Below are 144,179 nucleotides of genomic sequence, written 5' to 3' on the forward strand. Positions count from 1 at the left end.
TTTTAAGTTTCACATGAGCTTCCTGCGCACACCCACACCAATTCAGGGAACAAACACTGGTAGCTTATTTCAGGGGGGGAAACATGACTTACACCACCATGTATAAACAGCACCCAACCATCACATTTCACATAGTGAGTCAGATCATGAATGCTTCACCTGAGGCTTTCAAACCTGTCAAACAGAGATAAAGTGCCACATTGCATAGCTACAAACTTCTAGCACCCATCTGTCTCTGGAAACAATGGAGGAGTGTGCCTTTGGGGGTGAAGTCAAACTGTTGGAAGGTTACAGCATCTGCTGTGACTATAGAGACCGATACAGGAGAGACATGTTTTGTTGCAGCTGGGGCAGATGAAGGCGTCCAGTTGTGCTGATGCAGATGCACCATGGTGTTTATTCTCACTGCACTCTTTCCATCGGTCAATCCTCTTCTGTTCACTGCTGTGTATGCATGACCAGATAGCCTCTCTCCAAGCACTGAAGTCGTCTGCAAGGGATTCCCACATTGCAGGGTCAATGTTGCCAGCTTTCATGTCACTCTTGCATACATCTTTTGTAATGCAGAGTTGGCCTGCCAACGGGCCTGGTACCTGAAGCCAGATCCCCATAGATCACGTCCTTGGGGATCCTGCCATCTTCCATTCTGTGGCCATGACTAAGCCAGCTTAGATGTCACTGAGACAAGACTGCAAACATGCTGAGAATGTGGGCTTGAGAGAGCATATCTTTCTTTGAGACTCTGCCTTGCCACGTGATGCCCAAAATCTTTCTGACGCACCGCATGTGGAAGGCATTGAAGCGTCGCTCCCCCTGACCCATGCCCTCCCTATATCAGCTCATAAGAGTCGAGAGAGCCCCCCAGATCAGAGTGCTAGGGGAGAAGAGGGGCGATGGAGCCATCTGGTGAGCAGAAAAGTTGATACTGGCAGAAAAATCACCTCAGCGCAACACTGAATTCCACCCAATGTAATTTATATAAGATGCCTTTGTAATTTGGCATTATTAGAACTTTAGTAAGCTTATTATTTTTCTTATATGTACTTTTGTAAAATGTGTTAGCTGTCCCATCCCCCAAATTTCTTTTGTAGGGCAGGGTTAGAAATGTTCTAGCCAAAACACAAGAAGTAAATGGGGCTGACTTCATCATTCTCTTAAATAAAACATATCATGGGTAAATAAATCATGAAAACACATTTTCACTGATGTTTCATGCAGTTCCTACATTAAGTAGGATGTTTATTTTTTTGCTAAGACCTTCTCTCTATATTTTCTCTTCCCTGTCTTAGGTAATGCTAAGGGAGGAGGCCATTGATTCATTAAAAATGCTTCCACATGCTGCTTCTGTTTCCTTGATCTATTCAGCGGGCGTCTTACCCTCTTCTCTCTTCCTGCTGTGTGTACAGAGGTCCACCCCACCTGTCCCACTCACATGACTGCCAAAATTGGACCAAATGTTGGACTTTCATCAGCTTCAGTCTAGTGCCCCTACTGGGGCATTTGCATTGCACTGACTTCCTTGCCACCTCACACCGCCAAGTAAACAGCAGCAACTCCAGCAACTCAGCTGTCAGGAGGTCAAATAAGTGCCACTGCCCCATGACACCATCCACTACTGTGACATTCAACACTGACATTTGGGCATCAAAAATATCTGTTTTCAAATCCCAAGTGCTCATAGGGGATATTTCTTGATTCAGCCCCACCATCCTCCAGTATTTCGTAAAAGAAGACTTTCAGTTAAGTCAGTTTGTGATCAGGGCTACATAGCATAAATCCCTCCATTCACGTTGTTGTGGTAAAGCTGATTGAGGGGCGGGGAATGAACTGTAAAGAAAATATGTGCAGACTTTTTGGAAGGTCTTGGCTGTTGATTTGCATTAAGTGTAACAGAACACAGGGATTGTAGGAAAAGACCTGCCAAGGAAATTGAAAAACATTTTCATGTATGAGACAACGGCGGCAAGAGTCTTAATAGCACAAGGGTGGAAGAATGAGGAAATCCCAACTAAAGAACTGTGGCAAGAGATACTGATGGACTACGCGGAATTGGCAAAACTGACACATAAACTACATGACAAGGATAACCGTGACTTTAAAGAAAAATGGGAACCTTTTACGAAGTACTTAAAGAAACAACAAAACGAACTGGACTCCTTGGCAGGTTTTGAATAAACATTCACAAACTCTTTATTGGTAATATACCGATAGACAAACTGAGGATTTTTACAATTTTACAACATGCAGAGAATAATGCGTGCTGAGAAACCAGAGAGAGGAGCTGAGGGAAGTCGGGGGGGGAGTGGGGGTTTTCTCTTTAGGGGGGAGGGGGAGGGTGGAAATAGGGGGAATGAGGATGATGTATTTTTGACAAATTGTTATGTTGAAATCCCTAATAAAAAATATTTTTTTTAAAAAAAAGTGTAACAGAACGCAAGACATAGGTTTTTGAGTCAGAAAACAAATAGGTCCCCTGACGGTTGGCATAGAACAAATCGTAAAAAGGCTGGGCAGCTAGAAAAATCTCACTTGGTACTTGATTGAGGAGCATAACCTTTGCTTTTGCTGAAAGTATCTCACACGTACAGACTCAACCTTACAAAAATCAAGCAAGGTCCTTCAAAGGGAAGCATGGAATGACTTAATTAAAAATTGAGTATGAACATGTATGAATGTCAAAAAGTAATGTTTTCCATCGGAATGGAGAATCATGCCATGCAAGCAAAAATGTGCATTTGACCCTCATAGAACTAAAATTTGCACAGTGCCGCTAAAACTTGGGGCTCAGCCACACTTTTGCTTAACCCATATTTTGATCGTATTGTGTACCGATTTATTCTCCCAAGTCCAATAGCTTTTCTCGTTGTTCAGTGGCTCTGCCTTGCAAACATCTGATCTTAGCCACTTGAACTGCTTTGATTAAGCAAAATTTCTCTTTGGATTTTCCGCACATCTGATAAGAGCTGATTCAGCAGGCAAGACTGAAATTTCGCAAGGCACAACCACAGAACAATGCGAAAAGCTTTCATATCTGGGGGAATTAATGGGTACACAATATGATCAAAATACAGTTCAAGTGAAAATGTGGATGAGCCCAATACTCTTCTTCAACTATTCTCAACTCCCAGAATTCTGCTCACATATTCAGATCTTTCCCAGTATTACTTATGGAAGGATTTTAGGCTTAGAAATGAACCCCATTTGATTTTCATAACTTGTATGGAAGAAAGTTAAAACGTAGGTTTCACATGCAACAAATTAAGCAGGCAAGAAGCAACAAAACTATAGTTTATTATTGCATGTTATACAATAAATGACCTGAATTAAGGATGCAATGTGTTTTTTCTTCCAAAGAATATCAGAGTTTAACATAAATATGAACAATTCTGCTGTGCTTCAGTCAAAATAAAACTGATTTTCCATGCTAAATATGGAAATGCCAGTAAAGGTCAACAGGTTTGCAAAAAGCTTTAAACAATTACAATTTATATTTAACTGGTTATCTTAGATTTATTCATATAAACAAATATACTGGGAAAGGTGGTTTAAATTACTATATAATAGAATTGTAGAATTGAATGGTACTCCTGAGGGTCATCTGGTCCAGCCCCCTGCAATGCAGGAATCTCAACTAAAGAATCCATGACAGATGACCATCCAACCTCTGCTTAAAGACCTCCAAGGAAGGATAGTCCACCACCTTCTGAGCTTGCTCTATCTTGACCTTTAGAAATTTGAAAATGGCTATCATATCTCCTCCATCTCCTCTTTACCAGGCTAAACCTACCCAACTACTTCAACCGCTCCTCATAAGGCTTTGTTTCCAGAGTCTTTATCTTCTTGGTTGCCCTCATCTGCACACGTTCCAGCTTGTCAACATCCTTCTTAAATTGTGCTGAGAATTGGACACAGTACTCCAGGTGTGGTCTGACCAAGGCAGAATACAGTGGGACTATTACTTCCCTTGGAGACTATACTTTTGTTGATTCAGCCTAGAATATCATTAGCTTCTTTTGCTGCTATATCACACTGTTGACTCATCTTAAGCTTGTGGTCTAAACATTCTCTATCATCATTATTAAGAATTTATATACTGCCTTTCATTTCAAGAAAAAATGTCAAGGAAGTTCACAAGCAAAAAATAAGGCCAACAGCAAAATATGAAAAACGAACCAATTATAAAAATACAGCTACCTTAAAATTCATAGCAAACAACTTCACTGAAGCAGCCATAATTAAAATATATAATGAACAAGTCCATAAAATCAGCTTAACAGTTAACAAATTTTAAACGACAACCAAAGCAGGAGATTCCGGTTGTGTTCTTATGGCCCCTGCTTATTTCCATGGAACATACAGTGGAACCTGCATTTACTAGACTGTAGAGGTGAGGCAAGCTAAATATCCCTAATACTGGATGGTAGTCAGAAAATTCATTTCTGAATTGAGGCTGTCAGTGGCTTGCAGGGTTTATATACTTCCTGGAAGTGAGTCTGCTTGAACCCAATGGTGCTTACTTCTGAGAAGACAGCACACATAGTATTGCAGGGTTAATGAGTTACATTTGCAACAATCTGTACATTACAACTTCCCCATGGAGGTCACAGAGAACAGCATCCTTGCAGGCCCAAATCAGTCTCCAGCTGAATCACTGCCATAATGTGGTGAATGTCTATGATGTGACCACATTAGTTTTGATGTTGTCTTGTGGAAATTCTAACACACACTGTGGCAGATACAGCTGCAGATATGGGTTATTCAGAGTGAACAGGCTGTTTGCTCTGGCCTTCACAAGGAGAGTGTGTCAGGCATACAGAGACTTAATCTATCCAGTTTACCACTGGGGGAAACTTGTTTGTGTATCTGTCTCTTAAAATTCAGTTATTTATCACAGCGCAGCTTAGAGAAATGTAAACACAATTAGCAGTTCATGCCTTAATTGCTCTATAACAAACCCCAAAGCACACTGCTACCAAAGTAACCATTTATATCCTATAGCACCCCACTGATAGTGCTGCATATTACCTCCAAATGTGTCACAGATGTGCTGATGAAAATCTTCACAGTTTAGTGGGGAGGGGGGCGGGAATGCAGAAAGCAAAGTAGGCAATAATAATTATGTCGTTTCCATTCAATGCAACTGTTATTTTTAAAACATGGCTTAAAGTACTGATTCACAGTGGTGTCACTTCAACAGTTAAAAAAACACAGACAGAGGGAGAAATCAAATGGCATCACCATAGGCTGGAGGCAAAAGAAAATGGCAGACACAGAGAAGCTGATCACAGTGTGCTTTGCTATGGATGCTGGGTTGGTTGCAGATTTTACACAGAAGCAAAGATTATAAATGTGTTTCACCAAAAAATTAGTTCACTGCATAAAAAAAATCAAAAAATCCAGGTACGAATCCATGTGCTGAGCACACAGTATGCGAAACCAGCATCCTAAAATAAAACAATAAGAGTGTGTGTGTGTGTGTGTGTGTGTGTGTAGGACTTCGCTCCCAAGACCACTTCCAAGGCACAGGCGGTTTCTCAAAAGTTGTTTGCTTGCTCCTATAGATGCTACCACAAAGAAAACAATTCATAATCGCACTTAATATTTTAATTGAGCCTTAATATGCATGCCCACTTAGATTTCTAACCTATAAAGTTTAATGGGACTTCCTCCCAGGTAGTTGGATATTTTAAAGAAGAAAATCACAAAGTTCTTTTTACATATTTCTTATATCTTTTTAAAAGCTCAAAAATGTTTCTCAATTTGTCAAACTTACACATAAGTCAATGTAATTTTCTCTTCAGCTTATTCAATGTAACAATTTAGTTAGGATATGGTGGGCACAAATTAACAGTCTTTGAAAAGATTCATATAAGAAATGAAGCATATATCAAAACAATAAAATATAGGACAATATGCAGCCTTAAGAACAATTTAAATGAATTTAGTGTTTAGTAATGTCTAGGACAGAATGGCCAGACCTTTGCTGTATATATTGTTAGATGTATGTATCAGAATGACTTGCTTTTATGTTTAATTTGCCATAAAGAATGTATTGATGTTGTAATAGTAATGTTGTTGGCATCAGCCTGTCTTGGGAGATAATGGAAGTGTGTGCCTTCAGGGGTGAAGTCAAACCGTCACAGAGTTACAGCGGCTGCTGTGGTTGTAGATACCAATACAGGAAAGACATGTCTTTGAAACTGAAAAAGGGAAGAAAAGATTCATATAAGATGCTAAAGGTTTTCTTAAGCAGCTAATAAGAAACTTACCTCCCAGATCTTCAGAAGTAGCAAGAGTTCTTTCTAGGGTTGCCATATTCCAAAGAGCAAAAACCCAGAAGCCCCCACCACTACCACCATCAGGGCACCCCACTACTATTATCGCGCATCGCCATCAGGCAACTGACGTGAGCCAGCTCTGCGCTGAGAGAGATAGATGGGATGGAAGGAAGGAAGAGAGGGGAAGAGAGACAACAACGTCGAAGGGCACTGGGGAGGGAGGCAGCTGGCATGAGCCAGCCCTGCGCTGAGAAAGAAATCAGCATTTTGGCAAGAAACCACCCCCGCTGCTATACGGACACTTTGCTGAGTTCCAAAAATTCTTCCCGGACACCATTTTCAGGAGGGGAATCCCAAGTATGTCCAGGAAAACCAGGACATATGGCAGCCCTAGTTCCTTCAAGACATTCCCAACATCTAAAAAATGCTAGACATGTCTTTGAATTGATAATCTCCCAGTCAAATTCCAAAATATAGCACAAGATACTGTTGCATAAAACCCAAGAATACAGGAACAGGCTAGACTGTATATGGCTCACGTTGGCTCCTGACAGCCACATGAGCTTGTGGTACTCCACATATCTGCAGAACATGGAACAACAGTTCTGAAAATGCACTCCCAGGCTACTCAATAAGGCCTACCACAACATGCCCCCATGGTTCTTCCAAGCCTGCCTCTGGTAGCAATGCTGCAGGTGGTTAGCACTGAGCTTCGGCTCACTTTCTGCTGTGATATCCCTATCCCTGCATAGTGCAACATCAGCAGGAGGAAAGTCTGGCTGATGGGAAAACAATGTATTAAAATGGCTCAACCAAACACCAGAACACTTTTAGTACACAACTTGGTAGTAGTTTGGGTCCCACTGATGGTTGTTGTTTTTAGGAGGCCAGGCCCCCTCAAGGTTCAGAGGGCCACACACGTGACGTTAGGGTGTTGCGTCAGGCCCCCTCAGTTGTCTGGAGAAGCTGGCACCTCTGTTGGACTCCAACTCCCACCAGCCCCAGCTGGTATGGCCGATGCTCTGTGACAATGGGAACTGTAGTAAAACAACATCTGGAGGGCACCAGGCTCCCTGGCCCAGGCCTAGAGTGTATAGGAATAATTTGTGTGGAGGACTAATAATGCTCTTACTCTATGCACAGGAGGTGATGTGTAGTAGTAGCTAGCAGCTAGGGTAGCAATTGCACAGCGGGGTACACTAAGACAGGAACTTCCAATAGGAGATGAAATCTCTGAATTTGAAATCTCACAAGAAAGAATGCAGGCTAATGGATAAAAGGAAAGGGAGTTGGGGGGAAATCATGAGAATAGTAGGGAGCCTTTATTCCCAAAGTATTTAAAACCCTTTGATTCTACTGCCCCACTCAATGTCCCTAAGACTTCATGGTTTTCAAATGGCCTCATAGCCATTTTATTCATCCAAATCTCACTGCTTATGTGGACTCTCCCTAGCCTAATGGTCAACAGTGCGCTCTCTCTCTCTCTCTCTCTCTCTCTCTCTTCCATGCTATTTTCAGATAAATTATCTATACTGTGCAACAACTCGGCAAGAAATTAAAGGGCATATAAGCTTCAGCCGATCTGAGTTTAGCACACCCTCCCTTTCTTTTCTTTTTAAACCAGTAATCCCCAGATAGTAATAAAGATACACATTCATTTCACTGGAAACATAGCCCCTCCTGGATATAGAATTCCAAAGAACAAGGGGGAAAGAAATCACATTCTATATCTTGCACGTCCCTTCAATGTTAACATGGTCAACGAAATCCCATCAGCTGATCTGCTAAGGAAGTGCAACTCACATTCTGTAGTGCTCTCTGGAGCCGTTTTTGCTGAGTGTGAGACAAAGAAATGTCCTCTATCTGGTGCTTTTCCGTTACTCGTGAGCCATGAACATGCCCTGAAATTGAATGCCTAATAGCATTGTGAATTATCACCTTCTACCACAAAAAATATCCCCTTGATCACCGGCTGCCTTGGACAGAGCTCTGTTCTTAGAGGATGCTATATGAATGCTGGCCATTGTAGAAATGTTTTGTACAGGTAAAGAGAAATCTTGAAGAACAGGGGGGAGACCATTATTAAAATAATGACCTATGCCCCTCAATTAAAATGATATTAAAGCAGAGTGTAATCTTTCAGTAATATGTAATCATTTCAAAGTGACTGGAAAGCTTTCAAGAGAGCCTAGTAATGAGTTCCTCATTACCTGCAAAAAGACCAAAGCATTTCGGAAATGAGATGGCAAGAGGAAATGCTACAGCTGTTGTGCTTGGGTATGTTTCTTGCCTGGTACAGAATAAAAACCATTGTTTTAAATCTAATTATGGTTTCATGATCAGGTTCCCACTATTTGCAGTAGAAAAGATAATAACTTGCTATCAATGGCTACAACTTTTATTCCTCCTGGGAATGACACAGCTGCCCAGCAAGTACGGTAAACATTTAAATAAATGCAAGTTATTCTGCATGTATGCTCCCTCAGCATTCACCAACATAGCATCTAAGGGTGCAAGGATGCCCTTGAAGTCTCTGCCCAGTGCCTGAAAAGCCTCTGGGGCATGTGCCCCCCTATTTTCAACCTTGGCTATCAGGTGGTAAGGGTTGTTTCTCTCTTGAAAAGAACTGAAGCTGAAGGAAGAAGTTGGAAGAGTGACACTCTTCCCCACATCCTCTTTCAGGTCTATGTGCTTTTAAAAGACTCAAAATAATTCTGCTGGATCTGGCTTTTACTCAGATCCCTTGGGGAATCTGAATAATTTCTGCCTGTTTTGTAGCTGTTAATGACACACTAATCTAGGATGGCTACTTACGATAGTCAAAAAAGGAGAAACACAACCACTATAATAGTAATTGTGAAGAGGGCATGAATTTGCATAAAATTTGCTTGTGCACCAATGTGGATATTGACATAATTCAGCAGGCACCTTCTGTGTCAATTTTAAAACACCTGCTGAAAACTTTTCTATTCTGCCAGGGCTATGCAGGCAATTCAGAATACATCTTCCCACAATTGATGTCTGATGTTGATTGATGTCAGTTAACTTTTTGTATGCTTTTTATTCTATGTTTTATGCATTATTGCAATAAAACTTTGATATTTTTCTCTCTTTTTTGATATGGTGGTGAGAATCTATATCTATCTAGCTATCATCATCATCATCTATCTATCTGTCATCTATTTACTGTGTGTGTGTTTGTGTTGTAGAGGCAGGGGTGGGGGGAACAATGTGGAAACCTTATTTTGGGATTGCTGTGATTATTATTTTAAAAAAAATAAAATTAAAATAAATTATGAGTATCAGGAATTGGTCCCATCCACAGGCTTTTATTTTCTCAGAGCAAGTATGAGCTTCTGAGCAGCACAGCTCAGAGTTGGCTGAAAGGCAGAGAAGTGTGGAGAAGAGGCACTCTGTCTCTTGACTTTTAACTGGAAGATGTCATGCAACAGTGTCACTCCCATTGTAACAGCTTCTGGGTAGAGTGCCAAACTTTGCTTTCTGTTGTGTACTGACTCTTTAAGAAGTGAGGCTAGAAGGCATCAGCACAAGCAGGCCATGTGAGTGAACCAGAATACACAGTTTCACTTTTGTGTCAGACATCTGTATGTGGGGCTGCATGATATCCTCAAGAGGAAAATCCTGAGCCTATATGGATCACACCCTAGGGTCAATTTTCAGATGAGTTGCACTTGTTTTTGCTTTCTTTCTACAATCGAAGTTTTCCCAGTGAGTTGCAATAATAATCAATAGCTAAGGAAGGCAACTGGTACACGAAGCTGTTATTGCATTTACAGTTGTGCCATCCTACAATACATTTTCAACCAGAACATAGCTTAGAAGATGGCAGACAAAGCCCACTTGCTTCTCTCCCTTCACAGAGGAAGGGACAGGAAGTGGGCTTCCTAAAGATATATCCACCTACTGTACAGTGGTACCTTGGGTTACAGATGCTTCAGGTTACAGACGCTTCAGATTACAGACTCCGCTAACCCAGAAATAGTACCTCAGGTTAAGAACTTTGCTTCAGGATGAGAACAGAAATCGTGCGGCGGCAGCGGGAGGCCCCATTAGCTAAAGTGGTACCTCAGGTTAAGAACAGTTTCAAGTTAAAAACGGACCTCCAGAACGAATTAAGTTCTTAACCCAAGGTACCACTGTATATCCTAGCCTGGCTACGTGAGTTGCCAATTTAGAGCTGCAACAGTGACAACAGGCCACATTAATGAATGGGGATGGCTCACCACATATCACTTATATAGTCAAATATGGCATAAAATAGGGAGTTAAGAATGTTGACCAAAATACAAAGCAACTGGTGCCAACTTTTTTAATACTTGCTGTATGACATTCAGCAGTACATATTTTTGAAAGCAAAAACAAATTCATCTTTACTTTGGATGCCTAGTTCTTCCACCATCCCAACTTGCAATTTGTGTGGCAGTCAGATGTAAAACAAGGGTTGAATGCTAACACATTTCAGTTTTGCTCACTTCGTTAAGCATTCCTTTTGTGAAAATGTACATGTGGCATGCTTTCTTTCTCCGTTTAACACTAAGTTAATAGTCTCCAGATTCTAAGAAACGGGTAATAATGGTCCATTTCATATTAATAGCTAGATATTTTTTATTTAAAAAAAAGTGCAGAAAGGCAGCAAAAGGTAAAGCTGGATTTAGTCTCTGCCAAATCCTCCCTTTGTTCACCTTAAGTTTATCTACAATTCCAGCCAAATGGAAATCCCTGACAAGAAAACAGAAATGATGTTCCAGGAACATTGAGAGAGGTATTTCAAATCTTCTCCCACAAATCCTCATGGCTGCTCTGACTGACAAAGATGCTCAACAACATGCAGTCACAAAGCTATCTATAAGAGAGATCTGAAAAGCCATGCTCTGTGCTCTCTCCGCTTCCAAAATATGAAATAGACAAGTACATTCAATGGCTATCAAATCTGCAGGATTGGCTATAATTCCCAGGAATGGATGCTGTTTGCTCTCTGCCTGTAGTCACTGGTGTTGCTTTGCCATATAAATGCTACGAACAACTTGTTTTTGTAATTTCTTTTGCCTTCAGCCATGCAGGAGAGCCTTCCCATAGCATTTGATGTGAGCATGATGGTGTAGAAAAATAAATGTGTCTTCTTTTATTGCCAATTACAAATCTAACAAACAGGCAAACTAATGTTCTTATTGAGGTTTGGGTGGGAGACACAGTGAGATAAGAAGTAAATATTATACAGGCTTTGTAGCACAGAATTGCAAATTCCAGACTTCCCTACTCCACAGTCTTCTCAGCCTATCAAACTACAGTGGTTACCTCTAGTTACAAACTTAATTTGTTCTGGAGGTCCGTTCTTAACCTGAAAATGTTTTTAACTAGAGGCGTGCTTTCGCTAATGGGGCCTCTTGCTGCCGCTGCACCACCAACACACAATTTCCGTTCTCATCCTGGGGCAAAGTTCTCAACTCAAGGTAACTCTTCCAGGTTAATGGAGTTTGAAACCTGAAGCGTTTGTAACCTGAGGCGTTTGTAACTCGAGGTACCACTGTATGTTCATCCAGACCACAACTATCCCATGGGAAAGTTGTAGACTCTTCTCAATTTCCAAATCCTGGCAAAATGAATCTCCTTTAGCTGTGTATAAACAGGGGTGGCATAAACTCTTTCTTAAAGATGTTATTGCAGAGATGGCTATATGTTCATTGTGCATGCACAGGTGAGAAAGCAAAAGGTAAGATCCTGGGTGAAATTCCCACATCTTTGTCCCCGGACAACTTGAGGTGCTGCACAAACAGGACAAAAACCACTCTTGTTTAGGTGCCCTTGTGTGTCTCTACAGCCATGCCAACCCTATAAACAGAGTTAAAAGTCTTTTGGCTTGGGAGTTTCACCCAAATTCCTTATGGTTACCCACACATGTCAGAACGTTAGCCAGATATTTGGTTTCTATAACTACTGGCATCTTTATAGATGAGATCTGGTGCTGTGAAGGAAGATTTATTTTGTTAGTACAGTGGTACCTCTGGTTACAAACGCTTCAGGTTACAAACACTTCAGGTTACAGACTCTGCTAACCCAGAAATAGTACCTCAGGTTAAGAACTTTACTTCAGGATGAGAACAGAAATTGCATGGCGGCGGCAGCGGGAGGCCCCATTAGCCAAAGTGGTACCTCAGGTTAAGAACAGTTTCAGGTTAAGAACGGACCTCCAGAACGAATTAAGTACTTAACCAGAGGTACCACTGTATTTGAAAATTTGAAAGCATCTTTCTACTGTTTCCATGGGGTGGTTGTACTCTAGAGTCAACGCAGTCTGGCAGACCAAGGGACAAACTACATGTTACATACAACCACATTTAGCATGTCTGGGGGTTTTTTGCTTTTGTTTTAAACACAGCCATGCAGAGAGCTCAGTCAGGATTGGGACAACAGCAGGCAGAGTGGGTAGTTTACCCTTTTACCCTGCACCACAGTCTCCATAAAACTCACCCCCCACAAGATGCTGTTTTATTTGCTACTTTGCACTGTTTGGTCTGTGGCTGAATTAGATGTTTTGTCTGCTGTTTTAATATGCTGTGATTTTTTTTTTTAGTTTTGTATTACTATCTGTCCTTTTTCACATTTTTAGTCATTTTGACTGTGATGTACTGTCAGGGACTGGATGTAGGAGGAATGGTGGGAGCCCCCCCCCCTTTTCTAAACCTTCCCAAGGGCAAGAGGACAGTACAGTATTGATTTAGAACAGTGGTTTGCAGAGGGGCATAGTCCAGAGGGGAAAAACTGGGTGAGGAACAGCTAGAAGAGGAAACACCAGGAGAGAGAGAGCTGGCAGATTCAGTCTCCTTGGACAGCATTCCTGACCCCCCCCCCTCGCCTAAGACTAGACAGGCTTTGAAACTGATAGAACAGAAAGCGCATTGGCAACAAGCTCAGATTACCCAATGTAGGAGTGATGTAAGTTAATGGGGACAGAGGGAGTGAACCTTTACTGGGAGCAACACCATTTTTAGAGAGATATGCATTCCTTTTTTTTTAATAAATGTTTATTAAAATTTTCCATCTTAGTAAAAAAATCAAAAAAAAGAAAGAAAAAAATTAAAAAACACATAAAGTTTACAATCCGTATTTTCAATGACATATTTCCCTGACTTCCCCACACCTCCCCTTCTTATATTCCAATTCAAATTGTTAGTTCAACAAGTTCTTATCCCCAATTTTTAACCTTTTTATATTTAGTTCATTTTAAAGAAAAAACCAATTTTAACTTATAAACATCCATATTTATATGTACTCATTCTTAAAACCTTTTTCTAAAGTCGACCCAAATTCCCTTCCACGAATTCCCCAATTTTCTTACTAATAACAAAACAAAATAAAAAAACAGATTATAATTATACACCCTTTGGATTCCCAAACCCCACCACCCCCTTTCCCGGTTTCGATCCCCAGCAAATGTCCATCAGTCTTAATCTACTATCAGCCTGGAGACCTCACATCCGAGGCTCTTAATTCTCTCTCAATTCCTCTCTGCCGGTTTTTTTGATAGTCTTTAGTATTAAACACCAGATCTCGGAGAAGCTCTGTCCCCATAAGGTCCATGTTTCTTTCAGCCAGACCTCCATACTTAAAAGTGGAGCCCGAATCTTGTTTCTTACTCCTTTTAAGTCCAATTGTCCCGAAAGCTCCAACTTCCACCTTGATCAAATTTGTAATCCATAGGTCTTCAGATCTCCACATAAGGAGATCTCTCCATTCTTCAATCTCCAAATCAAACCAGATTTTCATCATCCAGTACTTATTTTCCTTTATAACCATCATGTCAGGCCTCTGGCTCGATTTCTTATTTTCCTTTGTAACCATCATGTCAGGCCTCTGGCTCTCCTTTGTCATCTGCAAAATTACAGCTCCTCCTTCCTTTTCTTCAGAAACAACATATGTCTCCTTCTCCACACTCTCAAAACTCTCAAGTTTCTCTTTTTGTCCAGCTGCATGGGCTTCCTTAGTCAAATCCTTATCAAATTCAATGATATTATTTACTGTTAAGTTCAGAGTTGCAACATTTGTAGCCAAAACATCCATTTGGCCTTGTAACTTTCCCAAGAGAACAAAAGCTCTGTCCAACCCAGCTTGAATTTTCCCTCCTCCAGCCATTCTTGTAATGTCCCAAATCCCCCTCTAGAGGGATTTTGGTAACTTAGTATTCTTTCCAGTTCAAATCCAAAAGTCAAGTTAGTTTGTATCAGTTCTTCCTTGTTTTCAACAAAATATAACCAAATTGCAACAAATATTTCCAGCAGAGACAGCAGAAACAAAGTTCTCTTTTTCCTTCTTGACAGCTAATTTTGACAGCTGTCAAACTCTTCTATATCTCCTCAACAGGCTCTCTCACGGATCACTCCCGGGTCCGGGGGGGTGGCACTTCAGCTCTCAAAATTAGCTCTTATCCTCCGATAAAGTTATTTATGCTTATACTGCCAAATCGTGAAATTAATATCTTTTACCCAATGAAGAAAAAGAAATTCTCTCGACCTTAGTTAACTAGTCCTTGCTTTAAATTATTTACAAGATGGGGAGGCGGACTTCCTGTTTGCACCTTCCCCGATCGTGCCAAATTCAACAAAAAAATTTCCTTTACAAGTCCAATTTCCGTACTACTCACGGGTTGTTACTTTTAGAGTCCAATTGTTCACAAGAAGAAGTCAGCGCTCTCCGACCATGGCATGCGGCTTCACTCCGCAGGAGGAGCAATCGACTCTCAGCACCACGCCGCTCACCCCGTCCCCCGTTCCGGAGCCTTTAAAAAGGCTCCTTCGCAGGTCGGGGGGGCGCAAATGGTGCCCGCCTAGTCACCAGGTTCACAGGCTTCAGCGCCTGTGATTTCTGAGGGTCCCCGCATCACCGCAGCGGCCAGACCCAGCTCCTGTGCAGCCGATTCCCTCCGGAGCTCGGAGGGAATCCGCCATTAGCCGATCGTGCTAACCCAGAAGTCCGATATATGCATTCCTTTGTCTCTCGTTGTGATTATTAAATAACTTATCTGGTAAGAACGCTCCTTTCGTTTGATTTGCTTATTTACTGCCACCGGGGGAGGGATCCGGTTCCCCGAAGCCTGACGTGTACATTCCTTTGGAAATTGGTTGACTTGCAGCAGTGGCATATGTGGTACTGTGGAAGCATTGAGCTTCGCTCTGAACATCACCACTGCTTACCTGGGTGATGCTGAGGAGGGGCAGCAGCAAGGTTGTACTGACAACTAGGCCAGAGCACTAGATGGGCAGCAGTGCTCCCATTGGTGCAATGTTGTGGCCTTGACCTCACCACTGTTCAGTCTCATTCAGGTAAGCAACAGCAATGTCAGTTTCAGGATGGAGGCTCCGCCCCACCATATAAACAGCTGCTGAATGGGGAATAAAATAAAACCAAAAGTTTTTTAAAAAATGTGGCTGTTCTCACCATGTCCTTCTGGCTTTTACACATTGATCATAGCAGTGTTATGCAGAAGACACATTTCCCTCCTAATATATTTTATTACAGGTAGAACTGAAATGACATCTTCAAGCACCCTTGGAATTCACAATATTGTTCCAAAGTAGCAACCAGATGCTGAACAGCTGCAGTTTAAGCTCAGCACAGGAGTGAAGAAAGAAGCCAGTCTCAACGTTTCAGCGTAATCAGGCTCAAACAAGATATGTGCTCCTTGTTGGGAAAGATTATACAACAGCGATTTCTCCTATGACAAGAAAATGGGATGTATCAGCAGAGAGAAGAGGAGAAAATAGATTGCTGCAGAGTGGAAAACAGAACTTCTTACTGAGTGCACAGTTCAGGGAGAAATTCAGAGTCAAATGAGGCTTTAGAGATCACCTGAGTTTTTGCCTAATATTTGCAGGGGAAATTGCTATTAATTGGAACAGATTTATTGCAGAAGGTAAGAAATATGTCCAAAGAAAGAAAGAAAGGAAGAAAAGGAAGGAAAGAAATTCAAGATGTGTACAATGGAATGTGGTTTGAAAATCCCAGTTGCCCAGCATTATTGAGAGTTGGTTTCTCAGGTTTCTTTCCAAACCCTTTTTTCTTTAAACTTGTTATAAGTCTTATTGCAGAGAAAGGAAAACATATCTTGTTAATGAAGGGGGGGAGGCGGGGGGGGAGAATAGCTCTAGCAGAGCCATGAATCTAAGACATACAACAATGCATTACTTCTGCCATCTGGAGGCCTCTCATAAAAATGTCCTCTCGATGATTTAATCTATCATTGGCCTGTCAAAGCTTCTTAGCTACATAACAACTAAGTTCTGCAACTGCTGCATTTCCTCTTTCCCAACTCATGAAGAAATGCCATGCCAAGGCACAGCCAACCTTTCAACTACTGCTCTGCTGGCTTGTTATAGCACAACGTCCCCCCTATTACAAACCTGTCAAACTCCTCTCTTCTCCGCAGACATCAGATTGCACGTCTCCCAGTTTTTCAGCCGCTTTCAGCATTTGACAACATAATAAATGGGACCGTACAAAACATCCCAGCACAGATGCCGAAGCAAAAACTGATTGGTGGTAGGAAACCAGCTTGAAAGGGTTATGGTTTTCCCGATCCCCATGTGCTCTCCACATTTCTGTTACCATTAGCACCGATGCAGGACTGCAATAGCTCCTTGACGATGCTTATTAATATGTTCACTATGGCAACTGTCAATAGGGTTTGGAGTCTACTGAATCACTGCTTGTAAAGAGTGAATGTATCATAATATAATCAACCGTGAATACAGCTTGTCAGTTGATGGAGAGCAAGAAAACAATTCCCCGTGCTTTCCAAGGGTTATGAGTCTTGAAGTAGAAAGAAAGAAAATGGGAAGCAAAGCACAGAAATGGGAAAACAGGGTACAAAGGCAGAGGACTGACTTTGTATGCAATACTTTCAGATCAACACTTAGCCATGACACTTGCTGGGAAGTCTTGGGCAAGACAGTCTCAAGTAGCTTATGCTATTTCCCTATGGGTTTTGTGAGCATCTATATGCTGTGGTTGCTTTGTTGGATGGTGATGTCACTCAGAAGGTAATTGGTTCAGGCTGCCTTGTGGGAAGTAGGCGACATCTGTATGGAGAGGCCAAGAGCACCTCCTTTGCACTGGGGCAAGGTGCCAGGACTGATCCATGGCATCTCTTATTGAAGGACCTTGGCTAGCAGGATTATGAAAGACATCTGCCTGAAGGCAGGTTTGAGTAGGGGCTGTCTCATTTTTGGATTCCATTTTTAATTTGCTTTTGTTCATATATTTTCAGTGACATATGCTGATACATTTTAAGTTATTGTAGTATATATATTTTTTACAAAGATAAGTTTGGATTGTATTCATTGTTGGTCATATTCAGAACAGACGCATTGAAATGGATTTCTGAAAAATAAGTCATGTCAGACGAACCTGATCTCGTTTTTTGACAGAATTACAAGCCTGGTAGATGAAGGGAACGCAGTGGATGTAGCCTACCTTGATTTCAGCAAGGCATTTGACAAGGTGCCCCATGATATTCTTGTAAAGAAGCTGGTAAAATGCGGTCTTGACTATGCTACCACTCAGTGGATTTGTAACTGGCTGACTGACCGAACCCAAAGGGTGCTCATCAATGGTTCCTCTTCATCCTGGAGAAGAGTGACTAGTGGGGTGCCACAGGGTTCTGTCTTGGGCCCGCTCTTATTCAACATCTTTATCAACGACTTGGATGATGGACTCAAGGGCATCCTGATCAAATTTGCAGATGACACCAAACTGGGAGGGGTGGCTAACACCCCAGAGGACAGGATCACACTTCAAAACGACCTTGACAGATTAGAGAACTGGGCCAAAACAAACAAGATGAATTTTAACAGGGAGAAATGTAAAGTATTGCACTTGGGCAAAAAAAATGAGAGGCACAAATACAAGATGGGTGACACCTGGCTTGAGAGCAGTACATGTGAAAAGGATCTAGGAGTCTTGGTTGACCACAAACTTGACATGAGCCAACAGTGTGACGCGGCAGCTAAAAAAGCCAATGCAATTCTGGGCTGCATCAATAGGAGTATAGCATCTAGATCAAGGGAAGTAATAGTGCCACTGTATTCTGCTCTGGTCAGACCTCACCTGGAGTACTGTGTCCAGTTCTGGGCACCACAGTTCAAGAAGGACACTGACAAACTGGAACGTGTCCAGAGGAGGGCAACCAAAATGGTCAAAGGCCTGGAAACGATGCCTTATGAGGAACGGCTAAGGGAGCTGGGCATGTTTAGCCTGGAGAAGAGGAGGTTAAGGGGTGATATGATAGCCATGTTCAAATATATAAAAGGATGTCACATAGAGGAGGGAGAAAGGTTGTTTTCTGCTGCTCCAGAGAAGCGGACACGGAGCAATGGATCCAAACTACAAGAAAGAAGATTCCACCTAAACATTAGGAAGAACTTCCTGACAGTAAGAGCTGTTCGACAGTGGAATTTGCTGCCAAGGAGTGTGGTGGAGTCTCCTTCTTTGGAGGTCTTTAAGCAGAGGCTTGACAACCATATGTCAGGAGTGCTCTGATGGTGTTTCCTGCTTGGCAGGGGGTTGGACTCGATGGCCCTTGCGGTCTCTTCCAACTCTATGATTCTATGATTCTATGATTCTATGAAATTAATGAGCATAACTAACTTAATTTCAGTGGGTTTACTCTAAGTAAAACTTAGGCCTCATCTGCACTATACATTTAAAGCAGTTTCATACCACTTTGAACAGTCATGGCTTCCCCCAAGGAATCCTGGGAGATGATAGATAGATAGATAGATAGATAGATAGATAGATAGATAGATAGATAGATATAGATAGATAGATAGATAGATAGATAGATAGATAGATAGATAGATAGATGATAGATGAGAGAGATCACCCTTCATGACAAGGGCTCAGGGCAGTTCTAAGAATAAACTAAAAGATAAAAACACAAGTACTTAAAACAAATCCAACTCAATAATGACCACCGCCCCTTTCCCAGTGTAGTTTGTTAAAAGTGCTAGGAGTTGTTAGGAGACCCCTATTCCCCTCACAGAGCTACAATTCTCAGAACAGTTTAATAGTCAATCCCTCTTTGTGGGGAACTCTGAAGAGCTATGTGGAAATGGAATAAGAGTGGAGAGGAAGCACTGAGCAACAACTTACCTTGCCCCTTAGGCAGCAGTCTATGTAATACACTTTCCCTACTTCTTGTCATCTCTTGAAACATTCATGGGAAGAAGGAGGAACAAAATTAATGTAATCTGGACAAGAAACCCAGAAGGGACATTTTCAGGCCCCCAAACTGCTTCACTTGTAAATGGGATGTGTATGACAATCATTACCCCACTTTTCTGCCTTCTCCAGCAAAAAAGAGAGAGAGAAGGAAAGTCTGGCAAAGCTGTTTGGAGCCTGATTTACCTCAATTTATCAGATTATCCCCAAATTGAATAAACCTGAATTTACAGGGGATTGTTATTTGAAGGTAATTTTATGTGGACAATGCAAATTAAATGGGAACACAAACAGCTGCAGGGTGGACAAGCCCACGGCCATCCTTCAAAACGCACACTTCTGCCAATTTAGTGATGAGTTCTTCATCCAAATAATCGAAACAAAAATGCACATAGCAGGGTAAAGTGTGCAAAAAGAACATGAAGCATATATTGATGACAATAAAATGAAAATGCCTTCAATTGGAGGAGATTGTTTGCAAAAACGTATAAGGAAAAATTGCATACAAGCATGTATATTAGGATAAAATGGCATGAAAATGCTGGTGAATTTTCATGAGTTTTTTTAAAAACAAAAAAAAAACAAATGGAATGGAAATGTGGAGAACTGAATTTAAGATTAGAAAAAAGCGAACTAGAGAGAAGCCTACATTGACAGATCTGCTCTTCCCTATTCCTGATTTTTCACTACTGGGTCTGAGCGTGTTCTTGTTGCCATCCTCACTTCAAGCGTTGACCCTCCACCACCACTGCCTAGATATCAATGGGGTTAACACAAGACAAAGATGCTACAGGAAGCAAACTTTCCCTTCACAGAGGCTGATGGCTTCACTACTTCCCTGGGTGGCTGTACTCAAATACAGACTGGTTTTGGTTTTTTGTCCCTGTGCCAAGACGGTATGTTATCTGGATCCATATCTGCAAATGGCGAAGCAATATACATTACATATACTCAAGTTATAGTCAGTTGGAGCTGCTGAGCCACATGTAAATATATTATTGATTTTTCCCCCTTCCAGATGGTGCAATTCAGAAAAAAATTGTTTTTAAATTATGCCTTGCAGAGACGCTGAGAAGTGCTGCTAATAACAGGCATATTTCAAGTGAATACTGACCTGCTTTTCCTCCCCATCAAGCTAATGCGTCCAAAGTGCTGCCAGTATTTTGTATAAATTACCTGCATTGTAAGAACTTAAACTAGAGCCTCTGCTTCATTAGAGCTATTTAAGTACCATCTCTTCCCAACAGCTTATTTAGGTTTCCAGTGGATGTCATAGATGGGTGCAGAAAACAATCCAGTCAAATTGCAGAGAGAGAGAGAGAGAGAGAGAGAGAGAGAGAGAGAGAGAATTCATTGCAATCTTAGCCCTAAAATTAAGCTGTGTTATTTTTTGACAGCAGCCCAAACTAAGTGCCTTTGCTTCGATTCAACAAGAAAGTAGAAAAATGAATGTTCATGCACTGGTCTGACATAGGCCTTGTTGAAAACGACTCTCCCTCTCTGCACATTACGAATGAAACTAGCTGCAAGCAGAAACAAGTATCCTCCCTAGGATTGCTCTCTGGAGCAAACCCTGACCTGACATCCTGTAGTATTATGCTAGAAGGGAATTTTACATAGAGAGTGCCAGAGGAAAGGAACACTCACTCTAAAAATTGCCTGCCTGCCCTGTCTGGTTAAGAAATGGAGGCTATGGCATTTGGCTTAGTTGGGGAAGCAGCGCCGTAGCATGGAGAGGCAGCCAGGGGAGCCGTGACCCCAGGTACACATTTCTAAGGGGGCACTACCAGGCGCCCCCCATGACAGGCTCCCTCATTGAGCCCAGAACTATAGGGAGGCAAGCCAAGCTGTGCCCTGTCTGGGCCCACGGGACTGAGGGGCGGGCAGCAGTACCTCCTCCTCATTGCCACAAGGAGGATGCCGCCACTAGCACTAACAACCAAGGAGAGGCAAGAGGCTCCACCTGGATCAGGAGGGAGAGAGGCAGGAGGCAGAAGGGCAGCCTCATTCTCCGGGGTTGTGGCTCCAGCACGGAGCAGCGGAAGGCAGGTTGATCTAGTGGGCGGGTGGACAGAGGCAACAGGTGAGGAGTCTGATGGAGGCGGGCTCTGTTCACCCTTTGTGCAGGCTCTGCACACATCCTGCAGGTGCATGCCTCCACCCCAGCTGCCCAGTCCACCAGGGGACGCGACACTTGCCCTGCCTTGCCCTGGGCACCGGCAACCCATGCTACACCGTTGTGAGGAAGACTGTGCTCACTTGGTTCTTTAGTAATGGATTACATTGGTATCACACTTCTATTCCAAGGAGCATAAGATGGCATACCTGGTTCTCCCTCCTCCCCATTTTTATTTTCACCTCAACCTTGTGACAAAGGTTAGGCTGAGAGATGGTGACTGGCCCATGGTCACCCAGTGAACTTCATAGCTGAGTGGGGATTGAAGCCCTGGTCCCCCAGGCTGTAGTGCAACGTTCTAACCTCTATACCATGTGGACTCTACCCTTGCCCATCTTATCTACCTTGTTCTTTATCCACCTTATTCTTTTTCTGATGACACCTCTGGATCTCTATAGCCACCAGGAATCTGATGGTGGCACCAGGACTTTGAGGCTGAAATCATTAGGCTTTGGAGGAGGAGTGTATCTAAGTAGCACATCTGTCACACCATCCCAGCTGGTGTGTAGACATGGACAAGGAGAGGTAATAGGCACTTAATCCTTAACAATTTCTTAATCCTCAGTGACCTTTAGTGCTCCTGTTATCTCAGAGATAAAGCCAGAAGGGCTGTTAGCTTCACTGCATGTCTTTGTGAAGAAGCACAGTGTCTAGCACGGGTTCTGAGCAAAACTATAAGGTGCAGGAAGTGAAATACCAACAACATGTTCTGTGGAACAGCATTCCTGTTGAGATAAAATAGGCACCTGCTATCTGTACTTACCGGAAACAATTGAAGACATTTTTGTTTCGATAAGCTTTTCCAGCTGGATGAAAAGGCCTATGCTGTAGGTGTTTGTTTTGTACTGCTTTTAAGCTTATTTTCAGGGGTGGGGGTGATGTAAAAAAAAGTAAAACTATTTTTGGCTGTTTTTATAGCATGTCTTTAAATCGCCCTGAAACATATGTAAAAGGTAAAATAATAATAATAATAATAATAATAATAATAATAATAATAATAATAATATACTATAGTCATTCCATAATGGACATAAAGTTCAAAACTGGATTAGTAGATAGAAAGATATCCAAAGTAAAAGAACCATTATTTTGCAAGTTTGGGCACTCTGCATGCAATATCAGCTCATCAGTATTAGAGACAGACTATCCATAGGCACTGATAATATTTTTATGGTCGCTGGATCACCGTAGTAGGGATTCCCTGTCCCTCTGGGTTTGACAGAAGCTCAGCAGGTCCTATCCCATCCTATATCTGTTGCAGTATTCCCTTTTCTCACACACAGTGATAGAACACCATTGTGGGCAGGGATGAAGAGAAAATGTGCTACTGAAGTCCACCATCAAGGTGAAAGTGACTGTCTGTCACATCATTCCAGTTTAATAATGAGTTCTTTCATTGCTAAGCATCTGGAAAACCACGTGCATGATCCCCTTTACGTTTGCACTTCTTCTGTCTATAAATATGAACAGATTTGTAAATGAATATGACCATAAAATAAACTGATTTCATACACAGAAATTGAGTGTGCGGTGATGTTCACATATTCAACCATTCACTGACAATAACAGATTTTCCGTAAGCTCCCTTTCAGATATTCTTAAAAGTAACCTGGATAGTACCACAGTGCAGTACAAGCATCCTTAAACAACTTTGTTCCACATTGAAAGGATAAAAGGATGGAGAACTTCCTTAACATGCTATACAAAGAAAGAAAGAAAGAAAGAAAGAAAGAAAGAAAGAAAGAAAGAAAGTCAAAGTTACCTGGATCAAACATGAATGATCTGATATATTACTTGATGCGTGCCATATTTAAAAAATAGTGATTTGGGAGTTTCAGCTGGGAAATGGGTTATAAATCCCAGTCATAAAGAAACAAATGCCACAGCCTCCTCACCATTTGTGAAGTAAAGCAGGAATGAGGAATTTGTGGCCCAACAGATGTAAACTGACTATAACTCCCATCATCCCTGATTGTTGGCAACACTATCTGGGGCTTGTGGGAGTGGGGACTCCAAGAACACCTGGAGAACAACAAGTCCCCCATCCCCGGATTTAAGACGTTATCTATTTTGAGCATTTTTCAGCATGGGTCTAACATTACAGTGGTAAATCGGGTTACCTACGCTTCAGGTTACAGACACTTCAGGTTACAGACTCTGCTAACCCAGAAATAGTACCTCGGGTTAAGAACTTTGCTTCAGGATGAGAACAGAAATCGTGCAGCGGCGGCGCAGCGGCAGTGGGAGGCCCCATTAGCTAAAGTGGTACCTCAGGTTAAGAACAGTTTCAGGTGAAAAACGGACCTCCAGAACAAATTAAGTTCTTAACCTGAAGTACCACTGTATTTGCAAGGACCCCCATATCTTTGTCCTGGCTATGAGCCATATGCTTCTCAAACCAGGACCCAGTTTGTAGAAGAATCATACAGGTGTGGCCTCATGTATATGGCTTTCCCCTCTCCCTCACATTTATTTTGTCACATATGCCTCAGAACAGGGGCAGCCCAGGTGGCATCCTCTAGATCTTGTGGACTCCAGTTCCCACCATCACCACGCAACATGGTCAGTGGTTAGGGATGATGGCTTTTGTAGTCTAACAGTACCTGGAGATACCAGGTTGGACATTCCTGCATTTGCACATGTATCTGTATATGCCCAGTACTCTTCCAAAGCACTGTTTTGGGATTTTATCTTATATAGATTATTTAGTGCTGTTGTTACTGTTTTCAACCAACAAATAAATGTGCTTCCTGTTATCCTTTCCTTCTTTTTTTGATGGGGGGAAGCTCACAGGACATCAGATGTATACATGCACATTTTGGTAACTATTCCAACACTGGTTGGAATAGTTATATGGTCTCAGTGTTGCAGCGTGTGTCAGAGATCGCTATTAAGGGTCAAGTATCTGGTTGCCACAGAACTAGACTATTTCTGCATTGAGTTCCTGGCAGATGGCAAATGAAAATGCCCATGTGTTAAAAACTGGCTGACACACTGATGCTTAGAAAAGTAAATGGCCTCAGACAGACCTGCCTAAAGAAAATTCTGACGGAACAAGCAAGTAAAGGGACAGGAGATATTTCTGGAATTAGTATGGACAATCTTATGTAACAGAAGGCGAGGCTGGTTATATACAGTAACATCTGAAGGTTGAGCGAGAGAGAAATACACCCATCAGAATTATACATGGCAACTCCTTTCCATTACAGTGGTACCTCAGGTTAAGAACTTAATTCGTTCTGGAGGTCCGTTCTTAACCTGAAACTGTTCTTAACCTGAAGCACCACTTTAGCTAATGGAGCCTCCTGCTGCTGCCGCCGCCGCCACCGCTCGATTTCTGTTCTCATCCTGAAGCAAAGTTCTTAACCCGAGGTACTATTTCTGGGTTAATGGAGTCTGTAACCTGAAGTGTCTGTAACCTGATGCATATGTAACCCGAGGTACCACTGCATTTTTATTTATATGCATTGCTACACATGGATCACAGAAATGAACTTAATATTAGCAACTGAAATCTGGGCTGAGGGATGTGATATTCAAAACTGGGAATATAGTGAATCAGCCCCGTGGGCTCTCTCTCTGGGGTTACAGAGGTCTGGCATACACCAAGGATGTTTAATTTAGCTCCATTGTCTGGCTCTGAAAATTGACACAGGTTGGCTTTCTTTGGGGCTCACTCTGAGCTACTTTAACTTGGATGAACACTACCCTGCATCTTCTATTGTTGGCACATCCAGGGTTTGTTCTACTTCGTGTCAGTTGAAATCAATCAGAACATTCCCACTGGCTTCAGTGGGAGTTGGAGTCAGCCTTTAATCGCTATGTTTTATTCATCAGAGCGTAGGAAGATGCAAGAGCCTTGAACTCATTTCAGCTGACCTGATATTCCTTATATCACCAAAGCTGGTAGACGCGCTCCACCTGCCTCCAAATTGCAATTTTGAAAAGCCAAAGTTCTCCAAGGTGATGTGTAGTATTAAAATAAAAAGCAGATTTGGAACAAAAATGAGGTGTGAGCACAAAGTCACCTTCTAGACGGCATTCATGAACAAAAGTCTGCAAGCCCAACCATGCCATTCACCACTTTGAGGCTTTGACATTTAATCCAGACGTCCGTCCGTCCCTCTATTTATTTATTTATTTTACTTATTTACAGCAGAGAGAAGCCAAATGGAAGTGCTCAACTCTGTTGATTAACATGGTAAGTTGCCATGTGTACTCGCAACAAATCAATCTTGCACCAACCTTTGCATATGTGTGCTGCACACAAACAGCAGCGTAGGAATATACAGGAACCAGAAAGGCTATTTTGCCCCTCTCTTTTTCAGAAACTTGCTGATGTGGACATAAATGAACATATGCATGATGGTGGTGACGGTTCTTCTGAAGCTAATCCAATATCTCTCATTCCTCCTCCCTTTTTTTCAGAATAAAAATGAAAATATTCTGAAGTTTCACCACCACAGGCCCTCTCTCCCTTATCAAACTTTTGTGTGTTCAAATTTAGTGACTATAAATTTTAGGGAAAGCATGAAAGAACGGATTACATTATGGAAAGAAGGGCAATGAGCATATACAGGATTTATTTTTTTAAAACATAATATGTATTGATCTGGGACAGAATGGATGGTAGGTAGTCTACAAAGGCATTTTAGGAAATTCCATAACAGTCTCCATTCTGGACATTTCACCTGATGGATCTTCCTGGATCAATATGTGTCACTGCATGAAATGAGGCTTTTCAATAAACTGCATCTAACAGTGTCCCAATATTCCTCACTCAGATTTAGGGGGAGTAGGACTATTGGGCCCTGGCCAAAATTTTCTAAATGTGGAAATGGTTGTGGCAATTCTCTTTCATCCTTAGCACAATATCTTCAGGATGTGAATGATTTCATTTCAGAGACAGCAACAACAATGAACAAAAAAAAAAAAAGAATGAATGCAAAGTTCTCTGGGACTTCCTTTCCCATGGAAGTGGAAGAAAAGAAACTGTCCCACATCATGAATAAAATAGCCCATATTTATACATCTCAATCAAAAAGGAAGAAAGGGGAGAGGACTAGGAAGTGAAACCAAGAGTTACACTTGGCTTAGAATGGTGACCATGTTTTACATTCCCTGCTTTGTCCAAGAAGAATAGATTCAATTAATTCTTAAAGAGTTCTTTACCCATATCATCCAGTCACATTCTGAACAATCCCCCCCCCCCTGCCGCCACCTCTTTTCTCACCCTCCTCCCTTCTCTCTTTCAACTGCTAAGGACAAATGTCTTAAACACAAGCTGATAAGGAACTGTTTGGAAACATCTGAAACAGAGAAAACTCAGGCATACGGCTATATAGACAAGTACCCCTTGAAACACAGGATTTCAAGATGATAATTTGGTACCTTCTCAAACTGGGCCATCTTTGTGTGTTTACTTAGAAGTAAAAGTATGACTGTGTTCAATAAGCTTACTTCCAGGGACTCGTAGAAAGGGTTGCAGCTGGGCAGAGCAGTGTGTGTGTGTGTGTGTGGTGATGGGGAGACTCCAAATCGGCTGTACCGTCACGTCCTATTTGAAAACATAACAGAAGAATGAGGAGAATTAGGAACCTTTGGGTCTAGCAGAGCATCCTCTTTTGGCCTCCATTGCTGGCAGTACATCTACACATGCAGAGATTTCTGCAGGTGTACTGTGCCTGTGTCCTGTGTACTGTGCCTGTGTCCTGTCACTGTAAGTGCTTCCCCACTGGCAGGACAGCATTTTATGCCACATCCTATAAGCCTTCAGCCAACTGAATGCTGATTGTAGGGTTTCAGCTGTAACTGTCACCAATTGCACTCCGTAAAATAATTCATATGCTAGTAAATTGGTGGCATAAGTGCCAGAAACTTTAAAATATGATCTGCTAAATGGTTTCTGCACCTTTATTATGAAAAGTATACTGTGAGTTTAACAGCATTGTTATTAGGCAAAGAAAACATGTTTTCAAATGCATTTTCAACACTTCAGTGCCTTACTGACTTCCATGTAAAAATTTCAATGCAGATTCTATTACAAAATCAGTGACTTCAAAACCAAATTTAAGGTGTCTGTCAATAAAAACAGTAACATTTTGTATTCCTACATTGTGTGAATGTTCAGTGAACAAATGCTCCACCAAACAATGTTCCGTGTAATTTATCATTACTCTACCTTTGGTAAATACTACTGTCAGCTCTGCTAAATACCTCTGCATTTGATTGCTGATATTCTTGTTTCCCTTTATGTTACTCAGTATATTAACTCTCAGCTTGTAATAAGCTCACAGCAGTCGAAGACCTCTTTTTTTTAAAATCTGATGAGTCTTGATGACTTGAATAACTCGGTCTAATTAGCTCTAATTGTTTTCTCTCTGTGATAAGAATAAATTGGTTAGATACATCACAGTTAACATGCTTTAGGAATAAAATAAATAGTGAATGGTTTGGGCAATAAATGATGACATATGGAGATTTTCACTGCAAGGCTTACAGCAGTAATCCAGCAAAATGGCTGAACTAATTACCACCACCACCACAAATGATGTTGTTACAAGGAAAGAAGACATGTTGTTGCTTATCAAATGATAAAAGTAGCTGTATTCAGATCTATACCCACATTTGTTTTTATGGAATGGAGCTGCATCACTTTGGCCCCATATTGTAGATTCTTTCTGGAAGCAGGTTCATACATCCATGTTTGTCACTTGACTGCATGAGCAGTATATGACTTACATATGTGAACAGACGCCAAAGAATTAACACTGCGGACAGAACATAAATGCTTCCTTACATTGGCTCAAATGCATGTTTTTGAATGAAGTAAATCCCATGTCCTGCTACCAGGCCTTATGGTCTGATTCACACTTGCATGTCCCTCATTTGATGTCTGTGTACATGAATGACCCATCCCAGAAGGTATCTGTATTGTTAGCAAGCCCAGCATCACACCTGACATACTGGACAGCCGCAGGGGCCCACACACCCCTCCATGGCTCAAAGGGAGTGACATACCTTTCTGGTATCGCCACTGAAATCTGCCACCTCTCCAGGTGCCTGGCAGCACTAGAGACACCAATTATCCTCCCCCTAACATCAGCAGTGGTGCAGTCATGGGATGGGAGCCAAGGAACTTTGGCTTGTCCACTTTCTTCCCATTTTATTACACCACCATTGCTACAAGGTAAGGCTATCCAGGGGGGAAGGTGTGGTTGCTGGCTGCAGCACTTCAAGAAGATGAAACTGGAATGGGTGGGGGGCATCACTGGGGGCTCAAGTTGGTACAGGGGACTGACAGTGTCAGTTCCCCCACCAGCCATCTTTGATTCTCTATCTGACATGAAACACACTGTCCAGTTCTTCTTTAAAAAGCAACTGTCTTTTAGATGCTCTCCCAGTGACACTTGTCTAAACCCAACTCTCATTGAAATCACCCAAACACATATGTGAGATGCTTACATGGTCTCCTGTCCATGCAGATGTTCTTCAGGGATATTTGGGTGAGTTCTATGGATCGGAATTAGTGAGTTCTATGGATTGGAATTCACCACGAACAAGTTAGCATTGACAAATGAGGAAAGTGCAAACTTCCCACAACTAATTGGGGGCTGGCTGATGAAAGTACAGCACACTGTCAAAATGATTAAACTGACCAAATTGATTAGGACAAGAGAAGGCTGGCAAAGTCATAAAGATAATAAAATAAAATAGTCTTCTGATTTGGCGTAAGACAACCAAGAACATTTTCAATATAGTATTTTCTATTGTTTTGCTCCCCACAATATAACTTTATTCTGCTTGCCTTAGTTTTATTTATAATTTCTTGCTTTTGGGGGTTTCTCTCTGTCATGAACATTATAATGCATGTTGTATATTCTTGATGCATTGTTTGAATCTCTATACAGTGGTACCTCGGGATAAGTACTTAATTCGTTCCGGAGGTCCGTTCTTAACCTGAAATTGTTCTTAACCTGAAGCACCACTTTAGCTAATGGGGCCTCCTGCTGCCGCCGCGCCACCAAAGCATGATTTCTGTTCTTATCCTGAAGCAAAGTTCTTAACCTGAAGCACTATTTCTGGGTTAGCGGAGTCTGTAACCTGAAGCGTATGTAACCTGAAGCATATGTAACCTGAGGTACCACTGTATATGATTCTAATTTTGAAGCTTACAACACTGGGAGAAAACAAAACAGCCTTTTCTCTACCACCACAGCCTACTCATATCAAACTATTCCTGGTAAAGCTAATTATTCATTTAAATGTAATAATTGCAAAACAATGTAAGCTATGGTTAATTTTGTTCTGTTAATTTAATGAATACATTGAAATATGTTATTTAAATCTAAATATGCTTAATCTTCATTATTACCCCCTGCTCAAGACATTATGGATCACTCTCAGTAGGATAAAGTCTTAATTTTAGATTAAAAATAAAAATTAACTGAGATTAAAAAAAAATGAGGCTTACTAGTAACATTGGCTACTGCAACATACTGCCCATAGGACTGTCTAGAAATTTCAGATATTGCAGGATATGGTGGCTCAGTCCTTGATTATAGTGAAGTACCACACATGAACAGACTATCCATTGGCTCCTTGATCACACTTTAAGGTGTTGGCTTTGATATTTAATGCCCATGTTACATTAAAGCTAAGATGGCCTCGGCTCATTGAATGCCTGGGTTAAGAACTTCCTGGGAGCTGCTGCTGTGAGTTTCCTGGAGGAAGAGTAGGATGTATATTTAAATAATAATAACAGTAAATGGGCTGCACAGTGTACTGTAAATGACTGGCTATCTAGAGGGATAGTGGGGGTGTGCTCTTGGAAAACACACCTGTCTTGCTAAGCCTTCCAACAAAGCTGTGACTGGAAAAATAATCTTCGAACCTCATTATATTCAGCAGCGGCTACAGAAATGATTTGCTAGGCAATTGTACAAGCAAAGACTGTGTCATGATATCAAAGGGAGGGGAACTGCTATGGGGAGGTGTGGCAGTGGGGATCAGGGGTTGCCACAGACAAGATCATGTAAATTTAAGGTTGGTGACTGGATAGTCAGCCTTGCTGACATCAGAAGCCACAGTCCATGCCAGGGAACTTGCACAGTGTTGGCTGAAGCACCCCACACCTCCACCACCATCCTAGCACTGAAATATGAGGATTCCTTTCTCTCCTTAAACAGACAGCGGCTGCCAGCAGTTATACTGAGCTAGCCACTGTGTTGTGTTTCTTTCTGTTCCATGATTAGTTAAGTTGAACATGCAAAGCTGTCTTATGCCAAGTCAGAGCCAAACCACTGGTTTGTCCTCTAAGCCAGGGTAGACAACGTGGCATAGCTGTCAAGTGTCCCTTATTTGAAGGGACAGTCCCTTATTCCAGCACCATGTCCCGCTGCTGTCCCTTATTGATAGATGTCCCTTAAATGTCCCTTAAATGATGTCCCTTAAATTTCAAAGGGAGCAGCTCCTCTCCCTCCCTCCCTGCCGGCCAGGGAGGAGGGAGGCTCCAACTGTGTTGCTTGGCTGTGTTGCTCACCCAATAAGAAGTCTAAGAACGACTGGGGGGGTGGAGCTTCCATGCCTTGTGTGTGGCTAGTTAATGCAAGCTGAGGGGGGTTTTGAATGCTGGACGCCATTTTGTTGCACGTGCTGCTGCAAACTTTGCAGTGCAAAGCCAGGCCGGGGAGCCATCTTAAGTTGAGGCTGCATAGGCCTTGTGGTGCATGTGATTCAGATTCTATTCAGTTGAACCTCTGGTTACAAAGTTGGTTGGACAGTGTTCTCGAAGCTACCAGCATGAGTTTGACCAGACTGCAGGAGGACAGGAAGACTGGAGTGCCTGGAACAGGTGAGGCTGCAGGTCCCTTATTTTGGCTGCTGGTCCCTTATTTTCAAGGCTGCTGGTCCCTTATTTTCAAATCTGTAAGTTGACAGCTATGCAACGTGGTGCTCTCTAGATCATCTCCAATGATCTCAGGCAGTACTGCCAAGGGGGTAGGGAGGGGCAGGCTTGTACTCCAACAAGACCTGGAGGGCACCATGTTGGATATCCCTGTTCTAGCCCAATGTGCACTCAAACTGGCAGCATCTCTCCAGCCTCTGACTAGCTCTTTTCCAGCCCAACAGCTGGAGATACATTCAGCCAGACCAGGGGGTTTCCATATACAGCACGCGTTCTATACCCCTGACCTGCAGCACCTCCCAGCACCCAATTGGACCAGACTTGCAGCCAGCCACAGAGTTTATGCATCCATCCCGCTTTTGACAACTGTTACTTAACACTATATTTAAAACGAGTGGCTTCTCCAAACACATTTTCTTGAATGTGCTGCCAAGGATGAACAGAAGGTGTGAACAAAAAGATCCAAGAAAATGGTTTTATTTGTCGAGTTATGGAAAGATTTCAGGTATTCCGCCAACTATCATTCCCATCCTGATTCTCTCTTTCACCCACCGAAACCCCCACACTCCCCTTTTCCCGTTTTTGACTGATGAACACCAACAAAGATCATATTAATCCTGTGAAGTTTAATTTCAGCCTCTTTTACAGAGCTGTCCTGGGGAGTCATGTATTTGTATTCCTGCTCAATGGGGTTTTTAATAATGCAATTATCAGAATTGAGTGCCAAGACACCCAAGACTCCTAAGTGCTATGTATTTCTGAAAAATTGAGGGCTTCGTGATGGCTATAGAAAGTTGGGAATGATTTGTAGCGCAATCAGGTTCACACAAAAGCAAAAGGACAAAAAAAGGGCTTCGTAGCAGCACATAATGCATTTCAAATTTCAAGAATAAGAAGGGAGGAGAGAAGGTTTGGGGAAAGGAAAAAAAGGCCACCATTTTCAAACTGCTTAGTGACCATGTTCACCTTCATAGTACAGTACTGCACTACATCAGGCTGTATTTTTGTTGTTGTTCAAACCAGGATTGGCAAACCTACACCCTTCAATATGTTATCAGGCTCCAACTCTCAGGAGCCCCAGTTAGCATGGTCAATGGTCAGAGATGGTGGAAGTTGGTCACAACATCTGGTGAGCCACAGGTTCTCCATCTTTGGTTTGAGATGTTGTTGGACTACAACTTTCATCATCCCTGTCCATTGGCCATATTAGCCACAGCACATGGGAGTTGGAGTCCAAGAACATTTGGAAGGCCACAGATTCCGCATCCCTTGACAACACCCTGTAGATTTTTAGTTTACAGATTTCAGGTCAAGTCAAGAAAGCCATTGTGGCTTCATCACGGAATTCAGCATTATCTGCTGGCTTTGGATAACACAAGGAAGGAAAAGCCATTTTTCACTAGAGTTGCCACCTTTATGGTTAGTCTCCTATCCTTTTCATAGCTGCATGACAGGAAGAAATGAAATAGTGGAAGCTTGTTCCAGAGTGAAACCCTGTATTCAAGTAGCTTCCCCATCAAAACTGCAATATGAAGGCCCACTGATTAATGGGGGAAGGCAGGGTGATTAAATCTGCAATAAAAACATTAATTGATTCATCTAGTGATTAATTCTAGCATTGCTAATATTCTGTTATTTTTTAAAAATCCAAACAGGTAATGGAACCTTTCTGAAAAAACAATGCTTTTGTTCATGCTTCTGCAACATCGATGAAAAGAACGCACTCACAGCAACCTAATCAGACTCAAGTTCTGTGAAAACACTGTTCCAATTCACCAGACAGTGACTAAATACTACAAGATATATTTTCAGGAGGAATGCAATTCTCTGTGCTGGCTAGGAATTGACTAGATGGCCTCATAATAGTTCTTCTGCATCTCTACATTATACTATTTCAATGCTAAGTCATAAATCATGCTCAAGACAGATTTATATGTTTGCTGCCATGAACCTCTGAAGTGAAGCCAGGAAGCTGCAACACCACAGTGAAACCTTAATAGTCTCCATCCCCACCCCTTAATCTTTCACTAGCAGGGCTGGGGGGGGGATGCCAAGTAAAGCAGAAGCCAACAGTTCATAACTGCATTAGCGTGGCCAACAGTCAAAGAGCAGGAGGGCAAATGAAAACAGCTAAAACTAAAACAAATAATGGACTGAAATTGTGAAAGGTGGCAAAAGGAAGTACAGAGTGGCTGTTGTATTCAAATCATTGCAGCTTCTAGATATTTTTTTTTTAAAATATTTTTATTCAAAAGTTTTTCCATGTAAACACGACATACATAGACATACAAAAACAAAACGAAACAAAAAACATGTACCATTTCGTATCCTAATTTCTTATACCTTCCTTCCCCGACTTCCTCATACCTCCCATTTCTGTATTCCAAATTCTTATCAATTGTTCAGCAAATCTTCCCTTATTTTAGTTAAAGTTTAGACTAATCTTCCTTATTCTCCTTGTCTTAACCATTACTAATAGTAACCATTTACTTTCTAATCCAACATCATTCTAACTTTCATTAACTTTATAATATTTCTTTAAATAGTCCTTGAATTTTTTCCACTCTTCTTGCGCTGTTTCTCTTCCCTGGTTTCGGATTCTGCTCGTCATTTCTGCCAAACCCATGTAGTCTATCACCTTCATCTGCCATTCTTCCAGTGTGGGTAGATCTTGCGTCTTCCAGTACTTCGCGATGAGTATTCTAGCTGCTGTTGTAGCATACATGAAAAAAGTTATATCTTTCTTTAACACCCCTTGGCCGACAATACCCAAGAGAAAGGCCTCTGGTTTCTTGGTGAAAGTATATTTAAATACCTTTTTAAGTTCATTATAGATCATTTCCCAGAATGCCTTAATCTTTGGGCACGTCCACCAAAGGTGAAAAAATGTACCTTCCTTTTCTTTACATTTCCAACATTTATTGTCAGGCAAATGGTAAATCTTTGCAAGCTTGACTGGGGTTATGTACCACCTATAGATCATTTTCATAATATTTTCTCTTAAGGCATTACATGCCGTAAATTTCATCCCAGTGGTCCACAACTTTTCCCAGTCAGCAAACAAAATATTATGACCAATGTCCTGAGCCCATTTAATCATAGCTGATTTAACCGTTTCATCCTCTGTATTCCATTTCAGCAGCAAGTTGTACATTTTTGACAAATTCTTAGTACTGGGTTCTAGCAATTCTGTCTCCAGTTTTGATTTTTCCACCTGGAAGCCAATTTTGCTATCCAATTTGAACGCTTCATTTATTTGATGATAATGCAGCCAATCTCTCACCTTCCCTTTTAGTTTCTCAAAACTCTGCAATCTCATTTTGTCCCCCTCCTTTTCCAAAATTTCCCAATATCTTGGCCACTTGGACTCCATATTTAACTTTTTAACTGCCTTAGCCTCCATTGGCGACAGCCACCTTGGAGTTTTATTTTCCAGCAAATCTTTGTATCTGACCCACACATTTAATAGTGCTTTTCTGACAATATGATTTTTAAAACTTTTATGTGCTTTAACCTTGTCATACCACAAGTATGCATGCCACCCAAAAATGTTATTAAAACCTTCCAAATCCAAAATGTCTGTGTTTTCAAGAAGCAGCCATTCTTTCAGCCAGCAGAAAGCTGCCGCTTCATAGTAAAGTTTAAAGTCTGGCAGGGCAAACCCTCCTCTTTCCTTTGAGTCCGTTAATATCTTAAATTTAATTCTGGGCTTTTTGCCCTGCCAGACAAATTTAGATATATCTTTCTGCCACTTCTTGAAACAATCCATTTTGTCCATTATTTGCAGTGCTTGAAACAAAAACAACATTCTTGGCAATACATTCATCTTTATGACTGCAATTCGACCTAACAAGGAAAGCTTTAAATTTGACCAAATCTCCAAGTCTTTTTTCACTTCTGTCCAAGTTTTTTCATAATTATCTTTAAATAAATTCACATTCTTAGCTGTCATGTTTATACCCAAATATTTCACTTTTTTAACCACAGTCAACCCTGTCTCATTCTGAAACCTTTCTTTTTCCACCTGTGTTAGATTTTTCTCCAATACCTTTGTTTTTGACTTATTCAATTTAAATCCTGCCAATTGACCAAACTCTTGGATTATTTCCAAAACTCTTTTCGTACTAGCTTCTGGCTCTTGCAATGTAAGTACTAGGTCATCTGCAAATGCTCTCAGTTTGTATTGTTTAGCTCCGACCTGAATCCCCTTAACCAACTGGTCCCTCCTGATCATATTACGCAAAACCTCCAGGACCGATATAAAAAGTAATGGGGAGATAGGGCACCCCTGGCGTGTCCCTTTTTCAATCTTGAATTCTTCTGTGACCACATTATTTACAATTAGTTTAGCTTTCTGTTCAGAGTATATTGCACCTATACCATTCTCAAACCCTTGGCCTACCCCCATCCCCCGGAGGTTCTTCAACATAAAACTCCAAGAAATGTTGTCAAAGGCTTTCTCGGCGTCCACAAATATCAAAACTGCCTTAGTGTTTATGTTCACTTCCAACTTCTCCAAAATGTCAATTATATTCCTTACATTATCCGACAAGTGCCTTTTCGGGAGAAAGCCCGCTTGGTCCCCATGAATCTCCTCCATCAAAATTCTTTTCAATCTCCTTGCTAAAACATCAGCAAAGATTTTGTAATCCACATTTAGTAACGAGATGGGTCGGTAGTTCTTAAGTTGAGTCTTTTCAGTCTCTGTCTTTGGTATAAGTGTAATATAGGCCTCTCTCCACGTATCGGGTGCCTTCCTCCCCTCCATGATCTCATTGCAGACTTCCTTCAAAGGTTGTATAAGCCCTGCCTTTAAGACTTTATAATATTTGGAAGTCAGTCCATCCGGTCCAGGTGATTTGCCCAACGTCATGTTTTGAATGGCATCTTCTATTTCCTGTGCTGATATTTCCTGATTCAAAATTGTCTTACTTTCCTGTGAAATCTCTTTCAGCCCATTTTTCTCGAGGAATTGTTGTATATCTGTTTGTTTTTGCGGCCCTTGTGTGTAGAGTTGTCTAAAGTAGTTCTGAAAACAATTCCTAATTTCTGCTGGGTTGCTTATGTTCTTTCCTTCCACTTCTAAATTTGTTACCGTGTTGAGTTTTTGTCTCTTCTTTATTTGCCAAGCCAATAGCTTGCCACATTTGTCAGCCGATTCAAAAGTCTTTTGTCTCATTTGCTTAATTTTCCACTCTAGTTCTTGATTCGTCAGTTCCATATATTGTGTTTGATAAAGTTTGATTTCTCTTAAGATCTCTTGTGATTTTGGCTTCGATCTTAGTTTCCTTTCCCCTTCTTTTATTTTTTCCAGAATTTTTTCCTTCCTCTCGTTTTGTTTCCTTTTCTTTAATGTATTTTGTTGTATCAAGAACCCTCTCATCACGGCTTTGCTTGCGTCCCATATTATTCTTTTTTCTACTTTAGTCCTTAGATTAATTTCAAAATAGTCTGTCAAGGTTTTTTGGGCCTTCTTACAAATCTCCTCATCTCTAAATAAGGTGTCATTCATTCTCCATCTGAAGGAGCCAGTTGTTGTTTGCCTCATCACCATCTTCACTGCATTGTGGTCGGAGAAAGTTTTTGGGCAGATTTCCACTCTCTTTATGTTTTGCGCCATACTGCTAGTTACCCAAATTTGGTCGATCCTTGTCCATGTCATTTTGGCTTCAGAAAAGAAGGTTCCCTCTCTTTCTAGTGGGTGTTTTGTTCTCCATATGTCAATCAAGTCCATATTGTCAGTCATTTCAAAAAAAGTCTTTGGTAGTCTTCCATCTTTTGTTACTACCTGTCTTTGTGCTTTGTCCATATTTGTTGAAACTACTCCATTCATGTCTCCCATCATGATTAGTTTACAATCCATGTGGTCCATCAAAATCTCATGCAACTTCTTAAAAAATTCAGCTTTCCCTTCATTTGGTGCATAAATTCCCACTATCAAATACTTCTCTCCTTGAAATTGAATTTCAATTGCCAAATATCTTCCTTGGTCATCTTTAAAGATTTGTTTCGGTTGGAGCTTCTCCTTTGCATAAATCACCACTCCTCTCTTTTTTACTCTGTCTGAAGATATAAATTCTTGTCCCAATTTCTTATTTACTAGTAACTTTCTATGAGCTCTTGTCACATGGGTCTCTTGTAAACAAATTAAGTCTAATTGATCTTTCTTCAAAGCATGAAATATATTTTTTCTCCTTCTAGGGATGTTCAAACCGTTACAATTCCAAGTTAGAAGTTGCAGAGCCATGATGGGGTTACTTGCTCTTTCCTCCTACAGCTCCCAATTTTTGTTCCTCGTTTGTCGGTGATTCCTTTTCCGTATCTAATGAAGGATGCCCTTGTCCTGGATAAGTCTCTTTCTGTAGGTCTTCTTCGTGTTCTCCCATAAACTTGTCTTTATCACTCACGGTCTTTATTCTTCTCTTCTTTCCCTTGTATTTAAAAGACAGGCCTTGGGGGAACTCCCACCTGAATGGTATGTAGTTCTTTCTCAGCAGTATCACCAGGTCCTTGTAATGTCCTCTTGCGTCCAAGATACTCTTAGGAATGTCTTTGAAGATCTCGATATAAAAGTCTTCGATTCGAAGGGTTGTTTGATAATGCAGGTTCAATATTTTATCTCGCTCCTCCTTTGATCTTAAAGTTATAAGACAATCTCTGGGTCGATTCTTCCTCTGCCTTGCTCCCAATCTGAAAGCACTTTCTATCTTAAATTCTTCTTTGCCCAGCTCCTGCTTCCAAAAGTCAGAAAATTCTTTTGTCAAATAGTCCACCAGGTTATCTTCTTCCTTTTCCGGCACAAGTCTGATCCTTAGATTTCTCTCCTTGCGTTGCATGTCCTGCATAGAAAGTGCCAGTTCATATTCATCTAGTTTCTTAAACACTGGTGGAAACTTTGCCTCCGCAGCAGTTGCAATTTCTTTGGCTTCCTCAGCTATTTTTCTTGTTGTAGATGATTCTTGCAATATTTGCCCAATTGCTTCTGTATTTGAATTCACTTTATTCCCAAGGTCAGTTATACTTTTTGTATTTGAGTCTATTTTCCCAGAGATTTCTTCAATTTTCTTATTTGTTTCAGCAACTTGTACTTTAGTTTCAGCAACTTGTGCTTTAGTTTCTGCACCTTGTTTTTTAAGTTCCTCCAAAGAGTCATTTATCTTCTCCAATACCTTGGCAAATGATTCTTCTGTAGACATTGTTTTCACTCTTGCCTTTGGAACAGCTGTAATTCCAGAGGCTCCTGATACTGAAGCCCTTCTCTGCATAAAAGAGTCAATTTTATATTGTTTGCCAGATCTCAAAGTTGTTTCCTGTAAATCCCCTTTCTCTTTACCATCTGCCATAACAAAGTCTTTTAGTCAAGGTCATTCCCAGACTCTTGAGCCGTCAAACAAAAGTTCTCATAGATTTCACTCGTTGCTGTAACAATTTGTAGATCCACCAGAGGGCGCAGAGTCAATTTTTCCTTCTCCAAGTAAACCCACACTCTCCTAAAAGTAAACAAAACTTTCCTAATCCCTTCCAATTGTTATTTTCTCTTTCTGTGGGGTCTAAAATCAATAGTGTCCTGTAAGTAGCTTTGCAGTGCAACAAAGTAAATATTTCAAGTTGAGAGTAACCCAAGTCAATTAAAGATACTTTTTAACCTTCTTATAGCAACAGTCTTTAGCCGGTTCCTTTCCTCCGAGCGTCCGATCCCAGGTATAAGAACAACGGTATTTGACTCAATTCTTTAAAATTGGCAGAAAAACACTTTAAAATCTTCTCCCCCCCCCCCTTCTGCCCTTCGGGGAGGGAGTTCTTTGCTTTGGTGATGAATTTCTTAGCTCCCACAAATTTCCTCTCAAGCAGTTACAGCTGGAATGCCTTTCGCTTTGATCTTGCTACAGAACGGAAAGCAGACTTCCTTTTTAGTGCTTGTCCGTCTCGGTGCCCAATTTCTTTAATTTTGATATCCAATTATATTTTAGCGGTCAATCCTACTCACGGATAGTTGTTTTTTAGTCCAATTTCGCCGGAAGAAATCAGCGCTCTCCGCTAATGGCGACGCGGCTTCTCCTCGCAGGCTGGGTAAGAACGACTCTCAGCACCGCTTCTCACCCCCTCCGCTGATCCGCAGCCTTTAAAAAGGCTATTTCACAGCGTCGGGGGGGGCGCAAAGGTGCCCGCCGAGTCTCCGGTTCACAGGCAACGCGCCTGTGATTTTTAAGGGTCCCCGCTCCGCCGTAGCTGACAGGACCCGAACCTACGAAGTAGACCTCTCCCGGAGCTCCGGGTGAGGTCCGCCATTAAGCGCTGGCGCTAACCGGAAGTCCATTGCAGCTTCTAGATAAGGCCGCCAACCATTTAAGATCTGTAGGGCTATGAAACATTGCTTCCCATATATTCAGGATGATCTGCAATGGTGACTGATGCCCGTTGGGACTGATAGGAAGCATGCAGGGAGGCAAACAGTAGGTGGTGCTGGAGACTATGAAAGGTCGAGCCAAGGAATCCTACTTCTGCCCCCATTTCCCTCCCTGGTGAGTTATGCTAGGGCAAGATTCATGCTGAGGAGGAATTCCGGTTCCATGACTGTCTTTTTTCCACTGACTTCATGCTGAGGAGGAAGCAGACAGCCAGGACTGGACTGGTTGTAAGAAGGCAGGGGGAAGGAATCAAGACTGATGTTGGTGGGGCAGTGCCCCATTTCCCCTAATGGGCCACTGATGTTCGATGTTCCCTCTGCCCCCGGAGCAGCCACAGCTAACATCCACATATTTGGGATAAGGAGGCAAGAATGTGACATCCATAGAAATATAGGTAGCTGCCATGCAGCAAGTCAGACCATTGGTGCACTCTTGTCTACATCAGGAGTGGGGGACCTTTTCAAGCCTGAGGGCTGCATTCCCTCTTGGCCAATCCTTGTGAGGAAGGGCACACTCCAGCAGTGGGCATGACCAATAAAAATGTAGGTGTGGCCAGCACACATGCACCATTCAGCTACACCAGGCTTCCTCAAACTCGGGCCCTCCTGATGATTTTGGCCTACAACTCCCATGATCCCTAGCTAGCAGGACCAGTGGTCAGGGATGATGGGAATTGTAGTCTCAAACATCTGGAGGGCTGGGTTTGAGGAAGCCTGAACTACACATACACAAGCTACATGGCCTCCTCCCTACGACTCAGTTGTTTCTCAACCAGTCTCCAAGGCTAGGGCTGATGGGAGTTAAGAACATCAGAAGAACCTGATGGACCAGGCGAAAGGCCCATCTAATTCAGCATCCTATTCTTACAGTGGCCAACCAGATGCCTGTGGGAAACCTGCAAGCAGAACCTGAGCACAAGAACCCTCTCCCCTCCCACAGCTTCCAGCAAGCGGTATTCAAAAGCATACTGCTCCAACCGTGGAGGCAGAATGTAGCCATGATGGCTAGCAGCCATGGACAGCCATACCCTCTATGAATTTGTCTAATCTTCTTTTAAATCTATCCAAGTTGGTGGCCATCACTGCCTCCTGTGGGAAGGAGTTCCATAGTTTATCAATGTGCTGTGTGAAGAAGTACTTTCCTTTATCTGTCTTGAATCTTTTGACATCCAGTTTCAACGGATGTCCATGAGTTCTGGTATTATAAAAAGATCCCGTTTCTGTAACACTTCCTCCATAGCATGCATAATTTTATAGACTTCTATCCTGCCACCTCTTACCTGCCTTATCTGTGAAATAAAAAATCTCAAACACTTTCCCCACAGGGGATTTGCTCCATCTAGTCATAGTTCAGTATAATCTGGAGGGCGAAAAGCTCCCCACTCCTGCTGCAGATGAACTAACAGCCCTTCTCAGGAGAGTTTCATATGCCTGGTATCCATATGACTAGATAAGCACTAGGTTTTGGGCTAACTAGGTTGTATAAAAGCTGCCTGAAGAAAATGAACCTGTTTAGTCTGAACTATGGTTCTAACAGGTTTTGCACTGACAAAAGTACTTAAGGAAAAAGGGCTTGAGAAAAAAATCTGTCATAGACCCTTATCAGTTCAAGAGGGTACTTACATCTGGACTGCAACAAATCTGGGGTTCAAGATCAAGACATGAAATAGATAGTTAGCTTCACAACTTAGCTGATGGTATCCAGTGATAGATAGTAGTCCGTAAGGTTTTCAAGCAGCACCTTTGGGGATAAAAAGCAGCCAGGGAAAGGTGATTTCAGGGTGTTTCAGAATAGGGCCCTGCAGCTGCCTTTTCTTGAGAATAAAAGTGTCCATTTTAAGCACTAAAGGGGGGGAGCACAAATAATGTAACATGTAGTTTGGCCCTTGGCTGTTTCTTGTGGTGTAACATCAAATTATACTCAGCATTTCAAATGACTAATTTTTATGTTAATTAACAGCATGCCACAAATTCCCTCATGCCTAATGGATGGGGACTGGAAAAAGCAGCCCTCAAGATATTACACATTACAGACTTTGTTGTTTTTCACTGTCTTCTGAATAGCATATTCTTTGTTTTTGTTTTTTTAATGCCGATTTGTATGATTGAATTGATTGGAGACTGGCACTTTCAGTTCTGCAGATATAAAGAAAGGGGTTGTCAGTCGCCGGGGCAACAACAGCAATTTCTAAGTTGTCACTTTCACTGGCTGGCTTGAATTTGTTCATTACTTTATTGCTTGAGACCACGCCAGTTGCAAATGCATTCACATCCTTTTTTACCTGGGTGTTGCTGTCCTTCAAACCACTTAATGACCAGTTGATCGAGATACTGTCTAGACTCTGAGCAGAATAATGACAAAATGTGTATTGGTTGATTCATTCATGGATATTTATTTTCCATATTGGTATGAAGTTACTCTTCCCCAGGGAAGGCCAGGGAAGGTCGAGAAATTCTTTTGTGTAGACCAGCTCTCAGCGTGACTCACTTTTAAGCCTAATGATTTGCATCCAATGCAAATTGATTACTTGGTATAGGATGCTTGTGAACTGGCATGTGGTCCATGAATAGATGCATTTCAATCAACACAAAGGTCAACAAAATAATTGCTTGCTTGGAAATCTAACTCAAAGGCTCACAACAGATGCAGCTTGATGTCTCAAGGCATGGAGGAAGGTGACACAAGATAAGTCTGCCCTGCGACAAAACAATTTGTGGCTATGGGAAAGGGCCATGGCTCAGTAGGAGAGCATCTGCTTTGCATGCAGCTGGTCTCAGGTTCAATCCCTGGAGAACTGATTCCAGTCAGTGTAGGTAGTACTGAGCAAGAGAGATCAATAGTCTGACCCAGTATTATTATTATTATTATTATTATTATTATTATTATTATTATTATTAATACACCACTTTATACCCGGGGGTCTCAGGGCAGTTCACAGAATAAAATCAAGACATAAAAACCACAAAATACCTAATAAAAATAAAAACAACAACCCAATAGCCACCACCCCACAAAAAACCACATTTTAAAAGGGCATAGGATGTAGATTGGAGCAACCAAGGCCTGGTTAAAAAGGAACGTATTTGCCTAGCGCCTAAAGGTGTATAATGAAGGCGCCAGGTGAACTTCCCTGGAGAGAGCATTCCACAGATGGGGAGCCACTGCAGAGAAGGCCCGTTCTCATGTTGCCACCCTCCGAACCTCTCAAGGAGGGGTGTAAAGTATATCCCTTTGTTCCTTTGGGTGTCCAGAGCAGCACTGTACATGTCAAGAGGAGATATGTAGGAAAATGTGTCAATGAGCATCATAGCAGAGGAATTTCTTGCAGCCATAGATTTGTGACGTTCATAATTTCTCATTCTAAATGCTACCCCTCGCTTCTGAAGTTCATTATTTGTACTAAATGTGGGAGAAATGCCCCAGGCCAAAATAAAATAAACTGGGAAGGGAGAGTGAAATGGTTTATTAGCACAGCATGTCTCTTCAATGAAAACAAACGTGCACCCGGAAATGGCTCATTCTGAGCACTCCGTGCACCACCAGGCGCAGAATAAATATTCCATGTTTGGTAACAAACGATACCTCTGCATGATGCCTAGGCACAGACTGTTGATGATTGCTCTTGATTTCAGATTTCCACTCCCATGCTGTGCTTGTCAGGATGGTATGTTATAGACGGGCATTCACTTAAGGCTGCTTCAGACTGAGCATTTCAACTTCCCCACATGGAAAGCACTTCTTTGCAGGGAAAGGCATGAAAAGCACAAAGCAGCAATTGCTTGTGTGTCTTTTGGGTTGCGCTGAGCATTCAGCAGGAGAGATGCACATAGACATCATTGCACATGAGCATCCACATGTCTTCTGTTTTAGGGGTAGAATTTGGGACAAATTGCATTTATTTGCTTTGAATGGCTGTCATAGCATCCTCTTTTTTGCTCTTCAAAATATGGCAACTCTACACACATCTCTCCTGTGGTCTGCAGCTCGGAAGCTGCTTACTCAATAGAAAAATTGTCACATGCAAATATAAGCAAATTATCACATCACATTTGTATACCACTCTTCCGCCAAAGAACATCTGGCCAACATGTCCTCACATCAACTTCCCAAAGGTCATGCTTCAACCTTCTTCTTTTTTTTAATAAAATATTTATTAGGGTTTTACAAAAAACAGAGATTTACAGAATAAAAAGAAAACAAGAAAAGGAAAAAAAGAAAAATACAAAAAATACAAAAATACATAGAAAGAAAGAAAATACAAAATACAAAAAACAAATAAGTAGAAAAAATTAAAAACAAATCCATTTTTTAATATCTTTAAGCTCATTTGCTTGTTTCCTTGACCTCCTCACACCTCCCTTTTTTGTATTCCCGTTTACATAGTCAATTCAGCAAATACTTACCCTCTTTCATTTATCTTAACTCTATATCTTAACATATTATAACTATATGTTTTCATCCATTATCAATCCATTTTTACATATTCTTATTGACCTTGTTGCTAATGCCACTTAATTTCAATCCAACATCATTTTAACATTCATTAATTTTACAATATTTCTGCAAATAGTCTTTAAATTTCTTCCAATCTTCTTCCACCGACTCTTCTCCCTGGTCTCGGATTCTGCCAGTCATTCCCGCCAATTCCATGTAGTCCATCACCTTCATCTGCCACTCTTCCAGGGTGGGTAAATCTTGTGTCTTCCAATACTTTGCAATAAGCATTCTTGCTGCTGTTGTTGCACACATAAAGAAAGTTCTATCCTTCTTTGGCACCAATTGGCCGACTATGCCCAGGAGAAAGGCCTCTGGTTTCTTCAAGAAGGTATATTTAAATACCTTTTTCATTTCATTATAGATCATCTCCCAGAAAGCCTTGATCTTTGGGCACGTCCACCAAAGGTGAAAGAATGTACCTTCATTTTCTTTACCTTTCCAACATTTATTATCGGGCAAATGATAGATTTTTGCAAGCTTGACTGGTGTCATGTACCACCTATATATCATTTTCATAATATTCTCTCTTAGGGCATTACATGCCGTAAATTTCATACCTGTGGTCCACAACTGTTCCCAGTCAGCAAGCATAATGTTATGTCCAACATCTTGTGACCATTTAATCATAGCAGATTTAACTGTTTCATCCTGCGTATTCCATTTCAACAGCAAGTTATACATTCTTGAAAGTATCTTAGTTTTGGGGTCTAGCAGTTCTGTTTCCAATTTTGATTTTTCCACCTGGAAGCCAATTTTTTTGTCCAAATTATAAGCCTCCCTTATTTGATAATAGTGAAGCCAGTCTCGCACTTTATCTTTTAATTTCTCAAAACTCTGCAATTTCAATTTGTCTCCTTCTTGCTCCAAAATTTCCCAATATTTCGGCCATTTGGCCTCCATATTGAGCTTTTTCTGAGCCTTTGCTTCCATCGGTGACAACCACCTTGGGGTTTTATTTTCAAGTAAGTCTTTATATCTTATCCAGACATTAAACAATGCTTTCTTGACAATATGGTTTTTAAATGCTTTGTGTGCTTTAACCTTGTCATACCACAAATATGCATGCCACCCAAAAACGTTATTAAAACCTTCTAAATCCAAAATGTCTGTGTTCTCAAGAAGCAGCCATTCTTTCAACCAGCAGAATGCTGCTGATTCATAATAAAGTTTAAGGTCTGGCAGGGCAAATCCCCCTCTTTCCTTTGCATCAGTTAGTATTTTAAATTTTATTCTGGGCTTCTTGCCCTGCCAGACAAATCTAGAAATGTCTCTCTGCCACTTCTTGAAACAATCCATTTTGTCCAAAATTTGCAATGATTGAAACAAAAATAACATTCTTGGCAATACATTCATCTTTATAACAGCGATTCGACCCAACAAGAAAAGCTTCAGATTTGACCATATTTCTAAGTCCAATTTCACTTCTGACCAACATTTCTCATAGTTGTCTTTAAATAAGTTTAGGTTCTTAGCAGTCATATTAACCCCCAAGTATTTTACTTTCTTAACCAATGTTAGGCCTGTCTCCTTCTGAAACCTCTCTTTCTCTCGGGGCCACTAGGTGGCGCATCGGAAGATGGCTGACAATAACATCTCTCCGACCCACACGAGGTAATTTGGAGGCTATGATGGGGGTAATTAGCCTCCTTAACCCCCCCAGGATTATGGGGGGGGACGGCCCTTGCCTGCTGTGCCCTATACCACCCCCGAATTTGTGGGGGTGGGGGCACTAGGCACAAAGCCCTCCTGTGGGATTCCGGCACTCCTTGATGCTGTCTCTGACCTCTAGTTTGCAAGAATCTTCAAAAGAAACAATTTGGACGAGATAAATTGCACATACTTCAAGGAAAAAGAGGGAGTAAAGACTGCTGACAGAAGAGATCTCTGATAACAAGGCAAGAACAAAATTTGAGAAGATATGTCAAGATACGGTATTGCAAATGACTGAGGGGGGAGGGGGAAAAAACTTTCCTTTCCTCTTTATGTGATTAAACAAGAATCCCCTCCCCTAATGAGTTAGAACTTTAAGGACTTAAGCTGTGATTTAAGGCTGTGTGGAGATAAACTTTCGAACCAAAGCAATGTTTCAAGACGAAGCTGGAAAGTTAAGAGTTTTGGAATGACGCAGTTAAAAATGCTGTTGCCATCTTGGGAGGCATTGTTGGAGCTCTTGGGTCTGGGAGGAGAAAGAGAGAAATAGAGCTGTTTATATATCGTGGATTAACCCCTCTGTGGGACTTAAGAGCGAAAAATGCCTGATTTATGATGGAAAGAGTGATGTTATCTACGAAGGAGATATATGGAAACCATCTGGACTTAGATTGGAAGAACGGGAAATTCACACAGGATTATTATATTTGCTTATCGGCTTAAGGAGACTAACAGAAGAGATCGTAAAAGAAAAAGAGAAATTATATGAACAAGATATGATGTGAAAACACCAAGATAAGACTGGATAGAATTATGAACTTTGTCTGGACTGATTGGGACTGATTTGGACACTAACGCAGTAATAAGAAGATGATTTGAATCCCCCTTTGGATCTTGAAGTATGGGTTCCCCCAACAAAATTTAAAAATTTGGCTTTGTAATTTGGAATTTATGTGATGTGATTTAATTTGATGTGATTGGCCAGTTAATAAAAATTATTTTAAAAAAAAAAGAAACCTCTCTTTCTCAAACGGTGTTAAGTTTTTTTCAAGAACTTTAGTTTTTAACTTGTTCAGCTTAAATCCTGCCACATGACCAAATTCTTGAATCAATTCTAATACTCTTTTAGTACTAGATTCTGGCTCCTGTAACGTCAATGCTAAGTCATCTGCAAAAGCTTTCAGTTTGTATTGTTTGGCTGCGACCTGTATACCTTTAATCAGACGGTCCCTTCTAATCATATTTAGCAAAACCTCCAGGACCAAAATAAAAAGCAATGGGGAAATTGGGCAGCCTTGTCGTGTACCTTTCTCTATCTTGAATTCCTCTGTCACCACATTATTAACTATTAGTTTAGCCTTTTGTTCTGAGTAAATTGCACTTATACCATTTTCAAACCCTTGGCCAACCCCCATCCCCTGAAGATTTTTCTTCATAAAACTCCAAGAAATATTATCAAAGGCTTTCTCCGCATCTACAAAGATTAAAACTGCTTTAGTATTAATGTTCACTTGCAACTTCTCCAGAATGTTAATTATATTCCTCGTATTATCAGACAAATGTCTACCTGGGAGAAAGCCAGCTTGGTCTTTATGTATCTCTTCCACTAATACTTTTTTCAATCTTTTAGCCAAAATATCAGCAAATATTTTGTAATCCACATTGAGCAGGGATATGGGGCGGTAGTTCTTAAGTTGTGTCTTTTCAGACTCAGTTTTCGGTATAAGCGTAATATAAGCTTCCTTCCACGACTCTGGCGCTTTTTTCCCCTCCAAAATTTCGTTACAGACCTCCTTTAGTGGTTGAATTATCCAATCCTTCAAGGATCTATAATATTTTGAGGTTAAGCCATCCAGCCCTGGAGATTTGCCCAACTGCATATTCTGGATGGCACCTTCCACCTCCTGTTCTGTTATTTTATAGTTCAGCATTAACTTATTTTCTTGAGAGATTTTTTGTAGTCCATTTGTTTTTTAAAATTGGTCTATCTCAAACTCTTTCTGTGGCCCTTGTGTGTATAACTGTTTAAAGTACCTCTGGAAGCATTTTCTAATTTCCACTGGATTCTGAATGTTCTTTCCTTCCACTTCCAAATTGGTAATAGTGTTGAGCTTTTGTCTTCTTTTCATTTGCCAGGCTAACAATTTTCCACATTTGTTAGCCGATTCAAATGTCCTTTGTCTCATTTGTTTAATTTTCCATTCAATTTCCTGATTCATCATCTTCATATATTGCACTTGATATAACTTTATATCTCTCAGAATCTCTTGTGACTTTGGTTTCGCTCTCAGTTTCTTCTCACCCTCTTTTATTTTTTCCAAAATTTTATCTTTTTTCTCATTTTGAGCTCTCTTCTTTATTGCATTCTGTTGAATCAGAAACCCCCTCATAACTGCTTTACTTGCGTCCCAGATTACTCTTTTTTCAATGGTGGTGTTCAAATTTATCTCAAAATAGTCTCTCAAAGTTTTTTGGGCCTTCTTGATAACCTCTTGATCTCTAAACAAGGTGTCATTCATCATCTGAAGGAACCGGTTGGTGTTAATTTCATCTCCATTTTCACAGCGTTATGGTCGGAGCAAGTTTTAGGGCAAATTTCCACTTTTCGAGTCTTAGGTGCCAGTCCTCTAGTTATCCAGATTTGGTCAATTCTTGTCCATGTCATTTTGGCTTCAAAAAGGAGGTTCCCTCTCTACCCAAGGGATTCTTAGTTCTCCAAATGTCAATCAAATCCATATTGTCAGTCAATTCAAAAAAGGTTTTTGGTAGTCTGCCATCTTTAGTAACTACCCGTCTCTGCGACTTGTCCATGTTTGTAGATACCACTCCGTTCATAGGTCATGCTTCAACCTTCAAAGATAAGCATGGGTTTCAATCCTGATTCCCACTCCTGTTTCCAAAACTGCATCCACCTTACTACTCCGGCTGTCAAAAGAAGAGAAAGCTGATATATTGAGCCATCTGCCTTTGGATGACCTGCAAGCAGCCTAGAGAATCATTACTGGTCCCATGAGGCTTCCAGGTGTGCTGCACCTGTGTGCTGAATGCTAGGAAAACTGTCTAGCTGGCAGTGCCCATAGTAACCAATTTGTCTCCACCTGGGTGCTGGGCAGACTGACTGGGTCATGCACAATTTAGCACTGGCTGCCAGTTTGTTTCTGAGCTCAAGTCAAGGTGCTAACCTTTAAAGCTCAAAATGGCTTGGAACCTGGCTATACTTTAAGGACCGCCTCCTTCTGTACATTCTTCTCCACATGCTCCAATCGTCCTCTGAGGCCCTCATCCATATCCCTCAATCTTGCAGGCTTGTAAACTAAAATAGCTTAAGAAAGTTCACAAAAGGTTTTCCCTTCCCTGACCTCCTAGCAGACCCTGTGTCCTGTCCCACAATGTTCAAGAGGACCTCCTGAACTCCAGAGAGACTTGGGGGGGGGGGGCGGACAGCGATCCAGTAGCTGCAAGGGGAATGAGAGTATGGCACATTCCCTTCTGCGAACTTCCTTAAATTAACTTACTGTAGGGTCCAAGCCTACAGGTGTCAACATCTTAGATGCTAGGTGGTAACTGCTAACCCACCTGGAAGATGGAATGACTCCCGTGACCTAGCCGATGGTTTGTGTAAAATAATGCAAGTTTTCACATCATGCATTCTTTCTCAAGCGTTGGTGTTCGCAAAAATGAGAGGTGAAATTACACAGCGCCTTTGAAATATGTTCTTAAGAACTTATGCTGCATCCTCCATTGTTAATGGTGATCTAGGGGTCAGCATTTTTTTTCAGCAGGGGGCCGTTCCACTGTCCCTCAGACCTTGTGAGGGGCCGGACTATATTGGGGGGGGGGGAGGAACGAATGAATTCCTATGCCCCACAAATAACCCAGAGATGCATTTTAAATTAAAGCATACATTCTACTCATGTAAAAACACGCTGATTCCCAGACCATCCGTGGGCCGGATTTAGAAGGCAATTGGGCCAGATCCAGCCCCCGGCCCTTAGTTTGCCTACCCATGCTCTAGCTGAATTAAACATACACTTACCTAGCTGACTATAAAGTGTGAGTGGTTGGTTTGGGGTTTTTTAATCCTAAATGGAGCATGCAAGAGAAGGTAGTGCATCTGTCTCTCCCTCCCCTAAACCAGGGACCTCACTGTACTCTGCTGTTTTGAGCCAACCCACCCCCACCCCTAGACCAGCTTCCCAGTTCTACAGGAACTAAACTGTGAACAATAAAATGCTTGCACACTCTCCAGAACAAAAGTTGATCGATAAAAATGTTCTTATGTGTTTTGTGCACCTGGCTCAGTTTGGCTATTTATAGAATCGTTCCAACAATAGAATGCCTAAAGCTCTTGATCAAAATCCCCACCCTAAAGAATAACATTCCTAGCAGGAATAACTTCAGGATATATTTTTTTTTAAAGCAGAAACTTCCAGGGTTGCAAGTATCTTGATAACAAACTTTGTTACTTGCCACGGTTGGTAGTTCTAGAAGGTAATGAAAGATTCGCCAAGGCCCTGCTCCTTTTATGTTTCTGTCACAACAACGCCCATATACTAACTGCATTCACCAAGCGCTGCTTATTTGCTGCAATTAGCATCAATGAACTTTAAAGGAAGTTACGCAATTATGTCAGGCTGCAGCCCTAAGACACACAAGAGAAAGCCCCACTGAGTGCAACAGGACTTACTTCAAAATAAAGATGTATAGCAGGGATGAAGAATCTCAGCCTCGGGGATAATGTGTCCTCCATTTGGCCTACTGATTGCTAGGAGTGACACAGATACCATAACTGAAGACCAATTGAACAGCTGTGAGCCAGACATTTTAAGAGACGAATGTCCAATTGTGTGGGAATTCTTGCTGCGGTCAATAAAAATAACTCCCTTCCCTCCCCCCATATGGCTGGGCTCTGTCAAGGAGACCTTGATCAAAACCCGCTCGAGAAGAGTAGGCCAAAACCTAATCGTAATTTTTTAATGATTGAGAAACAGGAAGTAGAAAGGTTCGCTACTGCTGCCATATTGAGGGATATAGAACAAGGGTTATTAATATGCACCGTCCAGATCAGTGCTGGAATCTCAATGCATCCCTGAAAATAGGCAAAAATAGACCTATGAAGGAATACTCAATCTATAGTGGTTTCTAGAGTGCCCTGGATATGTCCAATTCAGAACAAATTAGAGATAATGGTCGCTACACTCTAGCTCCTTAACCCCTTTGCGGTGACCCCATTTCTTATTCAGTGCAGGGAGCTGCCTCGTATGATCTCAGTATAATAAAATACCCACAGCAAAAGGCCAATACCCCAAAGTCCACAAGAAACAATCAAATTCCTAAGAGTGTCCAAAGTTTAATTTAAAAAAGAATCCAGAGATCTTGAGATGTAATAAAATGCCTGCTTCCTTTAAGATTTTTTTTTTAAAAAAAAAACTCTCCTCAAATTTTTCACATGCACTCTATGTGCTTTTTATAAGCTTTCAAAATTAATACCAAGAAAATAAATAAACAAACATAAAGTACACATTGTTTCTCTGCTTTTAAAATAAGTATTTTTGAAGAACTGAACTGACACTTTTTGTTCACTGTCCTCTAGTTTTTACAAAAAAAAAAAATACTTCACAATAACACAAAAGCATCTGTATGGTATTAATGGAATTGACTAATTCTCCTAAGTCCCCCCATCCCCCACCGTCTGTTCTGTTATCTTAGAATAAATTGTCATCTTAGAAGCTAAAGAAGAAAAAAAGCATTTTTAAAAAAGATGGGGGAAGTCTCTCAGATTATTTTGGATCCAGCAGTTTGGATCAAGTAATGAGGCACAGAACCCCATTACGGAAACTGCCACCCACACCATGACAAGACTTACCATGAAAAGAGCAAGAGAGCAACAATAGGAGGAGCTGGCGCTGGCTGAAGATTAACTGAAGAGGCTGAATTTAAGCAGAGGGTGCTGTTAGGTGGGTGGCTAAATAAAAAAACCCAAAAAAGATGCCGAGGCCACACAAAAAATAGCAAAAACTCTGGGTGACAAATTTAAGCCAGTCATCATAGCTTGCATTCAATGAGACACACACTTGCAGGAATTATTATGACAATGGGAAAGTTTGGTGTTCGGGTGCTTATATGTCAAACTTAAGACTCCATTTCTTATCCAGTGTAGGGAGCTGCTTCATATGATCTTGATATAATAAAATACCCACAGCAAAAGGGCAATCCCCCAAAGACAGCAAGAAACAACCAAATTCCTAAGAGTGTACAAAGTTTAATTTAAAAACTGCTCTTTAGTGCTCAATCAGAGCAAATGACAGTTGGGTTTTCCATTCACCTCCTTGGACTTTTGGTGAGCTCACTTTGAAGGAAGGCTATGTTTCAGTTCTCGTCCTAACTGGTCTCCCATCCTTGCAGGGGAGAATACGGTAGTTGCTGCATACCTCACCAGGAAGTGGTCTGACCATGGCAATGGAGTGACATCCATACACACTCCTGTTTCCAGACCCTACCTCTCTCCGCCTAATTCAAGGTGCACTGCTTTGTGCTTTGAACTGGTGATGATTTCAAACAGGTGCATGGTATCCATGGAAGCCATGAATTCCTGACCCAGACCTGACACATCCTCAGGATGGATGTTGAAGCCACTCAAAACCACTCCTGAGACCACCACAATACAATACAATGCAATGCAGTGCAATACAATACAATACAATACAATACAATACAATACAATACAATACAATACAATACAATACAATTACCTTTATTGGCATTATGAGTTAAAACATTTCAAAAGACTGGGATAAATTTAAAAGGGGCAGGAGTGAGGCTGGCGAGGATCATGAGGTACTCGATTGTTCTGCTTCACCCTGTCTATTCCCTAGAGAGATGATTCATTAAGAAGCCTTTTGGGTAAGATGGAGATTGAAAAGGAAGCCACTGAGGCAGTAATGTCCTTGTCCTTATCCACTAGGAGGAACCTTGTTTGGCTTTCTCTTGGAGCTGTGGGTCGCAGGTCCAATATCTTGCTCAGCATCTGTTTGCGGAGTCTGCTGTGCAAAGGGCAGTGAGACCACCTCCGTCCGAGAAGTACACCGACAGCATCTAGTGGTTAAGAGCGATAGACTCATAATCTGGGGAACCGGGTTCGCATCTCCGCTCCCCCACATGCAGCTGCTGGGTGACCTTGGGCCAGTCACACTTCTCTGAAGTCTCTCAGCCCCACTCACCTCACAGAGTGTTTGCTGTGGGAGAGGAAGGGAAAGGAGAATGTTAGCCACTTTGAGACTCCTTCAGGTAGTGATAAAGCGGGATATCAAATCCAAACTCTTCTTTAGCCCAGCACCAAAACTAATGCAGAAAGTTAGTGTTTAATGGTTGGGTGGGGGTGTTAAATGTCTAATAGTCAGACTCATAATAATATAATAATAATAAAATACTTTACTTGGATTATTGCTATGTCTTGTTTCCTCCCTGTCAATTACTACTATTAGGTAATGCAAGAACAGACAATAGGCACTGTCGTTTTAAATAGGATTGGTGGCTATTTACCAGATAACTAAAGACTCATTTGATTGAATGCATCATTGGATTCAGATACTGCATTGTTATTTTTTATTCCATAATGCTGTCATTTTTGTATGTTCCAACACTATTAGATTTCAATCATCCACTTTGCCCCTTTTAAGGTCATTGCTTTTATATTACCAGTCAGTTGTAAATCCACACATTCTTTTCGATCAGAAAGTAAATGAAATTGGGTCTCCTGGCTGTGCAGCCAGAGACTAATGTCTGCTGAAATGAATGATGAGACTCTGTTATCCTCTGGTGCTTCCACCTTTTCTCTACCTTCCTCCACAACCTACTACAGGGAGCACATCAGAACATAAGAAAGGTCCTGCTGAGTCAGACCAATGGCCCATCCAATCCCGCACCCAATCCTGAAGTCCTAGAAGGACTGATAAACATTTACAACTGCACGTGTAAATGTATGAGTTGTTCATCTTTAAGGGCGAGGATAATTCACAGTTGTGTGCTGTAGCTGCTGTCCCCCCCCCTTTTTTTTTGAATTTGCATTTCATTTATTTGTTAACATTCTTATATTACGTTGATAAACATTGTCATATTACATTACAGGACTTACTATAATATAATTTCCAACATGTATACAAAAATTATATACAAATTTTATATACCTAGAAAGAAAATGAAACAAAAAAGAAAGAACAAAGAGAAAAAACAAAAACAATTTCCCCCCAAAAAATCATATACATACCAACACACTAGACTTCCTGTCTTTCCCGTTGTATATTCCTTTTTTACAAATGAATGTACTCTTACTATTGTATATTTCTTTACATATTATCTAATACATTCCTATATCAATATGTGCTCTTAGTCTTATTTCTCAACTCAGTCTCACTCCAAAGTCAATCAAATGCTAGCATAGATAGCGAACCTTTACTGTATTTTTGAACATATGTTTTATATCTATTCCACTTTTCCATAAATTTTTGTTTTTAATTGCCTCTCAGGGTATTTGTTAACTGCACCATTTCAGCAAATTCTTGTAGCTTGTAATGCCAGTCCGTTATTGTCTGGGCTTCTTCTTCCTTCCACTCCTTTGCCACCAAAGTCCGAGCTGCAGCCGTTGCCTATAAGAATACCTCCCTAAAGGCCTTCGGGATGTCCCGGCCAACAATGTTTAACAGAAATGCCTCTGGTCTTTTAAAAAAAGTTATTCCAAACATTTTTTTCAACTCCTCGTAAATTAAGCCCCAGAACACTTTGATCTTCCTACATGTCCACCACATATGATACATGTCACCATTACTCCCACCACACCTCCAACAAGTATTCGCTAAGTTTTTAAACATCTTCGATAGTCTTGAGGGGGTGAGATACCATCTGTGCTGCATCTTTAACATATTTTCTTTGATGTTATAACACGACGTAAATTTCATATTTGTTTTCCAAAGCTCTTCCCATTTGGCCATCATTATTTGACGCCCATCTAATCATTGTTGCCTTAACCTCCTCCTCCTTAACTTCCCATTCCAGGAGTCAATATATTCTCGAAATTACCCTGATTTTATTATTTATTAATTCTGTTTCGAGTTTAGAGGGCTAATTATCAAATCCAATCTTTTTATCTTGTTTAAATATTTCGTATATTTGAAATAAAAGCTGGTCTTTTATCTCCTCATATTTTCTAAATTTAATTCGGCCGTCCTCTTCTAATGTTTCCAACAGGATCAGACCATGATTTTTCTACCCTAACATTCCAACAGTGGCCAAGCAGGTGCCTCTCAGAGAGAGATGAGGAACCCTGTGGTCCTCCAGAGGCTGCCAGACTCCAACTCTCACTAGTCCCAGCAAGCATAGCCAATGGTCAGGGATGATGGGGGTTGCAGTTTAACAACATCTGGAAGCCACAACTTCTGTCTTCCTGGTCTAGGAAGTTCACAAACAGGGCATGGCTATCCCTGTAGGTTGTCCTCTTGTGTAGCATTTCAGACTTCTGGGGGCAATTTATCTGAACTTGTTCCTCTTCATAGGAGCCTACTGGATCAGGCCAGTGGCTCATCTAGTCCAGCATCCTTTTCACACAGGGGTCAACCAGATGCCTATGAGAAGCCACAAACAGCACCCGAGAGCATTCCTTGTGGTGTAGTGGTTAAGAGCGGTAGTCTCATAATCTGGAGAACCGGGTTTGCGTCTCCGCTCCTCCACATGCAGCTGCTGGGTGACCTTGGGCCAGTCACACTTCTTTGAAGTCTCTCAGCCCCACTCACCTCACAGAGTGTTTGTTGTGGGGGAGGAAGGGAAAGGAGAATGTTAGCCGCTTTGAGACTCCTTAGGGTAGTGATAAAGCGGGATATCAAATCCAAACTTCTCTTCTTCTTTCTCCTGCAATGGGTATTCAGAAGCCTCCAAACAGTAGAGTGGTCTCTCCTAACTTCCCATCTCTTATACAATTAAGGCAACAACTTGTTCCTAGATACGACTACTGTCCGCGGGCTCCCATTAGTTCCCCTGATCACTAAAGAGAAGCGGGGGAACAGAGCCCAGAGCAGCAGGAGTCTCCTGCGACGTGTGGCATTTGTTCCATTAGCATGTCACTCTGTACTAATGCAGATGGACAAAGATCACCCGCCACTTCCAAAGGTTAAAAGCTTTTCCATTTCGAACTTTCTGCTGAATGTAATTTTGTAGAGATAAAGCAGCACCAGAACATAAAACCGTGCCCTTTATTCCTGTACATACATAATTCAAGGACACTAATGAGAATAGAGGAATGTGGCACTGTGACCGCATCGAGGGACTCTTCCAGGAGAGGGCTGCAGACAAAGCGCAAATGGCTGGCCCTTAATGGCTCCTCCTGCGTCGCTGCGATGCGAAAAAGGGTTCAGGGGTTCCAGTCCAATTGTCTTAGTCAAAAGGCTGCCTTTGGAAGGCTTCTTTGGGGGGGGGAGGAAAAAAGGGGGGAAGAGTAAAAAAGAGGAAGTGTTAATTGCAACCAAGACTGGCCGGTACACAAGTAAGGCCCATTCTATTATGATCTGTGTATCATGCAAGAAGGGTAAACTTTTTCTTAAAGGAATCTTTAGGAAATATCGATCTTATTGGGGGGGGTAAGAACATAAGCAGGGACGCGGGTGGCACTGTGGGTTAAACCACAGAGCCTAGGGCTTGCCGATCAGAAGGTTGGCGGTTCGAATCCCCGCGACAGGGTGAGCTCCTGTTGCTCAGTCCCTGCTCCTGCCAACCTAGCACCTCGAAAGCACGTCAAAGTGCAAGTAGATAAATAGGTACCACTCTGGCAGGAAGGTAAACGGCGTTTCCGTGTGCTGCTCTGGTTCACCAGAAGCAGCTTAGTCATGCTGGCCACATGACCTGGAAGCTGTCTGCGGACAAACGCCAGCTCCCTCGGCCTATAGAGCAAGATGAGCGTGCAACCCCAGAGTCAGTCATGACTGGACCTAATGGTCAGGGATCACTTTACCTTTAAGAACATAAGCTAGGTGTAGAGCAGTTGTAGGACATCAGCCTTGTATGTAGAAAGTCCCAGGTTCAATCCATAGCCTCGCCAGGTAGGGCTGGGAGCAGGGCTGTCTTAAGCACATCCAGCGCCATGGTGCAAAGATCCCTCCGGTGTCCCCCTGGCAACTCCAAAACAAGGGAGGGCGCGGTGGAAAATGTCCTCTGCCTCCCTCACTGCTCTGATCCCCGGCGTGGTGGCGGCAACCAAGCAAGAAAACGTCCTGGCAGATATGCTTTCTGGCGTCAGGGCACCAGAGAAGGCAGCCCAGGAAGGCTGTGCGCTGCCTTTCACCAAGAAGCAGGAGGACGACAACCGGGAGCAGGGCTGTCTTTAGCAGATGCAGAGGCTTGGGAGGGAAGCTGCACAGCTTCCATCCTAAGCCTCTTTGGGGATCACTCTCCTCCTGCAGAGGCTTGGGAAGGAATCTGCATGCCCACCAGCCATATAGTTGGCCGGGTGCAGCTGGTGGGCATGCAAGGAAAGGGGAGGCTGCTGGCACTCGCTAGGGCGCCCCTGAGAGGCCGGTGGCCTGGCACAACGAACCACTAAGACCAATGGGAAAGACGGCTCTGGCTGGGAGAGATCCCTCCCCGAGACCCTGGGGAGCCACAGCCAGTCAGGTAAACCGCAGATGGACCAATGAGTCTGACTCAGTATTACGCAGCTTCCTATGTTCCCAATAAATACAGAAGACATAGTGTTAGTGTAGGGGTTTGTGTCAGCAGCATGTGGATAAGTCCTTTGCTTACACACACACACGTATGTGTGTATAGAGAGAGAGAGATTGTGAGAGGTTAGAGCAGGCTTCCTCAACCTCGGCCTTCCAGATGTTTTTGAACTACAACTACCATGATCCCTAGCTAGCAGGACCAGTGGTCAGGGGTGATGGGAATTGTAGTCTCAAAACATCTGGAGGGCCGAGGTTGAGGAAGCCTGGGTTAGAGAGCCCAGAGCTTGCTTGGTTGCATTCAGTTGGCTGCAGTGTGGCTTGTTTACATGTGGGAGGGGGTGGATTGCTGGGTCAGGTTAGCCAGATTAATTTGTATGCCGTTGTGGAAGATACGTCATTGCCTTGTTGTGCACAAAATGTCTCTCCCTACATGTAAACAAACTGTGAAAAGTGGAGGTGTACTTTCCCCCATTTATTTGCTTGTTTTATACCACTGTAAATAAAGACAGAGGACAGAGCAGTGCAGGTACAAAAACTAGCAAAGAGCTAGTATAGTGGCTAAGAGATGGGCATTCCAACCTGATTAGCAATGCGTTTGTCAACCAAATTTATAGGTGACTCTTCATTATGTAGGAATCACAGGGTGATTTCTGGAAAAGTGTAGAATTTCTGCCCCACAGCGGTGCATTTAGCACCCTCGTTGTATGGCTTCCAGTGTAAAACATTCACCTCTTTACCAACCTATTCAGCTGATTGTAAATTATGTTGACTGATTATAATGTGTTTTTATACTGTCATAACCCTGGAGCTTTACAGTAAAAAGCAAGTAAGAAATATCATCATCATCATCATTATCAAACAAACCATATAGTACTAATAAACTAACATGCAATATAAAACAATTTTGGGCTGACAGCATCAGATCAAACAAAGACCTTAGGTACAAGTGGAAACCACAACAAGTCAAGTATCTCCAGACACCTGAAAAAACAGGTATGTTTTCACCATCAGAATTTCTTAGAACAAAATTTGTGGCAAGTGTCTACATTTGATAAATGTTTTCATACTAATAATACTTGAATCAGATTCAGAGATGGGAAAAAGAGGGGATTTAGTCATGGCAAACAATCCACTTAAAAATGGCCACCTGCGTCCCATGAGGTGGCCCTATTTGAAAGAAAAGGTTACCTATGACGGCTTTCTTGTCCTTGTGAAAGCCATCAGAGAGGCCTGGGCTGAACTTGGTTTGCAAACACAAGAATGGTTTTAAGCCTCCTCCTAAGTGTACAAGAGTTTCTCTATCATCAAGGTAACATGTGGAAGGTTATGGCGAAAGGTGCTTGCTTCTGGCTTCCAGCTGCAAATGGATCATTAGAGCCAGTGAGGATTAAAGGTGCACTTAGCTCACCTAGGAGCACTTTTTTCATTTGATGGCGTGTTTCCTGGAACAACTCTACCCTGGTTTTCAAAATAGCATTGAATCAATTTGAAAAGGGCGATTCTTTGGCAAGATTGTTGGAACAGTGAAACAGCATCTCCTATGGAATGTTTAAAGGAGTGGCTTTAGGAAGCTACAACTCTAGTGAACATTAAGCACTCGTTGTCCAGTGGTACCTCAGGTTAAGTAATTAATTCGTACTTAACCTGAAACTGTTCTTAACCTGAACCACCACTTTAGCTAATGGGGCCTCCTGCTACCGCCAGAGCACCATTTCTGTTCTCATCCTGAAGCAAAGTTCTTAACCTGAAGCACTATTTCTGAGTTAGCAGAGTCTGTAACCTGAAGCGTATGTAACCTGAGGTACCACTGTAATCATCTTAGGCTAAACTGTGGCCTATAAGGCCAGTGCTTTTATATGGCTGGCTCACTGAGGCCAGCATTTTAAATCATCATGAGTGAACTTGATTTTATAACCAAAACAAGCAGAGAGACCACCTTTTCTGTCCCTTGACCAGCAGTTTGATGAGCAAGTGCACATATGAACAGGTGAAGTTATCTCTCATGGAGATGCTTTGTTAAGGAAAGCTGCAACCACTCAAATTCTGCTTGTGGTAAAAGCTAAGGAGATCATTAAACATTTAAAAACTTCCCTATACAGGGCTGCCTTCGGATGTCTTCTTAAGGTTGTATAGTTATCTCCTTGGCTCAGGGGTCTCATAGCTCCATAACCTCCAACATTACTCTGATGAAAATAGGGACGTCCTAAGGGAAAGCAGGACATTCTGGGATCAAATCAGAAACTGGGACGGCTTCTATAAATCCAAGACTGTCCTTGGGAAATAATGACACTTAGGTTGAATCTACACACATATAAAAAAACGTTGTGAAAATGCTGTTGTAAAAAACATTTTGAAAAACATTTTGAATTTGCCATGACTCACAATCACCTTCTAGACACATTTGTATAATGCACTTTACAACACACTTAAAATGTTTTATTTGCAGCTGTATAGCTGAGTCCTTGGAGGACCAGTAGGAAAGCTGGCAACCCAAGGTAAAAGGTGCCCAGAAAAAAGCTGGTTTCCTCAGTTTATATTTCATACTGCTCTTTCCTAAACAAAACAAACTGAAAGAGTGAAAAGGAACTGACTTCTAACCTGAAAATGAGTGGGGAGGGGAGGCTAGGAGAAAAAGTGAGAGGAGGGCACTGAACAGAGAGTGGCATTAACAGGGTAAGGAGACGGTAGCAAATAAGACAACCGTTGCAATGCTACTTGGGTCTTACAATCCTTGGATAAAAATGCTCTTCACCACAGCTAATAGGACCCTACTTGCACATTCAAGGGGAAGGGGGTGGAATTTGTTTTGTGAGACATAAAGTAAGAGCTTTTGAAAGGGATTGTATTTCAGATACCTGGCAGGTAGCAATAAAAAAAAAAGTAAAACAAAATGGTGGAAATTTACAGCCTCTTCACTTCAAAGACAGTATTAGTGACCTGCACTTTCGTGGTGTCCCCTCCAATAGCTTTTTAAAGCATTTTTTGTTTACAAGGTAGCAAGGAATGTGATTTATTTTTATTTTTTTAAAAAAATCATTTCAGAGTGCTTCAAAAGTGTATCTTCATAGCACTGTCTCCTTTTGATCAACCCTTGATAATTGGCTTCTTTTAAAGCAAGTATAATTCTGTTTTCTTCCAAGATCAACCATAATTATGCATGGCAAGTTTCTGAAATGTATAACTTTTTTTTGTTTTGTCTGAAAGAAAGATGCTTCAGTTGCTTCTGTCCACCCACATTTTCAAACTGGCTTTTGTGGGGATGGGGTGGGGGAATGAACAGAAAGAAGCTGGCAGTTCTGTTAACCCCCTTTAGGCTGGAGTAGAGGAAGCACGCAGATTTGAAAAGCAGGATTGGATTAGGGCCCTCTCCTCACATTTCTCACCCACACCCACCCACCCACCTTTAATGGACTTTCAGAAGACAGTAAAAACAAAACAAAAAGACGTCTTTGGGCTGATAGAAGGCTGGTGGTTTTATTTTAAGTTGTTAAATGGTGGCTTTATCGTTTTAGCCTTTTACGGGGAAAAACAGAGCATAAATGCTTTAAATCTTAATTACGTTTTCATTCTGAGCATTTTTGTTTTAATGGGATTGTTTTGCTGTGTAATTTAACTACTGTGCACAATGTTCTCTAAACGGTTCTTATATTTTGTAAACTGTTTAGGATCCTATTTTGGCATTATGTACATAAATAAGCAGAGGAACGCTGCTGGTCTCCGATTGGTCGACAGTGACGAATCAGCCTGGGGATTTGCACTCTTCCTATGAGATCCTGCAGGGGTCAGGCACATAGAATCAGTGAACCACACTCCTGAAAAATTCTCCACCTGGAAGCTCCCAGTGAGATGATATGGGACTGAAACCAGGCTACACGGGCTGGTGCTCAGGCTGATGAGCTCATTGAGCATGAAAATAGGCCAAGTGGCTTGTTTCTTATCTGTATTCCTTCCCTGAGGACAGAAAATTCTTCAAGGCCATAAGGATAGCTGAAAATCCAATAATGTCAGGTCAGCTCAAATGCCTCATTAGGTGTTGTTGTTGTTTAGACGTTGTTTAGACGTCCAACTCTTTGTGACCCCATGGACCATAGCACACCAGGCACTCCTGTCTTCCACTGCCTCCCACAGTTTGGTCAAACGCATGCTGGTAGCTTCAAGAACACTGTCCAACCATCTTGTCCTCTGTCGTCCCCTTCTCCTGGTGCCCTCAATCTTTCCCAGCATCAGGGTCTTTTCCAGGGAGTCTTCGCTTCTCTTGAGGTGGCCAAAGTATTGGAGTCTCAGCTTCACGACCTGTCCTTCCAGTGAGCACTCCGGGCTGATTTCCTTAAGAATGGATAGGTTTGATCTTCTTGTAGTCCATGGGACTCTCAAGAGTCTCCTGATACTGGGAAAATCATAGCTTTAACTATATGGACCTTTGTCAGCAAGGTGATGTCTCTGCTTTTTAAGGTGTGTCTAGATTTGTAATCGCTTTTCTCCCAAGAAGCAGGCGTCTTTTAATTTCATGACTGCTATCACCATCTGCAGTGATCATGGAGCCCAAGAAAGCAAAATCTCTCATTGCCTCCATTTCTTCCCCTTCTATTTGCCAGGAGGTGATGGGACCAGTGGCCATGATCTTAGTTTAGGTAAGGGATCATTAATATTAAAATGATCCATCTTGACTTCTTGCTGGAATGTTTGTATAGCAAAACACACACACACACTTTGCAAAAGAATTAAATAGACCACACACGATGGAGAGATGGAGGAGCACATACACACTTTAAATGCTGGCTGTCACCTGGCCTCCTGTAAAGCAGCTGGGAGTTTTAATTCATTTGTATGGTTCAGACTGCCAGTGTAAAAACAATCGCTGGATTTGGGAAGGCCAAATCTGTCTTCCATTATGTAAACAGGAAAAATGGCAATTAAATTAAATGCACTGGATAAATAGAAACAACTCCTGTGACATTTGGAATCTGGATATATGTTATGAAATCATTTGGGCACGAAGTAAGTATTTAAGGTTGAAATCCAAACACCCTTTTCACCAGGCTGGAGGGTAGCGGCCCTGGATTTGGTGCTGACATTACTCTGCCCAGCCCTTCTGGCCTCCAGCGACACCAGCACTGCTCCTCCAACACAGAGCTCCCCATTGTTTGCTGAACGGATAGGCAGAACATCTGCCAGCAGGGCAGACCATGGAAAGCCCTGAAACTTGGTGTTCCAAGGGCAGGAAGTGACATACATTGCAGGGGGTTGGACTAAACGACCCTTGGGAAACCTTCCAACTCTATGATTTTATGACAGTGTGGAGGCCAATTCATGCTTGATTATTGCTGTTTGCCTGCCTTCCACCACAGCTGGCCTGTTTAACCCTACCATTCCTCAGCCGGGGTTTAGGCCACAGCCCTTATGCATTATTTTCTCTTTCTACCATTCCTAAATCTCTGCTACTGCAACTTTGTATATCTTAGGTTTGTGCTTTCTGGTTATATTTAATTTTGTCATTCCTTCTCAGAGAATTTGATGCAAGCTTTCATCATTTCAAACTGTTCTGTGTTAAACTTTCATTTGAATTAGTCATATCTTACGGCACACATAACATGTCCATCTGTGGAGGCATAGAATAGGATGTAGCTGAGAAAATGGGACAGCGAGGACTCTGTGATGGGAAAGAAGTTACGGTAATTAGGAAGTTGGATCCTACAGGAGAAACTAGTACGGACAAACACATTTTACCTTCATATTTTTGTTCACCCTTGTCCCAGTTATCTGTGTTTATCCCACCATTTTCCTCAAGGAGCTCAAGGTGGCTCTTACATGGCTCTGTTTCTCCTTGCTTAATCCCCACAACAATTCTGTGATGTAGGTTAGGCTGAGTGGCAGTGACTGGCACAAGACCAGCGAGTTTCATGGCTGAGGGGGGGATTTGAACCCTGGTCTTCTAGGTCCTGTTGTTGTTGTTGTTTAGTCGTTCAGTCGTGTCTGACACTTTGTGACCCCATGGACCAGAGCACGCCAGGCACTTCTGTCTTCCACTGTCTCCCGCAGTTTGGTCAGACTCGTGTTTGTAGCTTCGAGAACACTGTCCAACCATCTCGTCCTCTGTCGTCCCCTTCTCCTTGTGCCCTCCATCTTTCCCAACATCAGGGTCTTTTCCAGGGAGTCTTCTCTTCACATGAGGTGGCCAAAGTATTGGAGCCTCAGCTTCAGGATCTGTCCTTCCAGTGAGCACTCAGGGCTAATTTCCTTAAGAATGGATGCGTTTGATCTTCAAACGCAGGTTCTAGGTCCTAGTCCGACACTTTAACCATTACACCACACTGGCTGTATGGTGAAGCCATGACAAGAGTGCTAATATAAAACTGATACACAAGGTAACAATGCAGAGTCTATATTAATTAATTTAAGTGATATCAAACTATCCAACCATAGAATGTTGCTCCAGTTTCAACAGCTTCAGAAACTTAGGTAGCCATAATATACTAACAGTGCAATCATATCTACTCAAAAGTCCTGTTGACTTCTGTGGGGCTTATTCCCAAGTTATGTAGTACAGGGCTGCAGTCTAAATAAAGGGGTGAACAGATGGTACACTACTAGTTTGATTCACCTCCAGCTGTTCTTTTTGTTTATCCCTATGCAGTCAATTGTTTAAACTATACAGAATTTTAAATCAGATGGCATGCTCAAGAATATTTCCTCATCCATGACTGCCAACACACACCGCCACTGCCACACGATTTCTGTTCTCATCCTGAGGTAAAGTTCTTAACCAGAGGTACTACTTCTGGGTTTGCGGCGTCTGTAACCCGAAGTGTTTGTAACTCGAGGTACCACTGTACATTATAGCATTTGAGGTTTGCTCTCAGTTTAGTGTGTCCCAAGAAACCCTCCCCATTACTCATCTCACTTTTAACTGTGAAAAGAATACAGGCGCATGGCTTTAAAAGCAACCACTCTAAAGTTTAGAGTCTAAACAATATTGTGACAAATTTAACTTTCTCTTTCCACCAACCTCCTATCTCTTTTGTAACTTACGTCCCCTCAGGAATTCATCTGTCAGATCTCCTGTTTTCTGTTAAACTCACTTTGCAGCATCCTCAGGGACTCCTTCTGCCCTTGTTGACTAGAATTTCTTTGATTTCCATGCCATTTGCTCAAATGCAAAAAGGTACAGTTAAAACAGGAAAGCAATTTAGGTTGCTCACTGAAGGACAAAGCAATCATGCCGTTTGCCGTTGCAGGCAATTGATTTGGAGCAATAAATGAAAGGCGCTTGCAGTCATATGGATCCTAAAACCTAATTTACCTCAATTTTTTGCTTGTTAAAAGTTAGGCCATGCAAAGTGTATAAGACAGACTACACTGAATCAAAGACATTTAGTGAGACTGGATCCCCTCCCCAACTTATATTCTAGTGTTGTGCCTTTATATTTTCTCAGGATTTCTCCTTTCCACACTTTTCATGTTGGCCGGTGCCATTTCCCTCCTCCAAGAGATCTGCAAATGAGGCCCTTCTTGTGGACCCCTTTGGAGAGGCTCATGGTGCAATGCCCCAAGATGGACACTGTTTATAGCAGCTCTCATAGAAATATAGGGATACAAAATGTTTTTCTAATCTGCAGGCTGTAATTTAAAGGTGAACATATGGAAAGGGCTCGTTGCAAACTTATTGTTCGTGTTCCGTTTTCCAGTTTTACCAGTGTGGTTCAATTTGCTTGTCATATTGTTCTCCCTAAATTTTCCACGTTTTCACTCTCCTCTTCAGATGCCCATTTCAATTCCCAAATAATATACTCCTTGTCCTCTGTGAGGCAGACATTTCTGACAACACACGCCACCTTTCTTTAATTTTGAAAAACCTGGCAAATCCTGTCTTCAGAATTCTTTTACATGCACCTCTTTTCTTGTTTGTCCATAAAGTGCTCAGTTACTATTTTCAATGATGGGCAGGATCCACTCATTTTCTCATTTGGCTCCATTACATGACAGGCTGTCATTTTTTTCTGTGACACTGCACACTAATTTAACTGTGTGCTACCGCCTTAACCTCTACAGCTAAAACTGATCATACATCAAGGTCCCTGCCAAAAAGATCTGTATACTGCTTTTGAGAAACCGGCTGCATAAGAACATATTGTTTCCTGAAAGAAGAGTTCATTGGAAAAAAAGAGAGAATGAATTGACTACAATCTAATGCACGTTTTCCTGGTGGTAAGCCCCACTGAACATGCTTACTTCTAACTATACATACTTAGGTGTGCATTGTACGCCCTTGACTTGTTTTCTGCTCCAAGTGGAGAGGGGTGGAAATGAGTGTATCTGAGACCCTGTTGTCATGGTCAGACCACTTGCTGGTGATATTTGGATTCATGGCAGCTATCACCTCCACAGAGATGGGGGACCGACTGAAATGGTGAACCCAAGGAAACTTACAGAAGGATCCCTTAATGCTCCAGGGGGCTTCCCAACAGATAGAGGGGATATTGTCAAGACTCTCTCCTCTTGTTGTGGAATGGCAAGGTGAGAAGGTGTGCCGATATGAACGCTCCTTCATGCCCTTTCCAGCATTGCAGTGCCCACAAAGCTCCCTGACCTGCTAAGGAGCCGCAGACAATGAAACAGACCGGACAATGGCTACAGCGCCTGCAATGCTGATGGACTGCTTTCCCTTTGGTGGGGCATATGTTGTACGGGCGATGTGTGGTTACCCATCACTATCAAACCTATAGTTACGTAAATCCAACTAACAAATATACCCACAATGTAACAGGCTGTGTTTAACTATATGAATTCTTTATACATCATATAAACATAACTCTTTTCACATTATCTAATTGAGTAGAAACAATTAAAGACCAACATATAAAACAGGAAATACAAATAGATCAGTTTTTATATACGTAATGTCCAAATAGAAGCCTTTGTGTTCCATGTATGTCTTTGTGAATACAGGTGTCAAACACAACTTTAAGGAGCAGTACTTGCAAAAGATGAACTTTTCTTTGTAATGTTCCACATCTACCTTTGCAAAGTATAGTTGTTGTGTGCAACTGCTGTATGCAGGTATCAGACGAAGAATACAAAAGATCTTAACATATGCCTTTTCAAAATATAGTTGCTGTATGCAGGTATCAGACAAAAGAACTCAAGACAAGGATTCCCGGAATAATACCTTCTTTCGCCCTGCCTGGGTTCATCGGCTGTGCATACTCATATTTTGTGTATCAGAGACATGTGTGGTTACCAGCATATTTCTACCATGTGCATGGAAGGAATGGGGGGCAGGAAAAAGAGGGCTGGAATGAATGCTTATGTGGGTTGCAGAGAACCGCCAGGTTAAATTATTGCAAAAAGGTACATAGTCTAATTGTGTGATAAACAGAAGGCTTTGTATTTGCTACTTCACTTAGAAAACGAAACAAGTGACAGTTTCAGAACAGGTCATTCTGCATTTCTATTCACCATTTCTAGGAAATATATGACTGTGAAAGGTACTTTATTTCAGTGGAGCAGACCATCGCTAGTTCTGACATACTGCATTGAAATGTGTTAGATATCAGTCAAATTTATGTATCTGAGTAAAGAGCAACGGAATCTAGCACAAAATGTCGCTAGGTATTCTCATCCCCAAACAGGAATGCTCCTTTTCAAGGTGCCAAACCGCCATCCCCTCCTCCAGGGATACCATAAGCTGTAATGGTAATCAAGTGGGTCAATTCATTCCTCCTTCTCTGTGGCTACTAAGCATGCCCAGTCGTCACTGGGCCATTACTGGGGAAGGACTTCTTTTTAAAGATTTTTTTTTTTTGTACTTCTGCATACACCAGCCTGGCCAAGAATGCTGAAACATCCCTCTTGTTTGTCAGAGGCCCTATTTTGGCTCCACATCTGTTGGCACTCGCCACTTGAATTCATTATTAGCAACAGTGATGTTTGTCATGCTCAACTGCAATTACTGAAGTTCTTATAGGGCACAACCACATATACAATGCAGTGAAGCCCCACAAGAATGGTAAGCGATAAATGCTAGATGGAGTTACAGCCTCAAGTTAAAATCCTGGATTGTGGCTAGATTCCATGAGGCCTAACTTGTTCATAGTCCCTCCCTCTACAGTCCCTTGAATTTCTACATACATGCCACAGGTAGAAAGGGGTGTCTGCCTGTCTCTAAAAGTAAAACATGCTGCATTTCCTGGAACAATAGTCCAGAGTACTACAGTGCTAGACACCTTAACACAGAAGTAAACCCCAGTAGCTGAATGGGGCTTACTCCCAGGAATATATGCATAACTGTATTTACTATGAAATTCACCAAGACCTGTTTTGGGGTTATATGTGTAGAATCAGTCTGTTGAAGTCAGACACTCAGATTTTGAAATCCTAACTTATCAGGGTGTCTAAGCATCAGTTGTCCTCAAAATGGTTGATTTTGGGAGATATTTCACCAGGAAATATTTTTTTTTTAAAAAAAGAGAAAGCTAATCCATTTTATTACTTTACCAAACCCTTGAGAACGACAGCCCCAGATGTCAGCTCGTGACTTTTCTACTGCATATTTATCAAAGCAATTTTGTGTGCAGTATTAAGACATTGAATGGAAAACGGCAAAAATTTTGAGGAAGGCATTCTTTCCTCATTAATATATTCAACTCACAATCCTGACAAGTTAGAATAACCTTGTGGCCATCTTGTTATTCTCCACCCTTCCTGCTTTTTGCACAGGAGTCATCCTTTATGCTGTTTTGCCTATAATTTCTAAGGAACTCATTTTGAAACCTGGTTTGGTGTGTGTGTTTTCGTTATACGTTTTAGGAGAGAAACAGAGTGTATGGAATATCAATAAGAATATCTGAAGGGCAAACATCATGAATGATCAGAACACCTTTTTTAATGAGTTGTACAATTATTACAGAAATGGATGTGAAAAACATCATTTATAATTTCATTAACCCATTCCCTTAACAATTGATTCGCAGCACATATACACCGCAAAGCAAGTTCTGGGATAATGAAAGATAGCTGTTAATGTAAAAATATTGCAAATGATTATGGGCTATGAATTAAGTTCTCAAAACATTTTTAATGTTTAACATCTGGAGGTGGGGACGAGTCTGCATTTCTTTCTAGATCACATTATCAAGACACAGATGTCAAAGGCACTTCATGAAGTTGGTTGCTTTTAGACATCAAGTATAGTGTTCAGGCATTCTTACATTTCAATGCTGTTTTGTAGTTTACAAAGCTGAGGGCTATATCCAAGCATTCAGCAGCCAGTAGCAGGCCCTGTAATCTGCAAACAAACATGCAGTTGACAAGGCACCCAACAACCTTGCCTGTGGTTAACTGAAACAATCTGTGATATTGCGTTGGCCTTGCTATTAGAGAACATACATGCCAAAAGGTTTTGTGGTGCATGCAGTGTGACTTGAGGTAGACCTATCTGTACATTTACAGTCTCCACAGAGACACACAGTGGCTCGCCTATTGCAAGAAGAATTCCCACGCCTTCACATTGCTGTGCCTCCATTACATCCTCCTGCAACTGCCAATAGGATGTCAGGAGTCCGTATGGTACGCTGCTCCACACAACAGCCACACAGAGGGCACTTTAAGATTACTGTACTGTTTAGACAGGGCCTTAGAAAAGCTGCTTTCTGATACATCGCCATATTTGCACCACCTGACATACAAATGTATTTGCGCCATCTGTCAACAGTACAAGATGCTCCCTTTTTAAACACTGAGATTAATCTCCACATGGGAAGAGGAGAGGCTCTGTGAACTGCTTGGAAAAAAGCAGATGAGCTCCTCCAAACTCTGTAAGAACTGATGTTATATAAAAATGAAAATTTCTAGCTTCCTGGAATGCAATGAGTACATGTAAAGCAGGTGTTAGCTACAACTTAGCAAGTCAGAGACATAATGTGAGGAAGAATCTAATGAGCCTGACATACAATAGCGTTCAAGGAGGACTATAAAAAAATTTCAAGAAAGTAATTATCTCTCTTGCCTTATTTTTTTAAAAAATTAAAAAATACAAGAAGGCTGACCTTAATATAGTTGCAGCGACTACATATACACTCCCTGAAACAAGATTGCAACAGCATTATTTGGATCTCAAACCTCTCCAGCTGGAAGACTGTTACTCATTAAACCAGGGGTAGTCACCCTTTTTATACCTACCGCCCACTAATGCATCTTTCTTGATGGTAAAATGTCCTTACCGCCCACCAGTGCTCGATGGAGGGAGGATTCAGCTTGTGCCGTAGAACTCCCTACTGCCCACCTAGAATCCTGAAACGCCCACTAGTGGGTAGTAGGGACCAGGTTGACAAATCTTGCATTAAATAGTGCAAGATTTCTACTGCACAAGATCCTGTCCTCTTCCAAATGGCCCGAGAGTAGTAGGGTGCTGAACAAGGGGCTCATCTGGAGCCAAGGCAATTGCACCGGTCAGCAGGTATTAGGTTAACAGGTAGTATGTTCTAGGTAGCTGGTGCAGATGAATTCTGGGGGAACTCCCAGACAAAACAAATGCTATTTCACAACAGTGCTATGGACCCATCTGAGCACTTAAAGGGCAAAAGCAGATTTGCTTAGTGCCCAAGTGCTGTGCTTGCAGTACTTTATGAGGTACTGTCACCGGCAATGTTCATACCATAACCCTGCTTCCAGTTCAGTTCAAATGCACACCCAGCTTCCCTGTTTGTTGCATTCCTATTTTAACACTTCAATCACAGATCCTTAGATCCTTCCTTCTTAAGGGCTCAGTTGCTTCTCAGCACTGAGAAGGCTTGGAAACACGTGTCTATTTTTCCTCTTCTTGCTTTCAACGTGCTTAGCGCGAGGGAGCAAGAAAGGGAGGCAGCCAGCAGGGCAGTTGGCACACTTTTCAGTCCCATTAGCCAGCTGTCAAATAGCTGTTCAAATGACTGGTTAGGCTGGATCATTGCTAAAGGAAATGAATTAAAAATGACCTGACATAACTGCTGTGCCGGGTAAATCTAAATTTAATCCAGACTGCTCCAGCAATCTCAGCCATAAAACTGCAGGTGACAAGGTTGAAAAGGACATGGTTTTATGTCAAAACAACATAATCCTCCCTACTGCTCCAGAACATATTTTATTTAACCAAGACTTAAATATTTCTAACACTGAATGTGTACCTAAGCATCACCCAGCAGACCATATCATGTTTACAATGTCTATCCGGTGCAGAGGAGTTACCAGATCGCGGTTATTAATTGTCCTCCCAGCACTTCACCTAATGTATAACGCTGGCAACATTTTGTGCAAATAAAAATGAATTTTTTTATATATGCAGACATTTAAGTACTTCTTATTAGCATTGTGGCACACATTATGCATTATTAGTAATTTGCAAATCTAGCGTTAGTTCTCCTTTATTTCAGAAAAGGGCATTCAAGTAGCATTTCATATCTGAAGAAAGAATGGTGTACACACACATTTTTTAAAAAAACAACGTCACCAAAAATGTTCAAGAAAGAAACTTAATTAGATGTCAATTACCTAGTTACAAGCACTGAAAGACTAAACAAGTTTTCCAGCTTTTTAAAGAGGGCTACCACTGGAATTCAGCATTAAGTTAGTAAAGATTCTGAGAAGCTTTTTTAGGCTTGAAAAACTAGCAAGGTTTGGCAACAGTTCACATTTTAGAGGGATACATTGGCAAACTGGAGATGCATTAATAGCATTTTGGAGGTTTTAAAGAATGGTATTTGCATAATACAAAAATTTTGAAACTAAATTTCAATTGCAGTTCATGTAGAGCCTTCATGAGAATAGATTCACAGTACCTGTTAATAAAATGTCTCAATTTCAGTTGCACTGCTGTGGAATAGATTCTCTGCCCCGAACAAAGGACCATGTATTAAAACAAGAGTAAAATCTTGTTTCTTTTGGCTGATAGTCTTTCCATAGTGCCAATGTGTGTGGGTTTTTTTGAGGGGGTGGGTGGGAATCTTTTTGATGATTAGTCTCTGGGAGATTAAAGAGCAACTACACAGTGATGTATTTTTCCAAACCATACTTTCATTCGCCATGATCACACTGGTTCACAGATTTTAAGTTGTGCCATTCCACATGTGCTGCTTAGTTTGTAGGCAATTGTCTTCCTTCAACTCAGTCTTTCCTTATTCGTTAATCTAACCCATAAAGTTAACTTCAGCAAGAAGCAGGCCTGGTAATGAGGACATATTGCTGTGGTTCCACTTTAGACACATGGAGATTTCTCCTCCTATAAGGTACAAAAAAGTGTGTCTTAGGAGAACATTTATAACAAACCAATCAATAGCCATTTGCTCTTGTTTCTAGAACTACTTGAAGAATACGTACATTGTCCTCCATGAAAAATATATGGGGGGGGGATTACTTTTATGAAAACTACTGAATTTGATTATCACATTCTTATAAAAGAAACAGTATAAAGACACTCACATTTCCTCATTACAAAAAGGGGCTCCCAAACTGTTCTTGTAGAAGTTTCTCCATTATCGTAACACCCTGTAAAAAGAACACAGACAGTAATTTTGAAGCATCTGAACATTTTACCAGCACACGATAGCTTTACAAATTGAATCTCTCTGTTTAGAGATCATCTAAGCAGATCAAGACCAATATCACTAAGAAAATATATCAGTCTTTACTGCGATGCCAAGATTGGTGCCCACCACTCTGGGTCCATACGAAAGATTGGGGTGGGGCAACATATCCCATCCTGGAGCTTCGTCTAGGGGAAGTCTCTCAATAAGACTTTTGATTTCTGCTTCAGTGACAGGGGACCAAACAGGTAACCTCTCCAGGGATAGTTTGTCCTCCATTTCATTCCCTACTGTTTATCCTCCTTAACTCAAAGATACTGGCAACCTGATGACAGAGCAGTGCAATGGTGCACTGAAGCTCACATCAATGGATCTGAAGGAAGGAAGGAGAATGCATCACATGGTTGAGGACAGCAATAGCTCAGCAGTGGAGTCCATGCCTTGCATATAGAAATTGGGATTCTAAGTTCTGGTGATCATCGGGTCACACTTTTGGACACTCCAGATTTGTGTGCCTACTCACAACTCATACATGCTATTTTAAGTACAGTGAAGCTAGAGCTGGAGCATTTTTTTGCCTTGTTGTCATTTGTGGGTTGTATAGATGGGGAATCTCCTCTTTACCTGCACATCTACATAGTGCAGAATATTATTTCAGCCCTGGACTAAGTCTGCTACAACTATGAGAAGTATGCTGGCAATATGCAAACCACAACTTGGCAGATTGGTTGTGGTAATTAACTACATGCTACCTGTTTTGCAGTGAAAGCTCTGCAGTCACAGGATCTCTCTGTTCCCTTTTAGCAAAAGAGATGTTTCTACCCACATAGTGAAGAATGCCCCCCTCAAAAAAAGACACAGCAGGTTCCGTGTCTCATAGTGCAATATCACGACAAATATGAATCACTCCCAAACAGCAATAACCTGAAGAGACCAACATTCAGTTTGTTTTATCATCAAGTAATGCAAAGGTTTTCAAAGTGATGCTTTCCAAATTCAAGCCAAACATTACTTAAAAAAAAAAAATCAGGGAAAATGCTTTCTCTTTCTTTCATTTCCAGAGGAAGTGAGAATGGGCTAGCTCAGCCCATCTGTCCAAATTAAGTTTACCACCATTTACTAAGTAGTTAATTGACATAAGTGAAAACCCCGAGGTTTGCCTTGAGAATTTAAAAATGTTATTTATTGAATCAATTATGTTCACACTGTGACAGTTGCTTTTTCATTTCTCCTCTTAGCACAGCAGTTTTAAGGGAAATTGTTTGACAGAGGGGCTTAAGGAAGCAGAGAAGGGAGATTTATGAAATGAAGACGAAACATTAAATGACAGCTATTAGTAAGCACCACTGTTCTTTTCGATTAGACGAGGCTCAATCAAAGTCTGATCAATATATTCCTTTAAACTAAAGCGCTTGTGCTTAAATCTTGACACATGAGATCAAGCTTCAGAATGTTAACCTTACAACATGATGCACATGAAATGTAAAGGAACCTATTCCTACCTATTAAAATGTTATAAATTATGTTTAATTTTTTTTAAAACCATCTTTTGAAATGTGGCTTAAAAGCCCTTTACTTTACTTTTTAAACTTTTTCTTCTTTTAATTCAAAAACTCATCAGATTACTAACTTCACAGCATAGTTAGGTGTTCTATTCAGACACAGTTAGTTACATAAGGTTCCCACTTATTTCAGTGCAACTGAATATCTGCTAATGGGCAGGGCAATCCTAATGCTGCCCCAAGGTTGCTTAGAGAGGTAGAACAAAGCACTGTATCCAAATCTCTGCTGGTCAGGGCAGAAAAAGTGGGTGGGTGGGTGTTTCTTATTTTTTGCTGCACCAGCTCCAGGCAAGCACTCCACCATGGCTCTCTGCAGCAAATGAACAAGCTTAGGATCAAGCTTAGGATCAAGCAGATTGTTGCCTTGCCCTACTTTGCCTCTGAAATGGCTTGTTTCAAGGACATACACTTCCTACCTCTGGCGGGAAAACAACAGGCAGTACCTCCCCAACAGTCTGCACTTTCAGTAGGTGCAGTTTGGACTTCCGTGGCAGCGGAACCCCACTACCCTCTGCCTCCTGGACATAGCCACTGAATTCATTACATATTGAATTATACACAATACATATTAAAACAGTACTTGACATAAAATAATTGGTTATCATCACAAAATCTAACAAAGGGTGTCCATGTGTGGTCTTTTTTTTTTTTTTTTACACTCCTTTCTCACATATATTTTTTGCACAGATATTCATTGGTTCCCTGTTAGCTGGTACACGAAGGCCTAACAACAACATGATCCTATGTTAGCTGGCTTAAAAGTGGATCTCATTGAGTTAAATGGGACTCGCTGCCTAGCAAATTGGTACTGGCTGCAATCCTATGACAAATGACACATGGGAGCAGGTCCCATTAAAGAAAGTGGGATTCTTCATAAACATGCATAGGGTTACTCTCAACATGTCTCCAAAAAGTACACTTTTTAACACATATGTTAAAAGACATAATAGGTCAAGTAGTTAAACTGATCTTAAAATTCTCACCATTACATATATGTAATGTACAACCTAGACAACATTTTAAAACATTTCTCTAGTATACGTGTTCAGGTAAAAATTATAATAATTTATCTGAAAATATTCCCTAATTAACTAAGGATTTTTCCTGAAATAGCTGAAGGTATTCTGCCATATAATCTTGACTTGCTGAAACTCATCGAGTCATATTTGAAAAAAAATCTTGCAGTTTTTCAAATATAGTCCCCCCCCCCAAAAAAAATTATCATACTTATCAGTTTGATCTTAAAGAGTAAAGCAGATCACCCTGTCATGGTCACTTAAATTCTAGTATTTATATATCCCTTCTCCTCACAATCTCAAATTTTCATTGCTGTATATTCAATTATAGGTCATCTATTACAAAAGCCATTAGTGACATTGTGGGTCCAAAAGTACTCCATTTCCATCTTATGTTTTTGACCAATTTGATAATAAAAAAAAATCTTTTTATACTTCTCTTGGATTTGAGCTGTTATTTATTCATGTCACTAAAAGCTTTTCTGATTGACAAGTCACAGAACACACACACACACACACACAAGATTCACTCCCCTCAAATACTTCCTGGCTCAGATGCCAAAGCAGAGGCGGGCAACCTGCAGCCCGAAATTTATATTACATGTGTCCCCTCCCTGCCACCACCCCAAGATGCCTCCTGGAGCTGTCCAATTCCCTCCTTCCATCAGAGCTCTTTCTATTGCTGTTTCTCAGCATCTGGTATTCAGTGGCACACCGCCGCTGAACGCGAAGGTCTTCTATAGCTCTCATGACTAATAACCACCGACACACCAATCTACCATGCGTTCGACTAATCCTCTTTTAAACCCAGCTTAGTTCGTGGCCATCACATCTCGTTGCAGCACACCCCATAAATTATTTATTCATTGGTCTGTCCTAAAGCTACTCCAAATCAATTTCAACTTGGGCGATCTCAAGTTCTAGCTATTATGAAATGGAGACAAGCTTCTCTCTATTACCCACGCCACACATAAATTTTATGAGCCTCTATTATGCCCCCCACTCCATAGTCTAAACAAAAAACAGAGGCCCAAACGCTTTAGCTTTGCCTTGTGGGGAAGGTGCTCTGACCCCTCAATCATTTCGGTTGACCTTTTCAGGACTTTCTCCAGCTCTGCTATATTCTTTCTGGGAATGGCCAGAATTGTACACGCACTATTCCAAATGTACCAGATCCATAGATCTGGATAAGAGAACTACAACTCTGGCAGCTTTATTTTCAATGCCTTTCCTAATAATCCCTAGCAAGTATGGTCATACTTGCCAGGGAAGGCCAAAGTAGTCAGGGGATCCTCTAAATGAGTCACATGATAATGAAGCCTAACTACGTGTTTTAGAAACAGTGGGTTTTTAGAAACAGTGGCTAAACCAGGGTTTGTTTTAACCATGGATTGTTTCAGAAAACGTGAGTTGCCTCACAGAGAAGTAAATAAGCTACAGCTTGTTTCTCCAAGGCTTGGCTTGTTTTCTAACTGCCCTAGTTTCATGCTTCTGTAGTTTGGGCAAGCATCTGAGGTCAGGTAGCCAAATAAACCATGGTTAAGCAAGGCTACTGGGTTCAGACTTAGCTCCAAATCAGCTGAAACCAACTGTGGCTCATAAACCAACAAGTCATGGCTTCACAAGGTGGTTTGCCAGGAACGAAACCAAGGTTACTGGGCTGGTTTGGATTTTCAAACCATTCACACTTTGGCAAAATAAGCCAGAGTGCTATGTGCAAATCTGGCGAATGGGTCTAAATTATGTGGCAACACTACCTGATTTGAAGAGTATATCCATCCGTGACAAATAAATATATACTTATAGCACCGTTTAAATGTTACAATACATGTTTTCCAAACTCTATAACAATGCAGGTAATTCTCCCAATTGAGGTGCATCAGGTGACTGTTTCAAAATCTAAAGCATGTCCCTCGTAAGTACAGTGCATCCATCTATTTCTTCCTAAACTGTGGGTTGCTCATGAATTCCTTGCCTTGCTTCTGCCGTGTATAGACATAATGGAAAGGTCAAAAAGCAAAGCTTTCTCCCAAAGAACAGCAACAGAAAATACTTACAGCTGTAAGAAGATTTGAGCCACCTATAACTACAACAAAAATGTCAAGCATCCATTCAGACAAAATGAGTTTCCAGGTTTATCTGGCAGAATAAACAACAGAAGTCTGAATGCCTGCAGACTAGAGGGGTTTAAAAAAATCAATGATTCTCTTTATTTAGAAAAGGTATAGAAAGAAGAGCTCATGTGGCATCCATCACTTCCTCCCATGATGTGATGCAGTTCTATCTGCACAATCTTAAAAAGTTCTGACATTTATCCGGAGAACGCCAAAAAGGTGCCAGAAATCAATTGTTTTCTTTTCTCAGAATAATTGTGCCAAGATTTTTAAATTATTCATATAACTATCTTATCAGCTACCACATGGCTGAATGAAATCTACAAGATTATGGAGAAGTAAGGTTGAGGAATACACAGAGAAAGAAAGAGGAAAGAGGTTTTTGTTGTTTTTTCACTTTAACATATTTGCATAGTTCAGTCCCCTGCCCTGAGGACCCTCCTCTGCCCAAATGCTCCTGAATTCCATGTCCATGTAATGACACTCTAGGAATAAGAAACAGCTATACTGCCCTTCATTCATGTCAGCTATATTTGGGAACTATTTTCCCCAATACCATTGTTGAACTATTTAAAACATTCACACCACGTGGCTGGTGCAGATTGCAGGTTGGATAAAGTCATGGAAATATAGCACTTATAAACCTTACTACCCTGGAGTAGACATTCTAGTACAGGGGTCAGCAAACTTTTTCAGCAGGGGGCCAGTCCACTGTCCCTTAGACCTTGTGGGGGGCCGGACTATATTTTTTTGGGGAAATGAATGAATTCTTATGCCCCCAAATGACCCAGAGATGCCTTTTAAATAAAAGCACACATTCTACTCATGTAAAACACCAGGCAGGCCCCACAAATAACCCAGAGATGCCTTTTAAATAAAAGGACACATTCTATGCATGTAAAAACACATAAATCCCGGACCACCCGTGGGCCAGATTTAGAAGGCAATTGGGCCAGATCCGGCCCCCAGGCCTTAGTTTGCCTACCCATGTTCTAGTAGTATTTAGCAACTACATGTAGCTGGATTTGGATGTGATTTTTCATGTCTTTGAGTAGCAGAGACTAGGGAATACTGTAAAAATTACAGCTGTGATTGGCCCCAAAATTAGAAGCACGGTTCCATGTCGAAGTACTCTTGTGGCCCACTTGGCATGAAAAGCTGGACCATCCTCGTTTAGCTCATAAACATTCTCACTTAGTTCAGCACCTGTGTTTCACACATTTGCCACGTCCCCATCTGAATGAAATTACAAAGAAATGGAACACAGACAGGAGCCCAGAAGTAGATGTAGGCTATGAATCTAAATTAATACATAATGGGAGTTATTTCGCACAGGAAGCTGCCAAACACCCATCAACTGAAATTACTGAGCAAGGAGTTGGGAAAAAAGTCATAATGAACGTTCACTAAGGGTGACACATAATGTATCAATAACATAGAAAAAAAACTTTTTTTCCCAAAATTAAATTAAATTAAAGAGCTTACCCTTTTCACTCCTTGATTTAAAAAGGTTCGTGCAAAAACTTCCAGGAAACAGTTCAGGAGACCTGACCCTCTTATTGATACTTTGCCATTCTGAATGAATTCTGTCCTACAAAACAGAAATGCAATTAAACATTTTCTTTCCTTCCCAATAGGTACTGTGGTTCTCTAATAAAATTTCACCCTGTAAAAGGAATAAAGACCATATTTAAACACACACACACACACAAGAGTGGATGCTTGTTTCAAAATCTCAGGGCCAGAACAGAACAAGTCTTCTTCCATGTCACCACTGATTTTCCAGTATGCATGCAATTGCAGTAAATTGCTGCTACTAAATCTGATTGTGGAAAGACAAACTCGCAGCCGCCGGAGCTCATAAAGTACTGATGTTATGTTTCCTGTAACCAAACACTGGTAATCAAACTGTCTCCATCCTTGTGAAGTTTCTGAATCATTCCAGGCCAGGCTCATCTAGAGTGCAGTACAGAAGTATATAAATGAAAAGTTATCAGCACATGCAACACATTGGCCCCATTCCCCCTTGTTCCAAAAAGGGGAGTAGTTGGACTATTTTAAAGGCAGGAAGACATCCTATGGCCTATTTCATAGGAAAGAGATGCTGCACATCATGAAATAAGAATCACAGCATTGGAAGGGACCCTAGAAGTAACCTAGCCCAACCATCTGCTCAGTGCAGGGGGTGGAATCCAGCACAACACTAAGACTCTTGTCCCATCAGCACAAGGATTTCCCCCTGCGTAATGGAACATTCTCCCCCTCTTCTCAATCTGTGCGCCCCCTAAATCTGTTCTAAAGGTTCTCCCCAATTTAGGGAGGGAATGGGGCAAGTCGGGGGGGAGGAGTCCTGTTGTGCAAGCAGAAATACTTGAGCTCACAGTTGAGTTGAGTATCACCCCAATCTGCAATAGCAGAGGCAACTACAACATCCCTGACAGATAACAGCCCTTCCTATGCTTAAATGGCTTGATCCTTATTCCCTTCTGCCTCTGAAGCAGTTCAAAGACCCAGCATCCCTATAAGTGGAAGCATTAAACTCACATAGTTGTTTTGAGTTGCATTAGAAAAAAGCTCTTTGCATATGCAATGTGCTGTAGAAATAACCAATAATATCCCATCAATGCAAGCAACTAGTGGGTGAAGTTTTTCCTAAGAGAGGCGGCAACAAAAGGCGAATGGCATTTGGGGGGTTATTAAACCTGATAAAGTAATTGTGAGAAGAAGCCCAATGTTGCTATTTCTTTTTCTTTTTTTCACAGCCTCTGAAAGACACGAAAAGCTCACAGAAAATATTGATCTCAGATTGATCCTTGCAACGCAGAGCCGGGTGATGCGCCATCATTACAACAACACAGTGGCAGAGAGAAGTCTATTAGCGAGATCCAACTACTGAATTATTGACTAGTTAAAAGTATAGCAAATTTGGCTTAATTGTTTTTGTGATTGGAGTTTTATACTAAAGATCCTTTAATTAAAATCTTGATGTTTTAGTTCAGATAAGATTTCTTACCATGGGCCCCTTTAAAGGAAAAAGAAAAGTTTTGAAACTTTATCAGTTGAGAAGTTCTTGATAAAATATTCAGTGGGGGTTCTGAACAAACCCCCGTCTCTTCTGTCACTAGCAGTCCATCTTCTTTTCATGTCGTGAAACTGCTCTGATAACTGAAGCATCTCACTGGCTTCATCTGCAGAACTGGGGTGGGGGTCAGAGGGGGGAGGCATCTGCTCCAGCAAGTTTCCACTTTCTGTCCCACAGATTGTTTTCCCCATATTGCACTGTTCATGTGAGCACACTGTTTGACATACTGTTACTCATTCAGAGCAAGATAATTTCATAAGAAGAATCAACCCAGGAGTATGAGAACTCTAGAGAAAAAGAGATGGACAAGGCTGGCATTTGGGGAAATGCTCAACCGTTACAATCTTACAGATCTTTTCTTGCATATTATAATTTTTATGGTAGCAAATGGCATTTCAAGGTGTGCAATGCATGAGACTTGAAGGAAAGGTTCAGTCAGTCAAACAGGAATTAGTGGGTGCCCTCATGAAAATGTGATGAAGGAAACAGTGCAATTTTATACACAGTCACTGGAGAAATAGGTTTCTCATCCAGCAAAGCACATCTACAGACAGAACCATGCTCACTGCTCACTGTATACTTCTGCTAAAAAAGAAGAATCCAAATTCTGCACCTGCTTAAATTATGAAACTCTGCATTGTTTCTCCTGCAAAATGTATCCTTCAGCACACACACCCTATTTTCTATCATTTACAGTGGTACCTCGGTTTAAGAACAGCCCTGTTTACGAACTATTTGGTTTACAAACTCCGCAAAAACAGAAGTAGTGTCCTGGTTTGCAAACTTTACCTCGGTCTAAGAACGGAAGTCGAACGGCGGAAGGGCACCGGTGGCGGGAGGCCTCATTAGGGAAAGAGCGCCTCGGTTTAAGAATGGTTTCAGTTTAAGAATGGACTTCTGGAACAGATTAAGTTCACAAACCGAGGTACCACTGTATTTTGCTTCTTTTAATAATGCGAATAGGCAAGGCACTGAACCTCAGCTCCCTGGAAATCTTAGCAACTCCTACAGCAGGTGTTGCAAACCTGTAACCCTCCAGTTGCTGTTGGACTCTAACTTCCATCAGCCACAGCGAACACAGGAATGATGGGAATTGGAGGCCAAAACATCTGGAAGGCCACACATTCCCCACCACATTCCCCTATAGCTTTGGGGATTTTGTCAAGAACTGCCCACAAACTAAAGCATATCTTCACAATCATAATGACTAGCAATTTTCTTTTTTTAAAAAAGCCTATTAATCTTAGGAAGCTGGATTCTGCTTCCAATATATCACAATTTGTACATCTGTAGTGCACAGTGCTAGCTATAACTGAGCATTTAACATCTGCTGAGATGGCATGCTTCACAAATTACAAAATCTGGAGATAAATCAGACTTGTCCAAATACCAGTGCCCAATACCCAGTGGCAGTGAACCAAAGTTTGGTTCTCAGTAATAATAATAAACAACTCATTGTTATATCAGCCTAACAAATAAGCCAATCTTCTATAGTCATGGATCTACAACATTCAAATTGTTTCTCAAGTTGGCCTTTTAAAGCCAGATTTCCCACCTGAGATTTCTAGAAGGTCTAGAAACTCTTCTTGCCAACAAGATCCAAAGACCAAATTGTCTGATCTTCCTACCAAGCATATTTCCAGTTTCATAAACAGGTATATGGAGAGCTTTAGTAGCAGAGAGCACACCAAGTTTGACTTTCCACATTCTGTTTTTCTATGACTACTGAGAAAAATACATTCCTCTGTGCAATGCAGATTAGGGGCAAGGTTCAGTCAAATTTAATGATATAGAACAAAGCTTCAGCAAGCTGTAATTTCAAAGGGAACAAGTGCTGCTGCTGTAATTTCAAGGACTGCCTTTCATATATTCTGGCATCACTTTTGACAGAGTATTTTTTTAAAAACAGGATGAGTGAGAAGAATAGAGGGGGAGCAAAATTCACACTGTAAAAAACTCCCCCCCCCATGTATGAGACATAGTGCAACATTGATTGATATACAATAAACAAAACAACCTTAGACACCAGGCAAACATGCATTAAAACAACATAACAGGAACTGGAAATTGTCACAAATTTATTCTTCCTAAATGCATGGGTGTTTCCACCCCAGAACCCTTCATCAAATCCATCACCACCAAGTAACCTAGCTGCCAGAACTGTTGATAAGATCTAAGTTTCTAAAAAGCTGTTTTTCAATTCAGTAGTAAGTATTAAGGCTACCAATATATATTACAGGCTTGTAACTTTTGCTGTACCGTTGTTATTTTCTCATGTTTGTGCAAGGATACAGATAGCAGCCTCGTACCCAGCATTGCTTAGGAATTCTAAGAAATAATAAATCGGAGCAGTTTTGGAATCACTGGTTAAAATCAATGAAAGGTTCAGACTGCTATCTTGATTGAAAAAGGAGCTCAATTTTATCCTAATACAGACAAAAACCTGCTCCCTGAGCTTAGGAAAAACTATGCAATATTTGGTTACAATATTTTAAGATGCATAGCAACCAAATAAGCAACTTTCCAAAAAGATACAGTAGATTTGGTTATATCCTATCATAGATTACTTTATATTTGTAATAGTTTTTAAGGCCAAATATTGAGCCTTATTAAAGAGGTAAGTACAAAGGACAGAAGCACTTCTGTAAGGAGACGAGAACACACTGCAACATTTTCCTGCTCTGCCCCATTGATAATAATATTACCCATTGAATATCAGCAGTGAATTCATGTGCTTCACTTGTGTTGCATAGGAACACCAGATTTTGGAAGAAACTCGAAGAGCATTTGTTGTCTCCCTCCACTCACACCACATTTCAATAGCGACATATACCAGATGTTTCAGGAAAGGCTGAAAAGAGAAATATACACCTGGCCATTTGTGTTCTGCAGTAACATTGAAGAGGTTTCCTCTTCAGCCCAGCTGGCCACTAGCTTACACAACCTGAAGTACCATAATTAATAACCCTTTGATGTTTACACTGAATATATACTGTCAGTGCAGCATATGCTGAGAAATAGTGATATATTGCTGCACCTGGGCATGGGTGCCTTATACTTTTTACAAATTAAAGGCTAAATTTGTCAGTGGTGCTTTTATTTCCACATTGCAATGCAACTTGGTGGTTCATGGAATCGCTTAGGGTTAGAGATGTAAAATTTTCGGAAATTTTGAAGCCATGGGGGGGAAACACTCCCCCCCCCCCCGTTTTCCCCCCCAAAAATTGAAATTTTGGAAAAATTGAAAAAAGGGTCAGTGTGGAGTAGTTTTACAAATAGCGTGAAATGCAGTGTATGTATTATGCTTGCAATAAAACAGGTAACCATGCCCCTTTCCCTCAAAAGCAACAAAAAAAGCAAGAAACCATCAACATAAATTATAATCAGATTTGCTCCTTAGCACCAACAGCAAATAAAGTTAAGGTCTACCTCAATATTTAAGCTCCACAGAAGGTCTACCCTTTGAGTAGTGCTTAAAAAAAACAAAAACAGAAGACACAACATATACATGCAGTTTATTCTATCTTGTTTTCTGAACTACTGCTACCATTCTCCATTTATTCTTCCTCTTCCGGTTTGTCATTTTTCTCATGGACTTCTAAAAAATGGCTTTGGGGGAAAATGGGGAAAAAACTGTTTCCCCCCCTAATTTTTTCAGTTTTTTCCCAGGCCTTCCCATCTCTACTTGAGGACAGCCAGGGCAAAGCATAAGGAATTTTTTTTGCATGCCAGGCCCAGAAGGAACCAACATCCAGTTACTGAATAGTATGTTGCGCTAAGACTCAAACTCTGTTTGAAAGGAAAAGGAGTGTGTGTGTTTTTTAAATTGAATTTGTTATTATATATTATAAACAGCATGATGGTAAGAGAGCTTCTAAACAATTTACAAAAATATACAACAGAACATTAAAATGATTGATAAAACACAGTTAAAAGCAGGTATTTAAGAGTATTCAAAAGATGATTAAAGTCAGCAGTGGTTAAAAGGAAGTAAATCGCATGCAGCTTCTACGTGTTCAGCTGGGCTGGCCCTAACGAAAATGTTTTGAGCAGTTGCCAGAAAGAGTACAGTGAAAACACCTTTCTGGTGTCAGCCGGCAGGGAGCTCCAAAGTGTGGGTGCTAGAAAGCCTGGGGGGGATGGAAAAATGGGAGGGGGGTAATACAAGTCCCCCCCCCCCGTTTTTTCCCAAAGCCATTTTTTTCAGGAAAAATTGGGGGGGGGGTGCAGAATATTCAAACAATATCAAACTATTTTTTTCATTTTTTCTGGAAAAAACGGCTTTGGGGAAAAACCTGCCCCCCCCAATTTTTCTGTTTTTTTCCCAGGCCTTCCCATCTCTACTTATGCCCCCCCCCCCCCGCCGGTTATATTTTTATTACTTATTTTAATAATTTGTATGCCACTTACAGCCACCTGTAAGTTGTGTACAGGAACCCCAATACGCTAAGACTAAAAATGAATTAAAACTATAAAAACATATATAAAGTACGGTAACAGATAATCCAACATGCTCATCAAATGCTGTGTGTTAAAATCACATGGTCTGATGCAAAGTTATCAACAAGAAGGAAGCGAGCTAGATGAAACGCACTGTGAGACTCCCTATAAAGAGAAAATCTACAAGGGATTTTGAATAAAAGGAGCATGTTTTGCTTCTTCCGGTCTCCAGGGATGAGAGAGCAAAGCTTTAAGTCATGTATACCGGAGCAGTTACTGTTTGAGACCAGAGTTGTTTTTTTCCAATGTGTACAAGCATTATAGTTCCAGTTACAGATAGGTAGCCGTGTTGGTCTGCCATAGTCAAAACAAAAAAATTTTTTTTCTTTCCAGTAGCACCTTAAAGACCAACTAAGTTAGTTCTTGGTATGAGCTTTCATGTGCATGCACACTTCGTCAGATACACATGTATCTGACGAAGTGTGCATGCACACGAAAGCTCATACCAAGAACTAACTTAGTTGGTCTTTAAGGTGCTACTGGAAAGAAAAAAAATTTTTTTTTTGTTTTGACTACAAGCATTATGTTAACACTAGACTTCAGTCTGCTATATTTGTTGCCCATTGTCCCAGTGTCGCTTAGATATTCCACTTGATTGATGAGGCACAAATTCTGTTTATAAAATTCACAAAGACCACTTTCCTGACAGTACTCAGAGCTTACGTCATTCTTCCTAAAAGTGAAATGAAAATTTCAGAACCACTCCTGGTACCATTTTGAAGGACTAGTATTACACTACCTTATTCCTTTTCTTTTTTGCATAAAATCTGAGCTCATAAAGCGGTTACATATTTGTGGGCAGGTTAAAAAAGGTATTCTGCACTCTTTCATAACCCGAAAGCTTATTGTTTATATACTTCATTAAGGAGTTAGTATAAATTTCCAGGCAAAAATAGTAGGATGTCAATGGGAAAGGGTCGCTCAGAATTCAAAAAAAGTTCACCTGGGGCAAAACTCATATACCGTATTTTTCGCTCTATAACACGCACCCGACCATAACACGCACGTAGTTTTTAGAGGAGGAAAATCCGTAGGCATGCCACCTGTAGGCATTCCCTCCAAAACACGCACAGACATTTCCCCTTACTTTTTAGGAGGAAAAAAGTGAGTGTTATGGTGCAAAAAATACGGTACTTTTCCCTGCAAGGCTTACACCACTATATAGTGAGAGGCTGCCCTAAAGGCCTCTTTAATGGCCAGAAATGGCCTTCAATAGTTCATCTCATGAGCATTGTGGGAAATGCCTTCCTGTCATATTCCAAGCACACAGGTGAAGCCAACTGCATGTCTTCCAAGCCAAATGTCACCCCAAGCAATTGGCCCCAACCCACTGGTTAGAACAGGGATGGGGAACCTCAGGCCAAGTGGTCAACTGTAGTCCCCCAGACATCTCTACCTGGCCCATGGGACTCCCCCCAGGCCACATCTCCTCTCCCCAGAACTACACCCCCTAGGTGACCCTGCTATGCACACTCCTTGAGGGTTTTTGCATCTTTGAACCCAGATGATGCTTGCTGCTTGCATGGATGGAAGATGGAGCGTATGTGAGAGTGTTTGTGTAGAAGCTGGCCTGGAGTAGAAGGGTGAAGTTCACTTTTTGAGGGTGTGCATTGATGAAAGGGGCCCTAGTTATATGTATACAGGAATAAATGAGCAGAAGTGACTAAGACTTGCTTTAGATTTAAATAAGCTGTTGAAGAGATTCCTAAAATAAAACTGAGTACACATAAGAACAGCTATCCAAAATACGTCCCATATGTCTTCACACTTCCAATTGCAATATTTTTTTATTGATCCTTTTTATTAACTTGGGGAGATTGTTTAGTTTTATTTTTACTTCCTGGGTTGTTGTTGTTGTTTTCTTTTTGAAGCATTATTGCAGTGAGCCAGTAGAAGAATTTGCAGTGGATTGTGTCATTCAGTATCATTTTACGCTCCATCACATATTTCTTCTTATTACAGCCCAACTATTCACGGGTGCCATTTCTACTCTTACTGAGGGTTCATTACATTTGTTGCTTTTTACCAGAACAAATTCAATAAATATAGTTCAGTCGCCCTAAAGCATCCAGCCAGCATTGGCAGAACAGATCTCTACCTGAAAATTAGAATATATATATATATATATATATATATATATATATATATATATATAACACTGGCATCATGAGAAAAAGCAGAGGGAAGCAAACCTGCCAAACCAATCCCTCCTCCTTAACTTCACCACTGTCACCAAGTACTTTTCATTCATTGTCTCAGCTGCCTCCACTAAACAGCCCTTTAACTTTCTGGACTTAAATTGGTCCAACCTACTCTCAATCTGGGTAGAGTAATCTAGCAAGCAAGCACAGGGTGAATATAAAGGTGTGAAGGCCTGGGGGGGACTGGAAAAATGGGGGGCAGTCCCCTGATTTTTTCTGGGGTTTTCCTGAGCTTTCACATCTCATTGTGTAAAGTAAGGCCTCAGACCTATTCTATCCAAAACAAACTATGCTTTTATAGTTGGAGTTCTTACTCACAACAGAGCTAAATGCATCCAACCATGCAGAATACACTTGCTGCCCATCAATAAGGTAAATATAATATGCAAATTTCTGTAAGTTATACTGGAGACAGACTCACAACTACTTTGGCACAGAATATCTTTTTTTTTTAATAGCGAAAGTACGCACAACCAAGTTTGCAACCCTTCTGTTTCCTACCATATCGAAGCTGCAGTAGGAAAAATATAAAGACTTGACTCTAAGGACAATGGCAACCATGTACCTAATGCTTACTCATATTTTTATATTTTCCCCTATGTTTGGCCTATGCAAGTTTTACCTGTACAACTTCTGACATAGCACAGGAGCCATGTATCTTCATGGCTCGGCTAACACACAGAAAGAGCCTGTTTTGGAAGTCTAAGGCAGGCCACTGGAAGAAGTTCAGTAAGCCTTCGGTTATGCATGCCCAGCCGCCAGCCTGCACTTGGCTTGGTGGGTCACAAGTTGTGCAGACCTAATTTCGGTATCAGCTGTGAAATTCTGGCTTGAAAGCTACTTGCTACAATGTGGCTGCCTACATTATCTAAACAGCAACCATCAGATCCTCCTGGTGTTGCCTGGTAAACAGAATAAATAGAAATTAACTAGAAGGCCATTTACAACAATCTGCATATAAATAAGTTACACCTTACCAGTTTGGATTCTCTGAACTTTCCCTGAAGACTGACTCTTCCTTTAGAGTAGCATACTGTGTCCATGTGAGGCACCGAGTCTTCATAGACATAATTCTATCCTGCTTATTAAGCCAAGATTCTTCTTCTAGGTAGACCTCGGGCACTTTCAGGACACTGATCTGTTAGACATAATGATTACATGTTTAAATAACGTCAAGGTGCTTGAAGAAAGAATGAGGAATTTGTTTATACTTAGCATTTGTTTCCATCCTCACACAATAAAACGATTAAGGACTGAAGCCACCCATAACATTTATCTCTTGACGCTAATACAGAAATTAAAAACTTTTAGCTGTTAGTGATAAAACCATGCAAACATTTAGGGACTTGTTCTCACGGCTCGGTGCCTAGTTAGATTTTGCCAACTGCTGCATCTTAAGCATCAGCTTAATTTATGTGACATTTTAGTTGCCTACATGTCCTGCTTAAAGTAATGGATTCTAACAGAAGACATTTGTCGACTGTTGCACTCACGACATAAACAGCCAAAACATTTGGTTCATTTTACATTCTGTTTGGTACCTGGAATTTTTATGTTTCCCCATCTGGACGAGGCATGGAAAAAAAAGGCAAACAGAAATGTGACAGAGAGAAATCATTTGAGTTTTGACAGACAGAATAAAGATTGCAAGTAAACAGTTCACGAAATGGAAGGTGATACATAGCAGAATGTAAATCCAAAGAGTTGCCAAGCTTCAACTTTAGGACACAGAAAGTTTAAACAGAAGAAATCACTATCCTGTTATGTTTATTTTTTCAGAGTCCTAGATTATAAGGACATTGTTTTGATTTCCTTTTCAAGCTCCCAAAATGGCAGATAAGAGTTGTTTTTGAAAAATGCTCTTTTAGGAACTAAGGGAAGGATACAGGATTTCAAACACAGTCCCATCCTCAGTAGTGGCTCATATGGGCGGGCGGAGCTACAGCATCCTCTGGGCAGCATTGCTGTGCTTGTAAGTACAGGGATGGGGCAAATTGGTAGCAGCAAGGTCAAGGGGGCTCTGAGTGTTGGTGGCAGAAGCCCCACAGAAGCCTCTCTGACTTCCACCCCATCCCCATCCGAGCACAGTGCTTCCACCCAGGACAAGGCCACTTCCCCACACCCTCCTCGCCTCGCCCACATGAGCTGCTGTTGCCTATCCTCACGTGGTCCAACCAGGATACTTAGAACCTTCCTAGTTCAAGTGGACAATTCATTCTTTGTGGCTACAAACCTGCACCGTTCCCCCTATATCCTTAAAAACCAGCATGAATCAACCTTGACTGACATTAATTACCTGTCTTAAAAAGTGTGGAATTACATTCTGGCATGTTGCAATCCTCCTCCGGTATATGATTCCTGTAGACAAATCTGAGCATAAAAGAACAAACCAACTTAGTGCTATTTTGGAAAATAGAGATTTTTTTATAGTAAGAAAACAAAACCAAATGCTTGCACTATAGATGCAAGGAGGAAGGCAAGGAAGCCTAAATGTGGTAGAGGGATTCAATGTCCCTTCTTCTCAGCAGCCAAAGGATTCCAGCCCAGTTGCCAGATGGACCATGATGAAAACGTTTAAAGGGTTATATGCTTAGTCCAAAAACTATAGTATGTTTGCCCACCTCAACACATACAAAAAACCCTACTGGGCAGGGGACAGATGGTGTGGTTCAAACATTTTATTGGCATCTATGCTGGCAATGACAAAGCATCACACAATTCCAAATCCGAGCTTCACAGATTTGGCTAGAACTGCAATGGAATTGCTCTACGATTCGGCTGGTAGCAGTTGGGGAGTTAATTTTCGAGGCTCTCGTGTTGCTAGCTACAAGCTTCAAATATCTTCCTGGGTCAGCACTTCAGATCAAAAATGGCTTGTTCTGCTCACTCTGCATTCTGAAATACATCCTAAGAGTACAAAATACCTCTCCACCCACCATTGTCAATGTTTGAGGCCTAAAGCAATTCTCTCAGACAATTAGAATTTATTTTTATAATGAGTTGGGCCAGTGACAAGAACAAAGCTCCCTACCGAAAAAAGAAAGAAAAGCCCCACCGCCTCTAAAACCCTTCACAAATTATAGTTATTGAGCTACAATAAGAACGTGACTGGCTTCCAAACTCACTTTGCATGTTAATATTTAATGATCCCAATCAAGTCCAGAAGCCTCAGGATGATGTTAATTGATGATCTGACTAGGCACACAGCCCGGTGGAAAAGGAGTTCTCAGGAAGAGACAAATCTCTCCCGCACAAAGTTTATCTGTGTTTTTTCCTTCCCCTGGTTTTGTTCCTGGGAGGCAGCATTTTGCAGTAGGCTTTAAATAACCACGCTGGCAGTATATTTGTCTTTCCCAATGTGACACATTTACAAGGGGTCATAAACTGGTATTTCCCAAGAGAAAGGGATGGCTAAAACTATTATTATACATAATATGCCATGGAAAATCCAGAATTTGAGCCTCTCTTTTTTTTCAGTGGTGGGGGAGAATAACTAAACTCCCCACCCCAGACCTCTCAAAAGACTGAAGTGAATGGTGTGAAAAATGGGAAAGGGGAGATTTGTGCTGAGAGCCCTGCCTGCCTCAGCTTCAGCTTCTTGCAGCAGAGATCACCTTTTATGCAGTCCTTTTGCAGCATCTGCATTGGGGAGGGGAAACAACACTAATTCCTTTCCTCCACCCGGGCTGCTCCTACTTTCTGTTCTTCTGCCATCTCAGTATGAGAGACTTGGCTGAGAAGAGGGTTCTTCTGGGAGAACACAAAAAGCAGTCTGGCTGCAATAAACTCAGTCTGCAACCGCTTCCTAATAGTGGGCAACTGGGCAATTTGTCTTCAAGAGCCAGTTGAGGCACGAGGGCAATGCACAGAAAGAACAAGAGCCAGGGAGATAGTCCGCAAATTGCTGTCTCCAAAGTGCTCTGAGCCACAGAGGCTGAATCTCAGAAACAGGGATGAATATTTATGGATTCTGACTGCAACTTTAGTAATGGGTAAGGGTTGGGTGTGGGGAGGAATTCAGGAGGTTCAATGCGAAATCACCTGATCCACAGCTCCCAAATTAAGGTGCAAGCAATTCAGTAACTACTGCCAAATTGTAGTGAAGTGGTCCAAGGGCAGCTTAAAAATTATCTCTCAATAATCACCCACATCTATATATCAATGGATCAGCTCACCTTATGAGTGGCACAAAACCACTTCAACCTCTGGAAGTGGCATTTTTACAGCTGCCCCATAACATTTATTCTGAACTTGTTAGGAATTGGTGTTTTAGTGTGGCAGCTTTTACACTCAAACTCCCTCACCATTAGGCAGGCCATTTCACTGTATTCTTTTCAGTGCCTGCTAAAATCTTTTCTATTTAGGCAAACCTACCCAGACATGTACTCCAGGCAGGCAAAGAAGACGAAGGTACTCTGGGGTAGGCAAGGGAGACCTTTCCTCCTATCTCCATTTACCTCACAACCTTAGCAGCACAAGTATAGAGGACTAGAAGGCTGAAAGAGAACCCTACTGGCTCAGTATCATCTGCCTAAACCGGAGGCCCTTTAAGTCAGGGCATGATTTGTGCCAGCTGCCTCAAGCAATGTGTGAGGTGAGTACAAGGAATAATTTCCATTACATTCAGAAAAGATAAAGCAGCACCTCCAAGCTGCATACCTGATCCTTCATCAAGAGTGCAAACCACACAGAATAAGCTTGTGCGCCTATCCCCCAGCTGGAAGAACCCCTAGCCAAAACCACCCCTTCTAGCTAGATTTAGTTTCAGTGTGCTTTCCCCCTCCATTTAGCTCCAAGGTAGAGCCAAGAGTCACAACATACTGATGACATTTCACCCCAAACCTGTGAGTAACCTTAGTTACTGCTCTCACGTACCTGTAAATTACTGAAAACTTTCTGGAGCCTTCTAAGCAACAGTGAAGTGTCCAACTTACCTGTTTTTTCTTCTACTGTTTTTACAGCCGTGACATGCTTCTCCATGGGACTTGGATACTAAAGGAAAAGGCAAGAGAGTACACATCACAATTTATTATGTGCTAAACACTTTGCGAAATGTTTTTCCTGAAAGAGGTATACGTTAATTACATCAGTAAGTAGGTACATAAAAGGAAATTTCCTACTCATTGATAAAATCCCATTAGAATTTGCGTGGTATTTCTCAACAGATCTGAGTGTGGTGGCTGATTTATGCTAGGAGTTTGCTGTGATTGTTTAAGCCAATTAAGAAATTTCCCCTCAGGAAAACAACAAACTTCTTTAAATGGTCAGTTAACTCTCTTCACTATTGCCACACAAAACACATTAAGCACATATTTTTAAATTGTGATCTAGGTTACAAGGTGCCTTCAAAACAGTAAAATGAATGAGATGGGAATTTTAAACCTGTGTGATATTGTCCAAACTCCACCCGTTACCCACATCAAATGAACCCAGGCTTTTCACATGAAGGCTATGCACATCTGTGAGCCGTGATGAAAAACTGGAAACACACCAGGGTGGATTTAAGGACTTAAAACCCTTTGTGGTGTGAGGAAAACAACTGGGTGAATCTACCCTAAGAGTTGCATGGAGGAATTTGAAATGCATACTTTTGCATGCTCAGTCCATTTTCACAGCCTTAAAGCTCTTCTTAAAAGAAGCCAAGATCATTCTCTTCCCTACAAAACCAATAATCAATTTTGAAATAGAAAACCCGGCCTTTGAATTTCTGTATCAAAACTCAGAATCCACCTCTTTCCATTTTAGGATACAATTTGAATAGTAATTATACTTCAACTCCCCCCTCTGCCACCACCCTAGGCATTTCATTTTATGTGGGATGTTGGAGTAGTAGTGTGTCTATTTGACAGGGTAAAGTGTCAATATGATCACAGGGTGTGTTTTGAATCTCTCAATCTTAACACACTGGCCAGGTTAAAGTACAGCTAGAAACCATGGTTTCTTTTCACATACACAAGCTGCAGCAAACCTCGGGCTAATGCACAGAAGGGACTTGTTGCATTCCAAAAGAGGTGCCCGCTTTCAATATAAACCAACAGAGTTTTCGCATGACACATGAAGCTGGGGCACAGTGATTTGTTTCCAACTGTGTTTTGAGACCACAAAGTGAAACCATGATATGGCTTTTTAAAAAGAAAGAAAGAAAACCAACAGCTCCCCAAATGTGTTCAAAATTGAACAATATTCCAATCTCCTTCTCTGGAAATTGAACCAGGAAGCGGGGGACAGGAAGACAGCACAAAACTGATATTAGATAAAAGATAGTAGTAGTAAATGGGTTGTACAGTGATGATAAAAGCCAGGTATACAAGTAAATATAAATGCCAAATGAGAAAACACGGTAAAACTCAAGGAGGAGATACTAACTGAACTATGCATTTCTATGTTCACTGTAAGAAGTTTCATTAAGTGAAGTATATGGCAGTTAAATCTGATGCTTCCATGCAGCTTGCTGCTTTCAGATGGTAAGTAACAGTCTAATTACATTATCAATGAAACTTACAGTCTATAAGACCCATTCGTGTGAAACAAAAAAGCCATTTGCATAAGTCTTCCACTAAATAGCAGACTCTATTACCCAAGTATTTAACTAGGAATAGACTCAATTTTGTGCACAGCTTAATATAAGGGAGATGAGTTAAAAGCTTATGAGTATGTGGACGGTTTAACTATTAGCAGCACCACAGCTTCCCCCAAGTCGATAATACCTTGTTTATAAACAGAATGCAGAAAACCCAAAAGGAAGAAATGCATTGATTGATCAAGCTGAATAAACTCTCTGTTGGATATATAGGTTATGTGCTCATGTTGGGATAGCTCAATCAGTAAAGCAAGAGACTCTTAATCTCAGGGTAGAGGGCAAAAAGTGGCAACCCCACATTGGGCAAAAAAATCCCCCCTGCCTTACAGTGGTCCCTTTCCAACTCTACAATTCTATGATTCGACCATTATATCAGCTACTTTCATGGATGCTAGTATCTTAAGTTGCATTCTAAATTGGTGAGTTATGTGTGTATGACCTGTTGTGCCTCAATCACCTGAGCAAGGAAAAGAGAAAGCAAGAAAGATCTCACATTTCCATTCCATACAGTTGTACCATGTAACAGTTGGAGATGATGCTTACCATATAAAAACCCTACATGTGAAAACAATTTAGCTACATATAGCTATCAGTTACATGTAAAAAAGAAAGGGAGGAGGAGGTGGTCCCAGAGATATGTAGAATGGTAGCATTCTTCACTGCTTGGTGGGCATTTGCTTTGCATAGGTGAAATATATGGATGAGTGAGCTTAGCTGAAAGTTCTGTTTTACTGGTGAGCAGTTACCATTTCTTTCCAAAAACAAAAAACTTCTTCAACTAGACCACAGCCTTCAAAAATGATATGATGCCATCTCGTGGTCAACTGTTCAAGTGCATCCAATTTGCAAGTAGGAGACAACAATCAGCAAGGGGTGTGTGTAATGTGAAAAACATGCACTGTGGCTGTTTATTCCTGGAATCCCTACAGATTAACTGATGCTCATCCAGTCTTCCAAAGCTTCCAAACTGACTGCTTAGCAGATTTCACACCTGAATGAGAAAGTGGCGTCCTTATGAGGTGTCTTGTAAACCTGCTACGAATTAGGTACCAATCACAAGCATCCCAGGTTGGACCCATATTGAATACTAGTGTGTTATATCACCAAGCTGGAAACTTTGTTTTAAAGTTAGACAGCACAACTTTCTTCCATCAGAGATCAAAGATACAAAAGGTTTTACAGAAACCCAGGAAAAGGTTAGGATCACGTTTATCACAGAGGCATAGGAGCTATTTCTCTGTGGTATAATATCTCTTATGTCAGAACCACACAGGTGGCCCCTGTTTCTGCCTGTCTGCAGAATAGTATATAGTATATAATGAGCATACATTAGCTATATTCTTCATTTCTAAGATCACCCATAGGTCACAGCAATCTCTATGATTTATTGCAATTATGTGATTCACTTTGCTGGGTGCTCCAATATATTAATTAGACGTATTAAAAAGATTCAATTTTCCTGAAAATTTAACAGATGCCATGCTACATTAAGAAGAGGCCAACAATTCAGCAAGCTTTGCATGTGGAGAAGACTTTGGGATTACTTACTGGGGCTGTAATCCTTTCTCTCCCCTTCTACCATCCTCTACAAAGCACCAGGTCACAACTGCTTTTGAAACTCCACTCCAATGACACTATAAAGACGTTTGCTTATGATACAGCGAGAGGCTGTTTTGAGAGGGAGATGAAAGCACTTCTTGGTGTGAAGATCAAGTAGTGCTCATCACTGAATTCTGACATATGATGAGCTATAATGGTGATTTTCCTGCTCTGTTGAAAAAGATGGATTACTTTTGAAACACCGTGTTTGCATAGTATGCAATTATTGATTAATATTGTTTTTGCTTTATGTACTGCTTTTTCTGAAAAACATTTGTTTTCCATACAAACCTTCCATAAAGACAAAATAAAGTAAGCATCACAAAAGTCAGCATGAATTCACTTTTCAAATGGGGCTTCCAACAAGGTTAAGAGAAGACACAATCCTTAGAATATGATGAAAACCAAAATACAATGCAAGCACGCTATATAACATTCACAAACACATAAATGGCTTAAATTAAATCATAGCAAGAGAACCATCTAGTCTTCTAGTTGACTGCACAGAGAATTCAGCATGGTTTAATATAATTTGTAATGATAACCAAAATCCTTCAACGCAAGAACTGAGTTGATATTTAAGTACACATGCTCAAATGCAACTAAAAAAAATGGAAGCATCACAGGACTGCAAAATATATTTGAAGGATTCTCTTTTAAATCCCAGTGGGAAAGAAATCAGTTCCAACGATTTCAGGCTTCCAGGATATCACAGCAAATAAATGTATCATAAAGTAAACTCTAGTAAATGCATGGCACAGCTAGTAAAAGAACACATATCAAACACAGTAAGGGGTTGACAAGACCAAAAAACAAACAAACCAGTAGAAGTTAGGAACCAAGTTGCTATTTTCAAAATCTATCTAAAGTGGCTATTTTATTTTAGTCAAAGTGAAGCATCCACCCGCTTCAGATCTCACTCCTTCTACGTTAGTAGTTATGGCACAGAGCAAAGATGAGATTCCACGGGGTCCTTGTGCATGCTTTTGAGCAATTGAAGCAGCTCCCTTTATGTTGCTGTCCTTACAGTAGCCAAAGGAGTGTGATGACAGTGAAGATATAGAATCACAGAATTATGCAACGGCTTGTCATGGGAGGAAAGACTGCTCACCCTTTTAAAAAAGAACAAAAAACTTTGTCTGCTAAAGAAAGGCATGTTGGGAAAGAAAGGTGCAGAACAAATGTCAACACTCAGGAGCAACTCATACACACACACACACACACACACACACACAAACAAACACACCTAAATTAGGTACAAAAATTGTAGGAGCATCATCGGTGTGGGTGGTTTCCTCAATTAGTAATCTTCTTCTTCGGCGATCACTCGTAGCCGAGAAAGATTGTCTTCCATAAACACGGTTTTAATAATGAGTCCGTAAGTGACTGTGGAGGCCAATTCTGGATCCACATGTCCTTCCACAGTGGGGACATTGGCTGCCAATGGCTGCCACACATGTTTACGTGGATGTGATGGACAGAGAAGAAATGCCCCCCCCACACACACACACTAGCAACCAGAATTTAGGGGGAAATGCAGTTTACTCACAAGGATTAAGTTAGCATTCCTCAGAAATTAGTTGCCTCAACCCTTCAAAAGCATTTCTCACATTCCCATGACCAAGCACAGACACGTTTCACCTTTTCTTGGGCAGCAAAACTAAAATGCTTTCTGTTTTCAATATTGTTAGTTACTTTTAAGGGACGCAGGTGGCGCTGTGGGTTAAACCACAGAGCCTAGGACTTGCCAATCAGAAGGTTGGCGGTTTGAATCCCCGTGACGGGGTGAGCTCCCGTTGATCAGTCCCTGCTCCTGCCAACCTAGCAGTTCGAAAGCACGTCAAAGTGCAAGTAGATAAATAGGTACCACTCTGGCGGAAAGGTAAACGGCGTTTCCGTGTGCTGCTCTGGTTCGCCAGAAACAGCTTAGTCATGCTGGCCACATGACCCGGAAGCTGTACGCCGGCTCCCTCAGCCAATAAAGCGAGATGAGCCCCAGAGTCGTCCACGACTGGACCTAACGGTCAGGGGTCCCTTTACCTTACCTTTACCTAGTTACTTTTAAGTTTAAAACTACAGGTCTGTCTCAGTGCAATCTGGTGTTCAAGATCAAGTCAAAATGTTCGGTTATGGAGTGACAGCCTTCCCACACAATCATACCTCTCAGGCTATTTACAGATACATATTGCACACAGAAGTTCAGTTTTTACTGTGGAGTAAATGCTACTTTCCCTTGCATCCACTCCTCAAACACACACATACAGCCTCTGAATCAAATGCCAAGTGAACCTTCCTTTTTGGCCACCTGAAGCATGCTTCAGGTGAACCATAGTCCTTTCTCTATCAACAATCTTGGATAACAGCTTGACACATTTTCTGTTTGGTCCTAATAAAGGTATTATCCAACTATGGATTTCTGGATTTTTATTTTCTTAAGGATCACATGGCTACCCTTGGTTTTTTTTATGTGCTAAGATGATGCCTGTCTAGATTCACCTTCAGAGTTTGTAGTTTTTTAGAAAACGAATAATCCAAACTAATCTTTTGCTGCTGTCAGAGACAGAAAATGCAAAACTACAGAATGGTCACAACACAGCTGCATCCTAGTGAAAATGAGAAGGGATTTTACTAAGTATTTAGGCAGTCAAAAAGGAAAAAGATTTGTTAATATACTGGACTGGAGTAGTAGAGCCAACACCATCTCAGGGTTGCAAGCAACAACCCAAATGAACCAAGGAAATTGGCCATCACTAGAGAAAGAACAATTACCGGTAAATGTATGCCCAACAACAACAACAGATCATGCAGAAATAAATGACCTATCTGGTGTAGGCAACAGCGGCATACTGCATAAAATCAGCTGACATATATAGCATTTACAAATCCTGGACAATTCTGAATCAAGGGTGAAATCACTCTTTAAAAAAAAACAACCAATAACCACCTCATTGATTTTAATTGAGCAGGTTTGCAGCTTACAGTGGAAAGGCATGACCCAAACTAATAGGAATTGTTTGACTCAATACCTCACACAAAGATTTAGATTAAATTATATAAAATACACACATGAAGAATTGCACTGGGCAAAAATTGCACTGTTACTAGATGCAATGATGATCTGTAAAGATGGGGGTCACATTAATTACAAGAGAAATGCACATGCTGAGAAGCAAAACTAGGTAAAAATGAAACTGGTAGCAGAAGAGTTTGCAATAAAGCTTACATTGCTAGATATAAGGTGGAAGAACACCTCAATGGCAGTGGCTCGCTGTTCTCTTACATTCAGCATCAACAGAAAGTAGGAAGAGACAGTATGGTGCAAAAACTACAAGCCTGGCAATGAAGTCATTCCACTGAATGAAAAGTACTGGGTTGCTCAAAAAGTTGTCCTTTTGTACCCCTTGAGCAGAGGAGAGATAGTATTGAGCAGGGTCATCTGACCTTAGTATGCCGATTAAAAACCTGGCAAAGAAATCGCAATTACTTTTAAATTTCAGTTTCATTTCTCAAAAGCCACAGCTAGAGGGCAATAAAGTCACCATATTATGAACATCTATAATTAAACAGTTTCTATACTTCTATTCAGATTAACAATAAAAGAGTAGGAAAATACACATAGAAATTGAACACCAAAGCCAGACATCAAACACAGATGCATGTAACCTCTCTCTTTTTTTCTTAAATGAAAATAGCCCTTTCTAACCAGCTGCTATCAGGTAAGACCAGCATGTAAGGGGGAGCGCTCAAAAGGAAGATGGCAACTCCCTAAGGCTCCTTTTTCATTTTAAAAGATTGGCAGGGGAGAATTAGGCATCTGTGTGTAACCTCAAGCTTGCCCCCAAGAGTCAATCTAGTGTTCTTCTGTGTGCGCTTGAAGCTTCGAGGAGAGGCTGGGATGTCTACCACTTGCAATGGGGTTATGAATAAGTAAAAAAGACACAGAGAAAACTCATGGTGTGTTTTACCTTCCCCAAACCTCAAGGCCAAATGAGATAGTAAGGCCCAGCCTGTGATGTACTTTAGAGAAGAAACAGCAAGAGCTTCTCCTCCCTGGAGGAATTTATGTAAAGGATGTGGAGTCATCTGTCTGGGACACTGCTGTCCCACCGTGCATTTTAGCAGGCCATTGATCAAGTTCTCTTGCAGCTCTGTAATTCTATTATTTATTTAAAAGAAACAAGAGAAATACTTGCTACTCCCTTGAGTCCCAAGGTAGAGGCAGTGCCTTATCTCTTATCTAGGAGGTTTGGGAAAGGTAAAAATAATAAAGGTCTCTCCCTCTGGTTTTTGTCATCTAAAAACCACACACACCATAAAGACTTTGCTTCCCCCTAAAGCTCCACAACAAGCACCAAAGGCTTGGGAATGACAGTCTTATATTACTTGCACTCAAGATAATTCCCCCAGTATGCTGATGACACCCATTTTTCATTTATGTTACATCAGTAATGACTTGTGAACTGATGGAGCTCTAGTGAGGAGTGCATGCATGCCCTAAATTATTTGAATGCATAGCACACATACCATTTTGGCATACCTGAAACATTTTTTTGGTTAGTTTGAACATAGGCATTTTGGCGGCAGTGTTTGAAACTCTTATTGTTCTGGGTGCATTTTGCGACAGAGAATTTCATTGGCGCAAGCGGTTTCTGAGCTCTGGATGCAGTATTGCACCTAAAATTTCAGAGTAAAACTGCAGAGTGGAAGGAAAGGAGGACCTTTCTCTGCCTCCCCACTTCCAGCCACTCTCTGAAGACTAGAGAAGAGACCCTCCAAAGAATATTAGGGGGAGTGGGCAGGGGAAAGACTAGGCCATGTGAAAAATGAACATAGGTGCAGTTCATTCATTTTCAGCTTTCTATTCTTGTTATAAAAAAAGTGAAACTTGTTTGATATCACTTAAAATCATTTAAAGTTTAGAATTTCTTTATTTCCTTCTGAGGAAACTGATTAGTTCAGTGAAATGCGTTTTGTAGCCGCCATCTCGTTAAGTCTTTGTTTCATTTTAGGTTAATTTTTCCTTAATTTTTTTATTTTTGTTATTTAATTCAATTCTATAGTCGATTACTTCTCGTTTCAGGGATTTTCACAGCAATTCTTTTGTTTCGTGTAATTTTTTGGTTCCGTGACTGTCTTTTTTTTTCATAGGTTTAGCTTTCGGCTTTCATACCTGTTTCTAACACTGTTTGGCGGGCAATCCTGTCCTGTGATGCAGCCAGCCAGGAGCGGACGTCAACTCCCAGCTGCCCCTGCACGTTCTGGCTGCCTGGGCATGGCAGCAGCACAAGGGGCTGCAACCACCACCCAGCCAGGACGGGGGTTTGCAGCCACTCTATCCTCAGGACTAGTTGCAGTTAAATAGGGGAATACAGATGTTTCTCGCACATCCTGCAGTCTATTTCAGTCTTAAGATGACAGTGCAAAAAACTATGCTTTTATAGTTACATCTTATCAATATGGTTATACAATGTATCAATAAACAGTAACATAACAGTACAGTATTCATTGTATTATTTACTTATTTATTGCATTTATACACCACCTTAATTGCCAAGGCATCCAAGGCTGTTTACAGTTCAAAACATTAACACACAAATGATACCAAATATTCTCAGGCCAACTTCAGAAGCAGATGGCACTAGCTCCCAGCCTCCGATTCCTATCTTCCGCTTTTCCTTGGGGCACCTAAGTCTTAAGCATCCCCAGGAATAGTTGAGGTAAGGCTGCCCGAAATGTTCACACGAGGCCACTGAGGTTTCCTCTGGGAGCTGAAGGCAATGTGTTCACTGGCCACTGTACTAATGGTAGCACATTATTAAATGGTAGCAAAACAGTTTGACAAAAGCAGCAAATTAAAATACGATCCTGTGCATTCCTTCTTAAAAATAAACTCATTAATTTCAATAGGGCTTGCTTCCAGATGTGAGCTCCAATAATCCCACTTTGGAAATACAAAAAATAGGTCATTTTCAGACCCCACCTCTGGCATTCTTGTTTTTAAGTAACCCAAGATAAGGGTTTCATTTGAGCCAAGGTTTCAAACCGGAACCAGATGTGAATGCCATGGCTAACTATGTAATCCTAACCACATCAGTATTAATTGGTAGTAGTAGTAGTATTGATCGCACATATTCATCACTTGCAACAACAAAAAGTCTCAAAGTGACTTACATCTGTAAAAGCATACATGAAACAAAATATAAAATACATCAAAAAGATAGAAGAATGTTAATTGACTACAATAACATAAAAGGGATAAACCTTACCCCCAAAATATGAACAAGAATACAGGCTTGGGTATCATTGTGCCCTATTACACAACAGCTTCTTCTCCAACCATGTTTGGCCACCTGTGGCAAGTAGATGAAGCTGGACAGGGTCTACACTCCACACAAGATGCATGGATATTATTTGCTCCCCTTTGTGAATAATTTTTTACAGGCTAGCATTCTCTTGGGCCATGGCCTGCTGCCAGATTATAGCCAAAGGCACAAGTGCATTTTATCAGCTCCATATTTTCATTGCTTTATTTATTTAGATATTTGTGGCATTTATATACCGCCTAATTAACCATGTCCCCTGGGCAGTTCGCAAATTAAAAACAATAAAACACAGATGCAATTAACAACTAAATACAATCAATATGAAAGCAGCACCAGTACAAAAGTCTGTGTAAAACCAGCATAAAACCATACAAGTTGCAGTACAGTACTAAGATTTGGGGACCATCATCCATGTTTTTGTAACTCCCACATTTGATTGCTGTTGATACATCACATGTGTGGCTTCCCTTTAAGGGTATTTGGATGAGCATAAAATCATACAGTTGTAGAGCTGCAAGGAACCCCAAGGGCAATCTAGTCCAACCCCCTGCAATGCAAGAATCTCAGCTAAGGCATCAGTGGCAAATGGCTATCCAACCTCTGCTTAAAAACACCCTAGGAAGGAGAGTTCGCCACCTTCCAAGGGAGTACGTTCCACAGTTGGCTCTTACTGCCAAAAAGTTCTTCCTGATATTTAGTTGAAATCTCATGTTTAGTTTGTGGTCCACTAAGACCCCTAGATCCTTTGCACGTGTATTACCAGTAAGCCACGTGTACCCCATCTTACATTTGAGCAGCTGGTTCTTCCTGCCTAAGCGCAGAACCTTACATTTGCTCCTATTGACATTCCTTGTTAGTTTTGGCCCAGTTCTCCAATCTGTGAAGGGCATCTTGAATGCTGATTCTGAATTCATCCTGGCTGCTCCACTAAGGAGATGAAGACAAGCACTTTGGAAACTATACAAGACACCATGGGCGTAGCTGGAGGGAAGGGGCAGCTGCCCCCCCCCATCAATAAAAATACATAAATATACATAGTTAACTGAGGTTCTGCCCCCCCCCCTCGAAAAAACAAAAGGCCTCCCCTCAATAAAAATCCTGAGTACACCCTGCAAGACACAAAAAAACCTTGTCTCAATTCAAAGGAGTGGGCAGGAGCGCCTTGGTATTTTTAAGTAGCACTTTCGTGAGAACTAAGCGAGAAAAGCAGCAGCGCCCACCAGCTATCGCCAGGGCGAAAAACGTGCCGGAGAGAGCGCACGTGCGAAACGCAGCAGTGGGAAGGAGAGATCCAGAGGCGCGTTCACACCCCCATCCGATAAACACGGGGAGCCTCTGCCTCAGCCAGGAGGATGGAAGCTGGGTTAGATAGCACGGCCCCCACCCGCGACACAACACGCACCCCCAAAATACCCCAAAGGCTCGGCCTCACCGCGTGTTACGTGGCCAGCAACAGAAAACTGCAAGGGGACACTGAAGTCGGGGCTCAGCTGACAACCAAAGGAGAAAATCGGAGGCTGGCAAAGACTTCCAATTAGTTTTGCCAGACTGGAGAGGGCGTGCGTGGAGAGTGTTCAATATAAAGATTGGGCTGGGGCGCACCGTTGCCGCCATTTCTCCTCCTTATCCTCTCCCCCCCTCCCCACACACTTGTGAATGAACCCCATTGAGCCCAAGGAAACGGGAACACACAGCTTCGGGGAAGGGGGAGGAAAGAAAAGGAGCTCCTCTTCTTTACCTTGCGGAGATAGCTGGCCACTACCTGCTCGAAGGGGTATCTGTAAACCTTGCGCGCCTCCACGGTCACCCCCATGGCGGGAGCCGAGCAGCTGCTGCCGCCGCCGCCCTTCGTGCGGGCCCCCTCCTGCCAGCTTGCTCCCAAACGCCGGCGGCGCTCGCTGGAGGGCCAGGCCGCTCCCTTCCCCGCGCAGGCTCCGGCAGCCCCCTCCCTCCCCCTCTCTGCACAAACACCCGCTCTCCAGCTACGTCGGTTTGCAACGGGCCGCAGCGTTGCCTTCCGAGTAACACCTCCCTAGGTCACAATGCAAACGCGCGCCGAGACGGGCTGAGCGGCTTAGGCCTCTCTGGAGGTTGCGGGCAGGGGAAAGAAAGTTCGCTACGGTTACGAACTCATTGGACCCTTGCGCTGTTGTTTTGAACCGAACTGTGCTTTTTGTTTTTTGTTCTGGGGACTTCATAACGCGGGAACACAACGACACGTGTTCGGCGCTGGCGTGTGGCCGCTCCCACGTTCCTTTACTTCCTCTACGTTCCTGCCTCGCGGGGGAAGATGCATTCTCTGTAGAACCTTAATGACGTTCGAAGTGGAGAGAGGCCCCCTCCGGAATCCAAATACGCAGCCCAATTCCCCCACGTGTGCCAGAAGCCACGCCCCCTTCCTCTCTCTCTCTCTCTCTCTCTCTCTCTCTCTCTGATTCTTGTTCAGAGGGTCAAAGTTTGCGGAAATGCTTGAGAGAAAATGTAACAATACCCCGGGCTTTCTGAAAACAGAAATATACTCCTAAAAATAGCCATAGTGCCGCATTTTCCACGGGCATGGTGAGAATCACCACGCCAAGAGAGAAACCCAACTGCAATCCTTTGCGTGTCTACTCAGAAGTAGATCCCTGTTGACTTTAGTAGGATTTAACTCTCGGGTAAGAGTGCGTATACCCTGTGCACATTTAACTTGGAAGCACGTCACACAAAGAATAAACTTCCTTAGGACGGGGCTGCCTATGCAGATGCGTTCTGTTGCCCTTAGAGGGTGTACAAGGAAAAGGATTCTGGTGAGGCGACAGTTTTCAGAGAGTTAAGTCTCTTGCACAGAGACTCTTGTGCCACCTTAAAGGGCATTTCTAGGGAGGATTTTATTGTCAAGTCAGTCCTGGTCAGGCCCAGAAGTTTTCTGCAGTATCCACATGACATTGCTTTCATCATAATGCCAGCCCCCTTTTCACATTTAAAATGGATCTGATAAATGAAAAAATAACTCGTTATACAGTCTGCAGCCACTGCTAGTGTGGAACACTCCCCCCCCCCCCATTTTTGTGGGCATGGTGACATTTCAGTGGATGAGCTCTATTTCAGCACTCCAACTTCTTTGTGTTCCCACCCAAACACAGCCTAGCCCATGGGTAGGCAAACTAAGGCCTCAGGGCCGGATCCAGCCCAATTGCCTTCTAAATCCGGCCTGCGGACAGTCTGGGAATCAGCGTGTTTTTACATGAGTAGAATGTGTCCTTTTATTTAAAATGCATCTCTGGGTTATTTGTGGGGCATAGGAATTCGTTCATTCCCCCCCCCCCAAAAAAAATAGTCCGGCCCCCTATAAGGTCTGAGGGACAGTGGACCACCCCTCTGCTGAAAAAGTTTGCTGACCCCTGCCTAGCCATTTTGTTTCCAGTGGCCTCCGATACCAAAGAAAGAAACCTATTTCCACCAATTGCCACATGCCCAGTTTGGAGGAGATATTCTCACAGTAAATGCTGGGGACTATCTGGGAGACCAATCTCAGTACATACATCGGGCTTATAATACAACACCAATAGGAAGATCTTGTACACTCTTGTGCAAAACCTTAGTGTTTTTTAAAAACGGAAATGGATATCCCCCCCCCAAAAAAATAATCTAGAAGTTTAGTTAAAGCACTTAGATCATAATATAGTCATAGCTTCAACTCTCAGCGACATTAGTCCAAATGCTGTCATTTGTAACTAGCCTCAAATTTTTGGACCTCCCTAATGACTAGCTAGTTGTCACACTTTGTTAATTTTATGGAGCCTGCAAAATGCCCCTTGTCATGACTGGAGAGAGAGAGAGAGAGAGAGAGAGAGAGAGAGAGAGAGAGAGAGATAGCTTCTATACTGCAGCAATGTAGGTAGATGAGGAGAGGAGAGGATGCTGCACTTTCTTGGAGAGAAGCCATCCAGTGACAGTGGTGGGAGGCAGCTTTCACATTTGCTGCAGTCAAACCATAAGTGCAGATCTTAGACTTGAATGGCAGCCCTTCGCATACATGGAGAAATTAATGGGACACACTCAGGGACACCATTATGACCAGGGTTTAGTTTGCTTCCTGTCCCTGGGGAACCCCTATCCCCCCACCCTGAATTCTAATTCATTAGTGTGTGATAAAGTGTTACCACTGGCTTTTGACATGAAAGGGGGGGGGGAGAAAGAGAGGTGGCAAGGAGGGCTCACAATGTTCTGCTTTTGATCAACAGTTAGGATGGATATCTTTTCTGACAAATATGATATCAGATCAGAAAAGAGAAAGGCTTCTTTGTGTTGATGAGGAAATGATAGTTTGTCCCAAATTAGACCTAATATAAACGAGATTACCCAGCAAAAGTAAGCTTACTCGTCTCGTTGAGTTTGTTTACATATTTAAGGTACTATGCAAGAGGCTCGTTTATAATTATATTTTGGGAATGATTCATGTACTTAAGTATCTTCATTGCTTTATACTTTCTGGATGTCGCATCTTCATATTATAACGTAGTTGTGTTCTATGTTGTTATAAATCAAGCACTGCTAGGAGTTGTTTCTTGTTGTTTCCCATTGTATTTCTTATCAACAACAAAAAATCAGTGTGGTGCTAGAAAACAGTTTGAGAACCACAGGGTTAAGGCTTGTGGCTGGACCTGCAGAAATGGGTCCATGGCCTGTTGTTATGTCTCTCCAGTGACATGAGTGACAAGTTGACGGGCACAAGCTACCCGCTTCCCAATCCAGGTTGCCCCTGTTGCCGGACAAGATCTTTTCCAGGACCTATGGGAAGTGCTCCTGCCATCTTGTGCCATCTGACATCTCTGGGAAATAATAATAATAATAATAACCCCACAGAAAGAATTTACGCATTTCAGTGTGCTGCAGGTACAGAGCTATGCTATGTCTTTTGATCATGTTGCAATGTGACCAAGAGATGAAAACCAGGAACCATTATTTTTTATATTTATGAGCCTGGTAAAACATTTCCTTTTGTGCAAATGCTAGGCTCAGTATTTCTGTCACAGGTAGCTTGGCTGTGATAGGCAAATACATGTTGAAATATTTTGTTCGTGTTTACTTATATGAATAATAATGGCACTTAGGCAGTACTTGTCTCTGCATCAATGCTGTATTGTTTTATTGGTTTTATGCATTTCTTACTCCACCCTGTGAAAAGTCCCCAGGGTAGTTTACTGGGTCATATGCTTGCCACAGAGAAGCATGAAAGGCTTGATATTACTATAGAACAAAAAAGAGAGCTTTAACAAGGTTCACATGAAACCTTGCAGTTTTATTATTTTTATCCAAGAGAGTAACATTCACCTTGCCAACAAAGGTCCGTATAGTTAAAGCTATGGTTTTCCCAGTAGTGATGTATGGAAGTGAGAGCTGGACCATAAAGAAAGCTGATCGCCGAAGAATTGATGCTTTTGAATTATGGTGCTGGAGGAGACTCTTGAGAGTCCCATGGAAGGGCAGATCCTGAAGCTGAGGCTCCAATACTTTGGCCACCTCATAAGAAGAGAAGACTCCCTGGAAAAGACCCTGATGTTGAGAAAAATTGAGGGCACAAGGAGAAGGGGATGACAGAGGACGAGATGGTTGGACAGTGTTCTCAAAGCTACGAACATGAGTTTGACCAAACTGCGGGAGGCGGTGGAAGACAGGAGTGCCTGGCATGCTCTGGTCCATGGGGTCACGAAGAGTCAGACATGACTCAACGATTAAACAACAAAAACATTCACAAAATCACTAACATGTCAATCATAAACACATTTCTTGGTGGTGTGTCCCATTTATTTCAGTGGGATGTATTTCCAATAAATACATTTGGAAATTTTCAGAAAAGTACAATCTAAGCCATGATTAAGGAATCTAACCAATGGCAATTACATATCTGAGACCTGATTGAAAAACTCCTTAGGCATACATGATGCTGTGTGAAGAGGGTATTCTTTCCTGAGCATGGAGTATTTTCATGTGAGAACTTTACTGTGTATCTCCAAACTATGCGTGCAGAACTATTCCCATTGAATTGAGTGGAAAGCTCTTGTGGATGCCAGTGCTTCTACAAACCTTTTAGATCACAGCCAAAGCCTGACCCAAATTTGTTTCTCTAAGGCAATCCCAGTGATACTCCTAGAATTTACTCACTACTGTATTTAGAACCTCTTAGCCAATGCCTTAGCCTTATTATTTAATAGTCATAATGATGCGGCTGCCTTTTAGAGTGGCGTTCAAAGGGCCAGAATGCTGCCAAATGTGAATTTTGCCTCTGAGGTTCTCAGCAGATGTGACAGCAATGGACCTCTATCTTCAAAAGCAGATCTGCCCCAATGACACCTATAGGTAACAATAGAGGATGGGAGTGTGATTAAAAGCATCAGCAGTGGAACACATGGTGGGACTGAATCACTGCTGTTAGCCCTTCAGTCTGTTCCCCAATATCCTTTGTTCCCCAGCTGACATCCTTTTCAGGAAGTGAGCCTGTGGGTGTTGTGGGGAGTCCCTGGGGATGAGGGTGACTGCAAAGTGGGAAGTAGCTGACTGCAAAGGGTTCTGCACCAGGCAACTGACACTTCAGTGCCTTAGATCAAATACTATATATCCCTCTTGCTCAGAAATGTAATTTGCATTTGAGCTGCTCAGTTGAGCTCCCATGTTTTTCAGAGCATCTATTCAGAGCGGAACTGATGTGAAGTTTTCATTTTATGGCATTTGCATGGCTTGTAAGACGTATAGCCACATTGAAAGGCCTAAAGCTGAGCTGCTGCCATGCCCATTTCAGAATGTGGTAACCTGAAGCTGGTGCAATCCAGTGCAGCACTCAATCTTTTTGGAGTCCTGAAGGCAAATGATTTTTGAGTGGTTTGTTTGTTTGAGTGTTTTGAGTGTCTTGGCCATTGGCTAGGAGTCAATGCTGCACACAGGACTCCTGTTTTGCTTAAGGAAAGGCAAAGTTTCCATACACATAGGGTATACGTAGCTGGCCCCCCCCCCCCATTGTAAACATGTGCTATTCTGGCTTTTCACAAGTCACAGACCGTATTTGACGTAGGCTTCAGTCTCAGAGTCAGCAGTGAAGCGAAACTGACATGGAATGATTCAGAAATGAAATACAAAAGGGGTCATAAGTTCTATGTGGATGGAAGGATAACATCTGAAGCACCCCCCATTTTGTGCACTAGCCATGCTTCCATTAAAATTCAAGGCATTTTTATAACTGAGAAAATTCTTAGCAGCAATTCTTAACTATACATTTGCAAAGACGATCTTCAAAGCAGAATGGGATTCGTACTTGAGAATTTCAACATTAAGAGAATTCAGTCAGGTCTTAGAAATATGATGGCATTAGTGCTACTAATACAGCTGTTTTCAGAGAAATCTTCTAACATACACATCCCAAAGTACACAGTTGACCATAAATTACACTGGCTATCCTTGCAAACTCAGCAGGCAAACAATGTGAGAGATCTCTTGGCTCATCAAGAGCCTTAGATCTCATATGTAAGCAAAGCCAGCCTTGACATTAACAGAGTAACAGTAGAAAGCACTTTCATTTACTTCCTTACTTGTAGTGGTTTTGGCGCTGCAAGTGGTAGCATGCTAAGTATTCAGCACTGCTTCTTCATTTAAACTAATTAGAGTTCATGGTTTAGAAATTACAACTGGGGACACATTTTAAACAACACAAGCTCCATTTGTTAACAAGTGAATCCTGAGAGAGGCAGAACTTCCCCCATTAACATCAGTGGCAGCATCTCTCTGAATAAGGCCATAAAATACACATTCTCTCCCCCCCCCATTGCACTGGTGTTTCCCTCCCTCCTTCTCTGTGGTAGTGTTTAGAACTGGGAGGTGCTGCCTAAATCATACAGGAAAAGAACACAGTGTGCTCTAATAACAATACAATTGAAATGAGCTAGATCTGCAGAAACGGCATGCACCTCAGGAGGGATAAATGTGCAGCTATATGCAAAATGGGGTGTGGACTGAAAAAGCTCACAAATGTTCAAAGTAAAAGGGCAAGTGAAATTATAAATCATATAACATGTTATGATTTATTCCATCAGTTGAGGTGTAGATGCTTCTGCTATTGATTGCATCTAGAAGGATCCTTATTCTAGCAAGCTGCAAAAGGAGTGTTCATTTCTGTCCTACGATACCCATAACCTGAATCCAGGAAATCAGATTACAAATTACGAGGAATACCATTAGCCTAAACATATGCAAAGTTAGGGTAAACATGTGTTCAAGAGTTGTGATATAGTTATCAATAGGTGCAAAACTTCAATATCTTTTGTGGGAAAGGGGATAGGAGGAGGTGAGACTATTTCTATGAAAAATAACCCAATTTATGCAACAAGGAAAAGCTTCTCTCTCATTTAGCTTCCTCATTTGAGTTCTGCTGCTGCTGCTGTTAGCATGGTACTTATTCAATGCTGCTACTTCGGGGACACAAATTAGTTTCTCAATTGGAACAGGAGAGTCAAATAAAAGAACCCAGGACATGATTCAGCCAAACTTAAGCCCTTTAAAAATGATTTCACTTGGAGAGTTAATCTTAAATCTCATCCACTGAAATCAATGAGACTTGGCTGGATCATGGCCCAATTTGTTAACAAGCTGATAGCAAGCCATAGCACTTTTAATGTCATGGAAGGGAATTGCTATTTTTAAATGGGTACAGCCTTATGTAACATACTAACACTGCATACAAACACTTTTATACTTGCAGGTGTAGCCTGAGTGCAAAGAGGTAAATACAATAGACATAAAAACTTGAAGGATTCTTTTTCTACACAAAACAAGCAAACAAGGGAAGTAAAAGGTAGCCGGAGAGTAGATACAGTCATTGAACACAGGTGCGGCAGGGTTGCCGGCCATTTTCATTACAAGCTGGACATCGCAGAGCTCTGTAGGACTCTTTAAATCGGTTCGCCAACATTGAAAACTTGCTTCCGTGGCACACAGAGCAGGGTGCAGAGCCTGATCCCTTACACTGGGAGCAACTGATATCACCGTTTGCTTCCTGAAATACAAAGGGACAGATCAAAATAAGCTTCCTTAACACCAGTTCACAGAATCCTTTACCTAAAGTAAATCCAATTGGCAGGCTAAATCCCTCTAAGATGTGTATGGCTCTTATGGTTTTTGAACATCTCGCTTTTCTGTTTGCTTGATAAATATTAGTGGGAATACTAATATCTATTCCTCCCTGTGATTCTAGTTCCTTGCTAATGTTCCCTTGTTTCTCGTACAGGTTGCGCAAAATAAATGAACACACATTTCCTCAAATTGCACAGGTCTGATTTCGGAATTTAATGACTAGTCGCACATGACTTAACTTAGTCATGATCATTGATTTATATGGGTCTACTGGAAGCAACACATAGCTGAGCACCACCCACAACGTTACGGCTCATTTATGTACCTTGTTTTGGGCCAAAGGCCCCCATCCTGAAATATCCCTTTGGTACCTTCTTGCATGTCCATTCAAGTCCCATAAGTCAGTCCATTGTTTTGAACCTTGATGCCTTGTTTTTAAATATAAATTCTTTAGAAATGTTCACTTTATCAATGAGGCAAAGATTCTTTTTATACAATTTTGAAGCTGCAAAGCAATCTCTTGCCATTGATTTAATTTAAGCACAATGGATTCCCCAACTGGATATCCCATAAGCTTTAAAGCCATGGCATTCTGAATTAGAGGATCAGTTTGTTTACTAATTGTATTCATTAGCATGCTATAAAGTCCCATTGCATTACTTTTCAATTACAGTGATACCTCGGGTTACAAACACCTCGGGTTACAAACACTTTGGGTTACAGACTCCGCTAACCTGGAAGTAGTACCTTGGGTTGAGAACTTTATCTCAGGATAAGAACAGAAATTGTGTGGCAGCAGCAGGAGGCGCCCTTAGCTAAAGTGGTACCTCAGGTTAAGAACGGTTTCAGGTTAAGAATGGACCTCCGGAACGAATTAAGTTCGTAACCAAAGGTACCACTGTATTTGTAACAGAGGGCTACATTCAGCCACTGGACCTGAGGTTCCCCACCTCTGCCGTAAGTCCTGGAACTGACAGGTTTCGTATCACAACATTTGGAGGATGTCATCGTTTCCCTTTTTCTTTTAATTCACAAACATATACTTTTACATCTCTAGAGCAGGGAGACGCCGCTACCTTACGTCTTAATGCCTGCATCTGCTCCCAAATGTACCATGCATGTTACCTGCATATGCTCGTTGTGAACAAGCTCACATTCAGTCTCCTTTATGTTCTCATCACTTGGGTTACTGCAAGTTTCTCCTCTTCCTTCGTGGTATGTGAAGGACCAGTCATCGAGTCCTTCATCCTGTATGATTTTTCTCACCAGCTCCTTCTTAGTCAGTGGTGATCGGATGATTTTCAGATTGCTAGTGTAGATGATAATCTTCCCAATATCTAGAACAGGGGGATTCTGAAATGAAGCAGGGAACATGTAAATTGAAAGTCCAACAGCTCTCTTAGGTCCCCATCTGCTGTACAGTACATATTTGAAGCAATGTCATACCACTTAAAACAGTCCTGTCTTCTCCCCACAGATTCCCAGGAACTGTAGTTTGTTAAGGGTGCTGCGAGTTGTTAGGAGATCCCTACTTCCCTCACAGAGCTATTTCCAGAGTTCCCTGGGATTGATACCTCGAGTTGAATGTGCTTCAGGTTGAGCACGTTCGAGTTGCGCTCCGCAGCAACCTGGAAGTAACAGAGCGCGTTACTTCTGGGTTTTGCCACTCGCACATGCGCAGACGCTCAAAATGATGTCACACGCATGCCCGGAAGTGGCACAATGCGACCCGCGCACGCACAGATGCGCTGTCACGTCTTGCGTTCCGTTTGGGATGTGAATGGGGCTCCGGAACGGATCCTGTTCGCATCCCGAGGTACCGCTGTATACCACACTGGAAATTTTTAACTCTGTGAGGGGAATAGGAGTCTCCTAACATTTCTCAACTTCCCCATCCTTGCCTGGAAACTCCCACAACCAGCAACAGTGACTGGTACTTCCTATAGTGAGTGGCTCCTGGATATGGGAAGCAGAAATGGTGAAGTGGGAATGGTCCAAATAAGTCTGCTTACCCCTTCATGGGCGAGGCGGTCTTGCGGGCTGGGTGACACCTCCTTCCCTGAACACAACGGGAGTCAGTAGTGCCAGAGGACTTTTCCCCAGCTGTCATGTGAGCTCTGGCTCACACCCTCCTGGCGCAGAAGCAGGCTCCATGCCAGCCTGCTGAACTGGCCAATGGCTAGCCGGCTCAGAGGGCTGGATCCACCCCCAGGGGCGAGCCTGATGGAACATTTAGGCTTCCCTCAGGTCCACTCTGGGGGGATTTAAGCCAGCCTGCACCAGCCCTTGATACTCGGCTCACCTCGTCACATCAACACACTCACACACTCCTTCAACAATGCATTTCACAGCTGCTTTGGCCTCGCTGTGGCAATGATGGTTGCCATATTGAGAGCCGGGTAGGAATTTGCCTGTCAGGCGAATTGGCTTTGGCCTGAGGGTTTGGCCTACCTCATAGCAATCATCACAAATTTGGCAGTTTAGGCACTGGGTAACCTTAGTCTTGGATGGAGGGGAGGTTGTACCTTCAACTCCCCCTCCAGAAGGAGGGTATCCCTGAAGGAATTGCTTCTGTCCATATGCCCAGACAGGGGCCTGGGCCTCAGCACTCCTCAAGGCAGTGATCCCTGCCAGGATCCCCCTATTTGACGTAAGTCATATGAATCCCCATTGTCGGGTTGACCCTTGATGTTATTTCCGGCAGGCAGGCCAGAAGTAAATGGTTACCCATTGCCTATGCCAAACCTCTTCATCTGTAGTCAATAAAGTTGTGGCCAGATTCGATCCTATTCTGATGATGTGCTGTCCTTCATTTCTAGCCCGGTTGGTGAGGTGGGGAGATTGCGGGTCCTGGGCCTGCAAGGAGACATTCATTCTTTCATCTTTTACCATTATTTCTATCCTGTCTTGCAGGGTGCAATTCTTCCTAAGGCAACTTAAAAGTAACATTAAAACACAGTTTTAAAAACCACTGTAGACAATATCCACCTATAACTAGAGTCCCACAGGACCATGAATAGTAGATTGCCCTGTGTATCTTGGGATGGGGAGTGCAGCTGGAGCAAGCTCTCAGGTATCTGTATCACCTGTATCCACCTGTCCCTTGGAATTTCTACAATGCTTACATGCTCCATTGGGTCAGTATCATTGGTGTGCTTCAAAGCATTCATTTTTGTAGGTTTTACTTATGGATGCATCTATTTTATTTTATTTTATTTTATTTCATTTCATTTCTTATAAGAACATTTCTAGCCCACCCTTCATTAGATGATTCCAGGGCAGGTGCTAATACAAGAAGAAAAGGAACATTACAATAAAACCAATTCATCATAACTTATTACAGCAGCAAAAACACAGCAGATCCTTAAGAAGCCCAAGGAACCACAACCTGGACTCCTCATTCATAGCAGTGACAAAACTACTAATAACCTCCCAAAGTCCAGGGAAACAGATGAAAAAAGAGTTCGCCTGAAACAGCAACAGCAGGCTGGGGGGGGGGAGATTCCATAGGCCAGGCTGTCACCACAGAAAAAGCCCTGTCCCATACCACCATATAATGTACTGTTCCTGGTGGTGGGACAACGAGAAGGAACTGCCCACCAGATCTAAGAAAACAGGCTGGCTGATACAGGTCAGGGTGAGGTACTTCTTCAGGTATTTGGGTCATGTAAGGTTTTGGTGGTCAACACCATCGTCTTTAATTCTGCAGTGGTTCTGAGTACCTGGTGGCTCAGAGTCAGCGAGAATCAAAAGCCATTTGAAATTTCCAGCATTAGGTCTGTTGCACCTTCATTCCCATGTATATAAATGGACATTGAAACACACCTGTGTTGTAGGAAGGAGAAGGCAAAAAGGTAGTCACGCTGTTTCCTTCATCATTCATGTTTTACAAAATGCTTTCTCTCATTGAAGAAAAAGTGCTGCAGAACCTAAAAGCATTGTCTGTGTCCTATTGGATTTCACTTTTCACAATAAGGAATGAAACTAAATAAAGTGCTTCATAAATCCTGCCATTTTCTTCGGTGATATTGATTTTAAAGCTCTCAGTGGTTTTCTGGCTGATGTTTGTTTGTTTGTTTCCTATGTATTCTGTAGCCTTTCCCAGCTATTTTACGCAGGTTGTACTTCATACTGCACATCCCATTGTTGCTAGGGCTGCTCAACAACTTTAGCAGAAAAGAAAAGAAAAGCTCAACAGCTTTTCTGTCCACATTTTCACTTTTTGAAGTATGGCAACTCTACATTGTTGCTCACCTGGGTCTAAACACCAAGGCATAGGAAGAGTTGCTTGGCCAACATGAGAACTAGGTTCTGCTTCTGACTACTGCATTTGCCATTTTACAATCATTTCCATAATGGGTCATTATTAAACAAACATTACTTACCATATGGCTCTCCTCTGCCTGGTGGTCATTTAAGAGGGAAGGGCTCCCCGTGAGGGTGTATTTGTTCCCTTCTCTGAATACACTGATCCTCTGCGCATTCATTTTAGCTGATGGACAAAACCCGGATCCTGGGGCTTCACCAAGCCCAAAGAAGTCGTCTTTGGGTTCAAAGCTGCAGTGCCGAAAACTATGAGGATATTCCTCCTGTGGGATTTCAAGTTCCTGTCCATCTTCATATACCTGCTTTAAAACTCGACCACTGTAGGCAGAGGAGATTTTGAATCTGACTTTTCGGGATCTTGCATCATGCCTGGGGCTCAGTTTCATCTGAAGCTCATCCATAGATAGGGGTTTTTCACAGTGCTTCCCAGAAATTAGTTCAGCAAGGGATAGCTTTGGACTTACAAAAAAAGGCTGCTTACATTCAGCTAGGCGATGTATAATTCAACAGTTCTAGTTGGCTCTCTCACATTACAGTTTAAGAGGACACCTTGATATGAAACATTGATAGCGCCTCATGAGAAGCAACAATTGCTGCGATGAAATGTAACGGGAAAGTTGCTCAAGTAAAATAGTGAAGGGGTGGGTTTGTAAGACATAAAATTGTGTTGTCTTTGAAGGACAACGTTAAAGTGGATTTATCATCAGAGGCAAAGGCAATAGGCATATAGATGTGTGCACATTTCATAGTGACAGGAATCGTTTCAAATGCGCAGAACCTGCACTGGGTTTTGTCATTATTTGGCAGCTGAGTTGAGGCATTTCGCCTTAATGAATCACAGAAATAAGTGGCAGAGTATCAAGAAGAAAGGTTCACCTCCAGATTAAAGAAAATCTTGATTTTACCGCCAACAGAAAGAGCAATGTTGTGTACATTTAAAACACGACATTTTAAGCATATTTAAAGCACATTGCTTCCCGCAAAGAACTGAGGGAGCTGTAGTTCACCCCTCACAGAAATCCAGTTCCCAGCACCTTTAACAAAGGACTGCAGGTAACTGCATAAATGATACTCAATCGGGAGAGAGGGAGACCTGCCAATGGGACGGCACTTGAAATGTTCTTGGGGCAGACTGAAAGGCTAGCTGAAGACAAACCTATTTCCTTAGGCCTTTTCAGTGAAGCAACGTAACTGAGACTGGATTCCGTTAATCAATTGTTTATCTGCTCTGAAATTCAATATGTATACTTTCAAATGCGAACAAGTTTGTTTAAGGTGCAGAATGACTTTGTTGTTTCTTTTGTTTTATATTGTAATGCACCCTGGGATCAATAAATTGATGAAGGGCAGCCTAGAAATTGAAATAACAAATAAATATATGTATAATGCACCTGCATTATATCAGCTATGCTGGCTTCCAGAGTGCATCCAAGCTGAATTTAAAGTGTTGGTTTTATCCTTTAAAGCCATACATGGTTTCAGTCCAAACTGTCTGATATACATACCATCCTTCTCACATGCTGAGATCTCAGTCTGCCTCCTAGATCTAAGAGGAACATGGCCTTTTCTATGGTGGCCCCACACCTTCAGAACTTCCTCCCTTTGGTGCCTGACCAAATATATATATATATATATATATATATATATATATATATATATGTTGAAAGTTTATGGGGAGGGTAGAGAAGGACAAAAATCTGCACCACAAATTTTACTGTCATGGCCGCCTTTTTTATTAAAAGAAAATCTGAATTAAGAATCGTAAGTTACAGGAGGTGCTAAGAAGTTCCCCACACTCCAAAACTACAACAACCAAATACAATTTCCGATATATGTCCGAAGGCCCTTTCACGGGCTACACAGAAATAAATATAGATTAAGAGTACACATAAGCAAGGAGCCCCAGACAATCCTGGCTCTCTCATTAGTGTAGCTGGATAACACACACATTTTCAAAAACACCAGATTGTGACATTCATACATTGTATTCTCAGGTCCGCCCTTAGATTTCCAAATATTACACCTAAAATTTGATGTGTGAAGAGCCTTTGGTGCTTAGTGGGGTTCAAGGAGAGCCGAGCTTTGACATCAACGCAGCTTGTGCTCCCAGGCTTTAGCAAGTTTGGCAAGTGCCCAGACCTTCCTTCCAACTTTGAAGCCTCAGAGTTGGGCAGGGATGATCCTGACCATTGCATGGCAACAAGTACCACCAAGGGTGGTACTTCCTTAGTGCGCTCTTAATTGTTATTGATTGATTTGGTTGATTTCTGTGCCCCCGTGATAGTTAATGAAAATTTATACCTTGCGTTTGTCAACTAATTGACTGTTTGAAATAAGTATAGGCAGTAGCCATTTTAGGCACACGTGCATCATGCCAAACCCAGAGGTGACCCAAAAACATCACAAAAAGGGATGAGATGGAGCAGGGGTGGAAAAGGGTGTTTGCAGGCTTTCTCCATGGTGTTTCAAATATACACAATTTCACTTACCGGTAAATGTGCAGTGTCTTGGAATGTAACCCCTGCATCATCATTCAACCACAAAGCAGACACTTTGTGGATACAACTCACCCCGCAAGTTTGTTGTGTGGGCAAAGGAAAGAAAAAACGCATGCACTGCTCTGAGTTCCTTTGGGAAGCGGTGAGATAAAAAGACTAATTTTTTTGGAGATACCAGAATCTCTTGACTAATTTGCACTGTAATTTGACTAATTTGCACTGACAGTCACTTTTCTGGAAAAGCATTTGAAGAAAACACCTTGCCTGGCTTAAATGTTACAAGCATTTTGTTTACATCCATGCTATCAGCAATGAATGTCCTTTTACAGATGACAGCTCTGATGAAAATTTACATTTTCATTTCTGGTCTATTATTAACCAGCTAATGCAGTCATCTACCAATTTATCCAAGTCTGCTGTCAGACACATTAAAATGGGTGCTTCCTGTACATAATGTATAATTTGAACCTCCTGCTGTTGCAGTCCGCTACTGTAATTTGCTTTGTTGTTTTTGTTTTGTTTTGTTGATGATGATTAACACCAGCATTACGTAAAGTGCTAGGAGCCTAAAACTGGTGACTCTAGCAGGGTCCAACTGTGCAACTAAATGGCGCATACAAAATTATTTGTGCTAGCTCAGTGGAACTTCCCCTCCCTTTCCTTCTCTCACATACGCTCTCCCCAAAATCTCCTCTGGGTTTTCCTCATCCCTCTGGAACAGATTTGGTGGTGGTGCAGGAGGTGGGGAAGAAAGAGAGAGATTAAGTCCATCCACATGCATAATGATTCCATTTGCTACAGCCCTGTATATTTATTTACCTAAGAGTAGTTTTACATACTAGTAGAAGTAGCCAAGAATAAGCCACCTACAAATGTGGAACTCAGTTGCCAAAACTGCTTTTTGATATATGTGCAGGAACTATGTAGGAGGAATTGTGGCAAGATGTGTGGGTTTCACAACATGACCAACACAATTTTGAAACTGGGACATGACCACTATGCTTTTTGTAGTTCAGTAATTTGCATGCTCTGCCCAATTTTGAAAGTGGCAATATTGTTCTCACCAGCAAGCCTTATTCTGGCCAGTTGCGTGGCAAGACCCCTCCCCCATGCGAAATGAAGACACAGGACACAGTATTTAAGGTTAATGGGCGTAAAAGGCCACAACTTTATTGATTACAGAATTGGAAGGTATTGGCCTTAGGCATTGGCTCCTATCGACTACCCGGCATGGGAACCGGGAAGGGTTGTCCACAAACCGTGGGGGTCCTGTTGAAGTACGCCAACTAGGATCCCACGGGTGTCACCGCTCTGGGGCGTGCCGGAGGCCCTTACCTCCCTAGGTTTCGGACAAGGCAACGCCCCCCGGAGTCCTCTACCGGACTACCCTTTCCTCCTGGGGAAGGTGATGGCGCTTCCTTCCCCCCTTCATTTGCATAACAATTGACCCCTGCCAATGCCTAACCGCCAATCCGAGTAAGTTGTGATGTTTGCTACGAGGTAGGCGAAAAAACCAAAAGGCTCGAAGTGGGCCGAATTGGAAAAATTCCTACCAGGCCCCATGTGGCGACCAACTGAAGTCCATAGCAAGGTCAAGTCTAGCTAAACCTAAGGGTGGGTGGGCTGGGAAAAAACCGCTCAGCTGGAAAAGGGGGCAAAGAGGGCGGTCCCCGAGCGTGCCTGGCCTTAAATAGGCCAGGCCACGCCCACCTGGTCCGCTGATTGGCGGGCCGGACTGTCGACACGCCCGGGGATTCCCTGATCGCGCGGGGGCAAGGGACAGCCCCCGTGAGCGTGATGTGGGAGGGATTTCTGCCCGCAACCCCCTCTCCTCCCAGGTCGGAAATGGCTCTCTCTGCTGCTCGGGTATCTCTTCCAGAAGGTAATTCAGTAAGGGACTCAGGTACTGGTGTTCAGGGTCAGGTTATGCTAAACTTTTAAACTGTTGCCCACATATGAGATTGAAACTGGAACAGGGTCAGTTTAATAGAACAAAAAACACCTTGGTGGGTATCACCAATTGAAGCTTCGTTACTCAAACCACTTGGTAAAAAGGGGAAGTGGCCTACATATAGAGATTTACTGAGAGACCAAGAAGGAAAATGGAAATTAAAAGATGATGAGAAAATCAAAGATTATGCTCAGAGTTGACTGCATTACAATTATATGAGATGTACAAGGAAGATAACAAAAAAGGGTTTAGCTATACAATTTCTAGATTTCAAAAGGACGTTATAAAAGAAGAAGTGAAGCTGCTGAAGAAAGCATATAGTATTCTACTAGAATGGGAAACAAAAGATGTGGAGGTCAAATCCGTTATGATCAAATGGGCACAAGATATTGGACATAATATACAATTTGAGGACTGTGAAAAGTTGTGGAAGGTAGATTTGAAATTTACAGACTGCTCTCTTTTGAAAGAAAACTATATGAAAATGATGTATAGATGGTATATTACACCAGTAAAAATGACAAAAATGTATAAAATGGGGTCAAATACATGTTGGAAAGGTAAAGAAAAAGAAGGTACTTTGTATCACATGTGGTGGGAATGTAGAGAAGGTTAAAAATTTTGGGAGATGATATATAACGAATTGAAAAAAATGTTTAAAATGACATTTGTAAAAAAATCAGAAGCATTTTTGTTAGGGATTTTAGGACAAGACCTGCCAAGAAAAATAAAGAACTTATTTATGTATGCTACAACAGCTGCAAGAGTCTTGTTAGCACAAGGATGGAAGAATGAGGAAATCCCGAAGAACAATGGCAAGAAAAATTGATGAGCTATGAGGAGTTGGCAAAGTTAATATATAAATTACGGGAGAATGACAATTGTGACTTCAAGGAAGAATGGGAACTTTTTACAAACGATTTAAAAAGACAACAAAAAGATTTGGACTCCTTGGCAGGTTTTGAATAAACATCCACAAATTTATTAGTAGAATATATGATAGACAAGGCAATGATATGTACAATTTCACAACATGCAGAGAATAACAGGTATAAACAAATCAGAGAGGGAAGCTGAGGGAAGTATCTGGTGGGTGGGAGAGGGAGGGAGGGGGGAAAGGGGGAAATGTAATTGGTTATATTGATTTATAATTTGATTTGTTAAATTTGTTCAATAAAAATATGTAAGAAAAAGAAAAGAAACTGGAACAGGGTCAGGTTGCATTCTCCAAAATGCCTATACAGTGGTACCTCGGGTTACATACGCTTCAGGTTACATACGCTTCAGGTTACAGACTCCGCTAACTGAGAAAGAGTACCTCGGGTTAAGAACTTTGCTTCAGGATGAGAACAGAAATTGTGCTCCAGTGGCGCGGCAGCAGCAGGAGACCCCATTAGCTACAGTGGTGCTTCAGGTTAAGAGCAGTTTCAGGTTAAGAACGGACCTCCGGAACGAATTAAGTACTTAACCCGAGGTACCACTGTATATAATATGCTGCTATCAACGAAAAGCCATGCCATCTTTTGAGGAAGGGCCTGTGATTCAGTAGTAAATCCCATGCTAACCTTTTCTGGAAAACTCCAACTGCTGAGATAATCGCATTTCAGAACAAAAACCTGGCTGTTTCTTTACACTGCATTTAGATGTATTTCTTTTCAATGAAAATTCCCCCAGCATCCCAATTCATGGAACCTTGTGGTTGATTGACCACAGAAATGGCGCGGCGGCAATGGGAGGCCCCATTAGCTGAAGTGGTACCTCAGGTTAAGAACAGTTTCAGGTTAAGAACGGACCTCCAGAACAAATTAAGTTCTTAACCACTGTAATATCATTCTGAAAGTAAAAACGGGTCAATTTAATACCAGTTAAAGCATTCTCATACCATTTTAACAGCTATAGCTTCCCCCCAAAGAATTATGGGAAGTGTAGTTTGTTACAGGTGCCAAGAGTGATTAGGAAATACTTCACACATAGCAACTCTTCCTTGTATTTCGGTGGAAGTACCTTTCCTGGAGCATTTATTCAGGAGTACATCTACTCACTAATAAGTGTTCTAGCTTGCTGGCTGCTACAGAGGATACTTGTTGCCGTTTCAGATCACAAGCTTGTATAGTACCCCTCATTTGGTCTATCCTGTTATTTCCTTAGACATACCAGGGGTGGAACAGCAGATGCAGACGCTACCTAAAACACTGCCTTATTACTGGATTATAACTTCAAGCAGGAAAAAACAACCCCCAAATTATTAGTTTCTGGAACTTTGGAACAATTGTTCACGCAAGCCAATATGATTTAGTTCCTCTCCTCCCAGGCATTAGTTTGAAAGTCTGAAAACACAGGTAAGTACATTTTTGTTTCTGCCAGCCTTCAAAGGGAGCAACAATACAGGACTTGCGTGGAGTATTTATGGGTGGGAGGAGAAGCAGTTAGCTTTAGATCTATAATTTGTAGCATCTAGTAACTAGCAACCAATACACCCTATCCTTGGGGATATTTAAAAAAAGGAACTTGTCTGCTAAGATTCCCATGAAATCTGGGACTATTTTATAACAGAAGCCTTTGAAAGTATCAGTTCCAAAGAGAAATGCTGTACGATATACTCCCTCCTGCCTGTTCTTCCCATCCTTCCATGGCTCGCTCCATGATGTCCAGTTCATTGCCATTTACATTATTATTAATTCATTTCATCATGGGTATCAAGATCACATAAGGTCAGTCAACCTCTGACTTGATGCATACCTATGGGGAGAGGGATCAAGGTCATATCTGTGACTGCTGTATGCTCAAGGTGACGTTTGCACAGATGCCTATACATCTGAACATGCATGTTCATCTCATCCATTCTAAGGTGTAAGAGCACAGGCTTTCTTTGAAAATGGCATCTTGAACACAGAAAGAGCTGGATTGGAGCCAGTGGGCACAAATGCAGCCCCACCTCCATGCATTAATTTCCATGTGGAAATGAGCGAAGGGAGAGGGCTAAACTTCACTGCGCAATGAAATCCTCTGAATTTCATAGGTACATGAGCATTTAATGAATGCACACATGTGTGCACACACCTTCAAAATATGTAGTATGACTGCCCCCTCCATCCTCGCAAGTTCTTTGACTTAGACAGGGATCCCTTACTTTTCAGTTTCTGCAATAGGTGCTATAGTATACCTTATACCTAACAATTGTTGCTTTCTTTTGTTTTGTTGACTTTTTTATAGGGATGGTCAAAACCCTCAATTTTGGTTCTTGTTTTCCAGTCTTCAGTTCTCCACATTTCCACAGCGATTTGCATTTTTTAAAAAAAAAAAAATTACCCATTAAAATTTGTCAACATTTTAATGCAAATTTCTCCTAGTAAATGTATGTGGGTACTGTATGCTGTTTTGGCTAACGAATACATTGAGCTCCTGTTGTACGGTCCCAGCTCCTGCCAACCTAACAGTTCGAAAGCACGTCAAAGTGAAAGTAGATAAATTGGTACCGCTCCGGTGGGAAGGTAAACAGCGTTGCGCTGTTCTGGTTTCGCCAGAAGCGGCTTAGTCATGCTGGCCACATGACCCAGAAAAACTGTCTGCGGACAAACATCGGCTCCCTCAGCCAGTAAAGTGAGATGAGCGCCGCAACCCCAGAGTTGTTCGTGACTGGACTTAACTGTCAGGGGTCCTTTACCTTTACCTTTTTATGAGGTTTTGAATGTATTACTCAACCGGAGAACTGCATTGTGAAATTCAGAAAAGTGCAAATGTGTGTGGAAGGGGCAGGGCAGAGGCGACTCAGAATCTGGCTGGCCCCACTGCTGTTACATGACAGCATCTGGCCCAATCCAGACTGGCACAACCATCTGCCTGCCCCTGCCCCTGCCTTGTACCCTGTCCATTGTGTGTGGCAGGGCAGCAGATACAGCAGTGCCCCCCCACTCCCTAAAGCCCTTGCCATGCTATGGGCGGTAGCATGTATTTAGGATTACTTTCTAAATATTCCAGTGGTGGAAATATTACAAAATAGAGACAACAACCTCTGGAAACTCTTCTGCGTTGATGGTAGCTACCACTGTCCTCGGAAAGGATAGACAGCTGGGCAAAGGATCAGTTCAGATAGCTCAGTATGAGACTCTTAATCTCAGGATCCTAAATTCAAGCCCGACGTTCGGTGAAAGATTCCTGAATTGCAGGAGGCTGGACTAGATGACTCTCATGGTCTCTTCCAATTTCTACGTCTCTTGCTTTATTTCATACTTTATTTCATCCTTGGTGTCACAAGTTGCCCTAGATCAGCTTGTCCTTATCCAAGAAAAAAATCCCTGCATGTAGTTCAAGTTCAGCTTTGCATTAGAACAAGAACAAAAAACCAAACAAAAACCAGCCAACTTAATTGAGATTTCAAATGCTGTCAAGGTTTTATGGAGAACAAACATCCCACAGGAGAACATCCAAAATTAACCGTCCTACAGAGATCACACGAGGCTGGAACAAAGGCTGGCATTTCAGAAGCAGCATATCTGTTTCTTTCTCCAGAGCTAAACTAATCACCTGGAGGCTTTTATTTTAGATTTCTCCTATCTTGTTTTGTTGAAAAAGTAATAATGTTGCAGAGAGTGATGTTTTTAATGCAAAGTAGCTTGATTCTGCACAATCATACTCTCTTCAGCTGATCCCAATTACAGCTCCAGCTTCAGTTCACCCTCTTAATCCCCTAAAAATGCATTTATCATACTAGTTGGTGTTTTCTAGTCCTTTGTGCAGAGGCTTGTTTTGTGTTTTTTATTCTCTGTCATCCTTTTACACTCCTCCTCCTCTGTTCCTAAAACAGGATAAGCTTCATAAAATGCTTTTTTAAAAAAATGTTAATAAAATAGTCGAGTCCAGTTATAGCTCACATCAAGCCCATACACACACACACACACACACACACACACACACACCCCAGCCCCACTCCTGGTTCAGAATCAGACTTAGCCATTCCCCCTTGCCTGAAATATGTGTAGGAGGATCAGCTTGGCAACCTACGAGTTAACAAGGCAGCACGTGTTAAGTTGAGCTAAGTGAGTAATGCACCTAGTTAAAGTTTTCAACGCGGCTGCAATTTGGGGAGTGAAAGAAAGGGAAAGAGCCAGATCAGAAGCTGTTATTTCACGAGCTGAGCTCATTTTAAAGAGGGTCATGAACACAAGGTCAGTAGCACTCGCAGAAATTAGTAGTTTGCTCCAGTTTCTTTTTTTCCCCTTTTTCCACAGCTTCCTTCTTCAGAGAGGAGAAGCATTCTAGAAGAAGGTTTTAACTCCCAAAGCTTATGACCCTTCTTCATCGGGGTGAAACTTGTTCAGTGGATAATGATTTGAACTGTCTAACGCTGAGTTGGGGGGGGGATTTCTTTCTAAGGAAGGGGGTGGAGAGAGAACTTAGCAACATTAGATCTGTCTTTATTCAGCCAGACACACACACACACACACACACACACACACACACACACACACACCTACTCCTCTGTGTGATATGGGTCGGTGCTGGTTTTTGCAGGCCAGGACTTGAATCTGGAATTTACCTATCTGCTTCACTTCTGCTCCGTATACAGTTGTGAAAGGTGCCAAACAGGTTGAGTCACTTTTTCTGCTGTGGGAGGAATACTGATTTCTCAGGCTGGCTTTGGATGATTAAGTCAGCTAAGAAGAGGCAAGAAACAAAAACTGCCAGTCTCCTCAAGTCAAGTGAGGCTCTTTTACTCCCAGGTATGCCAAAGTAATGATTGCCGTCAAAGTGACTTGCAGATGAGAAAATCTAGAGAATGAAGAGAGATGCCTTTTTGAGAGAGTGTGAAGCACTGTGGGTGGGCCAACAGAGCAATGCCTGTTCAGTGTTGGCCTGTTTAGAAAAGGGGAGTGGAGGCAGGAATGTGTTCAGCCATGTGTTTTACCAGAACACCTCCTGGCTTTTCTCTGGAGTGATCATTTTTTACTGCTTTCACAGTTATTCTTTGCATGCCATTTTTAAGATGGGCTGATCACTCGGCAATACATCTGAATAGGAGCATGATGCCCTGGTGACAACATCTCACTTTGAGTGGAATTTATGGGGTCCTCTAATTTTTATTTTTATAATCACCTGTGCCAGTGTGTGAGATGCAGCTGCCTCCTTCCTGCCACACAGCAGCCAATGGGTATGATTCTGCTTACTGGTACTTATATTCACAAATGACTAATGCCAACCTTTCTTTGTTTTGGGGGGTTGGGACACACCATACAAATCAACTCATGAGGCTTTGCTTCGACTTGTAGGTGGCATGCATTTCATAATACCAAAGTAGTCAGGTGCTGCAATTGGTCTCTCCCTCTCTGTTGTTTTCTCCTGACAGGATGGCGATTTTCGGATTCTAACAATTGCAAGCGTCCTTCCTGAGCAACGTATTTGGTCATGGCAAACATCATGTGGAGTTTTCCGGCTCTGCTTTGAAATTGGATTTCTTCGTTGAAAAGGGGGGAGAAAGAGTATGGATGATTCAGCCTTCTTGGACATGCTAGAATGCCCAGTGTGCCTGGAGAAGCTGGACGTCTCGGCCAAAGTACTCCCCTGCCAGCACACCTTCTGCAAGCCTTGCCTCCAGAGGATCTTGAAGTCACACAAGGAGCTTCGGTGCCCTGAATGCCGAGCGCTGGTCCTCTGCAGCATTGAGGAGCTTCCAGCCAACTTGCTTTTGATCCGCTTGTTGGATGGAATCAGATTTGGACCCAACAGGATGAAGTTTGGCTCGCTGCAAAGATCTGGGGTCCTCTCCTCTCCTGCCTCCATCAGGCGATTCCAGGAAGAGCCAAGAGCTGTGCAACTCAATCAATACAGGCTGACTGCCAGTCCCAGGATCCCTATGGAAGGGGTAAGGAGGGTCCATTTATTTTACCGCTAACTTTATCAAGCAGGACACACTTTTGTAGGCCACATTTCATTTCAAAGGGTCAAATGTATTCAGATTGTGTATAGAGTTGGGTGCTTTCTTCCCCAACAACCCAGCTATCTCAACTGGATTTATGTTGCAACTCCCTTTTAAGTTTAAACTTATTCCAGCTGGAACCATTTCATGTGACAAATCCGGCTACTAGGCTTTTAGGGGATTGCCATCTCCAGCAGAGCTCAAAATTGTGCTGAGACTTTTCAGGTGACATTGCCGTACTTCTATTTCCAATCCAAGATTAAACCAGGGAACGGACGATTTATACATTTGGCAGAGCCAAACTACTTTCACACCTGTCGAGGACTGAGAAAGGGTTGATTTTCACTGACCTTTTTTAAGAAAAACCCGAAGGAATGCTTTGTCCTGTGCCAGTACAACCTGAGTAGGAAAAATATATATCTGTAATAAGACTAGAATTGAGTTACTAGAACTTTTAACTAGATGTGTGACTGGGTCTGAATATGGGTAAAAAGTAGGTCAGCTGTGCCCTAGTTTCTAGTTTCTTCTTCCTCCTGCCTGTCGCACCAGTTCTTCTATCCTCAAGTGCCTTTCACGAAAAGCTCATTGTGTGATTTCCCCCCCCTCCTCCCATGTTTGATTTCACAATTATGTGAGGGCACAAAGTGTTTGGATTTGGGTGCTTGGCAGACTGTGAGAATCATATACGTATGGCTGTGAATGCTTCTTCAACAGTTTTGCTTGGAGATCACTTTTTCAGGGAGTTTCTGCAGCTGGTTAGCCCTTATGTAACTATACTCCTTGGGAGTAATATGTATCTCAAACAACCCTACTATAGTTCCCCTTTACCAGCGGTCATTTAAAGTAATACTTAAGGGAAATGCATGCAAAGGAACTCTCAATAGGTTGTTGCTGGTTTTGCTACATTTCTATCCTATTTTTCCTCCATGGAGCTCAAAGCAATGCCTATAGGTCTCCCTGCTCCATTTTATCCCCACAACAACCCTGGGAGGTAGGACAGGCTGGGGTTGCATATGCACCAAACTTTTAAAGCACCCCCCAAAAATCCTGGGAACTATAGTTTACCTTTCACAGAGCTACAATTACCCACACCCTTAACAACCTACAGTTCCCAGGATTCTTGGGGTAGGGGAATGTGCTTTAAATGTTTTTTAAATGCATGGTGGATACACAGATGGAGAGATAATTGCTGGTCGAAGGTCACCCAGTGAGCTTCATATGGCTGAATCCTGGTCTCCCTGGTTCTAGTCTAACATTCTTATCACTATGCCACACTGGTGGGGGTTTTGTTGTTGTAACCCAGAAAAAAAATTACGTTTAGCTATCTTATTATCTTTTGATTCTGGGTGGCATCATTTTAATTCATTAGGGCAGTAGTCCAGATAAGCAATCAGAACAAGTCAAAATGGGTGAGCGCCATACCTGTCAAACTTGGTATTATCTGTAACCTAGATCAATCATCGCTTGCTAGATAGTTACCAGGCCAGCTTCACCCTTCTTGTCACATTCACATTGCAAAGGCACCTGCAAAATTCATTGTGTAATTCTACTTTCTTCATCAAGGGTGGAATTGCCCACATGGTGCTCCTGCACAAGCCCGTTGTGATAAATATGACAGTGTTTGGAAGGCTGGACTCTTAACAAAGGCGAGGGAAATGTCGTTCAGCAAGCCTAGCCACCTACATTGTGGTTTCATTTTAACATACAAATATTTAGAACAGTTCAAGAATGTCAGCATCTAATTTCTAGTGTCTAGTGTTTGGATGCTGGCATGCTTTAGCTGTTCTTAATCTGGATGATGAAATCTTCAAAACAGCTTCCAGGTTACTAGATTCAAGTCAGGATGCAGCAGCCTTGCAAACATTTGCCAGCAATGCATGGTTCAATAGACCCACCGTGGCCTCCAAGACTTAATGGCCATGTAATGTCTGAGCAACAAGAAATGTCTGTACTGTATATACAAATGGTACAAAGAACCAAGACTGAATGAAGGTTGCAGGATATTAAACGTGTGCGCACATACAGTACAAGGGATATTAAAAAGTGGGCCAGTTTTCAATCCCAGTCTCCAAAGGCTGACTTTAATGTGGTGATCTAAAGAAAAAGCTCTGAGAACTAGTCTTGTGAGTTAGAGAGATGCGTAGCAGTTGCTTCAAATAGTGGAAGGGGGAAAGAGACAACACAACCATTGAAAAGCATGTAGCGAAATTATTTCTTATCCTAAATGGCACTGTGGATAGCTTCATGCCTGGGACAGAAACCATTAGAAATTGCAAGGTAGGGAGCATGAGCCAGCAGACTGCAGTGTAATGTTTGGTGGAGTTGACAGGTCTGTTCGAGTAATTGCTTCCAGCAAGTAGATGCACGAAGGAGAAAGAGGAGGAGGAGGAGGAGGAGGAGATTGTGGTACTGATTTGCTTTATAGCTATAGCCATTGGTTCCCTTTATGGTGTTCTGTGGATCCCGTGCTGGGCCTATGGAAGGATGGAGGAACATGTCAGAATAAGAGGAGTAGTTCTGAGCAGCATTTCTTCCTGGTTTGCAAGACCCCAGGCGAGGGCCAACGGGCATAAGCAGGAGGAGCATTCCTATAGGTAACTGAGTGGGAGGTTCTAGGGTTTTAACATCAGAGTGGAGGAAAATCCAGACTGACTTCACTGCCTGCAGATCAGCTACTAGGAGTGGGTGCCCAGGGATTTGCCTCACCCTCTGGTGTTCGCTCAGGACGAGGGCTTATCACCAGTCACGTTGCCATATGGCTGCCACTAATCCAAAAATTATAGTTATCTAATCCACAATGTGTCCTCTCCCATAATAACTCTGTGTGAACAACTTCCAAATGTTTGGATTATCTGATGAGGCATTCGGATAATGAAGAGTGCTCTCCGTATATTAAGACATTTCAAAATACCCTTTCAAGTCAGCCAGACCTTTTCAGTTGATTTTAAATGACATCAAAAATAATTACAGCCATCAATGTTGTTCTCTATAGCGTCAAAAGGAGCCTTGCAAGGTGTTCGCCAGTGCTCCCTAGGGTGATTTTAGTTCCTTATGCTTGTCAGAACCTCTGCAATAATTTCCCTCCCAATATCACAGGGCTTTGAAAAATGACCTTGTCTTGAAATGACTAGATAACAAAGGGATTATCATTTTTTTTTTCAAAAGGGGAAAGTCCCTATAATAAGAAAGTAATAACGTGAAGTGTATTGATTTCTCATTCCATGTCTGCATTCTAAGTATATGTTACAATGGTCCCGTGCTAATGTTTCTCAACAAGAAGTTGTATTATTATTATTATTATTATTATTATTATTATTATTATTATTAATTTATTAAATTTATATACTGCCTGGAAGTCTCAGGGCTGTTCACAGAAAAGATCACAATATATAAAAATCAAAAGAAAAACTATAACCCAATAACACCCCCAAAAAAGAGCCACATTTAAAAATGGTGATAGGGTATAGTTGTAAGAGCTCATGAAAAAACATGACCTCTTCCCAAGGAGATCTCACTCTCCTACATATACTGAGTATTTCTTCTTGGTGCATATTTGCATATGTGGCTTCTAAAGAACTCTTAAAGCACCCTCTGTTAAACTTTGCCCCCTTGTTTTTTCATCCTTGCCTGGCTCTAAACCTGCAAGAAGGCAGCCCCACCCATGCCAAGCACAGCTTCTGCCATTCCAGGTGATATTTCTTACAGCCATCGTTTGGCATTGTATACAGACTCAACACATTCCTGTGCACAGTAAAATATTATGCTTCCTGGATCTCAGCATGCCGTTCACTTACAGGCCATATCTGCGAGAAACAGTTTTGCACAGAGTCACACCAGGGAAATTGACCTCTTCACAGGTTTGGCAATAGGGTGAAAGTGAACGAGACAATGTTGGCAGACATTCAATTCACACCTTCCTGATTCTCAGAAGGCAGCTCCCTGGAGACAGTTAAAGTCAATCTTGTTTTATTTTGATTGAACATACTGTTCAAATCGGAACACTTTCAAAAGCCTCAAGGAACCACTAAGGCTGCAGAAGCGTCTGATTCTTCACTATGGGACATAAAGTACTCTCTGCACCATACCACCACTTATGCCAACTTAGGCTTACTGAAATAAAATGAAACAAAAGCAGTTTAAGTACTAGTATATGCATGTTAAGTAGTTTGCACCCTGCCCAGTAGAGAACTCAAGAGATGTGCTTTCCATTTTGCAAGAATCGGGAAGAGCGAAAAGTTGGGTCTGTGAAACCTAAAAATAAGAGTGCTGCACCAAATACTATTTTTACTTTTTGATCAGCAATAGCGACTTCCATGCAGTATTTTCTTTCTGGCTACAGCAAAGATTCATCATCTTTCCCCCTAACTGCTGTTTCTTTCTCTTTCCTGAATTGGCCACATAGATCATGCCAGCCAATGACAGATCATATAATAAATGAGATGTCATAATAGGAGGTAGTCAATCATATATGGTTACATGACATGAGGCAAGTGAATGCAGTTGAGAACGAGAGCAATTGAAAGCAGTATAAATGAATGGAAAGGGCCCCCCTTTTTTTTACAAAAAAATGATGCTAAAAAAACTTTCTAGCAGAAAAGAAATTTTTGGCTCTCCTGAAATGGTTCACAAAAGAAATATGAGAATCATACTGGTTTAGCCTTAAAGGAGGGTGGTGAAGGAAGATGTTTTTGCATTCTACAGATACATAAGAAGAATTAATTGTGGACTATATCAAATATTAATTCATCTTTATTTTTGTGCAGTTTTCGTGACCTGACATTTTCTTGAAAGTTTAGGTTAACAAAAATATTTGGACTCTGTCAAAAATCTTTGAGACTTCCTTCCCAGAATGTGATTCTCAAATGCTTGTCAGAGGTCACATTATGTATTTTCTCAGTATTTGGGGGGCAATTTATCTCACTATTCTGCCTTGTTGTGTTGGACCACTGCCGTTCCTGTTGCCTTCATTTCTACTGTTTCATTTTAAATGTCTCTTCAGTAAACAAAAATTAAAGTTGACTTCATGTGCTGACTTCATCCCATAGCAGGGGAAAACACACTATGGAAACGTTCCAAAAGCCTGCTGAAAATTGACACTAATTTGAGAAACTGCGTTAAAACAGTAAAAATACTGACATGTCAGATGCTGTTTTGTTAATAATACAATTAATTAATGCAATGATTAAAGGTGGGATAGGGGTTTTTGGACACCAGAAGAAACGTAAATTGTCCAGTATTTACAGAAGTGGTGACTTTTGAAGTTCAGGAACTTATCATCACATCATCCCCAATTGCCATGTTTAGAAAAACATAAACAGTACTTAAAATGAACCCCATGATTATGACTTTCTCAGCATTGCTATGCTTGATTGGCAGCTAAGCTCCCAGGAAATATTAGTTTCTTCAATTATCTTAAAGCCATTCAAGTCTTAGTTTATTTTTGTAAACAAAACAGCATGCTAGGCTCTCATAAAGACCTGTGCTCAAACCGAAACACATGTGATGCATACAGATTTACACACAAAGCCACAATTGAGATTCACACATATATATTCGCACACTCATAAACACATGCACACCAAAGAGCAGCGCTATATTGCGCCATACCTAATTTATTAGGATCAGCATGGCTGCAATCCTATGCATAGCTGGTGAACCCGGGAGCAAGCTCCTTCAAACTCAGTGGGTGCTTACTTCTGATTGCATCAATTTCAACTTGTAAAACACATTAAGATTCAACAGACGATTTTTAAGCCACCTGTAATGCAGCCTTTAGCTTTTAATAAGAAAGCAGAAGTGTTGCTGCTTAAACTGCTTGACTGAAGCAGGAACCCCATTAAAGAAAAGTAAAGAAGTATCCATTCTCTGCCTGATCATTTTTCTCATCCTCTGACTGCTTCTATGCTAATCTGTCACAAGATGGAAAGTCTCCTTCTCACCTAATTCACATCCTAGAGAAAGGATGGTCCTTCCATCACCCAGTGCAGCAGCAGATTAAATCATCACTCCTGACCTGGAAAAAGTCCCCAAGCTGCCCTCTCTTTATTCCCCCTTCCACTACACCACTAATACTTGCCTAGTCTTGAAGGAATATAATGTCTTGCAGTTCCAAGACACTCCTCATTCTATAGGCAAAACTTGCTAAGATAATGACCATTAGTAACAATGGTGCTAGGTATCAAAAACAGAAAACACACTTTCAGAAAGTGTATAGGGTCACACTGCCAGCTTTGGGAGGTTAACAGCAATAGAGGATGGATAATAATGCAGTCATGCCCTCTATGGCCACTCAATCATTTCTGAGAAATATATTGGAGCTAGTACAGAAGTTAAGAGCATGAGCCAGAAAGTGTGTGGTTCAAATCTCACCTACGTTATGGTCTCAGTAAAACTGCTGTCCTATGCCCATTTACTAACCCTGGGACTATGCCCCACTGAATCCAATGGGACTTACTTCAGGGTAGATATATATTGTAAGTGGCATATTGAAAGCTACTGTTTCTCAGACCCAGCTGCTGCCATGTACAGTGGTACCTCAGGTTACATACACTTCAGGTTACATACGCTTCAGGTTACAGAATCCTCTAACCCAGAAATAGTGCTTCAGGTTAAGAACTTTGCTTCAGGATGAGAACAGAAATCGTGCAGCGGCGGCACAGCAGCAGCAGGAGGCCCTATTAGCTAAAGTGGTGCTTCAGGTTAAGAACAGTTTCAGGTTAAGAACGGACCTCCAGAATGAATTAAGTACTTAACCCGAGGTACCACTGTATCTGCACTGCAGTACAGCAGTGACAATATTGACCTGCCTTAGACAGCTGTCTTAAAATGATTGAGATCATGTATGCGAGGTGCTATGAACGCAGAGAACTGTATAACATAAATTATTGTGATGGAACGGGAGAAAAGAACTGGGAATTTTCCTTCCACAGACAATAACATTGCAACTTTTTCATCCGGATATGCAGTGTCATCTGAAAAATATTCAGACTTTTCTGAAAGTTCTCTGTTTTGATGCACTGCTTTGATCAGTGCACTCCCATCCTGAATGTTCAGCCATCTCCAAATGGGAGACAGAGACTCTTTAATAATGTACAGTGGGCTGCTCAATCATGAGAGCAGGAGGAATTCTGGCATACACAAAAATTGGGGCAATCATCGACTGTTACCAAAAGGAATCGAAAAGTTTCTTTAGATCTTTAATGCCTAGGCAGAGAAACAAGACTTTGCTTTTTAAAAGTCTTCTAAAAAAGAAAGCCTTTCCTCCTAAACACGAGTAAATTGCAGGGAACTCACTTTATCTAGCCAAGATGAACAAAGGGTTTGGAAAGAGCAGAACACAAGGGAGCTTAAATAATTTAAAAGATGGTGCTTTAGACCCATTAAATCCATTCTCTCCATGTGAAATATATACACTAACGTACGAAGGAAGAACCAGCCTTGAATCAAAGGAAAGGAGAAAGAGGAAATCTAGCACTGACACGAAGCTAATGACACAAAGAGAGAGATGCTGCTTCACAAGGACTGCCTCCGTGGATATAGCAGGGTTCACTCCCTTTGTTTTCCTTCACCCAGTCAAGGATCTTGCCCATTAATTACAAAGAGCTGTTGGGATTGTTATGAACATGATCTAGGTCAATTAACATTGGATCAAACTGGGCCAGTCCAAAAGATAAATCCCATTGCTGTCTCAATGAGATGCCAATGGTTCACCTAGATATAAAAACGTTTCTTTGGAAGTCTTCTGCTGCGAGGGCCTTCCTTGCATGCAACCTTCCCTGTGTGAGCAAGAGAATAATACCCTTCCCGTGCTACTGATGAGACACATAAATCATCTGCTGAGATAAAAATACACTCAACTCCAACGTTGCCACCTTCTCACAAACCCCTGAATATATACGCTGCAATATTTTCTTATCTTTCAAAGACATCCTTTTTTCCCTCTTTTGAAGGCACAGATGGGATTTGCCTAACTTGTTCTTCCAAAATTAGCCTCCAAAACTGGCCTTCACAGATCACTTGTCTTGGAATGTAGCTCAGTACACCACTGATGTTTGCATGCTAGAAAGGACAACCTGCTATTATTGACGTCAGAGAGACTGCTCAACATACAGCTCCCATGCTATGCATGGTATGCCTGTTATGCATGCATTGTAGCCTCCCAGATGCTCGGTCAACTTTCAGTCCCCATGGCCTTTCTTACTGCAGCCATAAAAACAAGGGAACGTTTCAAGTACAGTGGTACCTCAGGTTAAGTACTTAATTCCTTCTGGAGGTCTGTTGTTAACCTGAAACTGTTCTTAACCTGAAGCACCACTTTAGCTAATGGGGCCTCCTGCTGCCACCATGCCGTCAGAGCACAATTTCTGTTCTCATCCTGAAGCAAAGTTCTTAACCTGAAGCACTATTTCTGGGTTAGCGGAGTCTGTAACCTGAAGTGTATGTAACCTGAAGCGTATGTAACCCAAGGTACCACTGTACCTGATGTGCCACGTACAGTCTGAGAGCCACACTACAATTTTCATACACCCCAGCCAGCACAATTATGCTGACTGAGGCTGGTGGGAAGATTAATCCAAAATATCTGGAGGGCACCAGGTTGGCAAAAGTTAATTTAGACTTTTGATAGCACTGTACTTGTTTATATATTAGATTCCTATGCACCTTACAGGTGGCTTACCAAAATAGATTTAAGATGCCATTTTAAGGTGCCACATGTTTCTTTGTTGTTTTTATAGTAGTAGACAGTGGTGTATAGTAGGAGGAGCACATTGTCAAGATGGAGAACCTGTGGCCCTCTAGATGTTGTTGGACTCCAACTCCCAGAAGCCCCAGCCAGCATGGGCAATAATCTAGGATGATGGAAGTTGTAGTCTGGTTACACCTAGAGGGCATCAGGATCTCCAAACCTGGTTTAGACTATCTAATCTCTAAGCATGAAGGAATGAGTTATTTTCCACTCTTTGGGCCTTCAATTCACCCCCTGATTATAGAAACCAGGGATGTCACAATAAACCATAGTTATCACTAACATGGGGAAGTCTGAGGCAGAAGGAGGAGGAGAAGGCATGTGTTTGTGATTAGGGTTGCTTGATTATAGTCACCCAGCCATCGTTTGGTGATTGAGCCTTTTTCCACCTGAACATGCCACAGAGGAAAGAGATATATGGAGTATTCTAGCAGCAGGATGCTTTGAGAAGCTGGGCATTGCAGAGCCCAACCCATCATGAAAGGGACCTTCCAGAAAAACTAATTGCTAGCTAGCAATATAGATATCAATCATCCAAGAAATTAATTGTGCTACTCTGAGAGCGGGGCAGAGGCTATCTAGATAAGGCTACAAAGGCAACATCTGTCCAGAACCCTCACTCTGGCCTTGTGAAACTTGCCAGATAACTGCTCCCTTCCTTCTCTAAACCTGCTACTTAATGCCACTGCTGATGTCTCCCCACCCACCACCCACAGCAATCCTGATTGCTGTTTCTACCACAGTGCCTTGGCTGCACTAAACCTCCAATATTCAGTTTCTGCTGTGGTCAAATAATAATATTATCATCATGCCTGAGGACGATGCGGTGCCGTCTGAAGGATAAAATGCAGGAATAAACTAGTCTCTTATCTACTACTTTTGAGTGATCTATTTGAGGCAACATGCAGAGAATAGAAGCAGCAGGGAAGAGAGGGTTACTTCCCCCCACCTCCATATCACTTTGCTAATAGCCGTAAATAAATAAATTGAAATTGAAACTTTGCTCAGGAGAATAAGTTATTTCTCCTCCCCTTCCTTAGTCTGTTTGATTATGAAATATACTCAGAGTCAGGAGTGGATTTCATGCTCTTTATACAGCTCACAGTGGTGAGGAGGAATGGAAGTTCCCCCAGAATGTCTGCTTTATATACATTATTTACACAATGGGCCCCACGTGATTGGCTAATTCCGGGACTCTCCTGTAGGCCAAACAGGTCATGGATTCACTTCCACATGGAGCTGGATTGGGTGGCTCCTGTGGACCAATCAGACTGCTGCATTCTGGAGCCTATTGCTCTAGGACCAATCAGGCAGCTGCATTCTGAATCCTATTGTTCTAGGACCAATCAGACTGCTGCATTTTGGATCCTATTCAACTCAATACATAACAGATTATAAGACTAATAGCTCTGTTTGTGCAACATTGGAGGGTACAGAGAATGTGTGTTGAGAGGACAGCAAGATCGGATGCCAGACCTCTGCATGTTGAGCAGAACATCTGGATAGTGCCCGCATAGGTGCAAGTTGTGCACGTGTAGGATTTCTGTGCAAAAGGCCGCGTTCATGATTGCACTTACGTAATCTACCCCTATACAGTTATACATGTGTTGGATCCATTCAGACCTTCCACTGGAAATGCAGAGTCTTGAGTGGGGCCAATAGGTGTGAATCCAGCTCCCCAACCCTTTCCTACATTCGCTGCACATTCAGTGTAACATGAGCAAGACTAGAGCCAGGAATCCATTGCATGTTCCTCATGGTTGCCTTGGATATGGTTAGGTTGTCAAGATAAGAGCCATTTTGACCATTATGAACTTCCCAGCATTGCAAAAGACTGGTGGGAAAGGACACACACACCCCCACACACACTTTTTTGTTTTTCTTTTGCCAAGGAGTATCAGTGAAAAGAACGGCACATAACTTGCCAAGTGTTTTTTTCCTCAGCTTCAGAATCAACACTGTGTGATTTGCATCGTGTCAAAGTGCATCCTAACACTGTTTACTTTCCATTCCCTCTGCAACCCGTTTTAGCATGTCGCTGCTGTGTACTATAATTAGGAAGCAATTTACTGAAATGTGAAAAGCTTGACAACCTGAGGACTGAAAAAGTAGTGTGCTGAGGCAAACCATTTGGAAGGCATCATCTGATGCTAAGTTTTAGCTCAGGGGATGCTTCCATGCGGTGGGTTTACTGTAGGATAAACTGTTCATCCAACAACTGCTGTTCATTCACAAACATTTTTCATACCATTTTCATGAAATCATCATCTTCAAAATGCCAGCCAATGTTTCTTCTTCTTCTCCATCTCCATTATCTCCTTCTTCCATTTAATCTGGGCTGCTTCTTCCAATTTTTAATGTCTAACGTTTTACATTTTTTAATGCGTGGGATATAAATTTTATGGGTGGGGTATAAATAAGATGATAATGATGATGATGATGATGATGATGATTACTACTTACATCCATAGTCACTGCTAATAAAGCAGCTCTTTAGGGCATATTTTTGGCAGGTGGTTTGTCACATGTTTTGGTGGGTAGCCCCTAACACTACACTCCTACTTCCATGAGCATATCTTAACATTTTGTGTCAGACAACCTACAAACAAAGTAAGTGTGCCTCTTCCGCATAAGAAATACAATTGGCTAGCTGCGCAGCAGCAGCATCTAACACTCACATGAGAATGCACCACACTGAGAGCACCTCTGGCGTCCTTTTAATTATGCATTCATGCTTATTTCTACTCCTGATGGTATCTGGGCAATACTGTTTCCACTACTGTTTGCACCTGGAAAAGTTTCAGGGTGGTCCTATTGGTTTGTATCCAGACAGTGCATGTTCTATAACTTCCTGGTGAAATCCTGTAATTCGTTATACCACAACTGTTCTGGTTTATTTTATTTTTGTCCTGCTTTTGCTGTGCTGTAGTTGAAGACGCAATATTATTAAGGAAGCACCACAGAATAATTAATAAAGCAGAATTACATGTTGATGGTCCAGTAGAGCCAGTGTGGTGTAGTGGTTAAGAGTGGTTAAGGTAGTCTCGTAATCTGGGGAACCGGGTTCGCGTCTCCGCTCCTCCACATGCAGCTGCTGGGTGACCTTGGGCCAGTCACACTTCTCTGAAGTCTCTCAGCCCCACTCACCTCACAGAGTGTTTGTTGTGGGGGAGGGAGGGAAAGGAGAATGTTAGCCGCTTTGAGACTCCTGAAGGGGAGTGAAAGGCAGGGTATCAAATCCAAACTACTCTTCTTCTTCTTCAGTATAAATCCACCACTAATGCACTATTATTATGTCAATGACATGCTTCAGGGCATGCCCACAAAACAGCACCAGACTGAAGGGGCCCTCAATTGATTGTGTGAGTTGACACTTATATACCCTCCAACATTTCTCCAATGACAATAGGGACGTCCTATTCCTCCATCATCATCATCATCATCATCATCATCATCATCATCATCATCACCACTTTATTATTTATATCTGGCCTATCGGATTGGGTTGCCTCAGCCATTCTCGGCAGCTTCCAACATATTAAAAAAACACAATTAAACATTAAACATTAAAAAACTTCCCTATGCAGGGCTGCCTTCAGATGTCTTTTAAAGGTTGTATAGTTACTTATCTTTTTGGCTCTGGGGTCGCATAACTGCATACCCTCCAGTGTTTCTCTGATGAACATCTGAAGGAAAAATGGGACATTCTGGGATCAAATCAGAAACCAGAAGGGCTTCTGTAAAACTGGGACTGTCCCTGGAAAATAGGGACACTGCAGGGTCTGCACTTGGAAACTTAGGAAAATAGGAAAAAGAGGCGAGAGCAGGCTGCAGAAGTGCAAAGAGAGAGAAAAATAAATGTTTTTAGTTAATTTGTAACCAAGGAAATGACTCAAACAGAAAGAAATGGGAGAAGATTAGCAGGTGTGTATATGCAGGGGGTGGGTAATGTTTATGTTTGTTACTATGTTATGCATTTTTATATTGTGAATCACCCTGTGATCCTCAAATGAAGGGTGGTATAGATGTTTAATCAATCATAATCATATTCATGATTGACCAATGACACTGCTGGCAGTGGCTGCCATGAGGCAAACATTTTCCTGTTTTATAGATTCTCTGGCTTAGCAGGTAACTGCACAACTAAAATGAAGCTATTCTCCAGATCTGTTGTCTAATGCAAGATAGAGGGACCATGGCATGTTTTAGCTTGATGACGAGTGCTGAAGAAGAAATGCAAAGGAATAAAATTACCTCCCTCCAAGAAGAGTGAATGGTTTGTTTGTTAAATTTGCATGGCATCTTTCTACCAAACGGTGGCTAACAGCAACAGGCTATGTGTGATAAAATGTAATGACATGCCATAAAACAGCAAAAAGCAAACATAAAAACAAGGGAAGTAAAGCAGCCAATTCAAAAAGATTACAGAATATCTACAGTACGTTGCTTCCATGCTCAACTCTTCTTGCTGCATATCTTCTTTTCCTGAATTGTTCTTTTCAACAAGCTATGGAGCTCGCCACTTATAAGCTGTTTTGCCAAAGGCAAGGCTGTGTGTGTTGCAGTTCATTGGGAGCGCAGAATAAGCACTGCATGTGGAAGTGGCTGAAGAATCCACACCTAGAGAATCTCAGCTTTTTTCTGTTGCTTTTTCCTCATACCTTGTAAATTGCACCAATATAATAGTCTGGTCCAAAGAGGGATGTTTCACACAACACTGTTGAGAAAAATGAGTCCCACATCAGTACACCTCTTAGAAAGCCACAGTCAGTCAGGTGCTCCCTGCGGTGTGTACTCATACAAAGTCCATACTTCAAAGTGCCTGATTTTAAATACAGTACTGTCCACACTCTGCAACACACTGAAGATAGTAGACGGAAATGGGCCGAGTAATCACTCTGAAGGATGTGTACATGACTTCAAAAGAGCTGAGGTGAATATTGCTCATCCACAGAATGTAGAAAGCGAGAGGAGCTAAAATGTCCTTCTTTAATTAAAGGAATTTAGCTTTTTTTTTCAGCCACACTCTAATGGTGGTAAACCCGCAAAAATCTACCCTGTTCTACCCTGGCAGGGAAGCTTGAGGGAATGCAGTAAACTAGGCAAAACTCCAGTTTTGGTGAAGAGGTAGAAAGTAAATGATCCACACAAAACAGATCTAGCTAGTGGAAGAGTCAGCTTCAATTGTTTTGTTTTAAGGGGAAACTTAGCCTTTAAAAACAAGCTCAGTGTACTTCAGTTTTCCTAGATTAAAACGGTTAGGTGGTTTGGTAGGTGAAAAAAGCACTCAGCTAAAAGTTTCAGCTTTCAGTTTGGTTTGAACCACCTGAAAACCACTCCAGTTTATGCAGCCTAGAGTTACAACTCTTTGCGCTTTTAAAAATATGTTCTGTTCAGTAAAAAATCAGGTAAAAGCTAGTTAGCTTCTTCTTTTTAAAGGAAACTTACTCAGGAAAGAAGGAAGAAATCTTCCCTGACGAGTGAATCCCCAATTAATTCACTGCCTTGTGTACATTCAGTGTCCTGATACAACAAACGCAAATCCCCCTCCAGCCATCAAATTAATAATATGATGAGTAGAGAGGGGGTGATGACGCAGAGGTACACAGCCTGCCTTCTTGGCTATGTGTCTGTGTGTGAAGTGTGCAAGCGTGAAGTGACCCCTAGATGATTGGGACAGGTAAACGTGGTCCTGGGCCAAAAGTTAGCCATTTAGACTATGTTTATATAGCCAAGGTATCAAGGAGCTGTCAAGGCGCCAAATCAACCACAGGGCAAGCACACACATGGAAGGCATGGAATACAATTAGCTCTTTATTAACAAAAAATAACAACACAGCAGAATCCTCTGGTTTGTTTTAATCCAGCTAAGGCATTGCTTAAACTGACCACTAGCTCCACCCTTCCCCCTCTAGCCTTTCACTGTGGATCCTTCCCAAGCACACAAAGGCTGCGTTGAGGGGACGAGCTCCTCCTCTGGGCCTGTTTGGTTCATTGCTCAGCAACATGCAGGACTCTCCTCAATCGGGGTGTCGGGGGGGTGAGCCAGCAGGACTGGGACGGTCCTGCTGCTGAGGAGGAGGGCCAGCCTCTGACTCCTCTCTGCCTCTAACCCTGTCCTGGAAGACCCTTCTTCTCCTGACCCTCTTGATCACCCAAACCCCCTGCTTCTAGCACCTCCCACCATCCCTTCTACATCCCTTCAGTGTTCCACCACTAGGATCTGGGATCTAAATCATCATCTTCTGTGCCCTCCCTGGGGGGCTCTTGGGCGGGCAGCTCCCACCACTCTTCCTCATCCAGCCAGCCCCTGACAAAAGGAGGCACCTACCTTAAGAGGACTGTGAGATATCTGAATGTGCAAATGCAAAAATGTTAGGGCTTATCCATGTGTACCTTTCCTCTGCACTTTCCAGGCATTGTCCATGCTTTCAAGCTCTTCTTCTTCTTCTTCTTCTTCTTCTTCTTCTTCTTCTTCTTCTTCTTCCTCTTCTTCCTCTTCTTCCTCTTCCTCTTCTTCTTCTTCTTGCTCTAGAGCTTTCCCCATGAAAAACCACTCTGAATGGGAGCAAATGGCAATCCACTTCAAAACCCAAATTGCCATTTGTTGTGCTTCAGCTTTAAAGAGCATGTTTTCACAGGTAAATCTCTGGAGGAAAAAATAATAAGTGTCATCAGACACAAACCAGGAAAGCACAGACCTGTGCTTGGAAACAGCAGGGCAACGGGTAAATGTGGATCAGCCCTTAGTTAGAGTCTCTGACTTCGTAGGCCTCCATAGACTGACTGTAAACCTAGATTGATTGGAAAAGGCTCAGTAAAATGGATCAGCTTGACTACTTTGTGCCTCTTCTTAGCCTTCTCATCAATATGAACTTTAAATTTAAAATCAACCAAAGGAATACCAAAAATAATTGATGCACTGCATGAAGACATCTGCAAAAGGACCGTTTGCTTGTGGGAAGCTCTGCAGTTTTTCTAAGAGGAGAAAGGAAAGTTAAGAAACTCCAACTGTCTTGAATTCCCAGAAAATAATTATAGGAAAAGATTGAAATGACAAGTTCACTTTTTGACAGTATTGTTCTAGGTGACAAGACTGAAGTTATCTCAATTGCTTAAAAAGCAGAAAAACAGAACTGAAATTATAATGAAGTTACCATAAAATGGCACCATTCCTCCACAATAGACATGTGGGCGTTTTGCAAGCTGATCACACAAACTGTGTAAATAACAACCTCTCCTTTCATCCTGGAAGTGCAATCTATGGCTTCCAAAGAACTGTTAATGGCTGCCACGTATGATTGCAGAGACTGGTAATTTTTTATTATTTCCTTGTCAATTGTCTTTCTGTGAAATGTACCTTGCCTTTCAAGGCAATGCACATACCTGTCCAATGGGATTAACCACCAACAAGAGCAAGAGCTGGACTTACAGGTGGTTGACCACATGACTCCAAGTTTCAGGCGAAGCAAAACAGCCTTGTTCCCAGCACAAGCAGATGATGCACCAGACTCCTCTGGCTTATACTTGGGGAAGAGAGGGACTGAAGCCCAGAAGTAGGGCACATGTTTTGAATACCAAATGCATGGCATCCCCAGCTAAAATGATAAGGTAGCAGGTGGTAGCTTTTGATGCTCCCTATCTCTCAACCTAGCAGTTCAAAAACACTTCAAAGTGCAAGTAGATAAATAGCTACCGCTCCAGTGGGAAGGTAAACGGCGTTTCCGTGCACTGCTCTGGTTTTGCCAGAAGTGGCTTAGTCATGCTGGCCACAGGACCCAGAAAAACTGTCTGAGGACAAATGCCAGCTCCCTCAGCCAGTAAAGCAAGATGAGCACCGCAACCCCAGAGTCGTTCGTGACTGGACTTAACTGTCAGGGGCCCTTTACCTTTTTATCTCTCATTATAGGGACGAAGGTGGCGCTGTGGTCTAAACCACTGAGCCTCTTGGGCTTGCCAATCAGAAGGTTGGAGGTTCGAATTCTCACAATGGGGTGAGCTCCCATTCCTCGTTCCGAGCTCCTGCCAACCTAGCAGTTCGAAAGCATGCCAAAAAGTGCAAGTAGATAAATAGATACCGCTCCGGTAGGAAGGTAAATGGCGTTTCTGTGCACTGCCCTGGTTTCGGTGTTCCGTTGCACCAGAAGAGGCTTAGTCATTCTGGCCATATGACCCGGAAAAACTGCCTGCGGACAAACGCCAACTCCCTCGGCCTGTAAAGTGAGATGAGCGTCACAAGCCCAGAGTTGTCTGCGACTGGACATATCTCTCATTATAACAAAAACATCCCAAATTAAACCATTTTATTCACAGAATACCTTGGAAGCAGGTGGCTTCCCTGTATTTTTTTTTCTTCCATCCCTTGGGAAAATTGATTTTAAAAGTTCCCAGTCCACACAGGACAGCTCCTCCCATAGGACTGCAGTCAGAACTTTTCTATATCGAGGGGGATTTTGTTATCTGAGATATGCTGCCCTTACAATCTCAAGCAGCCCAGATCAGAATTCTCTTACCTCAGTCTGTGCCAATACATCGAAGAGTTAAACATTATAGGTTGGATAAGCAAGGAAGTTGTGGCATTTCCCCACTCACCATTGTCTATTTGGCTCGGGTTCTTTGTTCCCTTCATTCAGATTGCTAAGTACAGTGGTACCTCGGGTTACAGATGCTTCAGGTTACAGACTCTGCTAACCCAGAAATAGTACCTCAGATTAAGAACTTTGCTTCAGGATGAGAACAGAAATTGTATGGCAGCAGCGGGAGGCCCCATTAGCTAAAATGGTACCTCAGGTTAGGAACAGTTTCAGGTTAAGAACAGACCTCCAGAACAAATTAAATTCTTAACCCGAGGTACCACTGTATCACAAGAAGGGCCATGGGGATGGCAACCATAGTTTCAGTTCTGCATTGCAAGCAGCAACCACCTATAGGGTTTGTTCCCTTCATAAATGGTTTTACATTAAATCGTTCTTATGCAGCCTCTTCTTGATGCATTTCACTGACTCAAGGCTTTGTGGGTGAACTGTTGGATGATCTAGCCAATGAGATGTCTTTATGTATCAGAACCAGAAGAATCTTTATTTACATCAGCCACTAGTCACAGCAATAACATAAAATAAAATGTACTGAAGATAGAGGTAAAAACTTAACTACAGAAAATACATTTTGGGGGTTTACATCAATCAAATACTAGGTCTTATTCTAACTGCTAACCCGCAAAAAAAAAAAAAAAGGCTTGCAGTTGTTGCTGTCACCTT

General features: G+C 41.8%; 3 protein-coding genes and 1 long non-coding RNA gene across 8 annotated transcripts in view; 1 reads left to right on the forward strand and 3 right to left on the reverse strand.

The window, feature by feature from the left end:
• Positions 1–15,842: 15,842 nt before the first annotated feature.
• Positions 15,843–22,616, reverse strand: LOC310753642. The gene is made up of 3 exons (XR_014543415.1): positions 22,451–22,616; positions 19,443–19,496; positions 15,843–16,008 (listed from the first exon to the last, which is right to left on the reverse strand). It is a non-coding gene; the product is annotated as an uncharacterized lncRNA (long non-coding RNA).
• A 19,312-nt stretch (positions 22,617–41,928) lies between these two features.
• PRELID2 (PRELI domain containing 2) lies at positions 41,929–103,713 on the reverse strand. Of its 2 annotated transcripts, none has more exons than XM_083600254.1 (7): positions 103,125–103,707; positions 91,819–91,876; positions 89,181–89,254; positions 87,862–88,022; positions 78,587–78,692; positions 72,306–72,371; positions 41,929–42,137 (listed from the first exon to the last, which is right to left on the reverse strand). In XM_083600254.1, exons 1-6 carry the CDS (start codon positions 103,197–103,199, stop codon positions 72,315–72,317), a joined length of 531 nt encoding a protein of 176 aa, XP_083456380.1. In that variant the 5' UTR covers positions 103,200–103,707; the 3' UTR covers positions 41,929–42,137; positions 72,306–72,314. The 2 variants fall into 2 exon arrangements, with proteins under 2 accessions (XP_083456380.1, XP_083456379.1); XM_083600253.1 differs by lacking the exon at positions 41,929–42,137 and adding an exon at positions 68,715–72,105 and having other exon boundaries at positions 103,125–103,713.
• Positions 103,714–106,649: 2,936 nt separating this feature from the next.
• Positions 106,650–115,873, reverse strand: GRXCR2 (glutaredoxin and cysteine rich domain containing 2). Its single transcript, XM_083595820.1, has 4 exons — positions 114,823–115,873; positions 113,216–113,449; positions 111,614–111,841; positions 106,650–110,411 (listed from the first exon to the last, which is right to left on the reverse strand). The coding sequence occupies exons 1-4, from the start codon at positions 115,213–115,215 to the stop codon at positions 110,232–110,234; spliced, it is 1,035 nt and encodes a 344-aa protein (XP_083451946.1). The 5' UTR covers positions 115,216–115,873; the 3' UTR covers positions 106,650–110,231.
• Positions 115,874–124,281: 8,408 nt separating this feature from the next.
• The window catches only part of SH3RF2 (SH3 domain containing ring finger 2), an 81,711-nt gene continuing 61,813 nt past the window's right edge, over positions 124,282–144,179 (forward strand). Inside the window, exons 1-3 of one of the 4 annotated variants that reach the window (XM_083600228.1) lie at positions 124,288–124,428; positions 124,830–124,983; positions 125,607–126,122. In XM_083600228.1, the coding sequence (XP_083456354.1) occupies positions 125,742–126,122 (381 nt within the window). In that variant the 5' untranslated portion in view covers positions 124,288–124,428; positions 124,830–124,983; positions 125,607–125,741. Of the gene's footprint in view, positions 124,429–124,774; positions 124,984–125,606; positions 126,123–144,179 lie in introns of all 4 variants that reach the window. The other 3 variants (XM_083600225.1, XM_083600226.1, XM_083600227.1) reach the window with 3 other exon arrangements.

Source organism: Podarcis filfolensis (genome assembly GCF_964270895.1).
Source record: "Podarcis filfolensis genome assembly, chromosome: 2".
In the NCBI taxonomy this organism is placed as follows: Eukaryota; Metazoa; Chordata; class Lepidosauria; order Squamata; family Lacertidae; genus Podarcis; species Podarcis filfolensis.

Coding starts and splice junctions, on each gene's coding strand:
- PRELID2 (XM_083600254.1), bottom strand. CDS start 103,199: ATGGGGGTGACCGTGGAGGCGCGCAAGGTTTACAGATACCCCTTCGAG. Junction 91,877..103,124: donor TGGCCAGCTATCTCCGCAAG/GTAAAGAAGAGG, acceptor CTTTTCCTTTAG/TATCCAAGTCCCATGGAGAA. Junction 88,023..89,180: donor TTCCACACTTTTTAAGACAG/GTAATTAATGTC, acceptor TATGTCTAACAG/ATCAGTGTCCTGAAAGTGCC.
- GRXCR2 (XM_083595820.1), bottom strand. CDS start 115,215: ATGGATGAGCTTCAGATGAAACTGAGCCCCAGGCATGATGCAAGATCC. Junction 111,842..113,215: donor AGGTTTGGCATAGGCAATGG/GTAACCATTTAC, acceptor GCTTCATTTCAG/AATCCCCCTGTTCTAGATAT. Junction 110,412..111,613: donor TTCACAACGAGCATATGCAG/GTAACATGCATG, acceptor TTTGTATTTCAG/GAAGCAAACGGTGATATCAG.